Below are 144,179 nucleotides of genomic sequence, written 5' to 3' on the forward strand. Positions count from 1 at the left end.
GCTCCTCAATTCCCAATAAGCCCATCATAAATTGAAAGTATCAGAAGATGAATATGCATTTAATATACTTATCCTAATCATAGTTTAGCCTAGCCTACTTTAAACACTCTCAGAAAACTTACATTAACCTACAGTTGGACAAAATCATCTAATGTAAAGGATATTTTATAATAAAATATTGACTATCTCATGTAATTAATTGAATACTGTATGAAAGTGAAAAACCAAATGTCTGTATGGGTACTCAAAATACAGTTTCTACTGAATGTGTCTCATTCTTAAAAAATCATTAAGTCAAACCATTGTCAGCCAGGGACATCTGTACTACAGGAGATAGGAAAAATGATCAACTCTGGGAGACATAAGAATGCCTGATTTAAATAAGGACTATTTTGTCTTCTGTGTGCTTTAATCATTAGATTTAATCAGAAATCTGGAAGTTGGTAGTAACCTTACAACCTGAAACAGACAGCTGGACATTCACCAGGTGGAGGACTTCAGGGGCGTGTTCTGTGACCTTTAGATCTCTTCAGGGTAGGCTTTTTATTTACCTTGGAGTTCAAGCAGATGTTCTAGTTCACATTCAAGAATTCAACAAAAGGCCAGGTACAGTGGCCCACACCTGTAATCCCAGCACTTTGGGAGGCCGAGGCAGGTGGATCACCTGAGGTCAGGATTTCAGACCAGCTTGGCCAACATGGCGAAACCCCATCTCTACTAAAAATACAAAAATTAGCCTGGTGTGGTGGCTGGCGCCTGTAATCCCAGCTACTCGGGAGGCTGACCCAGGGAGAATCTCTCTGCCTGTGAGGTTGCAATGAGGCAAGGTTGTGCCATTGCACTCCAGCCTGGGCGACAGAGCAAAACTCTGTCTCAAAAAAAAAAAAAAAAAAAAAAAAAAGAATTCAACAAAAGAAAGTTTTTAGCCATTTCATTAAGTATTTTTACTTACTTACCAAGCACTCATTCACCAAAGAATGTATTGATTTCCAACAGTATACAAAAACACTTTGCCAATTAAGGAGAGTAGTCTGGGAAGAGAGGTAGAGAAATAAATAAGACATAATTCCTGTCCTCTAAGAACACCTAATCTAGTAGGACAAATGAGACATATTTGCCCATCAGCACATTACAAGGTAGAATATGCCATAAGATGAATGTAGATAATGTGCAATATGAGTTCAACGGCAAAAGGGATTGTTTGCGATTGGCAGGAGTCCAAAAACAATTCAATGGTTTTATCATTGATATCACAATATGGAGCAATCAGAATTATCTTAGAAGCAAGGATCTCAGAATTAGGAGAATGCTGAGAAATCATCAAGTCCAGTTCTCTCTCCCATGGGTTCTAAAGTGGAAATCCATGGACTTGCTTTAGGTCTATGTGTGTTCAGATTCTCTACATTGCCTTTCATTCTGTTTCCTTTGGGGACACACTTTCTTCTGCCCTGCCATTAAGCATGAAATTTCCTCAAGGATTAACCACAGGCCCATCTACCCACATCCACGACTTCAATAACTCTCTCTCTCTCTCTCTCTCTCTTTCTCTCTCATGACACATAATCTCTCTCCAGCCTAGATTTCACTTCTAAGTTCTAGATGCATATATTTCACTGACTTCTTGGCCTCTCCACTAATAAAACTTAAAAGCAGCTTACACTTAACACACCCAAGAGCTACCTCATAATCTGCCCCTTCATACCTGGTCCTCTTTAATAAATTTCTCCCTACCCCTCCGTCCAGTCCTTAAATCCCTACAACCCAATCTCCACACCCTGGAGCATGATTTTTTAACCCACATCTGACCATATTATACTTTTTCTAAAACACTTTAGCAGCTCTCCATTGTTTGTTAAAGGCTAAACTCCACGTATTGGCTGCATGGTTTTGAATTTTTTTTTTTTTTTTTTTTGGCTGCAAATAACAGAATCACCCACTCAATTGGTTTCAGTAACAATGATGTCACTTAACAAGATGTCCTTAAAAATAGTGGCTCCACATGGATCATCCACATCTCCAAAAGCCCAGTGTCCTTCCTTCTTTCTTATTGTCATTGAATTTTGTTTAAAGATTTCTGGTTTGTGCTCACCATGGTTGTAGTCATGAAGGAAACATTTTCTTTCCATATCATTCCCTCACTAAACTGTTACCAAAGTGCCCTTATTTTGTCCCATCATTATACTGAAGGTATTTTTGCAAGGCATTGTCAAGTGTGAGCCTGTGGCTTTGCAGAATACAGCCTCCCTCCTGGCTGCTTTCATGGGTTGCCATTGTCTGCAGCTTCCCCAGGCACAAGGTGCAAGCTGTTGGTTTATCTACCATTCTAGGGTCTGGAGGATGGTGGCCCTCTTCTCATAGCTCCACTCGGCAGTACCCCAGTGACTTTCTGTGGGGGCTCCAACACCACATTTCCTTTCCACACTGCCCTAGCAGAGGTTCTCCATGAGGGCCCCGCCCCTGCAGCAAACTTTTGCCTGGGCATTCAGGCATTTCCACATATCTTCTGAAATCTAGACAGAGGTTCCAAACCTCAATTCTTGACTTCTGTGCATTTGCAGGCCCAACACCACATGGAAGCTGCCAAGGCTTGGGATTGCACCCTCTGAAGTCACAGCCTGAGCTGTACATTGGCCCCTTTCGGCCACAGCTGGGGCAGCTGGGACACAGGGCACCAAGTCCCTAGGCTGCACACAGCACAAGGACACTGGGCCTGGCCCACAAAACCACTTTTTCCTCCTAGGCCTCTGGGCCTGTGATGGGGGCACTGCCATGGCCTGGAGATATTTTCCCCATGGTCTTGGGGATTAACATTAGGCTCCTTCCTACTTATGCAAATTTCTGCAGCAGGCTTGAATTTCTCCCCAGAAAATGGGTTTTTTCTTTTCTATCGCATAGTTAGGCTGCAAATTTTCCAAACTTTTATGCTCTGCTTCCCTTATAAAACTGAATGCCTTTAACAGCACCCAAGTCACCTCTTGAATGCTTTGCTGCTTAGAAATTTTTTTCCACCAGATACCCCAAATCATCTCTCTCAAGTTCAAAGTTCCACAAATCTCAATGGCAGGGGCAAAATGCCACCAGTCTCTTTGCTAAAACATAACCAGAGTCACCTTTGCTCCGGTTCCCAACAAGTTCTTCATCTCCATCTGAGACCACCTCAGCCTGGATTTTATTGTCCATATTGCTATCAGAATTTTGGGCAAAGCCATTCAACAAGTCTCTAGGAAGTTCCAAACTTTCCCACATTTTCATGTCTTCTTCTAAGCCATTCAAACTGTTCCAATCTCTACCTGTTACCCAGTTCCAAAGTTGCTTCCACATTTTCAGTTATTTTTTCAGTGATGCTCCACTCCACTGGTACCAATTTACTCTATTAGTCTGTTTTCATGCAGCTGATAAAGATATACCCAAGGCTAGGTAGAAAAAGAGGTTTAATTGGACTTGCAGTTCCACATGGCTGGGGAGGCCTCAGAATCGTGAAGGGAGGTCAAAGGCACTTCTTACACAGTGGTGGCAAGAGAAAATGAGGAAGAAGCAAAAACAGAAACCCCTGATAAACCCATCAGATCTTGTGAGACTTATTCAGGATCATGAGAATAGCATGGGGGGAGACCAGCCCCCATGATTCAATTATGTCCCCCTAGGTTCCTCCCACAACATGTGGGAATTCTGGGAGATAAAATTCAAGTTGAGAGTTGGATGGGGACACAGCCAAACCATATCATGATCTCATAACAACTTATTCACAAAGCACCAGCAGCCAATGAGCTGCAAGGTCAGAAACATTCAGTTGTGTTGGACTAAAATGTTTAATTGTGTTTGGTCAAGCATATATTGGCACACCATGTTGCCTTTGGGCTATCTCCCAACAAAATAAAATATGCATTAATTATGAGTCATACATTCTCTCCTTGCTATGTACTTTGCTGTGCTGAATGGGTGCAGGACTATAACTTGAGATAATGAAATAAAAGGAAATATAAGAAGTATGATTTTTAAAATTTTACTGCCATGTATTAGAGGAGAGTCACACTGGACAGAAAGGCAACATGAGATATCCAAAGGTGTGTCTGTCTTTTCCTCCTTGGGAATGGCATGATGACGACAGAAGCACAAGGTTGCTAAGCTAAATACTGCAGGTTCTGATTCAATATCAACTGCAACAAAATCTGATGAACAAAAAAGTAATTTGGGGTGAAAACAATATGTTGCTTGTGGTCATTCCTTAAGAGTAGCCAAAGTAACCTTTGTGACCTCAAAAAGAAGCCAGCTGTTTCAGCTTCAGGAAAGACCAAAATTAGGATCAGGAGGGAGTAGGCTCATGTAGCTCTGGTCTAATCCAAGAGTATAAAAGATGTGACACAATGACCCTCTGATGAGCTCACAGAAGAAAAGCAGAAGCCAAGATGAAGTGGTCTTTCCATCATTAGCAAAATACACAGAAGAGTTGTAAGGAGAGCTCTATAAAGTTTTTGTAATGAAATTAGGTGGAATTTGGTGGTGAATGTTAATCAAGTGACAATTTGGGATGAAAACCAAACATGAATGTTCTGGATGTTTTCCAATCTTGACCAGGAAATGCTTAATTTGTCAAAACTGCTTTGCATTTTGAAGATCATTTGAATCTCCATCTGCGTTTGAAAGTTGAACTAATAACTGATCAAACAGTTTCAAAACATCCGTAATTCCAGGAATCTTATAAAGAAGTATAAGAAAGACATTGCCATCTCATACCCATTACGATGGCTACTATCAAAATAATAATAATAACAGAAAATAATAAGTGTTGGCAAGGATGTGAAGAAATTGGAACCCTGTGTGCTGTCAGTAAGATCATAAAATGGTGCAACTGCTATGGAAAACAGTACAAAGCTTCCTGAAAACATTAAAAATAGAACTATCATATGACCCAGGACTCCCATTTCTGGATAGATATCAAAAAGAATTAAAAGTAGGGCATCCAAGAATTGTTTGCACACCTATGTTCATAGCAGCACTGTTCACAATAACCAAGAGGGGAAAGCAACCCAAGTATCTATTGACAGATAAATCAATAAACAAAATGTGGTATATACATACAGTGGACTATTATTCAGCCTTAAAAAGGAAGGATATACTATTGCATGCTGCAACATGGATAAATCCTAAGAACATTATACTAAATGAAATAAGCCAGACACAAAAGGACAAACATGTTATGATTCCACTTATATGAAGTATCTAAAGCAGTCAAATTCATAGAAACAGAAAGTCGAGTAGTGGTTACCAGGAGCTAGAGGGAGAAGAAAAAGGAGATTTGTTGAATGGGTATACAATTCCATATTTGCAAAACAAAAAAGTTCTGGAGATTTGTTTCACAATAATGTAAATATACTTGACACTACTAAACTGTACAGTGAAAAAAGGTTAAGATGGTAAATTTTATGTTATGTATCTATTACGATAATATAACAGAGAGAGAGAGAAAGAAAAGCATTGCCAATGCTTTTGTTGACAATTCACATCCAGAGAGAAAGGGTGGGGGACTTCCTCACAAACAACAGAAAAATGTGTCAGAGAAGGAATACAAAGTTTTAAGGGGTCAAGATTCTCTCTCCCAGTAACTTAAGAGCTACTGGGGCTTCAGCGTATTACTGAAGATAGAGCTAAAGTGATAATCTCAGGGTATCAGAGGGACTGAATAGAGTTGTACAAGTCCTTCTTTCTGCTAATTTCAAGTCTCCTCAATTCTGAATATCTTGGCAGATCCACATCTTTTGACAACACAGACTTACTCTCTCCTCCTCAGAATATATATACTACCTGAACTTTTATGGCAGGATCTTCATATTATTTGTCCTGTCCATTTTGGGGAGATGAATAAGAGAAAGTGTTACACCCCAGGAGCTAAAACACAACAGTGGATTGGGCCTGGGGCATCGGGAAACCTGGGTCTAAAGATGGATATGCATGGTTCTTCAGGTTGGAGCAAGGCAACAGTTCAAAACAATCAGGCAGTGAGAAATCGCATGACAGCAATGAACTGAACACAAGGTAAGTCAGTGGGTCTGAGCCTCAGAAACGGAGATCAGTAGTGTGGACTGTTGGCATGAATCAGAGCCCAGGTGGGAAGTGTGACCAACAGAGGTTTCAGGACTCAGGTGATCCAGGCAGCAGACCCAGGAGCCCTGCAGCAAAATGTCACCTGCTGCCCCCATCAGACAGCTCCTCCCAAGAGTACCGCAGACCACCCTAGGCAAAAACTCACTGCACTCACACACCCTGATGCAGGACTGTGGCAACGCCTGACACTTCCTACTAATGAAGAAAGGGCATCTGCTGTGGATCTTGTTCAGATTATGTCAGATCACAAAAAGTTCATCTCTGGCAGAATGGAGGACATGATTACCTGGAAACTGCCCACTACAGAACAGCTAGAAATACTGGATGAATGTAACGAACATTCTTTTGAATGCATAGCTGAGCTCACAAAAAAATTAAGGGAAAGCTCCAGGGGTCTGAAATGCAGAAGGAACTAAATGAACACCAGCATAGTAAGAGCAGGAGCCAAAGGGCCATTGTTCCAGGTACTAAGTGAGTGGGGAGGAGACCAGTTTGCATAAATCAATACTTGGGCTTTAACGGCCTTGCAGAAACAGAGAATAAATGCTTCATGGAAAATTTGCCATGACTAAGTATCTCTCTTGAGTGACCCTGGGTGACTCTCAGCTTCCCAGTCAGAACCAGTCCCAGATCTTTCTTCCCATTGGCTGGTCCTGAGGAATAACAAGATAAACTTACTTCAGTGCTTCTCTGGATACATTTCTCCTTATCAGAAAGAGGAGGCTAAAGTTACTTGACTCCAATGACAGATCCTGGAGAATCTTGGGGTCCTCAAGCCTTAGCAGCATTTAGTCACCTACAGGTCTTCGGCTACTCCTCTACTCACCTAGGTTCACAAAGGCTACAAATACGTCTTCTACACTCCCTGCATGCCCCATTCCAAGACTAATGGGTTCTAGACTCTATAGTCTAGGAGACCCCTAGCCCAGAACCTACCTTGCCTTAAAGAGAACAGTCAAGCTCTGAGTGCTCTTTCAAAAATGAAACAGTTCCTCCTTTTAGAAGGAAGGAGTTTGCCTTTTTTAAAAGCCAAATATGATGTCTTTCCTTTAACAAATCTCTGTGGTGACAGCTTTGGTCATGGCTACTTCAAGTCTGGGACCAGTACCCAGGAGGAGAATTGGAGGTCTTAGGAAGCAGCACCAAGCTGTAAAGTCAAGGAACTAGTAGGTACCCGGATGGGGGGTGCAGGGGGAAAGGAGCACATGGTTACAATAAAAACAGAGCTCCTTGTTGGTGGTGTTCATTCTCCTCAAATAAGGAATTCCATGTTTTCCACAGAAAGTGAATATGAGAAGGTCAGTTAGCCCTGCAATGATTCGCTGAAATGCACCCAGAGTAGCTGTATGTTCACTGGGAGACCCCCATTGGCATTGCACGCTGTAAATTATGGCATTCCTAAGAGGTAACAAGAGAGGTTCTGTCAGCTGTGCAATTACTTTGTTTTGGCAGGACACTTTGGAGTCAAGAAAACATTGGCTGGAGTTCAAGGCCAAGATTTTGGATCAGCTGCCACCATAATTTTTCAGAAATGTGATGACTGTTCCTCAAGAAATAGTTTCCTAAGTAGGCTGCAGGAATGTCTCCTGTACATACTCGAAAGGGATTTAAAGAATGAAGCCCTTGGGGACCTACTAGTGCAGCTGAGTTATCATGGGCTTTTCAAGCAAAAGGTGAGAAGTCCAAGTTGCATCACGAATCCTCCTCACCAAATGTAGTGAAGGAATTAGAGAGTGGCTTTCAATGAAGCTAGGACATGCCTGGACTCTGTATGTTCTACATGATATATGAGCACAATAATATACAATAAAATCTGTCTAGACAACCTACATAGAGCTTCTCTTTTCGTCATTGAAAGATCTGTGCTAAACTAAACAGTGTAAGCTCCCTACAATGACCAGTATCCTGTTTGGATGTAATGATAATCTAGCGGACAGTCATGTGAACTTCTAAACCACCCTCCAGCTCTCGAGAGGACCACTGAAGTCCTGGTTGCTCTCATTTTCTCTTTATTGTCTATTCCCAATCCTTTATTTGTATATCAGAAAGCATCACTCATACTTTAAAAATTCAGAAGATCATTGCAAGTTGAATACCCAAATCTGTGGCTTGGTATGAAGAACATTCTCTACCCTTTTTTTTTTTTTTGAGATGGAGTCTTGCTCTGTTGCCAGGCTGGAGTGCAGTGGTGCAATCTCAGCTCACTACAACCTCCACCTCCCTGGTTCAAGCGATTCTCCTGCCTCAGCTTCCCGAGTAGCTGAGACTACAGGCGTGCATCACCACGCCTAGCTAATTTTTGTATTTTTAGTAGAGGCAGGGTTTCACCATGTTGGCCAGGATGGTCTCGATCTCTTGACCTCGTGATCCACCTGCCTCAGCCTTCCAAAGTGCTGGGATTACAGGCATAAGCTACCATGCCTGGCCTCTCTACCCTTTTTTATTTAGTATAACATTGCATCTTGACACTCTGTAATTAACACCGTATGTTGTGGTTGTCAAGGGAAACATTTACAATGTGCCTGACTGAGGTCCTAAGATAGAAAAGAAGATAAACTTTAGGTGACGGAAGGTTGAGTGTGAAATAGAATCTGTGTTGAGTCAGAAATACCATTCTGGAACCACAGCTATAATGCCTAGGGAGACACTGAGCATGTTCAGCCAATAGGGAGGAAGAGAGAAAACACTAGTGTTTTCAGGGCAGTAGCTGGGCCATGCAGATAATATCCTGAAAAGATGAGATAAAATATTAATTTATTGGCCGGGCACGGTGGCTCACGCTTGTAATCCCAGCACTTTGGGAGGCCGAGGCAGGCGGATCACGAGGTCAGGAGATCGAGACCACGGTGAGACCCCGTCTCTACTAAAAATACAAAAAATTAGCCAGGCGTGGTGGCGGGCGCCTGTAGTCCCAGCTACTCGGAGAGGCTGAGGCAGGAGAATGGCGTGAACCCGGGAGGCGGAGCTTGCAGTGAGCCGAGATCGCGCCACTGCACTCCAGCCTGGGCGACAGAGCAAGACTCCGTCTCAAAAAAAAAAAAAAAAAAAAAAAAAAACATTAATTTATTGAGCTGGGCACAGTGGCTCACACCTGTAGTGCCAACACTTTGGGAGGCCGAGGCAGACGGATCATTTGAGGCCAGGAATTCAAGACCAGCCTGACCAATATGGTGAAACCCCATCTCTACTAAAAATACAAAAAAATTAGCCAGGCATGGTGGTGAGCACCTGTAGTCCTAGCTACTCAGGAGGCTGAGCAGGAGAATCACTTGAACCTGGGAGGCAGAGGTTGCAGTGAGCTGGGATCATGCCACTGCACTCCAGCCTGGGAGATACAGTGAGACTCTGTCTCAAAAAAAAAAAAAAGACATTATTATCAATTTTTACATTCCTTTTAGAAATTTTATTCCTATAAAATAAAATTAAGTGTATTAAAATACTGCTCTATAGGAGATTTTAAAAGATAGCAGCTGATCTCTGAAAGTTTATATAGTTAACACAAATGATTTCCAAAGTGGAAGCTGACGCTGAATTCTTCATTCCATTTAGGAAATTATAATCATTATTCTTGGGGAAGCCTGTAAAAATTCCTCTGCTTTAATATAAATGTGCTTAGATTGGTTCTACCTTATAAATACAATATTTCAAATGTCACAGAGATAATATCTTGCAAATGGATATGGACTGCAGTCTTACTTGGAAGGCCTACAGTTTCAATTTTTACAACTGAAGTTTTATGTTCCATAGATTTTATGTTTCCACCTTCACCATGTGTGCCATGCATTTGTAAGTGGTGTGTGGGAGTAGAGGCAGTAAATTTAGGAGGAGGTAAGAGGCCTGGAAGGTTGAATAACAGAGCTTCCCGTTATCAGATTCCTGGTGATTCTCTTCCTTTTGTGTTCCCCCTCCCCTTCCCATCCATCCCCCAAATTACAATGCACACACAAACCTCACTAAAATACTTAAGGTTTCTGGTGAGACAACAATTTGGGACTTTCAGCTGAGGCCATAAAAGAATTTTTTTATTTTAAGGATTTCTGTTTCAGGAATCGAGATCTCTGATCTCCTGGCAGGCCTCAGAACAGAACTTTCTCCAGGGCCATTATGAAGCTGGAAAATTCACCCTAAAATTCAAGATACTTTTCAGGGTCGGAGGTGTCCTCACTCACTAGCAAAAAAAGAGCACTAGTTAGGTTTTTGAAGCCCTGGGTTGGCCATTTTTCCGCTATGAGATTTAACTTCATAGAACATCAATTTCCTTATCTCTGAAAGAGAAGTGTCATTGATGGGCTGGGTTCTGGGTCTACCTAGTAGGAAGAAGAGAATGGGAGGCAGTGGTGTCCTGGTAAGCACATAAGAACCAGATCTGAGGAAAATGTGTCACGATTTGCAGCATTTGTTGATTTCCATGATGTAAATACTTGTACCGTGGCCAATTTCAAGCTACCAACGTGACATCATGGAACACAGAGTTGGGAAGAGATGCACAGAGGCCATCATCACATAGGATTTCCATCCTATGAAAAGGCAAATATAAATAACGTCAACAACATAGATAATAGTAATATGTAGTAAAAATCATTAGGAAGTGCTGTTTTGCATATACAAAAATCAACTCAAGATGAATTAAAGACTTAAAAGTAAACCCAAAACTTAAAAAAAAAAAAAAACCCTGGAAGATAACCTAGGCAATAACATTCTGGACAAAGAAACAGGCAAAGATTTCATCATGAAGATGCCAGAAGCAATTCCAACAAAAGCAAAAATTGACAAATAGTATCTGATTAAACTAAAGAGCTTCTGCAGAGTAAAAGAAACTATCAACAGAGTAAAGAGACAACCTACAGAATGGAAGAAAATATTTGTAAACTACACATCTGACAAAGGTCTAGTACCCAGCACCTCTAAGAAATGTTAATAAATTTAAAAGAAAAAAAACATTAAAAATGGGGCAAAGGACACGAACAGACGTTTTTCAAAAGAAGGCATGTATGTGGCCAATAAGCATATGAAAAAAAAACTTAACATCGTTGATCATTAGAGAAATGCGAATCAAAACCACAGTGAGATACCATCTCACACCAGTCAGAATGGCTATTATTAAAAAGTTAAAAAATAACTGATGCTGGTGAGGTTACAGAGAAAAAGGAATGTTAGTAAGAGTGTAAGTAAGTACACTGTTAGTAAAGTAACTGTTAGTAAGAGTGTAAATTAGTTCAACCACTGTGGAAGAAAGTGTGGTGATTCCTCAAAGATCTAAAAACAGAAATACCATTTGACCCAGCAATCTCATTACTGGGTATATACCCAAAGGAATATAAATCATTCTATCATAAAGACATATGCATGCGTATGTTCATTGCAACAGTATTCACAATAGCAAAGACATGGAATCAACCCAAATGCCCATCAATGGTAGACTAGATAAAGAAAATGTGGTACATATACATCATGGAATACTATGCAGCCATAAAAAAGAATGATGTCCTTCGCAGGGACATGGATGGAGCTGGAGGCCATTATCCTTAGCAAACTAATACAGGAACAGAAAACTAAATACCACATATTCTTAATCCTAAGTGGGAGCTGAGTAATGAGAACACATGGATACATAGAGGGGAACAACACACATTGAGACCTATTGGAGGGCGGAGGGTGGGAGGAGGGAGAAGATCAGGAAAAATAACTAATGGGTACTAGACTTAATATCTCGGTGACGAAATAATCTGTACAACAAATCCCCATGACATGAGTTTACCTAAGTAACAAATCTGCACGTGTACTCCTGGACTTAAAAGTTAAAAGAAAAAAAAAAAGAAAGTAGTGCTTTGAGTATTCATTACCTTTGCTTTTCATAAAGCTTATTTAATTATGTTTTTATAATTTTGTTTTTCAAGAATGGCTTAGTTGCCAACCAGTACACAAAATTTCTAACAATTTAATCATTTCTTCTCACAAGCCAATCTGAACCAGCTCCAGCACACTCCCAGTGGGTTGATTTCTTTTATATGAGAGAGATGAACCAGAGAATGCCAATTCATTCTTAAATAAAATATAATAATAGCTTTGAGCTGAGGCTTACTTGAATGAGAAGATACAGGATCTTGGGTGGGTAGAAATGAGAATAAAATGCAAAAAGCATCCTTGTTATGCAGGGATTTGGAGTCAGGGGCTTTTCTTTTTTTCTCTCTGAAGTCAAAGCAGCTAGGTTTAGAAAAGTCTTAAAGTTAGAAAAATAGGTTTTAGTTTCACAGTTTGGAAGGATCCACTAAGTAAAACGTCTCTAATGTGTTGTCACATTATTATCACTCCCATTATTGCTGTTGTTATAATAAGCCAGTGAGTAGTGATCTGTTTCACTACAGAGGCTGCTTGTAAATGCAGCTGAAAGTTCAACTTTGGAGCCTCAATTTGAGAAGCAGCTCTGAAAACCTTTCAAGGAAAGAGCAGTGGTCTGAGATGTTTGTTTTGCCAACGGTTTTGGTTTGAGGATAACTTGTTCATCACTCAACTATGGTCAGAATGTGAGAGATCTTTCACAGAAAGACAGAGATACACTATTAGGAACCTGGGCTGGGACATAGGTTTTGTGTGGCCCTTAGAAGAATCAGCCAGCAGGGATTTACTGAACAGATAGCTCTAAGTCACTGGGTACGAAATGAGGGAAAAACTGAATCCTGATGCCCATAAGACAAGACACATTCTCATGTTACAATGAGATAGAAGCATGAAGATATGATGCCATTCCATGTAGCAACAGCCTAAAGCAATGTTTCTAGATTCATCAATTTTATGAATTTCATTCAAGTCAAAAAAAATGTGAGTTTGCCAACTTTTTATTTTGTCAAGTAAGAATATAAAACAAAAATTCCACTATTATCACTATCATTTTTAACAGAAAAGGTATTTTCACAATTCATACACAAAATCATGAAGTTATGAGAAAAAAGCTTTACATATTGTTTTAAGTATTGATATTTAATATTTGATACTTAAGGCTGGGTCTGGTGGCTCAGGCCTGTAATCCCAGCACCTTGAGAGGCTGAGGTGGGAGGACCACTTGAACCCAGGAGTTTGAGACCAGCCTGGGCAACATGGCAAAACCCTGTCTCCACCCAAAAAAAAAAAAGCAAAAATTACTTGGGCGTGGTGGCATGCGCCTGTAGTTCCAGCTAGTCAGGAGGCTGAGGTTGGAGGATACTTGAGCCTGAGGAAGGCAGAGGTTGCAGTGAGCTGAGATCACACCACTGCACTCCAGCCTGGGCAACAGAGCAAGACTGTCTAAAAAAAAATTGATATTTAAATATTGAATCAGTTTATGTTTATGAACACTTCCCTACCTCATCTTAATTCATCTTAATTTTTCTTTGTTTCAGCACAGACTGGTAAAACTTTCTGAATTGATACCAGTCTACAGATGGGAATTTGGGAAGCCCTGAACTGTGATCCTCAATTCTGCTGTAAAGGCACTCTTTTCCTCTCATCATGATTGATAGGGCAGCAGGCAACAGGGGTGAAAGGTGGCAGGCCCTCTAGAGGGTCCTCCAGGTATTCTTAAGGCATGCGCCCTGGAGACTACCAGCAGTGACACTGCAGCCATCAGAGTGGAGGAGCACCTGGGCTCTGCCTCCGGACTCCCTGCTGTCATATTCTGGCCCTGTCATTTCCTAGCTGGGTGACCAGGACAGGTTGTTTAACCATTCTGTGTCTCAGAGATGACCACAGTGCCTGACTCAGTGGGGTGCAGTGAGGATTGTGTGAGACCTGGGGCTTAGCCCAGTGTGTGGAAGAGAGTCCATGTCACACACATGAGCTCTCATCCTTGCTCCAGCCAGGACCCTCACACCCACAACCTTGGGTGTGCCTCAGTGGCCTTATCTGTGGAATTGAGAGGTGAAGCCAGCTAGACTTCCTGGGTCAAGTGGGAACTTGGAGAACTTTTCTGTCTTACAAGAGGATTGTAAAATGCACCAGTCAGCACTCTGTAGCTAGCAAGAGGACTGTAAAATGCACCAATCAGTGCTCTGTAAAAACGCACCAATCAGTGCTCTGTAGCTAGCAAGAGGATTGTAGAACGCACCAATCAGCACTCCGTAAAGTGCACCAATCAGCAGGAGTCTAAAAGTAGCAAATCTCGGGGAGGATTGAAAAAAGGGCACTCTGATAGGACAGAAATGGAATATGAGAGGGGACAAATAAGGGAATAAAAGCTGGCCACCCCAGCCAGCAGCAGCAACCCACTCGGGTCCCCTTCCATGCTGTGGAAGCTTTGTTCTTTTGCTCTTTACAATAAATCTTGCTGCTGCTCACTCTTTGGATCCGTGCCACTTTTAAAAGCTGTAACACTCACCGCAAAGGTCTGTGGCTTCATTCTTGAATTCAGGGAGACCATGAACCCACCGGAAGGAAAGAACTCCAGACACAGAATGAGGATGAGAATGAGAATGCACCTGCTCTGAGCCACACACTGAAGAGGCCCCCGGGGCCTCCGTTATGGGCCAGTCTTAACACCAGGAACCCAGCAACTTGAGGCACTAAGTAAATAAGGTTTACCTCATGAAAATATTAATGGCTCCAGTCTATTGAGTTTCTGGTGCATATCAGTCACCACTTGAAAACCCTACAAAGGAGTTATTATCCTCCCAATTGTACAAAGGCAGAAACTGAGGCCCAGAAAGGTCCTATGGTTTGCAGAAGCCACACAGCTAGAAAATAGAAAAGCAGGGATTTATGATCTCTTAGAGTCTTTCTTGTGGGAAGCTACTTAAGAATAAGCCAGTTTTCAGAATATCTGATTTCACAATGCAGACTTATTATGGAGTATTAGCATTACAAAAATGCTATAAAGTTTCTTCAAGTAATAATTCCCCTGATACAGCAAATATTTTGTTTTGGAATCACTTATTACTTGATAAAGAAGCTAAAGAGAGAGAAAGACAAATCTACAGTGTCAGGCAATTCTCTGAAGGCCAGCAGCCTGGAAATTGTAATGGCAAAAGGATAAATAAGGTAGCAATAGAAGAGAGAAGAGCTCACCAATTAGCCATACACACAGGGTTTGCAAACCCTAAAATAAGTTTCTGAAGAGAGCTGGGTTTAAGAACATCACGAGTGTAGGGAGGCTGGCAAATTGAAAGCGTTTGCCCCATCCAAAGACATTCACATTCCATTTCTTTCTAAAAACTGTTTGCCCAAACAAAATGCATCTGCCGACCACCTATTCATAGCCCCTGAGACACAAAATAAGGTAGAGTTCATTTCAGATTAGGGGGAACAGGGACACTTACAGAGGAAATAGGATTTCAAACTGCAGATGGGTGGACTCAATTAGAAAGCAAAGGATTTTTCAGGCAGGAGGAACAGTGGGAATTGAGACTTTCTGGCAGGAAAGGGCAGAGAAGTAATAAATTTCAGTTAAGTCAAATGCGGCACAATTTAACTGCATCAAAGCAATAGTGAATGATAATAAATCAATAGAGCAAGACTGAGGTTGTAGGGCTTTGGACATCAGGCGTAGAATATGGAACCTGATCTGTGGGGAATAGGAGTATTTAAAGGTTTTTGAGCAAGGGAGTGAAACTGCTACACTGTCTGGGGTACATACCCTGGGGTTCATTTTCAAGCACTGAGAAAGAATTCAGGACATGGACACATGTGGGTGGGTTAAAGACTGGAAAGTTTAATAGACAGGAGAAAGGAGAGAAGAGAGCAGCTCCTTGCCTAAGAGAAAGAGATGTCCGAAAAGAGGGGAAGCCACAGACCACAGCAGATTTTATAGGCAGGATGGAGAAGGCAGTGTCTGATTTACATAGGGCTCATAGATTGGTTCAATCAGGTGTGACGTCTCTACGTAGCGTGTGAGGAAGGCTGGTCTAGTTTTCTTATGCAAATAGATTTTCCAGTTGATTGGTGCCGTCTTCTCTGCTCCTTTACAGTACACGTGGCTGGCAGAGAAAGGAAGATGGAGCCACCATCTTGAACAGGTCTAGTCCTTAGTTCCTGCCAGCATTCACCCGTGCAAGCTCCTAGCTTGGAGGCTGCTCTTTGTTAGAAAATGATTTGGGGTTGCTTTTCATTAAAAAAGAAACCTTACCAAGTACTCCCATACCCTTACTATCTGCCTAAGTAATTTCTTCTTAACTCCTATATCAGGAGTAACATTATCAGTGCAGTATTTTAGGAAAGATGAGATGGCAGTTGTATGAAAGAGGAGAGCTTAGAAGGAGCGGAGTTAGGAGGCTGCTCCCTCCCATTTGGAGAAAAGGTGATGAAGGCCTTGTTTAGGGGCAGTGAAAATGGAGATGGAGAGATGGGTGGGAGGTGATGAAAAGGAAGGGAGGTCACTTATAGAAGACTGAAAATGACGAATAATGGATTGAGCCATTTGGCGCAGCCACTGCCTACAGCAATCAGCCTGACTCCAAACCCCAGCTCTGCCACTAGGTAACTGTGAGACCTTGGGCAAGTTACTTAATCTCTCTGTGCCTTAGTTCACACATTTTTTTCTTTTATTTATTTATTTTTCTTGTGTTGGTAGAGCTTTATTGTGGTGGGGGGGGGGGTGGCAGTGAAACCAGATGATGCCATTTACTTTGTAACCACAATATTTCTGTGAGAGGTGTGAAAACATACAAACATACTCATATTTTATAGGTGGGGTTAAATAATTCATCTAACATATCCAAACAAGACAATTGAGCCCACAAACAAATCTTGATCCTGTCTCTGATTGACTCCCAACCTCCAGTTGTTTTCACCATCCCATAAAGCCTTTTAAAACCTGGCTGGCTGGTATGGTTTAGCTGTGTCCCCACCCAAATCTCATCTTGAGTTGTAGCTCCCATAATCCCCATGTGTTGTGGGAGGGACCCAGTGGGAGGTAATTAAATCATGGGGGCAGGTTTTCCCATGCTGTTCCCATGATAGTGAATAAGTCTCTTGTGATCTGATGGGTTTATAAAGTGCGGTTCCTCTGCACATGCTCTCTTACCTCCCACTATGTAAGAGGTGCCTTTGCTCCTCCTTCACCTTCCACCATGATTGTGAGGCCTCCCCAGCCATGTGGAACTGTGAGTCTATTAAGCCTCTTTTTCTTCATAAATTACCCAGTCTCATGTATGTTGTCAGTATGTATCAGTATCATACACTGGCTATGGAGATAACCATCCTCCCTAACACTAGGTACTAGACAGCAATACCTTGACTTTGCTAGAATTAATACCCCCAGGCCAACTTATTTTAATTCATCAAACATTTCTTTTTCTTTTTTTAGTCCAAATAGAATTTAATCAGAAGAAAGATAGGTGGATTACATTTTTAAAATGCTGATCAAAATAAAGATGCTCTAACTATATAAATAGCAGATGAAACAAACTTTAAAGTAAAAAAAGGTTATCACACAATATATCAGAAAATATAACAGACCTGAACCAACAGACATCAGCAACATAGCTCCAAAATATTAGATTGAGCTATATGAAATTGCCAATAGTTGACCACTTTTTGACCTACAAAAGCAACAATTCATATAAAGATCAATAAAATTATGGTAAATCGAATTTTTTTATTATGTTCTGGGATACATGTGCAGAACATGCAGGTTTGTTACATAGGTATACACATGCCGTGGTTGTTTGCTGCACCCATCAACCTGTCATCTACATTAGGTATTTCTCCTAACACTATCCCTCTCCTAGCCCCCCGCTCCCCAACAGGCCCCAATGTGTGATGTTCCCCTCCCTGTGTCCATGTGTTCTCATTCTTCAACTCCTACTTATGAGTGAGAATATGTGGTGTTTGGTTTTCTGTTCTTCTGTTAGCTTGCTGAGAATGATGGTTTCCAGCTTTATCGATGTCCCGGGAAAGGACATGAACTCATCCTTTTTTATGGCTGCATAGTATTCCATGGTGTATATGTGCCACATTTTCTTTATTGAGTCTATCAGTGATGGGTTGGTTCCAAGTCTTTGTTATTGTGAACAGTGCTACAATAAACATACATATGCATGTGTCTTTATAGTAGAATGATTTATAATCCTTTGGGTATATACACAGTAATGGGATTGCTGGGTCAAATGGTATTTCTGGTTCTAGATCCTTGAGGAATCACCACACTGTCTTCCACAATGGTTGAACTAGTTTACACTCCCACCAACAGTGTAAAAGCGTTGAGATGTTATCTCACTGTGGTTTTGATTTGCATTTTTCTAATGGCCAGTGATGAGCCTTTTTTCGTATGTTTGTCAGTGACATAAGTGTCTTCTTTTGAGAAGTATCTGTTCATATCCTTTGCCAATATTTTGATGGGGTTGTTTTTTTCTCTTAAATTTGTTTAACTTCTTCATTGATTCTGGATATTAGCCCTTTGTCAGATGAATTGATTGCAGAAATGTTATCCCATTCTGTAGATTGCCTGTTCACTCTGATGATAGTTGCTTTTGCTGTGTAGAAGCTCTTTAGTTTAATTAGATCCCATTTGTCAATTTTGGCTTTTATTGCCATTGCTTTTGGTGTTTTGGTCATGAAGTCTTTGCCCATGCCTATATCCTGCGTGGTATTGCTTAGGTTTTCTTCTAGGGTTTTTATGGTTTTAGGTCTTATGTTTAAGTCTTTAATTCATCTTGAGTTAATTTTTGTATAAGGTGTATGGAAGGGGTCCAGTTCCAGTTTTCTGCATATGGCTAGCCAGTGTTCCCAACACCATTTATTAAAGAGGGAATATTTTCCCCATTGCTTCTTTTTGTCAGGTTTATTGAAGATCAGATGGTTGTAGATTTGTGGCATTATTTCTGAGGCCTATGTTCTGTTCCATTGGTCTATATCTCTGTTTTGGTACCAGTACCATGCTGTTTTGGTTACTGTAGCCTTGTAGTATAGTTTGAAGTCAGGTAGTGTGATGCCTCCAGCTTTGTTCTTTTTGCTTAGGATTGTCTTGGCTATATGAGCTCTTTTTTCAGTTCCCTGTGAAATTTAAAGTCATTTTTTTCTAATTCTATAAAGAAAGTCAGTGGTAGCTTGATGGGGATAGCATTGAATCTATAAATTACTTTGGGCAGTATGGCCATTTTCACAATATTGGTTCTTCCTATCCATGAATGTTTTTATCCTATCCAAATGGAATGTTTTACCATTTGTTTGTGTCCTGTCTTATTTCTTTCGTGTGTGTGTGTGTGTGTGTGTGTGTGTGTCCTCTCTTATTTCCTTGAACAGTGGCTTGTAGTTATCCTTGAAGGGGTCCTTCACATCCCTTATAGTTGTATTCCTAGGTGTTGAATTCTCTTTGTAGCAGTTGTGAATGGGAGTTCACTCATGATTTGGCTCTCTATTATTGGTGTATAGGAGTGCTTTGTGATTTTTACACGTTGATTTTGTATCCTGAGACTTTGCTGAAGTTGCTTATCAGCTTAAGGAAATTTTGGGCTGACACAATGGGGTTTTCTAAATATACAATCACGTCATCTGCAAACAGAGACAATTTGACTTCCTCTTTTCCTATTTGAATACGGTCTATGTCTTTCTCTTGCCTGATTGCCCTGGCCAGAACTTCCAATACTATGTTGAATAGGAGTGGTGAGAGATGGCATCCTTGTCTTGTGCGGGTTTTCAAAGGGAGTGCTTCCAGTTTTTGCCCATTCAGTATGATATTGGCTGTGGGTTTGTCAGAAATAGCTCTTATTATTTTGAGATATGTTCCATCAATATCTAGTTTATTGAGAGTTTTTAGCATGAAGGGGTGTTGAATTTTATCGAAGGCCTTTTCTGCAACTATGGAGATAATCATGTGGTTTTTGTCATTGGTTCTGTTTATGTGGTGAATTACATTTATTGATTTGCATATGTTGAACCAGCCTTGCATCCCAGGGATGAAGCCGACTTGATCGTGGTGGATAAGCTTTTTGATGTGCTGCTGGGTTCGGCTTACCAGTATTTTATTGAGGATTTCCACAATGATGTTCATCAGGGATATTGGCCTGAAATATTCTTTTTTTGTCGTGTCTCTGCCAGATTTTGGTATCAGGATGACACTGGCCTCATAAAATGAGTTAGGGAGGAGTCCCTCTTTTTCTATTGTTTGGAATAGTTTCAGAGGGAATGGTACCAGCTCCTCTTTGTACCTCTGGTAGAATTTGGCTGTGAATCCGTCTGGTCCTGGGCTTTTTATGGTTGGTAGGCTATTAATTACTGCCTCAATTTCAGAACTTGTTATCGGTCTTTTCAGGGATTTGACTTCTTCCTGTTTTAGCCTTGGGAGGGTGTATGTGTCCAGGAATTTACACATTTCTGCTAGATTTTCTAGTTTATTTGCATAGAGGTGTTTATAATATTCTCTGATGGTAGTTTGTATTTCTGTGGGATCAGTGGTGATATCCCCTTTATTATTTTTTATAGTGTCTATTTGATTCTTATCTCTTTTCTTCTTTATTAATCTGGCTAGTGGTCTAGCTATATTGTTAATTTTTTCAAACAAACAGCTCCTGGATTCATTGATTTTTTGAAGAGTTTTTTTGTGTCTCTATCTCCTTCAGTTCTGCTCTGATCTTAGTTATTTCTTGTCTTCTGCTAGCTTTTGAATTTGTTTGCTTTTGAATTTTGTTCCCTTAAAAGGACTTGCTTCTCTAGTTCTTTTAACTGTGATGTTAGGGTGTCAATTTTAGATCTTTCCTCCTTTCTTCTGTGAGCATTTAGTGCTATAAGTTTCTCTCTAAACACTGCTTTAGCTGTGTCACAGAGAGTCTGGTACCTTCTGTCTTTGTTCTCATTAGTTTCAATTTATTTCATCCTTAATTTCGTTATTTACCCAGTAGTCATTCAGGAGCAGGTTGTTCAGTTTCCATGTAGTTGTGTGGTTTTGAATGAGTTTCTTAATCCTGAGTTCTAATTTGATTGCACTGTGGTCTGAGAGATTGTTTTTTATGATTTCTGTTCTTTTGCATTAGCTGGGGGATGTTTTACTTCCAATTATGCGGTCAATTTTAGAATAAGTGAGATGTGGTGCTGAGAAGAATGTATATTCTATTGATTTGGGGTGGAGAGTTCTGTAAATGTCTGTTAGGTCTGTCTGGTCCAGAGCTGAGTTCAAGTCCTGAATATCCTTGTTAATATTCTGTCCCATTGATCTGTCTAATATTGACAGTGGGGTGTTAAAGTCTCCCACTACTATTGTATGGGAGTCTACATCCTTTTGTAGGTCTCTAAGGACTTGTTTTATGAACTAGGGTGCTCCTGTTTTGGATGCATATATATTTAGGATAATTAGCTCTTCTTGTTGCATTGATCTCTTTACCATTATGTAATGCCCTGCTTTGTCTCTTTTGATCTTTGTTGGTTTAAAGTCTGTTTTATCAGAGACTGGGATTGCAACCCCTGGTTTTTTTTGTTTGTTTGTTTGTTTTTGTTTTTGTTTTGCTTTCCATTTGCTTGGTAAATATTCCTCTATCCCTTTATTTTGAGCCTATGTGTGTCTTTGCACATAAGATGGGTCTTCTGAATACAGCACACTGATGGGTCTCGACTCTTTATCCAATTTATCAGTCTGTGTCTTTTAACTGGGGCATTTAGCCCATTTACATTTAAGGTTAATATAGTTATGTGTGAATTTGATCCTGTCTTTATGATGCTGGCTGGTTATTTTGCCTATTACTTGATGCACTTTCTTCATAGCATCGATGGTCTTTACAATTTGGTATTTTTTGCAGTGGCTGGTACAAAGTTTTCCTTTCCATATTTAGTACTTCCTTCAGGAACTCTTGGAAGGCAGGCCTGGTGGTGATAAAATCTCTCATCTTGTCTATAAAGGATTTTATCTCTCCTTTGCTTATGAAGCTTAGTTTGACTGGATATGAAATTCTGGGTTGAAAATTATTTTCTTTAAGAATGTTGAATATTGGCCCCCACCCTCTTTCTGGCTTACAGGGTTTCTGCAGAGAGATCCACTGTTAGTCTGATGGGCTTCCCTTTGTGGGTAACCCAGCCTTTCTCTCTGGCTGCCCTTAACATTTTTTTCTTTATTTCAACCTTGGTGAATCTGATGATTATATATCTTGCAGTTGCTCTTCTCGAGGAGTATCTTTGTGACATTCTCTGTATTTCCTGAATTTGAATGTTGGCCTATCTTGCTAGGTTGGGGAAATTCTCCTGGATAATATCCTGAAGAGTGTTTTCCAACTTGGTTCCATTCTCCTCATCACTTTCAGGTACACCAATCAAATGTAAGCTTGGTCTTTTCACATAGTCCCATATTTCTTGGAGGCCTTTGTTTGTTCCCTTTTGTTTTTTTTTCTCTAATCTTGTATTCACACTTTATTTCATTAAGTTAATCTTCAATCTCTGATATCCTTTCTTTCACTTGATCGATTCGGCTATTGATACTTGTGTATGCTTCACGAAGGTCTCATGCTGTTTCTCAGCTCCATCAGGTCATTTATGTTCTTCTCTAAACTGGTTATTCTAGCTAGCAATTCCTCTAACCTTTTTTCAAGGTTCTTAGCTTCCTTGCCCTGAGTTAAAACATGGTCCTTTCACTTGGAGGAGTTTGTTATTACCCACCTTCTGAAGCCTACTTCTGTCAGTTCATCAAACTTATTCTCTGTCCAGTTTTGTTCCCTTGCTGGTGAGGAGTTGTAATCCTTTGGAGGAGGAGATGTGTTGTTGTTGTTGTTTTTTTAATTTTCAGCCTTTTTGCACTGGTTTTTCCTCATCTTCATGGATTTATCTACCTTTGGTCTTTGGTGTTGGTGACCTTTGGATGGGGTTTCTGTGTAGATGTCCTTTTTGTTGATGATGCTATTCCTTTCTGTTTGTTAGTTTTCCTTCTAACAGTCAGGCCCTTCTGCTACAGGTCTGCTGGAGTTTGCTGGAGGTCCACTCCAGACCCTGTTTGCCTGGGTATCACCAGCAGAGTCTGCAGAACAGCAAAGATTGCTGCCTGTTCCTTCCTCTGGAAGCTTCATCCCAGAGGGGTGCCCACCAGATGCCTGCCAGAGCTCTCCTGTATGAGGTGTCTGTCGACCCCTACTGGGAGGAGTCTCCCAGTCAGGAGGCATGGAGGTCAGGGACCCACTTCAGGAAGCAATCTGTCCCTTAGCAGAGCTCGGGCACTGTGCTGGGAGATCCGCTGCTCTCTTCAGAGCCAGCAGGCTGAAGCTGTGCCAACAGCCGCCCCTTCCCCCAGGTGCTCTGTCCCAGGTAGATGGGAGTTTTATCTATAAGGCCCTAACTGGGGCTGCTGCTTTTCTTTCAGAGATGCCCTGCCCAGAGAGGAGGAATCTAGAGAGGCAGTCAGGCTACAGTGGCTTTGCCGAGCTGCCATGGGCTCCACCCAGTTTGAACTTCCAGGTGGCTTTGTTTACACTGTGAGGGGAAAACCACCCTCAAGCCTCAGTAATGGTGGTCACCCCTCCCCCCACCAAGCTTGAGCATCCCACATCGACTTTAGACTGCTGTGCTGGCAGAGAGAATTTTAAGCCAGTGGATCTTACCTTGCTGGGCTCTGTGGGGGTGGGATCCTCTGAGCTAGATCACTTGGCCCCCTGGCTTCAGCCCCTTTTCCAGGGGAGTCAATGGTTTTGTCTTGCTGGCATTCCAGGTGCCACTGGGGTATGAAAAAAACTTCTGCAGCTAGCTTGGTGTCTGCCCAAATGGCCACCCAGTTTTGTGCTTGAAACCCAGGGCCCTGATGGCATAGGCACCCAAGGGACTCTCCTGGTCTGTGGGTTGCAAAGACTGTGGGAAAAGCATAGTATCTGGAGTGGAATGCACCATTCCTCATGGCACAGTCCCTCACAGCTTCCCTTGGCTAGGGGAGGGAGTTCCCAGACCCCTTGCTCTTCCCAGGTGAGGCAACACCCCACCCTACTTCTGCTCACCCTCTGTGAGGTGCATCCACTGTCCAACAAGTCCCAATGAGATGAACTGGGTACCTCAGTTGGAAATGCAGAAGTCACCCCCCTTCTGTGTTGATCTCACTGGGAGCTGCAGACCAGAGCTCTTCCTATTTGGCCATCTTGCCTGCAACCTACTTTACACATTTCGAAGATGAATAGGATAGCCACAGTCCTAGCTCATAGGGGTGCTGTGAGAGTGCAATACATGCACACATCTAAGTTGCTTAAGCCCCACATTGGCATGTGGAATGCTCTCAATAAATAGCTAGTGTCATCAAATTGAGAATGGCACACATTCTGCTGTCTTCATTTTCCTTCTGAATAAAATGCTGAGAATAGTCATAAAGTAGTGTATGGTTAAAATGCCAGGTGGCAAGTACTATTGAGAGTCAGCCTCTTGCTGGATGTTTGCCTGAAAGTGTATCTTTGATATCACCCAAGAGGTTCCCACTGGGGGAACACCAATCTCTTCATGCACTGCTGCTCCTTCTCAAGCATTCCACAGAACCAATCTATGCACCACCAGAGGGAGCTTAGCAGGGGTCACTGTGCAGGGGATGGAGGGGGTGACACAGCCTAGAGTAAACCTCCCAGATCTGCTTTATTCCATCCTCATTCTGAACTGAACTGTCAGAGGCCCTTCCAGAAGAGCGGATGTCATCTCTATTCTGGTCTCTGTAGCTGCTAGCACTGGGAGGAGGAGAAACTTGTGGGTACTAGGAACCTCATGTCCTCCAGTCCAGAAAGGTAACTTTAATGCAGCATTCTGTGCCAGCCTGTGTGACGCCTGGTCTCTCTTGGGCCATTAGAGTAGCAGTGGAATAAAAACCTCCTTTGTCCACACTGGGAAATCCCCTGCCCACCACCACCCTTAATGAGGTGCTACTCTTGCATTTAGGACAAAATGTCAGCATTCTCGGGAAAGACCTGGGGCTGAGGGCACCGAGGTGGGAGGCTCTTCTTTAGGACACACGAGTCCTCTATGTCATGGCAGGAACTGCCTTGACAAATCACAGCAGTGAGGTGATGAATTCCAAAGAGCAGTCTGCAGGCCCGTCTCAGCAGGGGGAGAAAGCAGGGGGTGGAAGGCAGGTACAGCATGTATGGCCCGCTGCTCCAGGGTTGGCACCTACACTCTAAGGAGGGAACGCAGATTTGAGTAAAGCTGCACAGGCCCTCTGAAAGCTTCAGAGACAATGTGGCCATCATTGTCCCCTCCTCGGCCCTTGTCGGGACACTTTAGAGAGGGGCGGTGTACAGAAAAGGGACCTCTTGCCTTTCATCTCATCCTCCAAGAGGTCGAGGCTACTTGTCATCCAGCCAAATTGAAAAGAAAGAAGTGTGGGCTGCCTGGCTTTCAACAGCAGAAATTCCTTTTGCCTTAAAGGCCTCAAAAATTACCAACTGAGAGGTTTGTCTCCTTATCCAAGGTGACAGGAGAGTATAATAGTAATTCCATTGAGTGTTTCACTACCTGCCAGGCAGAATCCTAAGTGTAAAGTTCTCACAGTAGCCCCATGAGGTTGGAATTAGTATTATCCTCATTTTCACACAAGGATCGGAGCCAGGCTATGAAACCCCAGGAGTCTGGCTCCAGAGTGTCGCCATCTATGAAATGGAAATGACAGAAGGGGCAGCATGTGAGAAAATGGCATGACGGATTAATACAAACCACATGGCACATCATGCCCTGCTCATCTTCCTCCTCCTCTCCGCTCCTCAAGAACTTCAGCAGCTAATGATCATCAGGGTAGCACAGGCCTGCAAAGGGAATTTTTTTTCTTGACTCTAGTTTGATGCTAATGGATGGTTTATAAAAGTGCTATTTTTTGGCCAGGGGTGGTGGCTAATGCCTATAATCTCAGCACTTTGGGAGGCCAAGGCGAGTGTATCACCTAAGGTCAGGAGTTTAAGACTAGCCTGACCAACATAGTGAAACCCCATCTCTACTAAAAATACAAAAATTAGCCAGGCACGGCGGCACACACCTGTAATCCCAGCTACTCAGGGGACTGAGGCAGGAGAATCGCTTGAACCCAGGGAGGCAGAGTTGCAGTGAGCCAAGATCACGCCATTGCACTCCAGTCTGGGTGACAGAGCTAGACTCCATCTAAAAAAAAAAAAAAAAAAAAAAAAAAAGTATTTTTTTTTAAAGACACATGGCCATTGGTATCTCCCACTATAGTAGTTGCTATTTAAGTCAATGCCAGATGCCCCTGATTTAGGATTAGGGCAGAGCTCTAAATCAATGGTGTTTGGAGCTCACTAGGACTTCTTCAGTGGGCACAGCCCCAAGAGCCAGTCATGAGGCATCTTTAGCCCATCATGGGATGTTGGGTATGCATGAAATGAAATTCAGAGGGGACCGGGGAGGTAGGAATATGGTGGGAAGATTCAAGGAGGCCATGTTTCCCAAAACGGAGATGGATTCACAGTGGAAAGCTTGTTTTCCAGAGCTTTCCTGTCTCTACCCTTCATTCCTGCCATGCCCCCATGCCCTACCCCACCCGACCCCGAGTCAGCAGAATCTCCTCAAACATGGGGAGTTTGAGTGGCATTTGTGGTGTAGTCTGGGGACCTCATTGGTGGTGGCAGCAGCAGCAGGATCAGGGGAACATTGCTCCAACCATGCGAATTGCTATATGTTTCTTGGGCTTCAAATAAATCATGAGTAACTTCCCAGATGGTGAAGCAGCTTTTTACAACCCAGAGGCAACTGGAGATGCTAGAGGCTGGTTAATCTGCTTAGTATGCTGGAATCCGGGGAGGTCTTTAAAGTGACAAAATTGACTTAGGACCTCTTTAAAGTGGCAAAGGACTTAATAACATGAGTCAATGAGGTCAACCATGAAGTGCTCTCGAGCTGTAGTGACTCAAGATGCAGGTTATTATTCATGGAGATTTCTTCCCTTACCTGCTGATTCAAGGTTTGCCCCTCGTTTTAAAATTCTGTCGATTGGCCTTTGCTAGGCAGAAATTCTTGGGTTTTTTTCATGAGTATCATTCAAATATTACAATTCATCGGACCCACCTATTGCTCTTTGACTTAAACAAGTCCCAGGAGAACAAAAGCCCTCAAAGAATATGGATATGTGCAGTGTATGCTGGTTGAATTATAAACAGGAAAAGGTTTCTGTGGGATGTATTTTTTAATGAGAACACATTGTTATACTCTGAGTACGTGGCATTCTTGCTTAATAGAAACATTTACAAGGACACATACACATTTATATCCAAACATCAAATGAAGTAGATATTTTAAATGACCAGTTTGCACAAGAAATAAAATATATTATACAAAACAGGGGTTATATCCACAGTCATTAGTTCTCCTTTTCTACACAAAACAACAATAAATTAAATCACATTATATGCAAATAGTTGTACATTAGAACAATAAACTGTATGTAACTTGTGCAGCTTTTACTCTTACTTTTCTACCAGACTCATGGTAGGTTTGTACTGTTTTGTAGTCCTGTATTTAAATTAACAATGAATAATGTGACTCACAAGACAAGGGTCACAGAATTGATCTGTCACAAGGTCTATCCCATGTCCTCTTGGTTTCAATTATCCACCATGCACAGGGAACAAAGCTCAGATTCCCAGGACCCAACACAAAGGTCTGCAATGAACAAACTCACAGCAACTCCATGCTGTTCAGGGGCTACTTCATTGTTGTCTTATAAGATGTTGAATATTTTCAGATCTTGGCAATAAATAATAAAGAGGCCACCCTGTTTCCAAATCTGAATTTGCCTCTTTTTCAGCCGTCTCTGTCCAACTATTATGCATTGCGACAGCTTTGTTCTCCTAGCAAATAAGAAATATTTTGGTAGCCTATGTTGTGATTTACACTTGGTAAGTGGGCCCTTTATTCCTTGTGCATAGAAATTTAGGTCTTTAAATATGAATCGAAGCAATGCAGCATTTTTGCTAACACTTAATTCTGCTTGTTCAGATCTCTCCCCTACGAATCATCTCGCACTGATACATCACAGAGTTATTATAAAATGGATTTTTACTCATGAGATCTGGCTCCCATTGAAACACTTCCATTGTGTTTGAAGTCACTTAAAACTTGAACATTAACAGCATCAGCTGATTTAGAATACTTTGCGTTTGGTATGAATTAACATTAGTGGTTAATGAGAAATTTGAACAAACTCCAATCCAGCACCTTTTGGAAGTTATTTTAATCCTGCAGTCTAGCTGTGGGGTATGCCTGCAAGAGATATTTATGGAATCTGCGTGCTGAACACCAAAGCCAGGTTTGTTGGAGTTTATGCACATCACAGGCTTGAACTTCCCCGAGAGCAAGTGTGGTCAGGTTAGCATAAGGGTTCTGATGAAAAGCCAGCTACATTCTTACAACCAGCACTAGTTTCTCTTTCTTCCCCCAAGGAAGTATGGAGGCCTACTCACAAATTTCTACCTGCATGGGCAAGATGCTGACGCATCCTTGGAGCGATGCTGGATGTGGATGTGGGTGGAGGGGCAGAAGGGGCAGTAAAGACAGTGGCAACGGGCAAAGCTACCCTCTTCTATTTCTTTTAGAGGACCAAGCTTCTGATTCTTCTTGCTCAGTATGTCCCATGCTTCTTGCTGAGTGTGGCTGTTGAGGGGGCACTAATTTATTGATTATTCTTCAGTTCTAAAGACAACTGAAAAAGAAGCTGGTCCCTCTGAACACCATCATCTCATTCTCTCCACTTCCACAATTGCCCCTAAAATATATCCCGAGTTTTTAGACAGTTTCAGTTTTTTCCACTGAATAAGAAATTCAGCTCATTACCAGCTTCCTCACGTAGCCCCAAACCATGGGGTGTGATTAAATAAAACCCATGAAATGTCTGTAGGTCGAGGGGCCTAGTTTGGGCTGACATTTACTCTCATGTCTGCATCCACTCAGGATCTGAGTGCTTTGTGTCCCAAGAAACACAAGTGTTTGTTCCTTCCAGTTTATAAACACTCACAGTGGCATAATACTCTATTTGATCTCCCAAAGAGATTTCCACAAATAGCCAGTGTATACTGGCTTACAAGAAGGTAGTGATGCCACTGGAACCTACTTTCTGAATCCATCACTATCTGCATGAGATCTATGCAATGGCCTTCATCTCGTTGTTGACTGCATGTCTTACACACACACACCCAAAATCAGCCATAACTAAAAGGAAAGTGATGCATTTGGGGCAAAGAAGGCACATGTGCCTTGAGTAAATTAATGATTCTAGAAGCCTGTGAATAGGGAGAAGTGAGGGCATTCCAAAGCAAACGTCTTTGAATTTAAGAGAAAGGAGAAAAGGAGGTGTTCTTTTCCCATGCATTCCTCTCTTCCCCCCATTAAACATGGGTTCTGAAATGTGAAGAATTACAGTAGGGTCTGTAGAACCATTCCTGTGGTTCAAGAAAAGACAAGTTGATGGTTCTTCAGAGAAATGTGATGTTTTCAGGGACCTTCTCATGAAACCTGTGGTCAGTCTTGAGGGAGAGATGGACTCTATACAGAAAATTCTTTCCAGATTGAAGTTATCTGGGGAACGCTTTTATTTCTGAGTCTCCCCCTACCTGGCCCCCCTACCCAAAAATCTAAGAAGACAATGATGACCATAAGACAGACACTTATTTCCAACACCAAAAAGCATCTACGCATTTGACCTGTAACAATGTCAGCTGAAGTTTGACTGGATGAGAAAATACTGATAAAATATCCTTTTTGAAATCTGAACACCCTGGATTTCGGGGTAAAAATGTATAGAATGACTTAAGAACTAAAGCTCTATTTATTTTACTATATGACATGTGACTACTAGTAGAGTATGAATTACTAGTTGTCAAAGATGCTGCTAAGCAGTTAGGAACGTAAATCCCCAAATATAATCATGAGAGATCTGAATCCAGGGTAACCTTGGGCCAGGCACCTACATTTTTAACCAAGGTTTCCAACTTAATGGAATTTTCAAAACTTAACAGAGTTTTTGTAACCCATATGCAGATTTCAAGGAAAAAAAGTAGATGACTGACATGTAGATAAGCAATCAATATTAACATGAGAATTGATTTTAAATTGGTATAGCATCCAGAAACCTCATGATTTGTTCTGCCACTTTTAGAATACTAAACGCTCACTTATCTTTTAGATCTTATCTATAGCTATCATATTAAGTTTAGGACTATTCCTCTACCTGAAGTTAAAATAGAATATATCTGCTCTAAAAATGTTATTGTTAATGGGCTGCTATAGAAGTTTTAAAAAGGTTAGAAATGGTTATACTCAAAGACTGCAACCAGGTAGATTATTTTTCCCCTGTAATAAGCACATAGACTTGAAATGTAAATGCTTTTTACAAGCACAAGAGAAAATGAATATCTCTAAAATATAAAGAAAACATGATTGAAAAATAAAAATGAGAGAGAAACAAGCTCTCCAATTCAAGTAACTAAGATGGACACAATCCTTCCTTCCTGTTTCACTTTGGGGAGTCCCAAGCGGTACAACACTTTGCTTTCCTGGATTTTACTTCTCAAACTCTCTTCCTGCACTAGACCTTCTCGCCTTCTTCTTCCATCCTTTTTGGAATTCAACACTTTTTCCTTTGCATCCAGCATGGAGAACTACAACATGGTTGTTTCAGTTGATCATACTTAATTATTTTATCACGCCCTCTCAGCTGCCTCCCAGCTCCCATTTTTTAAACAACAGAAGAGAAATATGCCTCACACAGAAATAATCTGTTAACTGTGACTCAGGTGGGAGCAACAGCAGCAGACTTCTCCAGGGAAGCACGCACACATGGGCCAGCATCTGGGACAGGCAGCTTGCGCTTACTTTTGCCTCCACTGTTACTTGTGTGAACTACCACCTTCATCACCACCAAGGGATTGCTCCAACTCTCCTGTTTCCTCCCTAGACATGCCTTTTAATAGATATTAAGACAATTTTTTAAATTGTTTTTCAGATGCTCAAAATGTTATTGAGGAAAGACCCTGGTTATGTATTTCCAAGATGGTGCACTCTCATGACAGCTTCCCATTCCTCCCTCACTGTCTATCTTCTCCAGAAAGTGTAAGTGAAAGTAGTAACCTGAGTTTAAACTCATGTTGCAGACTACTGGGTGCAAAGCAGATCCCCAGTAAAAACTTACTCAACTTTGTCCAAATTCCTTATCTCCACACCTAACCCACTATTACAGGTATTCACGGATGCCTACAAACTTCTGTGGAGTTAACTGAAAGGGAATAGAGTAGATATTTAGGTTCCCTCTTTTAACCAAAATAATCACTGGAAATTTTGGTAAATGTCATGTGTAAAAGTTTTAAATTTGTCATTTCTGTGCTTGCTGTCAAGTTGTAACCCTCAACAAAGTTATTCTTGAGGGAAAAGGGCTGCCTCCCTTTATAAAACTTTGTTTAATTCTAGTAACTTTTTACTCTTGATCTTGAAACTCATGATCTGGCCAGAACTGGAAGGAGTGTCATCCTAAAATAACTTGCATTTAAAACAGTTAAACAGTAAAAATGCAAAAGAGTTAAAATTTTGATGTATTCCTGTAGAGTTTGTAATCTGAATACATTTCCACATCTCTGTAATTAAAGCAGCAATTAGCATTTGGCTATGGCCAAGGGAAAGAGGGAAATACGGAGAAAAAGAGAAGTATTTTTTATCATTATTGGTTTGTTGTGCACTTCACCCATGCTTTTAAAATGTAAGCAACATTTAATCTTCAAAATGAAAAAATAGACAAATTTTTCTAATACCAAAATATAAGATTATAATACTTGTAAAATAAAATGTTAGTGTGAAATAGGGCTTTTTTTTTTTACTTCAAAAAGGAAACATTTTTGACTTGCTTTACTTCTGTAAATCCTCCCATCTCACTAATATTTACAACAATCCAGAGTAGCGTTTATGAGACACTGAAAAAGACAGGGAGGAAACCCTTTTTCAAGATATGAAGTCAGAACCTGAATGTAGACATTCGACAGAGAAGTCCTCAACCACAAACCTGTCCTCCAGCTCTAGAGGGAGTAAGGCTGTATTTCCAACCTTGAGATTTTTCATTACAGTTTCCCCTTTTGGGGTGTTAAATTCTTTCCAAGAATGCTCTACTTGTAAAAATGATTTTATTCTAGCTACAAAACATTTCATTTAAGAAAACCACATTTTATATCCTTGTGTGAAATGCTCCCAAAAGCCATCAAGATATGGAGACAACAGATTTTAAAAAACATAAATCTTATCATATGGCCTTGAAACAGTATGAACATTTAACAGAGTGACACGATATCATTATTATATTTGTTTGTCATGAGATGAAAGGCCTGGAGGCAGATGGTGATTAATAGTAATTCCTGAGCTTCTACAGAAATTTTAAAATGAAATGACTAACTGCTTAAAATAATGAATTCTTCAAGAACGCCCCTTCTGTTTCATTGACGTCTTTCATCCCACCTATCTCCTTAAAGAATCCCAGGCAGAAAAACAAAAGCGGGGGACTTCCTTTAAGCTACTGAAAAATGAGATCTGATGGAATCTTCTCGTAATTCCCGATGTTTTCCAAGGTTACTTTCTTCTTGCTGGTTTCGCCTCTCAATGGTTATTCTGTATTTCTTCCTGGGTAAAGGGAAAGTGAATGTGGTAATAAAACTTGGCTACAAAATACCATGGTTTCTCTTACAAAGAGTGCCCTCAAGGGACATCTGGGTTTCAGTTGATAAATGAGAAGTGACAGAATATGAAACCCTGGTCAGAGATTAAAGTAGTGTGCCCCCAGGCATGATGCCCTTATTCAAGAGAGAAAATTGGCCTGCTTTCCCAAATACCACAGAACAAGCCTTCCCCTTCTTCCCTGGGTGCCTTGGGGGTTAGGTCTTTTCTATTTGGCTACAGAAGTTTTCCCTGATTCCCAGGATATGCCCTAGATAAAAATCAAATTACATGTTCTGTGGCCAAAGGAACAGGAATACAATTGTCCCACAAAGGGTCACATATGCCTAGTTACAATCCCATGCAGAAATAAAGAAACTTTGCTCTAATGACTTATGAATAAACCACAAACTGAACCACCAAAGATTACAAAGGAATGGGCCACCCTCACGGGGCAGAACAATCAGTACCAGTGAACACACGTACATTATTACAATTTTGCAAGCCTTGGAGCTTAACCACAGTGGCAAATGAGCATGTGGGCTCTCCAGATCCTGAGCACAGATCAGCCTGAGAGCATGGGCTATGCAAAGCTCCCTCCTCCTCTTTAAGGTGAGCCCAGGCATCTATTTCTGAATTGGAGAAAGCCTGAGAAGGGGGAAGTTGATTTCCCCCTTTATCCAGATTCCCTCCCCACTGCTTCACTTGGTGAGGGGTAGGAATTCTTGTCAGAATATCTGTGATCAAAGGGCTGGACACGGTGGCTCACACCTGTAATCCCAGCACTTTGGGAGGTCGAGGTAGATGGATCACTGGAGGTCAGGAGTTCAAGACCAGCCTAGCCAACATGGTGAAACCCCATCTCTAATAAAAATACAAAAAATTAGCCAGCCATGGTGGTCTGCACCTGTAGTCCCAGCTCCTCGTGAGGCTGAGGCAGAATTGCTTGAACCCAGGAGGTGGAGGTTGTAGCGAACAGAGATCATGCCACTGCACTCCAGCCTGGGTAACAGAGTGAGTGAGACTCCGTCTCAAAAAAAAAAAAAAGAAAAAAGAAATCTGTGATCAAAGGGCAGCAGCAGCTCTGTCCCACTGTGAGATGTAGTCGAAACCCATGACCCCAGCACCCAGTATGCTAAACCACTGACCACACCAAACCTGGGGTCCTGCCAAAAGAATGGCTGAGATTTTTTAACCACCGTGCTTCCTGGGTGAAAGAAGGATGTGCACAAATCACAAAGAGAATCATGCAAAAACAAATGACAAAGACAGTAGAAGGGAGTGAATTGTACCTTTACAAATGGTCCTCACCTGAAAAAGTAGAAGGCCATTAGCAAGCCAGCTCCTAGTAAGGCCCCCACGACAATTCCTGTCACTGCCGATTCTTCTAGGCCACCTGCTTGAAAAAGAAGCATAGATAATCAGGGTTCATTTTGAGATACAGTTAGAAATGCCTGGAGTTTCATTCATTGCAAGACGTTCCTCGATTTCCTACTGGAGGCAACTTTTCCTTTTTCAGAAATATTTTCTAAGGGACCCTACACTTGTTTTTTGTTTTATGTTTTTGTTTATTTGTTTTTGCCCAGTGCAAAGCTTAAGAACCATTTGAGAAAGTGCTAGATAAACATAAACACTATTAAGAGAGTGGACACAATGAGAACAGAAGAAAATTCGAGAATCAGAGGAAAACTGGAACTGAAGATTTCAGATATAGCCACTCTCTTTTGAGTTTAAAGTCAAAGAATTGGGAGGCCAAGGTGGGTGGATCACCTGAGGTCAGGAGTTGGAGACCAGCCTGGTCAACATGGTGAAACCCCATCTCTACTAAAAATACAAAAATCAGCTGGGTGTGGTGGCAGGCACCTGTAATCCCAGCTACTCGGGAGGCTGAGGCAGGAGAATCACTTGAACCCGGAAGGTGGAGGGTGCAAAGAGCCGAGATCGCACCACTGCACACAAGCCTGGGTGAGAGAGCAAGACTCTATCTCAAAATAAATAAATAAATAAATAAGTCAAAGAAGACAACCAGATGGACCAGGGCACTGACCCAGGGCTTCTTATTTTCACAGATGGATGGTGACACTTCAAAGTGCTAGAAGATTTGATGAAAAATTCATTGGGTCAATGTTCTGTTTTTAGATGTTCTCTGACCAAAGCCAGAGTTTCATGTCAAAATGTCCTACATAGCTTTGGAAAATGTGGATAACAATTTGAAACAATCAAGTTCAGTAGTGTCCCAGTTATATAAAAGTGATAAATAGCTAACTTGTATCTAGAGTTTAGTACACGGCCCTTCAATGTGTCATCTTGTGTAATCCTCAAAACAGCCCTCAAAACGTTTAGTTGGGCACATTTCTTTCTCTTACACATTGGAAAACTGAGGCTTAAAAAGCTGAAGGAAGACTCCTAGGGTCACAAAACCAGCAAGTAACAACAGTGGGATTTCAAATACAGGCCCAATCTCCCCATTGTGTTCTTAAAACACTTCCTCCTTAATTCCTTCCCATAATTATTGCATAGACATAAATACCTAACAGTTTAAAAGATACTTTCAAAAGCACACATATATTAGCCTAAAATGATCAACTGGCCTCCTGAAAGACCTATATTCACTTTGTTCTCCCTCACTACCTTATTCTCTAAAACAATTATTTCTAACAACTTTCCTATTTGTAAGCTACTTATCAGAACATCCAATTGCTTCTCTACTTAGATACAAAGCTGCTCATAAATAATACATCTTACACTTATTTGCCAATGTGTAAATGTTCAGATGTTTAAGGGATGTTATCTCTTTGGTTCTGAGGAGCTGGAAAGTAACCACAAATTTGAAAAATCAGAACGAGACTTGCTATGACAGATGAATAAGTGAGTGATATTTACTAATTGATATTTTGATTTTCTCTAAAAGTGGAAACATGACCTAGCCAAGAGATTATAGTAAGAGATGTAAAAATAGAAAGAAACATTCACCATTGTGGAAGAGAAGGCTGGAAGAGAAGGAAGACCTGAAAGCCTCTGATAAAGGCAAGACGCCAGTTTGTGAACTGTTCCCATGCGTTTTACCACATCAGAGAAAGAAATGTAAACTTCCAAAATGTAAGCCCCTAGAAACACTTGGGTTTTAAACTTACATTACACCGAGGTTAGAGGTGATGACATACATAGCAAATTAAGTCTCTAGACTTACATGATTTGCAGGGAGAGGTGTTTGTATGCTCTACAATTCGGTTTTCATCTATTCTCAGTTTTAAAGGGCCCCAAGGATAGTTGACATTCGGCCGCATTTCAAAACGACCTTCTTTTCCAAAATAATCACCAATAACCTATATAGAGGCAAAAAAACAAATAGACAAACCAAAAGGTCAAAGGAGGCACAAAGCTTGCAGCCTTCCACAGCTATTCCCCAAAATGTACAGCCTGATCTAAACCAGCTGCCTCTGGGCATTTCATCAAATCACCATCTCCAGGGCAAGGACAGCAAGTGCTTCAGAAAAGCGTGGTACATTGGGCACGTTCCTCGGTTGCCCACACTGATGGTCATGGTGTGTTCTGGGGACTCCGTAAATCAAGATTTGAAGTTGCTAATGGTGCTCTCAAGAGGGCATTAAGAGCGGTCATGCCGGAGCAGGATGTGGGAAGTGGTGAGAGTGGTGCCCCCTGGGCCCTGCACTCACTGAAGGCCCAGCCCTGTCAGCGCTGCCCCTAGGATTCTTCAGTCACTACCACCTCGTGGAAAGGAATAATCTCGGAATTCCCGGCTTTTGCTTTGTTCATCGGATAAGGTACTGTCCCACTCATCTGTCCCAAAGCAGCCCACCCCGTCAGCCAATTGTAAGGCCCAAGTTACTTTCAGGGACATGTGAAGGACAGCCAGGGTCCACTGTATACCCGATTTAAGCATATGACGGGTACCCAGCCTCACAGCCTTCAATTGTTCAACATATAATTAAAGAGCGTCTTTCAGGAACCTCCTGTTTCACCGCTTCCGGTTGCCAGACTATTCCTTCAAGAGTTACACTCTCTTCTCTGATGAACCCACCCTATATGCACTCCCATTTCCAGGCTGAATTCTCTTTCTCTTAATTGGCTCCTCTGGCCCCTGGAAAGTCATTATTCTGTTATGGTTTAATTCCATGGTCATCCCTCAATTTCTGGTTAAAATGATTGCTTGATCAGCTCCTCAAGCCCCAATCTAGAAGTGCCTTCCCACCCAGGTTCTTGGGAGTCACTTCTCTTTTGTCTGAAAACAAGCACATGGCTCCCGAGTGGCTGGCGACATCTCCTCCCCTTCTCCTGACCGAGGTACAGGCCATGTCAGGTCTAGAGGAAGTCTAGATTGCCACCAAAATATAACATTCACTGGCGTGTACTGAGCACTTGCCAAGGGCTTTATACACCTCCAGCTCTGCAACCTCACAATGGACCCTGATGAACTGTCGCTACCCACCTTTCCCAGGGGTGAACCAGAAATACAGATGAGACCCAGATCACTCAGTGGGCAAAACAATCATTCATTAAACAAAGCGAGGGTGACTCCTGCTGCTTCAGAACTTCCCACAAGAGCCAGGCATCTATTAGGTTGGTGCAAAAGTAATTGAGGTTTTGGTCATTAAAAATAAATAATTAAAAATAATGGCAAAAGCCGCATTACTTTTGCACCAACCTGATACATACAAAGAGGAAAACAGCAAGTCCCATATGCCAGGTCCCATGAAGGGCACCAGAGCGATGACCCTGGGAGCCAGCGATCAAGGAAACAGAGGAAGTGGCATTCTTTGCTGAAGCGCTGCATATTTGTATAATTGTATATGTATATTTATAATTTAAAATGTAGATAGTACTTTTCTAGGTTTCATTTGATCTGTTCCCCACAACAATAATCATGTGACATCAGCCAGGAAGACATGATGATTTCCATGTTACAGCTGAGGAAACTGAGGCAGAGAGTTCACACTCCCAAGCACAGAAGACTCATCTTTGTGTCCAGGGCCCTCTTTTCTCTTCACGATGTTATGCTGAAACTACATCATCTTTGGAAATGTTAACACACGTTGAGTTTGTAACCACGCACCCTCCCACTCCCTCTCAGAAAAACTCAAATCTTAAGGGAGGAAATATAGTTTCACTTTACTGATTTCACCCGATGACCCTCATCTATAAGACTAAGGTGTGATTCTTGGCCACTTGAAGGGTAGGATTTCCTCACTTAGAATAAACATGGAACCATTTCCTGAAGTCTTCCTTGATACCCTCAATCAAAAGTTGAGGTTTTTCAACTCATTTTTATTTGGAAGCTGCATTGGAGACAGCTCTTTGGCCACCAGAACAGATGCATTCCTCAGAGTCCCCATGAGCAGAAGGAGCAACTGGTGCAGAGGTCTCCCGTGCTCACCTCCTGGGTGCCCGCCTCCACATCAGTCATGGCAATCACAGAGAAATCCCCATATCGGTCTCCGTTGGCATCTATGGACACCTGCCCGGCGATACCTACAGGACCAGAAGCGAAGAACTCAACGTTGGTTACTTAAAATACATCTGTCTGCCAACAAAAACAAGAAAATGAATTGGTAGGATTTTTTAAACAAACTCATGCCACAGGGAATCTCATCAGACTCTGAGCATTTTTGTTGGCATTTTGGAAAGACATTGTAATTTCATCTGTGTCTGCATTCCTAAATTCTTAACATTTCTCCATTTAAAAATGAAAAGAAAAAGAAATAAATGATCTTCTTTGGGGGATATGTTTGAAAAAAGATTAAGGCTAATCCTGAAAGCAGCATGCTTATCCCAGAGTTTTGTATTAATTTTTTTTTAATTGCAGAGTTAGAAGTGGAGGTGGGGTGCATTTATAGATTGGTCATGGGTGTGCGTTATCATTGGATGAACATTATAAAAGAAAAATCATTCCAGCCCAGGACTCAGTGAATGTGCTTTTCTCCAGGTTGCTTTAATACACAGGAGAGCAGTGGGCCTGCTTTGTGGATCACCGGAGCCAATAGCTAAGAAGAGCTATTCTTCTTTATCCTGGTTGAGTTCTTCACTAATTGTTTATCCAAACATTCTCTGGACGCTTAGTACTGAATTAGTGCTACAGCTGAGGCAAAGATGAATTGAACATATTCTCTGCTCTAGAGAGGGGCAGCCTGGACTGGGGATTTAGCTTGTTCACACCAGAATCTAACCACTTGCATTGAAATCCCAGTTTTTACATTTACATAGCTCCATGACCTTGGACAAGGAACTTAGCCCTCTAAGCCTCAGTCTCCACAACTGTAAAATGGGCATAGTAGTACCTCCCTACCAAGAGGCTGTGGAGAAGATTAAATGAGACAAAACAAATAAAGCACTTTCAACACATTTAAGGGAAGTTAATTGTTTTCATCTACTGTCGTTATTACTGTCACTATTATTACTACTATTTATTTTATAATTACTCTTTGTAGAGAAGATCCGACTGTGCCCACATCACTCAAGAGGAGGAGCCAGCACATCAAGTTGGAGAATCAGGGAGGACTCAGTGAAAGAGCAGGAATTTTATAGGGATGTCAGAGGAAGTTTAAGATTGGGCAAGCAGTAATCAAGAAGTGGGAGAGAGGCTGAAAGGCTGGCCTAGGTGTATCTGCCAAGGCACAGAGGCCCAAAGAGACCAGAGGAATTGTGAGATTTCTGGGAAGATGGCCCATGTGGACAAAGGGAGTCAGTGACATGTAAGGCTGGAATGGGGTGGCCAGAGAATGGAGGGCCTTGGGTATCCACTTGCTTTGGCCTATAATGGTGGCTCAGAGCAACTAATCAATAAAAGCAAATATGTCATTGGCTGATATTAAATATGTCTATGTCATAATTCTCATTCACTAAATAAGAGAATGCATACATCAGCCCCATTTTAACTAGCTAAAGCTATTCCCTTTTCAGCTGGGGAGAATTCAGTGTAATTCTTAATTGGCATTTCTATTGATTTGGTTTTCTGATTTGGTTCTCTGATTTGGTTCTCTGTGGAAGTACTGACTCCTCTAGTAAAATGAATGTCTGGGAAAAAGGATCCCAAGGGAAAGTTCCATCCTCTAGTGTGGCTTGGAGACGGCAGGCATTTGGGTTTACTGTCCTTTGGGTTGTGGTTTGAAGGCCCACTGATTTTTCCAGACTTTGGTCTACTTTACCGGAAACAGAATGGAAGCTACCATTCACTTTGATTTTTTTGTCTTCTTAATATAGACTGGTTACAAAGGGTACATCTACCATAAACTTGTGTATCCTTGACAGCCTATAAAACTCTTAAGTGATAAATAGGCTTAAAATATATATGTATATTGGCTATCCAAAACCATTTGTCATTCTATTGAGAGATGTTTGTGATGTTGTGTCCTGCTAAGTATTTTGCAGAGTATTTTATAAGATGAGGTGGCCCTAGTAATTTAAGACCTCATTGCAATTCTGCCAAGAAGTGGGGTGAGAATCCTAAGCGTGGCCAATTAGCAAAGTGAGACTTCACCTGAGAGTATCGTACATAAGGTGAGATTGTCAGGTTTACAGTAGAATTTTCCTGTACGTAAGTAATGAGACTTTCCACCCTATTTCTATTTGGCTGTAGTGGAGCTCAGAGTTTAAGCCACAGTCCTATTTACCTTGTCACTCTGACCTCTCACACAGAGGAAATCCAGCTTCTTCCCAGGCCATTTATTGAAATAAGAGTTGATCACAGGTTTCATGGCAATAAAAGCCAAATTCGTCAAATCATTGCCAGAGTATTTTTCCCTTAACAACTTAATGGTCATTTAATGGTGACCATGAAGTTAAAATTGTTTTCAATTTCAGGAAGGTTTGAGTTTTTCTTCATGCAGATACCTTAGAGTTCTTTTTAGGCTTACCCTCAAATGGACCATTGCTTAGCAAATAAAATGGGCTCTCCACACAATTCAAGCCAAAAACTTAGCTTGGCCTCAATTATCTTTACATTTGAACAAATGAAATTCTAATTGTAGACTGAACTACACAGTTGATTGTTTCAGGACTCATTTCATATTGCCTGTGTAGACCTGGCCCTAGAATAGAGACATCAAGATGGCCTATGGGAAAATTGAGCCCATGCCCTGGCTCTAACCAAAATACATTCCAGCCATCATGGGCACCTACCCTCCCCCTCACACCCTCCCTCAGTGGCACCCTCTAGCATCCCCCAACTCTGGCTCCTGTCCCTCTGTCAGAAGACCAAGAACAAATGACCACACCATGTAGTGAGTAATAGCTAAGAATGGGATGTGGCCGACCAAGGTTGTGTCCACAGATGCCAGGTTCTCAGTGTATTGTGCAAAACTTCTGGGAAATTTGGCTCTGTCCTAATATGCCCCCTGAATTATCCTATTGGATTCCAGCTCCTCAACTGAAGCAGTCAGAGGTAAAACAAGATAATCCCGGAGGTCTACTCACCCATGAAGTACAATCTGTCTAATGCTAAGGGAGATGTCACTCTGGTTTTGAGTAAGACATGGCATCCACTGGAGAGAAATGAAATCTACCAATTGCCACCATAGATACTGCCCAGATAACTCTAGCTGGAGCTCAACCTCTCCCTACTGTCCTGTCCTGCCCTTTCCAAGAACTGAGGACAAACTGAGGGACAGGAGTCCCAACTGAAAAAATATGTGCCCCAAATCTAAACTTGGCAGTATTTGCTCCTGCCATTGAAAAATGTCACTAGTTGGATTACAAATAGATATAGGCATACCCCAGTGCATTAAAGGGCTCAAAGGAGGAAGAGCAAGCACGATGTAAAACTGAAAGAGCTCTTGTCAGTCATTAACTAGACCAACCTCCTTATCATACAGGTGAAGAAAGACAAGCTCAGAGGACAAGGTTACTAGTTAGTGGCTAGGATGCACTGAACCTTGGTTCAGCAATTTGTACTTTATGCTACCAGTTGTCAAGTGATATCCATAAGCATATATAGTTTATTTTCCACACAGCAGCCATAAGGACTCCTTTTAAACACACAAGGCAGATCATGTCACTCGAAGGCCTCAGGTGACTTTCTGTCTCACCCAGGTGGAGCCCAAAGACCTCAGCAAGGCTTGCAGGTCCACATGATCTGGCCCCATTACCTCTCGGGCTTTGGCACCTATCACACTGCCTGTCACACTTGGTGTCAGCCACATTAGCCATCTTGCTCTGTCTGGGGACACTCCACAGTCTCCCAGATGCACCCAGGATCTCCACGTTTGCCACTCCCTCTGGAGTGATCTCTCCTAAACATCTACAGAGCTTCCCTCACTTCCCTCAGGTCTCTACTCAACTTCACTCTCACAGAGACTTTCCCTGCCCACTCTAAACTAGCAGCCCGACTCCTCCTTGACTGGCATTTTCTAGCTCCCTATCCTACCTTATTTTATAGCTCTGAAAGATATACCGTATTCATTGTTTGTTGCCTCGTCCCCCCACTGGCATGTAAACTCAAATGATTGCAGGAAATGTCTTTAGTTCACTGCTGAATCCTCAGCACCTTGAACAGCACCTGGCACATAGTAGGTGCTCAATGAACATTTGTTGAATGAATAAATGAATATAGAGTTGATATCTGCAAGGCTCCTGCAGTGAGATCACTTCCATATTGAGTTTCATGTTCATTTTCTTTGAGTGTTGATGAGGTGAGAGGAAACTAGCGCTCTTATATACACTGTTAGCAAGAATATAGATTAGCTGAACTTTCTGGAAGCTTTTAGTAATTTCTAATGCACTTTAAAAAGCACCAACATACTTTTGGACCCAGAAATCCCACAAGTAGGAATGTTCCCTGTTGGAAGGACTCACAAAAATTCTTCAAGATGTGTAAGAGGCTTGTGACAGCATATTGCATAATAGCAAAAATTGCAAACAACTTTACAAGTGTCCATCAATAGGAGATTGGTTAAAGAAATTCCTGTACAGCCATACAGTAGAAAAATATGTAACTGTCATTTAAAACTGCATTGGATCTATGAGTTCTCATATGGAAAATTCTTTAACTTGACATACAAGTAAAAAACTAAGATGAAAAATAGCATTCATACTATCACCCCTTTCATACAAATTTTAAGATAAGATATACAAATGCATATGTGCTGGCAGAAGGCTTAAAATATTTGTAGACAGAATCATAGGGAAATCATTAACAGTGATACACAGTGGGGAGAGGGGACTAGGTTGGAAAGGAAAGCTTTCACCTTTCAATTTGCACATTTTTGTGCTGCTTAAATTTCCTAGCCAAGCATAGTCTTATCTTGTACAATTTTTCAGTGCCAACAGATGTTGCTTGAGATGAGATTATGGGTCATTTTTTGTTGTTTTCCTATACTTCCCTGTTATTAAGAAAGCTTGGGAGGCCAAGGCGGGTGGATCACCTGAGGTCAGGAGTTCGAGACCAGTTTGACCAACATGGTGAAACCCCATATCTACTAAAAACACAAAAATTAGCCAGGCATGGTGGCACACACTTGTAATCCCAGCTACTCAGGAGGCTGAGGCACAAGAATCGCTTGAACCCAGGAAGTAGAGGTTGCAGTGAGCCGAGATTGTGCCATTGCATTCCAGCCTGGGCGACACGAGCGAGACTCCATCTCGAAAACAAAGAAAGCAAAAACTAACATTCACTATTTTAAAAGTAAAATAAAAGCACTTTGGGAGGCCTAGGTGGGTGGATCACCTGAGGTCAGGAGTTAGAGATCAACCTGGCCAACATGGTAAAACCCCGTCTTTACTAAAAAACAGGTGTGACGGCGGGCGCCTGTAATCCCTGCTACTCAGGACGCTGAGGCAGGTGAATCATTTAAACCTAGTAGGCAGAAGTTGCAGTGAGCCAAGATCATGCCACTGAACTCCAGCCTGGGCAACAAGAGCAAAAACTCCACCTCAAAAAAAAAAAAAAATGCAGAGGGCTCAATTGAACCTGCTAATCATCTCAAACCACCAGGTTTAACTGTGACAGCTAATGTTTTCTGTGTTTCACAAAAACCAACATAGTCTGAACACATGAATGTATATCTGGGATTAATACTGGTTTTAAAACTCATCACAGAACTCTTCACAAACTGATTGTCCTGTTGAGCATGAGGCTTGTGTTCAATGCAATATTAAGAAGCATAGAGCTATTACCTAAATAATCAGGAGACAAGGCCTTTCCTCTTTCAGTGGGGCTTGTTCAAAGCACTTTCACGTGTATTATCTCATTTAATTGGTACAACAAGCCTATGAGATGGGCTGCTTTACAGCTGAGAAAAGCAAGAAGCTGAAAAGGCCCCACAGCTGCAACTGAGAAAAACAGAACCAGAAAAGCAGCAGCTTATTTGGCCCCATGTTGTTGCCTTATAGATGTAATCCCCACCTTCAAATGTTCTGTTCCAAGTCTGCTGTATAATTTTCCCTCCATCCTTTTTGCTGTAACCAGCTCTGAGTACTTCATGTAGAGCCAAGACGTAGAGGAGGATGGCATCGTGGAATCCTTCAACAAACATGTTAACCTGAAAAGAAAACCCCAGATGGATGAGCCAAAACACCACATGACTCATGCCAAGAATAAGATGAGCAATCCAAAGGGTTAACAAGTTAGACTTGAGATCTGTCAGCTAAGGCAGAGCTGGGCAGAAGGGGCACTAACAAGAATCATGCCATGACTTTCCTGGCATGGCTCAGAGGGGAAAACCCTTCCCCAGTTGGGGAATTTGGAAAGCCTAGTACAGAAGTCAAGAAAACTGTACCTGTTGACCAGGTCAAGTATTTCAAGTGCACCCACCTTTGCCAATGGTCCCTTTTGGACAAGTCCCCTCCTCCTTCCCCACATCTGCCTCTATCTCAAGCTTATGTGAATTCAGCCTCCCCCTTGAGGCCTTCTCCACCTTCAACAGCCCCACGATCTCTTCATGCTCTGAACGTGGAGCATAACTAAAGAACAGTAGAGATCCATTCACTTATATTTAGCAACTGTTGATATCTACTAGAGTGCTGGTGCTATGGGTACAAAGAAGAGTAGATGTTGCAACTTCTGCCTGTCTGCCTAGCATGTGTGTCCTCTCTCCCATTAGTAATAATGTCTTAGTCTCTCTTTCCAATTTGTGTTTTGAGTACATCTAACCACTCCCTATCCCTACTCCCTGCCAAGCTCCAAGGACAGGAATTGAAAACAGGCTTGGACTGTTGGCATATCCCGGTTGAGCCCTGACTCAAGTAAACTAGCCCTTGCCCTCAGGAAACTTAAAGTTTCATAAACATAAACACCGGTCATGTGGACTTGGGGAAGTCACTTCATCTCTTTGAGCTTTTCATCTGTATATTGACCATGAGACTAGTGCCTGTTCTTTTCATCTGTATATTGACCATGAGACTAGTGCCTGCTTCAAGAGGTGGTTGCAAGAATTCTATTAAATAAAATGTTTGGTATTACCATGCCTGGCACATATCAAATTCTCAACAAATAGAAGCCAATGCTATCATGATATTATATGGGCTTTAAAGTGTTGGAGTCTGTGCTGTGTTCGAAGTCTGTTCAGAATACAGTGCAAATACCAAAAAGGGAGTGGTCAATCTGATGGGTTGGAGAAGGGCAGGCAAGAGGGGCTTAACAGCAGTGAAAAAAAGTCGAACTAAGTTTTGAAGAGGAAGGGATGTTTCTCAGGTGAGGGCAAAAACACAGAGTCAGGGCACATTCTCACAGCCTGGTGTATTTTGAGAAGTGCAAATGTTTTGCTAGGCTGGGAGCAGGAGAAACAGGGTCACACCAAGACGGAGAGGTAAGGAGGCTGGAGAGGTAAGGAGAGTCAGGTCATCGAGAATCTGGAGACCACACTGAGGAACTTGGACTGTCTTCAGCAGGCATCCAATCACTTTAGTTCACCCCTTACCTACATTAAAAGCAACCTTTGGTAAATTCTAATACCACATTTAAACCCGTTATAACATTCATTGGATATGAAATGAGCAAATTGAATCTTGAAACACCAAGAGGTTTACAAACAAACTCTGTACAAAAAGTACAAAAAATCCAAGCCTTCTCATTTCAGAAAAAAGTGTCAATGATGAAATGCGAATGATGCAGAATGAACTGGGCATTCTGTAGATGACCACCTGGCATGGCTTAGTGGGGAAAACCTGCTACCCGCCCCATCTCTAGAAGGAAACCTCGTGGGAAGATAGCTGCAACTGGCCTTCTGCATAACCTGGTTCAGATACACAAACATTCACAAGATAAAGCTCAGTGACTGGATCTACTTAACCTTATCCCACCCCTAGCTAGGATGGGGACTCCTGTTTGCATCCCGGAAGCAGATATTTCATGTTTGCCAAAAGCTAGTGCTGAGAAGCAGTTTAGAATAATGGTTAAAAATCCTGTCCCCCCTTTCCAGTTCTCCCACTTCCTAGCTGTGTTCTGGTTTCCTCATCTGGAAAATGAGAAAAATTAACAGTACCTATTTCATGGGGATGTCATTAGGTTTAAACAAATTAATAAATGTAGAACACTTCAAATAGTGTCTGGCAGAATCAGCATTCACTGTTAGCTTTTGTTGTTGTAATTGTCTAGAGATGGAGAATTATTAACCTAGAGATCCTGCTTAGTTTCAAATTATTAACACCAGTATTCAAAATAAAAGTGATTTTCTTACAGGTATCATGTATGTTATTGGCCCATTTTACACTCAGTAGGAGAGAAGCCTACTGTTCATGTTGTTTGTGCCCTAGGCAGTTCTCTTTATTCCACAACACCAAGCTCTTAATTCCACCCTAGTATGACAAGTGCAGTTCAAGTGGTCATCTGCTGACCCTCTGCAAGAGGTGGAGGGTGGGAAAGAGTGCTGATTTGCAGAAGAGTTTAGAGTTAGCTAGCTGGACCCACAGTCCAGTCCTGGCCCTGACAGGTTACTTAATCTGTATAATCTTCAGTTTCCTCATCTGTTAAGTGGGGGTTTAGTACCATCTCACTTCAGAGAGCTCTTCTGAGGATTAAATGAACTAATGCATGTAAAACACCGCAAACAGTTCCTGGGACCATGGAAGCAACTGATAGATTCTGGCTCTTACTCTTAGCTGTCAAGCTTAAGTGTCAGAGTGATTATTTTCTCAGGCAAAGAAAAATAATGTAGAAATAACATCTACCAGTCAAAGACCATTTCTGCTCATTTGGCTATGCCAATTTGATTTTCCAAAGGAATATGAAATTTCCACTTAGGCCATGAAGTCATTATGGCTTGAGAAAGTCTTCATGCTGATGAATTTTAATAAGTGAACTTTAGTGGTGTAATTTCATTCTCAGATCACATTTTCTTTTAAGTTTGAGGTCTATCTTCTCTTTGATAATTTTACAGAAGCCAGCCAGCTACAGAGGGAAGTCAGAGAATCACAGAGTCATGGCCTATGGGAGATGCCAGGTGCCCTTGGAAAGCTCTGATCAAATCCCCTTCTTACTTTGAGGACCCAAAGAGCATTCATTGCTCTCCTCAGTCTTCCTGCATTCTGTTCTTGTTGTACAAGGGTTGTGCCCTGCAAGCTCCTTGTTCCTGGGGTTCCCAAGACAGGCCTTGCTTAAATTGTGAAGCACCAGCCACCGAGCATCACCTTTCCCCCTCTCGTCCTCCTCCTTCCATCCTGTCCTTAAAATCCTAACCCAGGACCACCACGTTGATGTTGATCACCCAAAGCACTGACTGTGTGCCCCAGCACCATATCCTGTCCAGCCCTTCCCCTTCCTTCCTTCTTGACATTCCCTCTGAGCTGCCCCTGCTACAATCCAAGATAGGAAAAAAGATTTCGTGGTGGAGAACAATGAACTTGAGTTGCTTTTGTCCTCGCAGGTTTAATGGTAGAAGGAAATAGATGGGCCCTGAATACACACCCAGGTCTGAAAGTACATTCTAGCTTGATTTGCAAATGGATTGCAAAATTTACCTTCTTTCTTCTCGGGGTGGCTGAGTGTCTCCCTCTCCTGCCAAAATTAGCAGGAGAGCTGCTGACCCCGCTGAGGTTTGCTGGCACCCTGCCCACTGCGGGGAAGGTTTCATAACACCTACCTCACAAGACCTCAAGCCAGAAGCAAAGCCCCAGAGACCGGCTTTTCTTGAGAAGAACATTCTCACATCTACACATGATTTTTAGTGGGAGGAAAACCCATTAGCACATTGTAGACACTGAAAATTCGACGTGCAAATTAAGAAAAAAATAAGGGAGAAAAAAAAGCCCAAGTATGAAGTTGGCTTAAGAACACTTCCTATTGGCCCTCCAGGCTGAAATGAACAAGGTCAGCTGGTATGTCCCCTGCCTCCGGACAGAACAACGCTTGAACCTCGAAGTCCAAGTCCTGACTAACACAGGTCATGCTGTTGTTATGCTGTTGTTACCTATCACAGGTAAACAACTGGGATTCCCCCACAGAGCAATCTGTTCTAGTAATTAGCATCCTTTATTGCCAGCAAGCTTTCCTTACTATCATCAGCCATAAGTCTTAATTAAGTTCCTACATGCAGCCATTTCCTCTGCCAGATGCTCAGAAAACTGGGAGAAGAGAACAATGCAGTTTCCAGTCTCCACCAAACAGCACCACTGCTACCTACAAACAGGTAGATGGGCTCTGTGCATGCAAGTTGCAAAGTTGTGACATGGGCCTCGCTGAAAGCCAAGCTCCAGGGTAATCATTATTGGTGCGTTTATCAAATAAAGTGGCCTTCCAACGAGATGAAAATCATTCACCATCTTCCACTCATTCTTGCCAAAACAAGGTAGCATGACAAGAGGGCATTAACTACTGTTCCTTTCATTTCTATTTTCTTTCTATTCTTTTTTCTTTCTTTTTTTTTTTTTTCTTTTTTGAAACAGAATCTCACTTTGTCACCTAGGCTGGAGTGCAGTGGTGCAATCTCAGCTCACTACAGCCTTGACCTACCCAGTTCAAGTGTTCCTCCTGCCTCAGCCCCACAAGTAGCTGGGATTACAGGTGTGCACCACCATGCCTGGTTAATTTTTGTATTTTTTGTAGAGATGTGCTTTCACCATGTTGCCCAAGCTGATCTCAAACTGGAGCTCAAGTGACCTGCCCACCTTGGCCTCCCAAAGTGCTGGGATTACAGGGGTGAGCCACCACGCCAGGCCTGTCATCTCCATTCTCTTGCTTCTGTCCTCTGCAGCTGGCCAGAATGGAAGAACACTGTTTTTGCCCCGGCCTTCCTCTCTGATAGCACCTGCCAGCCACATTGATTTATTAGTGTTTTTTTAGATCCTCTATCATGGGGAGAGCTGAATAGAAATCACGTTGTTGCTGCTGTTTATTTTCTAACTGATCATAAAGAGTTGCTGCTCACAGCCTGGCTCCCAACCATGGCAGCGAGCCACTTAGCTCCCACTTCTCTTTGGAGACACAAATTCATAGTTAGATGAATTCAATGCCTGTGTTCCAAACAAGTCAGCATAGAATGCTGCGGGCCTCAGCTGTTCTGTAAAGTGAGAGTGGTCTAGCTCTTGCGGTTGCTGGATATCTGAGAAAGCCTGTCAAGCTGTCAGATAGAGGCTGCTGGAAGAAAGTGACTGAGTTCAATGCTTAGCTAGGCTGTCCTGGAGCTTTGCCTTTGGTGTTCACGAGAACTCAAGCATATAGCACACAGTAGTTCTACCTTCCCTACCATAGACCATTGGTTCCCAGTACAAAGGAGGGAAACTGAGGGTGCCGGGCAGCATTTCTCAAGAGTCCCTTGCAAAAGACATGCCATCTAACCACCCATTTTGGTTGAAAGGGAGATGAGAGAAAGGGAAATTTGGATGGAAAGTAGGTAAGAGAGGAGACGGGCCCATCATAGTCTTGTCCCTCATCATAGTGAACAATGGCTGGACCACCTTCTCTGACCTGAACCGAAACTGGTCCAGCTCGCCTGGACCACTGGAGGTGGTAGATAGCAGAAGGAAGTGGTCTGGGAGTGCTGTGTGCATAGCACGAAGGTTAAAGGATATTCTGCATTTGATGAACACTTTACAAATATACTACAGTACCTAGACTTTAAAAATAGAATATCTATTTTTGTTCAATTTCCTTTTAAATCATTAAACTAAGTGTAAAATTTAGGGTCGCAGCAGCAACTGCCATAAACCAAGTAGCCTCACAACCTCCTCAGCACCAAACAAAGGGAAGTCTGTTTCTTACTGACAGAGACCCCAATTCCTGTTCCATAGTGGGCCTGCCTTCATGGAATTCTCACTTGGTCACTTGATGATGTATTTTAGCCTTGAGGAAAGTTAAGCTGAAAATCTGCACCTTTATCCCAGTGGAACTCTGGGAAACTGCAAAGGGCAGGTGGCTGACAGTCAGGAACCTGGGGAGAGAGCTGGGGTCTTCATCTGCAACTCTGTGCATAGTGGAAGCGTCACTGAACCCTCTGGCATACTTCTTGCTCCCCCGACTGAAGTTAGAGCTTACTTAGGGTGGGGTCTGACCTAAATTTCCCAAATAACTGTCCCCATCATGGGCTCAGCTCTGCACTGGAAGCAATGCCCTGGGCTGGCAAATTAACTTAGACTTTCCTGCGGTGTGGCTGCCTGCAGACTGTTTTCTCTCTCATGACCTAGAACAGACTGGATCATTAAACAAAAGCAGTCTTGGGAAGATCATTAGGTAGAGTTAGGACCCTCATTCACCTCCTATAATGACAGGGACAGCAGAGGGTCACAGAGCTGGCACCCGGAATCCGGAGGCATGAGCACACCTCAGCAAGGAATGCTGGTGCTGTTTGTGGGAAGCAACGAGGAGATCTCCGTGGGCATCGATTTTTGGAACTGATGGGTATGGAGCACAAGTAAGTGAGAATGACTTTTGCAAATTCTCCCAAGGCTCACGCAGGGAATACGGTCATCTGATATATTTGCCCTTTGGATGTGTCACACATGCGTCATATACAGATGCTTCTCATCCCATCACCCTCTTGAAGGCTTAGTTGAGAAATGCACATACATAATGACATAATCGTTCCTGGCCTTCAGATGAGCAAGTGAGTGATGTCTGTCCTAGGCCCTGATGATTTACCAGTGCCAGCCAGACATGCTCTGAAAGGCTGGTGACCCAACCCCCACAAGACTGCTCAGGACACATGCAGGCCTCTCTTCCCAGAGGTCTGTGTCCTGTCAAGGCACGAAGTTGAGGTGGGCAAAGGCATAAACCAAAACCCAACAGGAGAAGGGCGGGAAGAGGAGCAGGATCAGGAGCAGGCATCCCACTCACGCTGCAACTGTGCTGGGCAGCAATGCAAACAGGAAGAGGGGTGATCAGGTCAAACAGAGGTGGAGGCAGGGAAAGAGGAGGGGCACGATTTCTGGCCTCATGACTTCTGATAGTCCAAAATCAGAAGGAGCATGTAATTCTAATTTCTCTGACTTCATGATACCCTCTTAAACTTGACCTGAGAATTTCGGACGGCTTCCCTTGAACTTTTTGAGTCACCTAGAGATGTGTTTACAAAGAAGAGATGAACAAAAATACAGGTTTTTATATGGGTGGCTTTTTTTCCATTTCTGTTTTATACCCTAAAATGAAACTTCCCTGTTTTTATTTAAGCAATTTCAAGGTGTGGTGAGGACTGAGCTAAGATCCAGAGCCCCAACTCCAACAGTTTAATTTTGTACAATTCTTTATTCAGAGTTTCCCAAGCTGTATTCCACAGAACAGTCGCATTCCTTGAAATGTTAATGAATGGTTCTAGAAATAGAAGGATTTTGGTTAAGCAGGTTTAAAAAATGCTAAATTAAACAAAGTCAAGCAGTTCTCTTCACTGCTGGGCAACAATTATAATAGCCAACTTTTATTGAACACCTACTATATGCTAGGAGTTATGTAAACATAGCTTGAGTTCTGTTGCACCTTACAAAACACTCATAGATGGGTACTGTTATTATCCTATGACAGAGAGTCTGACTAACATCCTAACAGGAAAAAGAGATCTTGGTCAGTGGATGGGGTCAAAACTCAAGAAAACATTGAGTGGGCAAGTTTTTAAGAGTCTAAAGCTGGCTTGCCCAGTTATAACATTTATCCTATTGACACATTTGTTCAGCCAGCAAATATGATAAAACAGTTTTGTGCTCCAGTTTGTGTTTTTAATTGGCCAATACTTGGGTGGCTCTACAAGTGAGCATGTACACTGGGAGAGACAAATGACACAAGACTAAGACTGACAATGTCCTTCAGTTGCTGTGACTAAGTTGACCTCCAACCCATCATTAGGGTGAGGGAGGGACAGAACCTGCACCTGGAAAGGGAATGAGAGGGCAGAAGTTGGAAGAGAAAGGACAAAACAGGACGTGAGACAACAAGCTAATTGTCCCGGATCTCAACCTAGTCTTTAAACCAATAGCTAACAACAGCTTGACTTGGGTCAAGTGTATCAGGATTTCTGCTAAGTTGTGAAGTCACCAAAGATACCTCTAAATAAGCCAGACATGAAGGATGAGTGTCCTACCTCACATAGCAGCTAAACACATCAGCAACTCCACCAGATAATAAAAGATCTACTGATTAAATGTTTTCCAAGTAGCACTCACTATGAAATAAGATGACTTCGGTTTTGAAGGGTCTTTATTCTGGAGTGATAATTACAATAATAACCTTGATAAATAACAATAGTAATAATAATAAATGTAGTAAAACTTCATTTACCCAGTCTCATTAGGAAAAAGAGATGTTACAAAATAAGCAAATTTCCAGGTTCCTTAATGTCATTTCTCTAAGTATCAAAACTTTTTATATAATCTAAAGACCTTTGATTGGAAATGCTCCTAAAATGAACCACAGACATTGCTGCCTTGGTAACAGAAACATGCTGACTGTGATATGTAAAGCTATGATTATGAACAGTCCAGTTGCCTCCGTCACTATTGAGGTGGGGATTGTGCTGTGTACACAATGCTGACGCCAGACTTGTGTTTTTCAGATATTATTTTTTCGTCCACGCTGGTGGAACATGAGCTGATGACCCTCACTCCTTCCTGCCATGCCTACTCCCCTTGGCTGCTGGTCCCCTTCCTGCTAGGGACCTCTACAGTTCTCAACAGCTCACGAATCCAGTCCAAATGCTTCAGGAGGGTAAGGAACACTGTCCATTGCTAGCCACCCCCCAGATGAACTCTGTGCCCCACTTCTTACAAAACCACTTGGATTCTCTGAGCATGCCTTGTGGTACTTCACACCTTAGCCCTGGGGCTGGAGCTGTCCTCCCTGAGGTCGATGTGTCCCCTAAAACAAAATTCTACTCAACTTTGCTGGATATTCTCAGGTTACTCCTCCAGTCCACTTCCCACCCTTCTCCAGCCAGCTCTGTGCTGACATATACCCACAGCACCAATGGGCACCCCCGCCATCCTCTGGCTTCTGGTTGGATTAGCAGGAGGTGAGAGGGCAGAGGAGATAAAGGTGGGATGCCAGGGGCTGCTCTCCCAGACCAGATGCCACAGGCAGTTCCCCCGCACTGCCACAGGCCTTGCAGGCTCTGGTAACTTTTCCTCCTCTTGCTCCTTCTGGTCTAGGGGTGGTCATAGCTTCCCACCATGTTCACAGGCCCTGGGGTTCTTAACCATCCTTTGTAGGTTTTCCTAAACATAGCTTTGTAAATAGTGCCTTTATTTACAGGTTCCATTTGATTCCCTTTCAATGTGTCATCTGTATCCTCCAAAGACCCCTACGGACAGAGAGATCAACCTTATGTGAGCCAGCAAACTTCTTCTCACTGAAGTCTTCTCTGAACCATCCAATTCCTCCTTCCTTCTATAACTGCACTCAGTGAAAATTTGTTATTGTTTCACTCACCAGTCCATTTTGCACTTTTGCACATCTGTGTACCCTGATACTGCACAAGCTCCTTGATGCACAAGCCAAACCTCAGGTATCTTTGTTACCCTAGGACCTAGCCCTGCGTCCAATACAGAAACTGCACTCACTGGAGTTAATGCTGCTGTCACCAGTCACTTTCTGCCACTGTCATTGTGCCTGCCCATAGCATGCCATCATCCCCTCTCTCACTCACTCCCACTAATGTTCTATAAGCTATGGGAAGAAATCACAAGGCTTGGTATAGCTGTACTTAAAATTGGAGTAAATAGGTTCTGAGTGAGGATTTGAAAGATTCCCCTGTGATAAAATTAATTGATTATATGTCTATTTTAGCTGCTCAGAGGCCTTTGTCATATACTTCTTTGCTCTTGACTGTGTCCTGAATACCTGACATTACCATAAAACTGGCTCAGCAGCTGCTGCCAAGGGGAAGACTTCCAGGCTTTAACACCAAGACAGGGATGCTCACACTATAACTATTAGTAATTGCGGTATTTCCTGTTACTTTTAATGCACCAACCTGGTAACAATATGCTTCTCAGCCAGTGAATGAGTCAACTCATTTTTTTTTAAAGCTTTTCTATCAAGTTTGCTATAAAAAAAAGAAAAAAGTTAAACTAAATATTATCTCCCTCACAGGAAACTTAATTCCCTACATTTGGGTAAAATTAAGGAATCACTGGCAACTTTCTGGTGTGACTAGTAGAAATATTGTTATGTTTTAAAAAGAGCGTTCCAGTTGTGGTGGCATAGTTTGTATCAGATTAACTCTCCCCAAAAATAATTCTATATCCTGGACAGATTCTTTTTTTTTTTTTTTTTTTTTTTTTTGAGATGGAGCCTCACTCTTTTCACCCAGGCTGGAATGGAGTGACGTGATCTTGGCTGACTGCAACCTCTGCCTCCTGGGTTCAAGCAATTCTCCTGCCTCAGCCTCCCAAGTAGCTGGGACTACAGGCACCCGCCACCATGCCCAGCTAATTTTTGTATTTTTGGTAGAGACAGGGTTTCACGATGTTGGCCAGGCTAATCTCAAACTTCTGGCCTCAGGTGATCTGCCCGCCTTGGCCTCCCAAAGTGCTGGTATTATAGACAGGAGCCACCATGCCTGGCCAAATTCTTTTTTGAAGAACTACTTGAAAGCACTAGAAACTGGCCACATGTAGACAGTAGCTAGCAGAGATTTGACCCTCAAAAGAAGAGACAACACTATCTGGAAACTAAATTGACAGGGCTTTTCCCTTGAGAGTACCCCCTGGTCCCAGAAGCAGGGGGCAGCTGGCACTCAAGAAGAAGGCCACAAGCTTCTTGGCTTTAAAGATCAGAAGAGATAGGTGAGAGCTGATATCAAGGGGATAATTCCTGGGAAAAACAGAGCCACAGAGAAAGGAGCACCCAAGTCTTTCATAAACTTCTGTTGTCCATGGTAAATCCCTAAACTGCACATGCACAAAGGGGACATCAGGAGTCCAGTAGAAACAGGGTAGGCTGAGAAGCTGAGGAACTTCTGAACTGCTGCCCTCTGCACAGAAGAGAGTTTGGAGTTTGAACCCCACCAAGCTAGAGGAAATTGGGGAATGCCTCAGACTTTCCACTAAAACCCTACAAAAGGACCACATGTTAGGAGTCAAGACTATGTCCAAAGACTAACAATTCATCCTAAGACTAAAAGCAAAACCAAAACAGAGCAACCCTAAGAAAGACCAAAGCCAAGTTTCCAAAAGTTCAAGGACGTCAGTCAGTAATTTAACCACCTGCTAGAACAAAAATTAAGGCTTCAAATAAATACTCTGAATACAATCTTTATAACATATTATCCACAACATCCAGTATAAAATCAAAATATACTGGACATGCGGGGGCTGGAGAGGTGACCTATACTCAAGAAAAATATCATGAATAGAAAGTGACCTGGAGATGATATAAATGTTGGACTATAAATCATGCTGCTATAAAGACACATGCACACGTATGTTTATTGCGGCACTATTCACAATAGCAAAGAGTTGGAACCAACCCAAATGTCCAACAACGATAGACTGGATTAAGAAAATGTGGCACATATACACCATGGAATACTATGCAGCCATAAAAAATGATGAGTTCGTGTCCTTTGTAGGGACATGGATGAAACTGGAAAACATCATTCTCAGTAAACTATCGCAAGGACAAAAAACCAAACACCGCATGTTCTCACTCATAGGTGGGAATTGAACAATGAGAACTCATGGACACAGGAAGGGGAACATCACACTCCGGGGACTGTTGTGGGGTGGGGGGAGGGGGGAGGGACAGCATTAGGAGATACACCTAATGCTAAATGACGAGTTAATGGGTGCAGGAAATCAACATGGCACATGGATACATATGTAACAAAACTGCACATTGTGCACATGTACCCTAAAACCCTAAAGTATAATAAAAAAAAAAAAAAAAAAAAAAAAAAAAAAAAAAAAAAAAAAAAAAAAAAAAAAAAAAACAAAAAGATGGCCAAAGAGGCTGGGCACAATGCCTCACATCTGTAATCCCAGCACTTTGGGAGGCCAAGGTGGGCAGGTCACTTGAGATCAGATGAGCCTGACCAACAGGATGAAACCCTGACTCTTAAAAAAAAAAAATTAGCTGAGCAAGGTGGCCATTGCTACTAGGGAGGATGAAGCATGAAAACTGGTTGAACCCAGGAGGCAGAGATTGTAGTGAGCTGAAAGTGAGCCACTGCACTCTAGCCTGGGCAACAGAGCAAGACTCTGTCTCAAAAAATAAATAAATAAATAAAAATAAAAAATAAAAGATGGGCAAAGAACAAAGCTGGAGGCATCATACTACCTGACTTCAAACTATACTACAAGGCTACAGTAACCAAAACAGCATGGTACTGGTACCAAAACAGATATATAGACCAATGGAACAGAACAGAGCCCTCGGAAATAACACCACACATCTAAAACCAGCTGATCTTTGACAAACCTGACAAAAACAAGCAATGAGGAAAGGATTCCCTAGTTAATAAATGGTGTTGGGAAAACTGGCTAGCCATATGCAGAAAACTGAAACTTGACCCCTTCTTTATACCTTATACAAAAATTAACTCAAGATGGAATAAAGACTTAAATGTTAGACCTAAAACCATAAAACCCTAGAAGAAAACCTAGGCAATACCATTCAGGACATAGGCATGGGCAAAGACTTCATGACAAAAACACCAAAAGCTAATGGCAACAAAAGCCAAAGTTGACAAATGAGATCTAATCAAACTAAAGACCTTCTGCACAGCAAAAGAAACTATCATCAGAGTGAACAGGCAGCCTACAGAATGGGAGAAAAATTTTGCAATCTATCCACCTGACAAAGGGCTAATATTCAGAATCCACAAAGAACGTAAACAAATTTACAAGAAAAAAACAACCCCATCAAAAAGTTGGCGAAGGATATGAACAGATGCTTAAGAACAGAAGCATATGACAGAAGGATATGAACAGACACTTCAAAAGAAGACATTTACGTGGCTGACAAACATATGAAAAAAAGCTCATCATCACTGGTCATTAGAGAAATGCAAATCAAAATCACAATGAGATACCATCTCACACCAGTTAGAATGGTGATCATTAAAAAGTCAGGAAACAACAGATGCTGGAGAGGATGTGGAAAAATAGGAATGCCTTTACACTGTTGGTGGGAGTGTAAATTAGTTCAACCATTATGGAAGACAGTGTGGTGATTCCTCAAGGATCTAGAACCAGACGTACCATTTGACCTAGCAATCCCATTACTGGGTATATACCCAAAGGATTATAAGTTATTCTGCTATAAAGACACATCTACACGTATGTTTATTGCAGCACTGTTCACAATAGCAAAGACTTGGAACCAACCCAAATGTCCATCACTGATAGACTGGATAAAGAAAAGTGGCACATGTAAACTATGGAATACTATGCAGCCATAAAAAAGGATGAGTTCATGTCCTTTGCCAGGACATGGATGAAGCTGGGAAGCATCATTCTCAGCAAATTAACAAAGGAACAGAAAACCAAACACTGCATGTTCTCACTCATAAGTGGGAGTTGAAGAATGAGAACACATGGACACAGGGAGGGGAACATCACATACCGGGGCCGGTTGGGGGATGAGGGGGCTAGGGGAGGGGTAGCATTAGGAGAAATACCTAATGTAGATGACAGGTTGATGGGTGCAGCAAACTGCCATGGCACGTGTATACCTATGTAACAAACCTGCACATTCTGCATATGTATCCCAGAACTTACAGTATAATGAAAAAAAATTATATTTTTGAGTTAAAAAAATAAAAAATAAAATAAATTTAAAAATAAAATAAAATAAAATGCAAATAAAAAGATGGCCAAAGAGAGTTACCAGATGGGTAATCTCAACAGAGAAATGAAAGCTATATAAAAAGAATAGAAATTGTAGAACTGAAAAGTACAATATTGAAAAAGGAAATAGTCACTAGACAGGCTTAAAAGCAGATTAGAGACAGAAGAAGAGTCCGTGATCTTGAAGATATAACAATAGAAAGTATCCCAATCTAAAGAGCAGAAACAAACACCAGTATATAAAAATCAACTGTATTTCTATATACTAGCAATGAACAATTGGAAATGGTTGTTTTATTCTGAGTCCAATAGCAGCAAAAGACATAAAATTATTTTTTTAAAAAATCAGAAATGTGCAGGATCTTTACACAGAAAACTACAAACATTGCTGAGATAAAGAAGACCCAAATAAATGGAGAAGTATCTCATGTTCATGGATTGAAAGACTCAATATATTTAAGATGTCAGTTTCCCCCCAAATTGGTGTACAGATCAATACAGTCCAAATCAAAAATCCAGGATTTTTTTTTTTTTTTAGAAACTAACAAGTTGATTCTTAAATCAAATTGACAAGTTGACGTATAGATAAAAAGGAAAAAACTTAGAGTAGGCGAAACTTTTTTCAAAGAGAAGGACAAATTAGGGGGTTCACATTGCCAGATTTGAATATTTGCTACAAAGCTACAGTTTTTAAGACCGTGTAGAACTGGTGTAAGAATAGACAAATAGATAAGTGGAACAGAATAAAGAGTCTAAGAACGACACTTAAAATAATCACTTGAGTTTTGACAAAGTCACCTGAGCAAGTCAATGGGAGAAACAAAGTATTTTCAATGCATAGTGGCAGAACAAAAGAAGATGGGAAAAAAACTAAAACTTGATTCCTAACTCACAGCAAATACAAAAATTCACTTGAGACAGATCACAGACCTAAATATAAAAGCCAAAACTTTTATGAAGCTCTGAAAGAAAACCAGAAAATATCTTTGTGACTTTAGGGTTTGCAAATTTTTATTAAAGATGATACCAAAAAAGCCAAACATTAAAAAATACTGACTACATCTCAATTTAAAAAAAAAAAAAAACCTTTGCTCATCAAAAAGTACAGTTAAAATATTAAAATGCAGGTGAAAGACAGAGAAAATATTCACTATACATATATCTGACTTATATCCAGAATATTTAAAAAAAGAAATCTTTCAAACAACAACAAAAAGGCAACCTAATTTTTAAATAGGCAAAGTATTTCAGCAGACCAGTCACAAAAGTGAAGTAGCCAAAAAGCACATGAAAAGTAGCTCAAAACCACTAGTCATCAGAATACAATTTAAACTACAGTGAGGTAGCATTTTACATCCATCATAATAGCTAAAATTAAAAAGCTGACAACACCAAACGTAGATGAGGTTGTAGAACAACTGTAACTCCATACATTGCTGGTGGGAATGTAAAATGATACTACTTTGACAGCTTCTTATAAACTTGCATCTGTGCTATGACTCAGCAATTCCATTCCTAGATGTTTACTCAACAGAAATGAAAGCATGGATCCACAAAAAAACTTATACAAGAATGCTCATTGCAGCTTTGGTCACAATAGTTCCAAACTGGAAAAAAAAACAAACATCCATCAACAGAAGAATAGATAAACAAATCATGGTGTATTTGAAAAACATAGTATTACTCAGCAACTTTTTGAAAAACAATGAACTACTAATGGCAGCCAGAGAGAAAGGTCAGGTTACCCACAAAGGGAACCCCATCAGACTAACAGCGGATCTCTCAGCAGAAACTCTACAAGCCAGAAGAGAGTGGGGGCCAATATTCAATATTCTTAAAGAAAAGAATTTTCAGCCCAGAATTTCATATCCAGCCAAACTAAGCTTCAAAGGTGATGGAGAAATAAAATCCTTTACAGACAAGCAAATGCTGAGAGATTTTGTCACCACCAGGCCCGTCCTACAAGAGCTCCTGAAGGACACACTAAACATGGAAAAGAAAAACCGATACCAGCCACTGCAAAAACATGCCAAATTGTAAAGACCATCAAGGCTAGGAAGAAACTGCATCAACTAACGAGCAAAATAACCAGCTAACATCATAATGACAGGATCAAATTCACACATATCAATATTAACCTTAAATGTAAATGGGCTAAACGCAACAATTAAAAGACACAGACTGGCAAATTGGATAAAGAGTCAAGACCCATCAGTTTGCTGTACTCAGGGGACCCATCTCATGTGCTGAGACACACATAGGCTCAAAATAAAGGGATGGAGGAAGATCTACCAAGCAAATGGAAAACAAAAAAAGGCAGGGGTTGCAATCCCAGTCTCTGATAAAAGAGACTTTAAACCAGCAAAGATCAAAAGAGACAAAGAAGGTCATTACGTAATGGTAAAGGGATCAATTCAACAAGAAGAACTAACTATCTTAAATATATATGCACCCAATACAGGAGCACCCAGATTAATACAGCAAGTCCTTAGAGATCTACAAAGAGACTTAGACTCCCACACAATAATAATGGGAGATTTTAACACCCCACTGTCAACATTAGACAGATCAATGAGACAGAAAGTTAACAAGGATATCCAGGACTTGAACTCAGCTCTGCACCAAGCAGATCTAATAGACATCTACAGAACTCTCCACCCCAAATCAACAGAATATACATTCTTCTCAGCACCACATCACACTTATTCCAAAATTGACCACATAGTTGGAAGTAAAGCTCTCCTCAGCAAATGTAAAAGAACAGAAATTATAACAAACTGTTGCTCAGACCACAGTGCAATCAAACTAGAACTCAGGATTAAGAAACTCATTCAAAACTGCTCAACTACATGGAAACTGAACAACCTGCTCCTGAATCACTACTGGGTACATAACGAAATGAAGGCAGAAATAAAGATGTTCTTTGAAACCAATGAGAACAAAGACACAACATACCAGAATCTCCGGGACACATTTAAAGCAGTGTGTAGAGGGAAATTTATAGCACTCAATGCCCATGAGAGAAAGCAGGAAAGATCTAAAATTGACACTCTAACATCACAATTAAAAGAATTAGAGAAGCAAGAGCAAACACATTCAAAAGCTAGCAGAAGGCAAGAAATAACTAAAGTCAGAGAAGAACTGAAGGAGATAGAGAAACAAAAAATCCTTCAAAAAATCAATGAATCCAGGAGCTGATTTTTTGAAAAGATCAACAAAATTGATAGACCGCTAGCAAGACTAATAAAGAAGAAAAGAGAGAAGAATCAAATAGATGCAATAAAAAATGATAAAGGGGATATCGCCACTGATCCCACAGAAATACAAACTACCATCAGAGAATACTATAAACATCTCTATGCAAATAAACTAGAAAATCTAGAAGAAATGGATAAATTCCTCAACACATACACCCTCCCAAGACTAAACCAGGAAGAAGTTGAATCCCTGAATAGACCAATAATAAGTTCTGAAATTGAGGCAATAATTAATAGCCTACCAACCAAAAAAAGTCCAGGACAAGATGGATTCACAGCCCAATTTTACCAGAGGTACAAGAAGGAGCTGGTACCATTCCCTCTGAAGCTATTCCAATCAACAGAAAAAGAGGGAATCCTCCCTAACTCATTTTATGAGGCCAGCATCATCCTGATACCAAAGCCTGGCAGAGACACAACAAAAAAAGAGAATTTTAGACCAATATCCCTGATGAACATCGATGCAAAAATCCTCAATAAAATACTGGCAAACCAAATCCAGCAGCACATCAAAAAGCTTATCCACCATGATCAAGTGGGCTTCATCCTTGGGATGCAAGGCTGGTTCAACATATGCAAGTCAATAAACGTAATCTAGCATACAAACAGAACCAAAGACAAAAATCACATGATTATCTCAATAGATGCAGAAAAGGCCTTTGACAAAATTTAACAGCCCTTCATGCTAAAAACGCTCAATAAATTAGGTACCGATGGGACGTATCTCAAAATAATAAGAGCTATTTATGACAAACCCACAGCCAATATCATACTGAATGGACAAAAACTGGAAGCATTCCCTTTGAAAACTGGCACAAGACAGAGATGCCCTCTCTCACCACTCCTATTCAACATAGTGTTGGAAGTTCTGGCCAGGGCAATCAGGCAGGAGAAAGAAATAAAGGGTATTCAATTAGGAAAAGAGGAAGTCAAATTGTCCCTGTTTGCAGATGACATGATTTTATATTTAGAAAACCCTAAAACTTAAAGTATAATAAAAAAAAAGAAAAAAGAAAAAATCAGACAAATGCAAATTGAGGGATATTCTAAAAAAAATACCTGACCAGTACTCTTCAATATTGTCAAAATCATCAAAAGCAAAGACACTGTCACAGGCAAGGAAAGCCTAAGGAAACATAATGACTAAATATAAGTGGTAGCCCGAATGGGATACCGGAACAGATAAAGGACATTAGGCAAACACTAAGGAAATCTGAATAAAGGTATAGACTTTAGTTAAACACAGTGCATTAACATTGGTTCATTAATTGTAACTAAGTCCTGTACTAAGCATATGTAAAATGTTAATAGTAAGGAAGACTGCAAGCTCTGTACACATCTTCACAATTTTTCTGTGACTCTAAAACTGTTCTAAAATAAAAAGCTCATTAAAAAAGAGAAAAAAAAAAGGAAACCCCATCATCTCAGCCCAAAATCTCCTTAAGCTGATATGCAACTTCAGCAAAGTCTCAGGATACAAAATCAATGTGTAAAAATCACAAGCATTCTTGTACACCAATAACAGACAAACAGAGAGCCAAATCATGAGTGAACTCCCATTCACAATTGCTTCAAAGAGAATAAAATACCTAGGAATCCAACTTACAAGGGCTGTGAAGGACCTGTTCAAGGAGAACTACAAACCACTGCTCAATGAAATAAAAGAGGATATAAACAAATGGAAGGACATTCCATGCTCATGGATAGGAAGAATCAATATTGTGAAAATGGCCATACTGCCCAAGGTAATTTATAGATTCAATGCCATCTCCATCAAGCTACCAATGACTTTCTTCACAGAATTGGAAAAAACTACTTTAAAGTTTATATGGAACCAAAAAAGAGCTGGCATTGACAATACAATCCTAAGCCAAAAGAACAAAGCTGGAGGCATCAGGCTACCTGACTTCAAACTATACTACAAGGCTACAGTGACCAAAACAGCATGGTACTGGTACCAAAACAAAGATATAGACCAATGGAACAGAACAGAGCCCTCAGAAATAATACCACACTTCTACAACCATCTGATCTTTGACAAACCTGACAAAAACAAGAAATGGCGAAAGGATTCTCTATTTAATAAATGGTGCTGGGAAAACTGGCTAGCCATATGTAGAAAGCTGAAACTGGATCCCTTCCTTACACCTTACACAAAAATTAATTCAAGATGAATTAAAGACTTAAAATGTTAGACCTAAAACCATAAAAACCCTAGAAGAAAACCCAGGCAATACCATTCAGGACATAGGCATGGGCAAGGACTTCATGTCTAAAACACCAAAAGCAATGGCAACAAAAGCCAAAATTGACAAATGGAATCTCATTAAACTAAAGAGCTTCTGCACAGCAAAAGAAACTACCATCAGAGTGAACAGGCAACCTACAGAATGGGAGAAAATTTTCACAACCTACTCATCTGACAAAGGGCTAATATCCAGAATCTACAAAGAACTCAAACAAATTTACAAGAAAAAAAAACAACCTCATCAAAAAGTGGGCGAAGGATATGAACAGACACTTCTCAAAAGAAGACATTTATGCGGCCAACAGACACATGAAAAAATGCTCATCATCACTGGCCATCAGAGAAATGCAAATCAAAACCACAATGAGATAACATCTCACACCAGTTAGAATGGCCATCATTAAAAAGTTAGGAAACAACAGGTGCTGGAGAGGATGTGGAGAAATAGGAACACTTTTACACTGTTGGTGGGAGTGTAAACTAGTTCAACCATTGTGGAAGATGGTGTGGTGATTCCTCAAGGATCTAGAACTAGAAACACCATTTGACCCAGCCATCCCATTACTGGGTATATACCCAAAGGATTATAAATCATGCTGCTATAAAGGCACATGCACATGTATGTTTATCGTGGCACTATTCACGATTGCAAAGACCTGGAACCAACCCAAATGTCCATCAATGATAGACTGGATTATGAAAATGCGGCACATACACAGCCTGGAATACTATGCAGCCATAAAAAAGGATGAGTTCATGTCCTTTGTAGGGACATGGATGAAGCTGGAAAGCATCATTCTCAGCAAACTATCACAAGAACAAAAAATCAAACACCGCATGTTTTCACTCATAGGTGGGAATTGAACAATGAGAACACTTGGACACAGGAAGGGGAACATCACACACCAGGGCCTGTCATGGGGTGGAGGGAGTGGGGAGGGAAAGCATTAGGAGATATACCTAATGTAAATGATGAGTTAATGGATGCAGCACACCAACATGGCACATGTATACATATGCAACAAACCTGCCCGTTGTGCACATGTACCCTAGAACTTAAAGTATAATAAAAAATAGGAAAAAAAAGAAAAGAAATATGATAATGAACAATTAAAAAAAGAACGAACTACTAAGATATGCATCACCATGCAAAATCTCAAAAGCAGCATATAAAGTGAAAGAAGCTAGACACAAGAGTATAAACCACATGATTTCACTCACACAGTATGTGCTGTATGAATTCAAAACTGGACAAAACTAATGTGTGGTAATAGAAATAAAAATGCCTGCTTATGGAGGTGATAATTGATTGGAAAGGGGCATGAACGAACAGTATATGATTCCACAAATGTCCTATATCTTGATTGGAGTGGTGCTTACAAGGAAATACACTTTCATCAAAGTTGACCAAATTGTACAATTAAGATCTACATATTTCATTGCATACAAATTTTAACAAAATAATAAAGAGCCTTATCTTTTAGACACATACTAAAATATTTACAGATGAAATCATGATGCCTTAGATCTACCTCAAAATTATCAGAATGTGAGAGAAGGGAAAAAGTTATAAATCAAATTAGATCGAGCTGATAATTGTAGGATCTGAGTGATGGGGGCATGGAGTTTCCCTTTACTGGGCTTTCTATTCGTGTATATTTGAAATTTGACATTTTTTAAAGTTTTGTTTATTAATCAATTTCCTAAATGAACAACCTACGCCTAGAAAATTGTAGAAGCTTTTTCACAGTCAGTACCTTTAGAACATATGAAAAACCATTAATAATATGGTCAACATTTATATTTTTGACCAGTCCGGTACTGTTTTCTCATCATTTAAGCAAAATAATTCTTTTTTTAAAAAAAGACATTTGTAGATCTCAAATGTCAACCTAAAAGGACAGGGCAACACACCAATGATCAACACTCTCTTATTCCCATTTGCAATCCATCATACTGAACTGATCTAAATCATTCTGGAACCCATTTTAAAAGTCTTTGAAAACTATGGAAATAACGAATTTCATATGCTTATTCGCTATCAGGAAAAATAATAATTCTTTATAATTATCCTGAAAGTATCCCTTCAGTTTGAGAATTCCATTGTCTTCAAATTTCAAGAAATGCCCCATAGTCTTCACAAGGTTGGATCATGCTGTATCTTATATATTTTAAAGAGACTGATGTTTTTAGCCTATTTTATAAGAAAGTTGTTTCACTCCTTTGGGCAATTAAAAGATAGTCTATTTCTTTTTTGAAACCTTTAAGTCTAACATACTCTACTAACGTGGTGAGACTTATTTCTCTTAAGAAATTTACCAAAACTATACAGAGTATTCCAGATGCAGATGTATCATGATTTGGAATCATCAAGATATTCCCAATATTTTGAAAGGTAGAATGACCTGAGCTCAATAAATACATTGGCCACCATACAAGAGAGACTCCTGGGTACATGTCTTAGGGGGATGCATTACCTCAACCTTATAGGCATTCTTAACAGCCTAAAAGAATTACAGATCACAAAATTTTACAACTGGAAGGGAATTTAGACCTCATACAGTACAACCAGTATACTGTGTAAATGAGAAACTGAAGCCCACAACAGTTGCCTGATTCACCCAACATCATGCAGAGGGAAGGATGGAGCTGCAACTAGAACTGAAGTCTCTAACACCAACCAAGCACCTTAATCATCAGTGTCCATGTGTTTATCAAGCAACACACCTCCCTAAACACCTAACTTACACCTAGGGATAGAACTCCAAGTATATCAGCCTCTTCTTTAGAAGACTTAATATGACTTCTCTAGCAAGTATAGAGAGTTCCAAGATGTTATCTGCATATCAGTAGGGATTAAAAGAAAGAAAGAAAGTTTGCCCTAGCAAGCACAACTTTTAATTAACTGTCAGGAAAATATGAACCATGAAAAAAGAAAAGGTAACATTGGATATTAGATTGTTAAAGTCAGCCTTAGGGTTGTTGAAAAGAACTTTGTAAGTTGACATAAAGCCAGAAAAGAAGGCTTAATCTCTTCAGATCCGCTGCTGACAAAGCCAATTCATCATTATTTAAGGATCTGCCATAATTTTTTAAGAGCTGAGATGCAGAATTTAAAGGGAAAAAAATCGTCTTAACCAGAGTGTTCTCAAAGAACTGAGACATCAAAAATCTTATATGTCGGGCCGGGCGCGGTGGCTCACGCTTGTAATCCCAGCACTTTGGGAGGTCGAGGCGGGCGGATCACGAGGTCAGGAGATCGAGACCACGGTGAAACCCCGTCTCTACTAAAAAATACAAAAAATTAGCCGGGCGCGGTGGCGGGCGCCTGTAGTCCCAGCTACTCGGAGGCTGAGGCAGGAGAATGGCGTGAACCCGGGAGGCGGAGCTTGCAGTGAGCCGAGATTGCGCCACTGCACTCCAGCCCGGGCGACAGAGCGAGACTCTGTCTCAAAAAAAAAAAAAAAAAAAAACAAAAATCTTATATGTCAAATATCACTATCATCTGATACAAGTGCCCTCCCTCACTCTCAGGACATAATGAATAAATTACGGAGGTCAGAAGTCAGCTCACATTCTTCTTCTCCACCCATATTCTATTGCATTCTTGGTGAGCCACTTCAATGTCCCTGTGCATTATCCATTCATTCAACACCATAGCCTCTTGGTTCCTTGCCCACCATTATTTCATCTCCATTCAATTTCCTCAATTCACTTTTATGCACAAACTCTCTACCAATATCTCTCAGACTTTAGTGTGCAGACAATGCCCCCTGAGGATTTTGTTCAAATGCAGATCATGATTCAGTAGATCTGAGGAATGGAGGACTAAGATTCTTCATTTCTATAATCTCCCATGTGATGCTAATGCCACTGGTCCATAGACCACTCTTTTGGTAGCAAGCCTGTAGACCCTATTATCGACTGGAACAGCTCAATTTTCAAAATCCTTGGAAATCATACTTTTTGCTACTACCCCCTTGCCTTCCTACACTCTTCTGTGGGCAAAACAAGCTCTTTGAACTCAGACTTTCGTCTTCCTTGATTCCTCTTCCAGGCTTGGTCACAGAGCTCTGAATGGAGCAGTCACGAGGTGACGTAGATAGACACAGTGCTACTCAGGCAGAGGTGCCAGCAGGAAACTGGAAGTGGGGGCTGTCACTCAGGAGAGAGGTTGGAGTCAGAGATAGAAGGTTAGGTGTTATCCACATAGAGGTGAACATCCTGCTCAGGCAAGCAGATGTGTTTCCTAGAAATAGTGTTTAGAGAGAAAAGGGCCAAGGGAAAAAGCTTGGGAAACATCAGTATTTGTGGAGCAAGTAAAAAAGAGGCATCATCAAAGAAGACAAAGAAGGATGCGCAATGTAGGTAGAGAACTTGGGGATGATGGTGTTTTGGCAGTCAAGGAAGGAACAAATTTCAAAAAGACACAGATCTTTCCAAACCGCTTCTCTAAGAAATCCATCCATTCAAGCGTGGTTATTTCACTATTCCTTAAATTTGTCTAATGCGTCTCTAGTTCTAAGCTTGGATTCCCTGTATTTGCCTCGCTTAAGAGGCTCATATCTACTCATCTATTTTGACCCGCCAGGGAACCCCAACACAGGTGCTAAATTGTCCTCACAGCACGTAGTACAATACCTTACCCAGAGGAGGAGCCCAGGGAGTGCTGGAGGGTGCATACATGGGTTCAATCACCAACCATCTTCAGGCTTAACTATATGCAAGCTGATAGGGAGAGTCAAGTGGTTAACAAAAATATATGTGCACTGAGAGGTCAAATAAACCACATCTGAAATCTGTTTAATCCAAGGAATTCTTGAACATACAGTTACCATAAATATATGTCACCACTGAGCACAGAAAAGGAAAAATAACCTAAGATCGAAATGAATATGTGTGGCAACAGTGGGAAAATTGGTATGTCAATCTCACACAGAATTGTTGACTAACAAAGAAATTAAATCTCCTGGCCGGGCGCGGTGGCTCACGCCTGTAATCCCAGCACTTTGGGAAGCTGAGGTGAACGGATCACAAGGTTAGGAGATCGAGACCATTGTGGCTAACGTGGTGAAACCCCATCTCTACTAAAAATACAAAAAATTAGCGGGACGTGGTGGTGGGCGCCTGTAGTCCTAGCTACTCAGAAGGCTGAGGCAGGAGAATGGCGTGAACCTGGGAAGCGGAGCTTGCAGTGGGTGGAGATCACGCCACTGCCCTCCAGTCTGGGCTACAGAGCAAGACTGCCCTAAGACTTTAAAAAATTGGCTGCTGTCAGCATCAAACACCAGAGTCCTTGGTTAGTACAGTGGCCAAGGAAGCTGGCAGTGGCCTGTCAGTCTCTCTTCTTCCAAGCTGGAAGGCTGACTACATGAGCATGCCTTTCTGGGTCCTGTCAGATGATCTAAAATGCAGAGTAATATTGCTTCCGCTTTACTAGTGCAATGCAAAACTTCATGCAAGGGAGTTTAAGTTGTGAATGTGGCCATCAGGTGGTCTGACTGAAGACATGTCTCATGAGCAGGGCTCTCTTATCAAAGGAGTAAATCCTGGCATTTGAGGGACACTCTCATCTCCTGTGACTGACAGCAAAATATCACCTTTAAATTTGTTTACTTTAAGCCTTCCTTTTCCAGGTTCCTCCTGTAAATGCAATGTCCTGGTAAAGCTACTCTACTGAACCTCTAATATTTTGTGCAGAAGAGTTCCTCACCAAGTTAAAAAAAAAAAAGGATGCTGAGACCGTGATGTACTCAGAGGCATTGGACATGGTGAGAAAAGCAGGAAAAAAAAAAGGAAATCTGAGCTTTTATCCTCTACAGTTTTGCCTCAGACTCCTTCAGTTACACTGATGGGTATAACTGCTGGAGCTGATACATGTTCTTTCTACAGGCTGAACTGGTAATGTGTCTATAGTCCATATTTTAAGTGATTGGACTATTCCAACAAGAATTTAAATTGTGTTTCAATTGTGAAGAAGTTGGCCAAATTAACTGAAGTGCCATTCTCCTTCATACAGGAAAAAAAAAGAAAATAGCATAGCACTTCAATTATAAAACATATTCCCACACTGCATTGCTATTTTAGTCATGCATATTTAAGTATATTGTCACCATTATTGCAAAACATCTTTCTAATTGAAATTAATTACATTACCACACATAATGGAAAAAAAACAGTGACCGTCTTTCAGAAGGACAAAATGAAGCTCATTGCTTGGAAAATACCTTTTTCACAGGTATTGTGGCTCTTCACATTTTCAGATTGTACCACTTCAATAGTATTTTTGAAATTAATAAATCCACACCTGCCAATATGTGCCAATCACAAGAAAATACTTATTTACAATCAAACAAAAGCACTCTAATCGGGAGATTCCCAAGTTCTTCAAATATTCTAATTTAGCACAACTAAAGCTAATTAAAGGTTAGAGGAATAAACAAGTTTCCCTTTTAGTCCAAGAAAACGGGAGTAACGTATATTTTTTAGATTTTAATACCTCTTTATTTAAATGAGTTCTGAAAGCCAACTGATAGTTCTTTATCTAGAGAAAATGAATGGCTTTTAATCAGCCATTCCTCCTGCAGCACCTCAGTCCACTTGATTACATTTTCCTAATAAAACTAATCTTATTAAACATGTTGCCATGCGCACTCATTATTTTTCTGTTGTTAAAAGCCAACTTGTGGTTTACCTTTATTCTCTCAAATACAATTAGCAAAGCCCTCCAGCGCCTGAAAGGATCTTTTTATATGGACAAATTATTCCCTAGCTGACTTTAAAGAAAGGGAGTGAAGACGAAGGAGGGGAGGGGACAGCCTCCTTCTATCCAGATGCAGCTCCAACAGAAAAGCCCAGCCTTGCAGTCTCGCTGGAAGGCGGGCAAATACGGCTTCATTTTATTTCTCCCATTAGCTTAAAATTTTTTTTCTAGGAGTATACAATTCCAATTAAATGATATTGTACAAGGCAAGAGAGCAGGAAGTGTCTGGCCAAGATTTTATTGATGATCTGATAACTTTTCAAATAATGTCACCTCCCATACTGCTTCTGTGCAAAACTGGTATCAAAATCCAAGTTGGTTTTTTGTGTTTGTTTTCGTTTTTGGAGGTGGAGTCTCGCTCTTATTGCCCAGGCTGGATTGCAATGGCGTGATCTTGGCTCACTGCAACCTCCACCTCCTGGGTTCAAGTGATTCTCCTGCCTCAGCCTGCCAAGTAGCTGGAATTACAGGCAGCCACCACCACGTTCAGCTAACTTTTTTGTATTTTTAGTAGAGACAGGGTTTCACTATGTTGGCCAGGCTGGTCTTGAACTCCTGACCTCAGGTGATCCACCTGGCTTGGCCTCTCAAAGTGGTGGGATTACAGGTGTGAGCCACCGTCCCCAGCCCCAAGTTGGTTTAAACAGCTTTAATGCTGACACTTCTCCCTCATTTAAGGAAATTAGAGCATTGTTTTTCAACATTTTAGACTTTCCAACATGTGACATCTGGGCTATTCTAAACAATTACTTATTAAATCCAGTCCCTTTCAAACACCTTGGCTGGATAAACCACCTGTTCCTCAACCTCTTGTTTCATATTTGAGTGTCAGAGGGAGACCTGGGAGAGAGGGAATGCCCAAACACACATCCCACCTCCCTATCAATACTGCTGTGCATTGGTTACTACTGGGGTATTTGTTTAATTAGTTAAATTTTCACTTCTAAATAAGGAGAAAAAGCAAGCCACGGGTGGCCTGCTAACCTCAAACGAGCAAATATCCAAGGTTATAAAATCACCCCCTGCTCAGAATACCTGGTTAGAAATAAAAACAGCATTTACCAAATTCTACCCCAAAAACAAGAACAGAGGTTGCATTAAGAAGTATAAAACTGAATTTGAAAGCCAAAGTACTAAGGATGCAGCATTATTTTATTTAAAATGTACTTTACATGTTTTTTATAACACAATTTTTTTTAATGAAACAAAACCAAAAAATATATATATCCGATCTCTGAAATTCACTGGAGAAATTCTGACCCACTTTTAAAAACTAGGCTCTAATTTTATGTTTGCAAAACTACACTTGCAACTGTATCTTTGCAAACACATATTGGACACAGAACATTGTAATTACTTAATTTGTGTATACAACGGTGGGTTTTGCATTGAGAAACAGTTACACACCATAGAACGGTGACAGTTTAGAGCTGAAGAAAAGCTGGCCCTTTGTATTTTAAAGCCGGAGTAACGAAAATTTCCAAGAGACATTTCTGATGTAGTGTTACAAGCAGCAGAATACTCGACTGTAACAACATTCTCCTCAAATAGGGGGTGAGAAGGGGTGACTGTGATTATTGGGACTCTGATTTGTCAATAAGGGCTAAGTAAATTCCATACCCAGGTAACAACAATGAAACTCAGCCTCTAAATTAAGACTATTAGAAAAACACTGTTTGCCTGCATGTAATAGCAAAATCCGGGGGATGGGAAGGCCCCTCGTGGTGGAGGACCAGATCTCTGGCTGCACAACAGAGGAAGCACCAGGAAGATGAGGGACCTAGCCAAGGGCTTTCTCAGCCCAAGTCCGCTGTGCTTGGCCACAGTCAGGACCCTGCCTTCCCTCCTTTGGCACTAGAAGGATGCTCTCTGCAACAACGGAGATTACTACAGGGTGGATTCATTTCAGAGAAGATGGTCTCTGCTCTCTAAGGGTACAGTGGAAGGAAACTGCGGCCCTTTCAAAAAGTTTATATCCTCAAATATTTTTCACCTTTTTTCTCTCTTATTTTACAACAAAAGAGTTCTAACAGATTGTAGAAAGGGTATAAAATTGCTACATTATGCTGTGATAAACTACAAATAACCTGCCAGGACACAAATATCTCCAATTATTTTTACATAAATATCTCTTTTTTTCACCTTAAAATTGAGTCAGCTCAATTTTTTTAAATCTACTTTAAAACCTAAAAGTCTCCTTACACTGGGAACAGGATCCCTAGATGATGTTCCTGTCCATGTACGAAAGGCGCATTTTTAAAAGCCGACAAAGAGCTATGTTAGAGGAAACAGCTCCAGACATAAAGTAAAATCAACAGTCTTCATATACCAAGATGACAAACCTGCAAGACACCACCCTTTTTGTTATTACCTGGCAAAGCAATTGGTATGCATTATTGTTCATGTGTTTTGCTTGTCTGTAGTTGCTTTTAAAGAATCACAGAAGTCAGGTATGTCCACAAGGGTAAAAGAATGCACTGAGTTAGTAAATGAAGAAAAGTAGCCCTTAGAAGGAAACTATAACCAAATGGGAATTTCTAAAGGAGCTAGGGAATTTTGGACCAAAACATATGTTCACTCGCTCTCTCAAACACATCCTGTCTCTCTTTCCCCTGCTTTGATAAGATTATTCCCCACCCCACCTCCACCCCACAAAAAATGGCACCACCATCTTTGAACACTTGCATGGTATTGAGAGTCAACAATACAGAAGAGACCAGGTAAATCACAGCCATATAAACACAGATTCTTCCTAAAATCCCCACCAAAATGAAAAAAATAAATGTTTTAAGACATAAACCTACAACTCTAAAGAGTACAGAAAGGAAACAGCAGATAAGAAATATCAACAAGCTGGGTGCGGTGGCTCCCGCCTGTAATCCCAGCACTTTGGAAGTCTGAGGCAGGCGGATCACCTGAGGTTGGGAGTTGGAGACAAGCCTGACCAACATGGTGAAACCCTGTCTCTACTAAAAATACAAAACTTAGCCATGCGTGGTAGCCGGCGCCTGTAGTCCCAGCTACATGGGAGGCTGAAGCAGGAGAATTGCTTGAACCTGGGAAGCGGAGGCTGCAGTGAGCCAAGATCGCGCCACCGCACTCCAGCCTGGGTGACAGAGTGAGACTCCAGCTCAATCAAAAAAAAAAAAAAAAAAAGAAAGAAAAAAAAGAAATACCAACAAAATGTTGGAAGTTGGGAAAAGGTAACTGACTCAATAGAACTGAAAAACTACAACCAAAGTGTACACAGGAGGGTGGCAGGGAACTCCAACAAGAAGCAAAACTACTCCAGTTCAGAGGCTCTAGAATTGGAGTCACTGTTACCTCTGGAGGTGGGGGATGCAGTGGCACTGAAAATAGTAAAATTAGTTGAAAGTCTCTATAAGGAGCTTGCATAATTATTTTTATGTAAATATCCCATTTTTCAACCTTAAATTGAGTCAGATCTCCTCCCTAATCTTATACAGAGAAGAAAGTGCTCCATCCCATCTAGGCAAAAGGCATTAGTTTTATTGTCTGAAGATGTTGAAGCCAAGAAGATCTGAACAAGAAGGTACCAGGCATAGCTGAAGATTGGGTAAAGCATAAAACTGAAAATTGGGTTTAAGTAATAAGTCTGCAGTCCTAAAGGTGAGACTGTCACTCCCTGGGCCCCCAAAATATAGGGCAGCCTTATGACCCTCAAGAAAGAATTTGGAGGAGAATTTTGTAGTGAAACTGACCAACCTAAGATAAGCAACTTCCAGATATTCATATTTGGGATAATCCTTTGAATAACAAGCTTGATACATTATTACCCTATAGTAAAGTTCACCACTATAACAAGTTCCACTCATACACATAGAGTTTCTGGAAAGCTCCATAGTGGCTCACCCTTAAATATAAACAGCTAAGGATTACCAAAAGTTTAAGAAAAGTTTATAATATAAAAGAGAAAGAGATCAAAATTAATAGAAAAAAATGAACTTGAAAGGCATACACTATGCAGAAAGTAAAAGAAAATTTTTTTTAAAAAATCCCTTTTTTTCCTTCTGATTTAGTTCTCAGAGGAAAAAACCTTATCTCAACAAATGTAATATACCTGCAATTGTAAGAAGCACCTTTTTTTCTAAGTTGCCCTTAGAAAGAAAAAATTCTACTTATTAAATTATGACAGTCCACCAATTATAAAACGAATCTCAACTTTGGATAAGTCAAAATATGTTTTAAAAGCGTATTCTACAACTGATGAAAGCATGCACTCAGAAAGATCAAATATTGTATACAGGAAACAAGTCAAGGTGCTATCTTTTAAAAGGGGGGCACAGAAAACAAGAGAGAGCTCTTGGAAATTAAAAATATGATAGCAAAAATTAAAAATTCAATAAGTAGGCTGGAAGGTAAAGTTGAGTCAGTTTCTCAGAAGTAAAAGAAGAAAAGAAGAGTTGGAAAATAGGAGAGAAAATTAGAGAATCAACTGAAAAGAGCCAACATCCTATTTTAAAGTTTCAGAGAAAGCAAGCAAAAAGTGCTCATAACAAGGATGTAAAAACGCTCATATTATTGAGAAATTTCAGAACACCAGTGAGTCCAGTTGTCTGCCTATTTCATTCCCCTCCAATTCATTCCCCTCCCTTCATCTGCTTTGCTCTGCCCTATATCATATGAAAATGACTCCTCCAGGTCCCTTTCCCTGTCAGCTGACATCTAGTTGGTTCAGCCAAGAAGAAGCACTGGTGGGAGACTAGCACCAGAAAGAAGAAAAAAGCCAGGATATTTCTCCCACTTTCCCTTTCCCTTGGGCAGCATCTCTAGAAGAACCTGCATTTACTCTATCCTTTTATCTCCAATGGCAACCCTACCTTTGGAGTCTTGGGAAAACTATCTCTTCCTTGGTCCTTCCAGCTCTACAGGTGGTAATGGCTTTCTGCTGTTGCTCATCTCTGGCTTGCACTATTCTTCCATTTGGCGTCTCAGCTCTTTCTACGCCTTAAAGATAATTCCTCACATTAAATCCCTGTTGAATCACCTGGCATAGGCTCTATTTTCCTGACTAGATCCTTACAGACACAATCAACAATACAGAGAAAATACCGAAAGCTTCTAGAGATGGAGAAAAAGAAAGCATGAAAAATATAAATAATCAGAATGGTAACACCAAAAGCTACAAAACAGCAGAGTAATAGCATCAACATTTTGAGGAAAATTAATAGTCAAAGAAAATTTTATACCCAGCTAAACTGTCAATTAAATGTAAGACTAAAACAAAATGTTTTCTGATACTCAAAGTCTCAAAAGATTTTCTTGCCGGGCATGATGGCTCATACCTGTAATCCCAGAACTGTGGGAGGCTGAGGTGGGGGGATTGCTTGAGCCCAGGAATTCAAGACTAGCTTGGGCAACATGATGAAACCCTGTCTCTACTAAAAATACAAAAATTAGCTGGGCATGGAAGCATGCCTATAGTCCTAGCTACACAGGAGGTTGAGGTGGGAGGATCTACTAAGCACAGGAGGTGGAGGTTGCGGTAAGCTGAGATGGCACCACTGCACTCCAGCCTGGGTGACAGAGTGAGACCCCATCTCAAAAAAAAAAAAATGCATGCCCCCTTTCTTCTTCAAAACCAAGGGGAAATTTAAGAAAGAAGGAGATCTGATACCTGAGAAAAGAGATATAAGAGAGAACTGAAGGACATTTACAGGTGGTATTGGAGAAATAAATTGCTCTAAATTAGAGCAGGAAGATAAAGGGTTTAAAAAATTAACATTATCTAAAATGTTTGGCTGAGAAAGTGAAAAATGAAACAGTAAGAACTACACAGGCACAGAAGCAAATAAAAAACCAAAGCAATTAGTAAGTCCAGAGAAACAAAAAACTGTACTGGAAAGGATATGTAATTGTAGAATACTATATGGTTCTACTATAAATATTTATATGGTCGTAATAATAAAAGCTCTGAATTTTTTTAGCTTTTCTTCACATTTTATTTTATGAATGTATTTTTAACCAGAAACTATGTTATAAAGTATTAGGAAGGTAGAAGGAAAAGGAAGAACTGGCAGAGAAAGAGTACATAAAAGAGCTAGCTAAATATTTTTCCACTTTAGGAAATCAAGAGATAGTATCAAAATTTTTACTATCAAAAACAGCAATATGGATAATCAATTTTAGAAACGTGGAGAGAAACAGCAGAAAAGCAGATAAAACATTAATGATGATTGTCTCTAGGGAAATGGGAGTTAGAAGTAGAGAAGGGCAGAAAAGAAGATTCATGTTTATCTATAACTCTTTAGTACTATGAATGTATTTTTAATTCATTATATTGGGCCCTTTCAATCTAGAAAGTTGTGTATTATTTGTCATTTTATTTGTTGTGTATCATTTAATTATGTATCATTTAATTCATTATATTGGGCCCTTTCAATCTAGAAAGTTGTGTATTATTTTGACTTAAACAACAACAGTATGAGGGAAGGAATATGAACTTCACCCAAAGACAGAACCAACTGTTAAAGGGCCAGTCAGTGAATGGGTCTCAAAAGTGCCAAACACAATCAGGAGAGTGGGTCAAGTAAAGTGAAATTTACAGGCCAGAAAAGCCAAATAAGCTGACTAAGAGGAAAATATGTCTCCAACACTGACCCAGTCTAACATGGGAAATAGTAGCAGGGACAAATTTAAGTCTACTCTTAAAAGCATAATGCAAAAACACTGGGAATTGAAAAGACTGAACTATCTCCCTAGTCCAGAATGAAAAAATGAATATGCCTTTCATCTCAGACATAAAACTAATGGTTTTTGTCATGTAAGATAAGGTAGCATTTGAGCATTTAGGTCTTTGTTTAGTTTCTTCCAAGGGACTGATTTTTCAGTGCAACCTGACATATACAATGTTGACATACCCTATCCATGTGAATAAACAGGGCTCAGGACAGTAACTGAGTGAATGGAATACTGACAAGCCATGATCTAATTCAATGATTTTCTACTTTTTGCTACACTGACCCCCATTAAGAATCAGACAATGGATGCTGACCCTTCTCTCCAAAAGTATACACACGTGCACTTACACAAAATATTTTGTACATCATTATAAAGTGTTAACACACCCTAGGTCAAGAAACCTTCACCAACCTAACGAGCTCATGAAAACATGAATGAATTTGAAAGGTATCTCTTACTAAAGAACAAAGTGATGAAGAGGAGATGAAGTCCTAGCCAGACTTTGCCAAGTGTCTGAAAGAGGAAAGAGAAACCAGTATCTTACAAGTGTGTATTTGGGCAGGTGGGGTGCAGGGAAAGGAAGGAAATACTTCAGGTTGTGTTGCTGCCAGGCTCACTTGTGGAGCCTGAGACACATAATCTTCAGGTCATGGGTTTGCTCCCTTATGGGGTACATTGTTGTTAAAAGGGTCAGACTGATGTAGTGGAAAAAGAAAGTCATTGACCCAGGCAGGAGTCAGGGGATGCAACTAATCTTGGCTTGGCCACCACACAGTGCATTCTAAAACCAAATACCAGTGCTCAGGAATTGGAACTGCTCATGGGCAGAGGCCAAGCACCACCATTAAGACACCCTTGAGTGAGGGCCACTGCACATATGGGCAACCCAATAGAAACCACCAGAAAAGGCCAGGCGGGTAATTGGCGAAAACTTGTCTGAGCCATACCTAGAGCCCCACTAACACTTGAGAGCCTCTGCAGTAGGGCTTTACTTCTCACTTTAGATTTCAGGTGACCTCCAGATGGTCCTCAGAACCCCCACTGTGAAACCCCATTACTATCCCCACACTATCTCCCATGGTATAAGTGAAACTGAATACTTGGCTTTGTGTACCCAATAAGGTCTAAGCATAACACTCCACCACCAGCCAACATCACTGTACTGACTGCAATATACTAGTTACATTTGGAAAGGCCACCCCACCTTTCTCAGCCTCAGTTTCCACCACTGTAGAGGAAGTGTGTTTGATTTGATGTCCTTTCTATTCAATAATAACAAAAATAATAACCATAATAATAATAATAGGTACTTTGGCCACTTCCTATGTGCCATGTACACAATAAGGGAATGCAAGAGTGGGCAGAAACAAGAGTAGTTCCCACTTTCGTAGAGTTTACAGTAGAAGAGACAAAGGTTAATCAGAAAATCCCACACATTGGTGTATAATTACAAGCCAAAAGGTGTGCTGTGATGGAAAGGAACTGAGCACCATGACATAGTCTGGGATGTCAGGAAAGACTGTCCTGAGGAAGTGGTGTTTGAGTTACAATCTGAAGGATGAGTAAGAAGCATGCAGTAGGCACACAAGAGTGTCATATATATCAGCCTGGAATACAAGAAACAAAAGTAAGAGAAATGATAGCTACCATCCAATGAATGCTTACCAAGTATTCATCATTGGTAAGCACCGATGAATGCTTACCATCCAATGAATGCCTGGCATTGTGGTGAATATTATTTTTATACAATTCTTGAGTTATTTGACCAACTTTTTCAGTTAAAAATTGTTATTCCCATTTGATAGCCAGTAAACTAACGAACTAAGTCTCAGAAAGGTGCCCAAGATAAGAATTGTAAGAGGCAGCCAGGTCTATGAAATCCCAAGCCTGCATATTTAACCACTGGTCTGCACTGCCTCCAGTGGTGGCCACTGAGCCTCATTAAAACATGAAGCAGGCTGGGCGAGATGGCTCACACCTGTAATCCCAGCACTTTGGGAGGCTGGGGCGGGCAGATCACAAGGTCAAGAGTTCGAGACCATCTTGGCTAACAAAGTGAAACCCCATCTCTACTAAAAATGAAAAAATTAGCCAGGCATGGCGGCACGTGCCTGTAATCTCAGCTACTTGGGAGGCTGAGGCAGGAGAATCACTTGAACCCGGGAGGCAGGGGTTGCAGTGAGCCAGGATTGTGCCACTGCATTCCAGCCTGGCGACACAGCGAGACGCTGTCTCAAAAAAAAAAAAAAAAAAAAAAAGATGCATCAGAATGGAATAGATTTCCCCTTGGTTCACTAGTAAAAGAACAAATGCATTTTTTTAATATTATAGTACCCATAGGAATAGTGGGGACACTGTCATAAGATACATGTACTAATAACTAGACAATTATAGTATATGCTACACTTACAGCCCCAGTGATACACTAGCCCTAAACAACCCTATATTCTATCACACCACATACATGTAGCACCCAAGCTGAGGGAAACAGGAGCGAACACTGGACTAAGGGAAGCTAATTTACAGGCTGCTAACAGCATTTGAGACAACCCAGCCTGAAAATCTCCACCTAGGCAGGCATGTGTAGGTTCAACCATAAGTATACTCTCCAAAATATGAACTGGGAAATGGAACAATTCAGTCTTGAGGTTGAGATGGTCCTGAGTTATTCTAGGAGTGCAGAAATGGTTACAATCAGAAACATCTACTAATGCAACTCACATCACAACTTTATAACAGAATAAAGAAAAACCGAGTATCACAATATGTGTAAGAATACCCATTTGATAAAATTCAAACACTCAAATCTACACAGAATAAAATTGCATAGAACTTAATACACACACACACACACACAAAGAGTATAGGTAAAACTGGGAAATCTGAGCATAATAATTGCATTGTATCCGTGTCAATATCCTAGTTCCAATCTTATAATTTTCCAAAATGTTACCATTGCGGGAAACTGGGAAATGTACACAAGGAATCTCTCTGTATTGCATCTTAAAACTGCATGTAAATGTGCAATTACCTCTACTAAAAAGTCAATTAAAAAGAGAGAGGGCAAGAGATGGATAGAGGAGAGAAGAGATCAATTTTACCAAAACAAAATGGCATTAATCCATCAAAATTTGGTAAGTTAAAAATATGAAACATTAATTTTACTAAAAACATCACTGCTACTCTATTCTCCCAATGCTTCAGTATAGTCTGTAAATATTTTAAAGTTTCAAATTTTTCATTTTCAGAAGACCATAACCTTTTTAAGGATGCTGACAACATGGTAATATGATGAATGCAATACTAACATATAAGAAATAGAGTCAGTGGTATCATACGATACATAACGCCTAAAGTAAAAAACCTGTGTCCAAATATTTTCCTTAACCCACATCATACAAACCTTGATGCTTGACGTGCTATTTTTGTTTCAGTTATGTATTAGAAGGAATCATTTTGCCAAAGAAAAAACTTCACTACAAGAGAGAAAAGGGAATTGCCACAGTCTAATAAAGAGTGTCCCCTGAACCCCACAGCAAACATCATGCTTAAGTGATGATGTGAAAAAATATGAATTCTGCTATATGCTCTTTACATTAAAGTTAAGATGCCCACTATCACTGCTTCTATTTAATACGTATTGGGATCCCACCCAAGGCCATTTAAAGCTTTAATTTAATTATACTTAATTTTAATTCAATATATTTAATACTTAAATTCAATTAAGTATACACATACTTAATTATACTTTTAAGAAATTACTTTATTTACTTATTTTTTTAGAGGTGAGGTCTTGATATGTTACCCAGTCTGGGCTCAAACTCCTGGACTCAAGCGATTCTCCCACCTCAGCTTCCCAAGTACCTGGGAATAGAGGCATGTACCACTGTGCCCAGCTTCTTAAGTACACTTTCAGTTAAGCATACTTAAAAGTAGAAGAATTTAAAAGAAACAAAACTGTCACTGTTCCTAGGTCATGTGATTCTTTGGAAAATGCATGGTAAATTTTAGAACAAATGAGAGTCCACCAAAATCACTGAATTCGAGATGGATAGCAGGGAACAAAGAGCTCATGATGGGCATCATGAACTGGAGTTCTAAGTGAGCAGATGAGACAACTCATTAGCACAAATAAGAGAAGCAAAAAGACTGAGTCTAGAGAGAAGACCCCAGACTCCTACAGGCTCCCCCACCACACAAGATCAAGGACTAGTCTCTGGGAACCCAGTCACACCAGGTGCTGGCTCTTTGGCTCCCATCGTTTCTTCCCATGATACTCACCAGGACCACCTGTCTAACCTAACTTGATAAACATCTGCAGCTGGTGTTCACAACAGCCCAACTCAGCCAGGCGTGGTGGTGCGCACCTGTAATCCCACCTACTCCAGAGTCTAAGGCAGGAGGATCACTTGAGCCCAGAGCAGCCAGAGCAACACAGGGAGGACTCATCTCAAAAAAAAAAGCCCCACTAAAACCTACATACATACAAAAGATGGACACATCCTCAGAACTAAAATAAGTTATTATAGTTAGCTCTAACTTCTACTTAAAATTCTAATTTTTATTTATTTATAAAGTCACTTTTAAGACTCCCACCATCAGAGGGAAGCAGGATGGTAATCTAGAGCTGCAAATAATCTCTAAAGTGCTCTTATCAGGTTTGGAATATACTATAAATCTTTGTAGTAGGTATAAATTTCCAGTGAGATTTTGCTTAGACTACCATTAAAATAAGATTTAATATTATGAACACAGAATAACAGATAACCAAGAAGAATTACCCAGTAGTGGGATGCCAACTTTTTCTTTGAGACAGGGTCTTACTCTGCCACCCAGGCTGGAGCACAGTGGTGCAGTCACAGCTCACTGCAGCCTCAACTTTCCTGGGTTCAGATGATCCTCCTACCTCAGCTTCTCAAGTAGCTGGGACTACAAGTGCATGCCACCATGCCTGGCTAATTTTTGTATTTTTTGTAGAGATGAGGTTTCAACATGTTGCCCAAGCTGGTCTTCAACTCTTAAGCTCGAGCAATTGCCTGCCTCAGGCTCCCAAAGTGCTGGGATCACAGACGTCAGCCACCACTCCTGGCTGGGATGCCAACTTTTGCCCAGTGAAAGGAAGCCAGACAACATGGCACCATTGTCGAGTCTTTAAACCATAAAATTAATATGAACCTAATAAAGTAAAAGAATATACAGTGGCATACGTAAAAGAGTTTGATGTTTTCAATAATGGCCCAGGCTACATTTGGCAGCACTACTGAAGGAAGTTCAGTACTCTTTGCGTTCTTTCATATTTCTGAGACAAAGGATTTGGATGATGACAACACTATCACATGTTTCCTTAAATGTAGCCTCTGTTGCAGAAACCCTACTTCTCTCATAATTCAGAACACGCTGTCCAATATAGTAGCCACTAGTCATGTGTGGCCATGGAGCAGTTGAACAAGGGCTTCACACACTGTAAGTGTAAAATCACACTGGATTTCCAAGACATAGTACAAGAAATACGTTAAAATCTCATTAATAATTTTTAGTTGATTAAATGTTGAAATATTATGTTTATATTGTGTTAATTGGAATATATTATTAAAATTAATTTCACCTGGGGTTTTTTTTTCACTTTTTCAAATGTGTCAACTAGAAAATTTTAAATTATATATGTGGCTCACTTTTTTGGGTCACATTGCATAACTACCAGACAGCACTGATTTTAAACATTAATAAAACGTTTATAAGACCCTTTGTATGTCATTTGATAACAAATTCCTATAAAGACAGGTATAATCTTGCAACAATGGTACAAAAGAGGTACAGTTTATTTTGTTCTAACTTTCTGACAGGGATAGCGCTAAATGCTTCAGGTAAATAATCCAAAATCCTCCCAACAGGGAAAAGTAATTTGAATCGGGGAAACTGAGCAATGTTTCCAAGATCACACAGCTCAGAAGTGCTAAATCTAGACTCAGAAGGCAGCTCTGAGGCCAATGCCAGTACTCTGTGGTACTTCAGGTAGAGACACTAGGAGAAATCCTGTTTGGAAGTGGCCATCTCTTATGAAGTTGATCATTATCTAATTTGGGCAGAGACTATCCAGGCCGTATGCCTATCATTAAGAAGGTGCTCCTAATTAGCTGGGCATGGTGGTGTGTACCTTTGGTCCCAGCTACTCAGGAGGCTGAACTGGGAGGATCGCTTGAGCCCAGGAGTTTGAGGCTGCAGTGAGCCATGATCACGCCACTGTACTCCAGCCTGGGAGACAGAGCGAAATGTTGACTCAAAAAAAAGAAGAGGAGGAAAAAGGTGCTCTTTTTCAGTTTGGGATGCTGTAGAGTGATTTTTTTTTTTTTTTTTTTTTTTTTTTTTTTTTTTTGAGACAGAGTCTCGCTCTGTCACCCAGGCTGGAGTTCAGTGGCGCAATCTCGGCTCACTGCAAGCTCCGCCTCCCGGGTTCACGCCATTCTCCTGCCTCAGCCTCTCCGAGTAGCTGGGACTACAGGCGCCCGCCACCACGCCCGGCTAATTTTTTTTATATTTTTAGTAGAGACGGGGTTTCACCGTGGTCTCGATCTCCTGACCTCGTGATTCGCCCGCCTCGGCCTCCCAAAGTGCTGGGATTACAAGCGTGAGCCACCGCGCCCGGCCGAGTGATTACTTTTGAAGACCAGCACACCTACTCAACTAGCCCAAGGTGCCCACCACTCATCCTGTTCTAAGAAAGGATTTACAGGAGTGGCATGTTGGCCATGCAGCAAAGCATGTCAGAGGCAGTCAAAACAATGATGCCAAATGAGGTGTGGTCAGCTGCCTGCGGTGCCAGCTCTTAGATGAATCCCTCTGCTTAATCCTCAGTCTGCTAAATGAGGTTCTGACTCTTGTCCACTCTTGAAGTGCACTAGTAACAACAGCACTAATGGAATGCGAAGCCCTACAATATGTGAGTAGGAAGCAACTTCCAGCAGAAAGAGGCAACAACACCATCCACAAGCAGACTAGCCAGAACGCTAAGCCAAGCTGCCAAAAGAAAGCGTCTCCTAAAACCCCAAATATCAGCTGCCACCAAGCTTTGGAAAAATTAGGCATGCAAACCTTTGGCACTCCTTCATCCTCCTTCTCCCCCCAAAACCCTCTTAGTCAAATACGTGATGGAAGTCTACAGACATTCTACTCAGCACCACCACAAGTGCCCATGAAAAAGCAATTGTCCTTCCTGCAGCAGCTGAAAAAGTTAAGTGAAGGGTAGAGATGATAGTGGGTATATTGGGGAAGGAAGGAGGAAAACCACCCAGAAAGGAAAAAAAAAAAAAAAACACAGAAGGCAACAGTGACATTCAGACCTGAACCTAGGAATTTTTGAATGGCTCAGAATGGGACACTCTGTCATCTCTGATTTAATTAGAAGACTGTTTTCAGGATGCTAAAGGTCTAGGCTCATAATCAGGCACTTACGTAATCCTCCATATTGAGCCCTTGTTTTTCAACTGAACTTTTCACCTCCATGGAAAACTTCTCAAACTCAGGTTTCACTGTCCTCAGTAGAGTGACTGTCTGGAGGGACGAGTATGCTTGCTTAGCTTCAAAGTCGCGTTTGTCTCCTCTCTTCCACGAGCCATCTCCTACGGAAGAAATAAAAATATTTATAATTCCAAGCCAGCCACCATAAAGAGGCCATTCTCCCTTCACAACTGTGATGTGCCCCCGCATGTTACTTTTGGCAACCAGGAAGAGAAGTATTGTCATAGTTTTGCACTTAGGTATGATGGGACAACGTCAAGACCATTAAAGGAGAAGAAGACCTTTTGGACATGTGCTCCTTTGAAATGTGAGTGAGAAAGAAGAGTACTGTTGAGGTAATTGCCTTGTAATAACCATGTAACTGCAATTTTCAGCCCTGCCCCACCCCCAAAATTCCAGCACTGTAAGAGAAAGAATTCAGTTTTTATTCCTTGCCATTCATACTTCTTTTTTAATAACTACAATCAACTGTGGAGGTGAATCAAGTGGATAGTGTGGTATAATAAACCTGATGTTATGTGTGTGTGGGACGGCAGGTCACAGCAACGCATGACAATGGATATGCACAACTATTAGACAGTTAGTGATGTTACTCATAAGTGGGAGTTGAACAATGAGAACACATAGACACAGGGAGGGGAACATCACACACCAGGGCCTGTCAGGGGATGGGGGGCTGGGGAAGGGATAGCATTAGGAGAAATATCTAATGTAGATGACGGGTTGATGTGTGCAGCAAACCACCATGGCATGTGTATACTTATGTAACAAACCTGCACATTCTGTACATATATCCCAGAACTTAAAGTATAATTAAAAAAAAAAAAAGTTAGTGCTGTTAAAATAAAAAAGTTTGAGATTATTGATATTTCTTGAATCTTTTCAGGGTGAACAATAGCTTAGGTGAACTCAAAGATTTGTGTCTCTCTAGTGCTAGCAACATCATAGAAATTATTTATTAGACAATGTCCATTAGTGCATTAGTGGTAATGAGATAAAAATTGCTAACATTTATTAAGCACATATATAATAATAATAATAATAATAATAGCTCTATTTGTTGAGCACACTTAACATGCCTAAAAACATTTACTCCTCACGCCAGGGGCGGTGGCTCACCCTTGTAATCCCAGCACTTTGGGAGGCCGAGGTGGGCGGATCACGAGGTCAGGAGATCGAGACCACGGTGAAACCCCATCTCTACTAAAAATACAAAAAATTAGCCAGGCATGGTGGCGGGCGCCTGTAGTCCCAGCTACTTGGAGAGGCTGAGGCAAGAGAATGGCGTGAACCCAGGAGGCGGAGCTTGTAGTGAGCCGAGATTGCGCCACTGCACTCCAGCCTGGGCGACAGAGCGAGACTCCGTCTCAAAAAAAAAAAAAAAAATTTACTACTCACAAGATCCCGTGATATGGGTACTATGATCCTCTTTATTTTACAGATAAGAAAACTGATGCATTGAGAAGCTAGGTATCCCAATGTTTCACAGGTCTCTCTTTTACAAAAGCAAAAAATTGCATGAATAAGAATAATTATTTTTCTCTTCATTATTTCATTTTCAAGAAAACATGTGGCTTACTGGGCCCCAAAAGGCAAGGTGGACCTCTAACTTTTGACAATAAGCTATTTTTTCTATGAATTGTTATGATTCCTGGAGATCTCTGGAAATACAAGAAACTCCACCTGCTGGAGTCCAGCGCCAAAGTCACTTGTTTGCCCTGAGCCCCCTCATCCTTAGCAGAGGCCTCGAACCCAACAGCTAAGCAGTGAGAATGTCTCTGGGATATATGGCCGGGACTTTGTGGCACTCACTCTACTCTTCCTGAAAAAGTTTAACAAAGACCTGGTGGCTTTGGAATTTCTATGACAGTGTGAATCAGACAAACATCTATGAACTATGCAAGGTCCTGCGACTGGCAGGGTGAGCATTGTAAATACAGTCTCCACCACATTCAAGAGAGAGGCTGAGGGTGTGACATGTAAACAGCTGAAGTTATCACAGGTAGGACCACAGCTTACTATGGGGGGTACAAAGAAACAACACAGAGTAGAGAAGAAGATGCAGTGAGCTCTAACCTGGGGGAAGGCTGCATGTGAGGAAGAGGCATTAGAAAGGTCCTAACTCTGTGAACAGGATTTTAATAGGAGGGGAGGAGGGTGGAAGGCATGCTTGGCTGAGCCTACATCACAGCACAGGCAAAGGTGCAAATGTGCCTGACAACCAGGAGGCAGCTGGGCATTTAGTCTAGAGCCCGAGAAAAGGCAGAGACAAAGAAAATGTTTGCAGAGGCATCTGTATAATCATAATCCTAATAATAGCAACCATTTATTAATTGCTTACATGTGCCAGGGAGCTGTTAAAAGACAAATAAGACACAGCTGAGGACACAATTCATTAGGAACTAAATCTGTGCTCAATGCGCATAAGATTAAATTTCAGGCCACCGAGAAAAACTTGACAAAGTCTTCCTCCGCTCCCACGAAACCTCCCAGACACTAAGGAGGCCAGAGTGTGAGCAGAGCCATACCCATGCTCGGGCCAGTGGGCCCTCAGGCAGGCAAAACCAGCTGGCTGCTCAATCACCAAGATACAGCATGGCCTTTGTTAAGGGGCCAAGTCCATTGCCAGGAAGACCCCAAATTCTAAGAATGCTCAGGACATCTTTGTCCAATGGAGGAGCCCATTGCTTGCAGGCATGCAATAAATAGTTATTGATTCATTTTTAATTGACTCAAAGTATCAAGACTCCGTAGAGGTGATGTCTCAGGCAAAGAGGGTGTGAGTTTCTCAGCTCTGGAAAAAATTCTCTCCAGGGGAAGGGAAATGCTTAACTCCACAGACTTGTATGCTATGTAATTAGAAAATACACATAGGACTAGAAACTGCAACTATCTCAGGGACCAAAACGGACAAAAACTTTTTTTTAATTTGCAAAGAAGTAAAATCCAGTATAATAAATCTGTCTACCACAATCTAAAAGGTAATGGCTTTGGAGTTTTGTTTTGTTGTTCTTTTCTTTTTTTTTTTTTTTTTTTTTTTGAGACAGAGTGTCTTTCTGTCACCCAGGCTGGAGTGCAGTGGCATGATCTCAGCTCACTGCAACCTTTGCCTCCAGGTTTCAAGCAATTCTCCTGCCTCAGCCTCCTGAGTAGCTGGGGTTACAGACATGCGCCACCACACCCGGCTAATTTTTGTATTTTTAGTAGGGACAGGGTTTCACTTTGTTGGCCAGGCTGGTTTCGAACTCCTGACCTCAAGTGATCCACCCGCCTCGGCCTCCCAAAGTGCTGGGATTACAGGCGTGAGCCACCAAGCTCAGCCTGGAGCTTTGCTTCCTAGAAAAAAGGATGGAAATAGTAGTGCTTATTAAATTTAAGCCAAGCTAAATAGGTATCTATTCCCAACCATAACTGATACTATGACTTCTTGCTTTTGTGGGCATTTCTAACTGTGGTGCGTCAGTAACATCTCCCATATCAGGGCTATTGAGCATTAGGAAAGCAGAGGTCGGCTTGGCATGATGCCCCATCAGTGGGGACAAACTTAATGCAGTAGACAACTGGGTGCCTCTGGAGATTTATGAGCAGAACAGAAGAGTGATATGATGAGAATCATATTGGGAAATAGCAGTGGATTAGGGTGGGGGAGACACCAAGCGTTCACAGCCGCAGTAATCCAGGCAAGAGGTTAGGGAAGGTTATATGTGGGAAGTCACACCAAAAAAGTTAAAAATGGTTCTCAGGATGTTACAATTATGAGCAAGTTTTCTTTTCTTTTCTTTTCCCTTTTTTTGGTATTTTTCTGAATATAGTAAATTTTCAACAATAAGCATTGACTTTTATTATCAAAAAAAGAGATAGAGCCCTTGAGAACAAAGGCAGAGCACTGTGCGTGAGGAATCTCAAGACTGTATAACAGTTAGGGAGTGAGGGACAACACAGAGGGAGGCACATCACAGATGACGCCAAGGAGAAAAGGAAAACAGGTTAACAGTAAAGAAGCAGCAGAGCCAGATGGAGGAGGAGGGGGTTAGAAGGACATGGAAATGATTATTTCAGTTAGGGGTAGGTAAATCCAAGGCGACTGCAGAATGCCCAAGTGACCACCAGGCTAGAGGTGGAAATGCTAGTCCGAAGCCAAAAAGAGGAGTGAGGACTAGAGACCGTGCTGGGTGTCATTTCCACACGGCTCCAAGTTAGAAACCAGGGGCTGCCTCGCCAGACATGAAAGACAGTGCAGAAAGCAGAGGGAGAAGGGCACAGCACAGACATTTTGGGGGGATGCTATTTTTAGTGGGCAAGAGGAGTAAGAGCAAACAGAGAGGAGCTAACAGAGAACCAGAAGAATGCCGTGTCACCAAAGCTAAGAGCACAGGGTTGCCAGAAAGGGTTGGATGGCAACAAGATCGAATGCTCTAGAGCGGTACTGTCTCACAGAGGAGCCACTAGCCACATGTGTGACTATTTAAATGTAATTAAAATTAAAAATTCAGCTCTTCAGTCACACTTGCCATATTTAAAGTGTTCAATGCCACATGTGGCTAGTGGCTACCATACTGGGCAGCACAGACTAGAACATAGCCGTCATTGCAGAAAGTTCCATTGGGTGGCACAGCTTTGGAGGCATGAAGCATGGTCTCAGGTAAAGCTAATGGATTTGGTAATGAGAAGCTCACTGGTGACCTTGAGGAAAGCACTTGCAGAGGAGTGGTGGATTCTAATGCCGTATTAAACACCCAAGCTTGCACTGGGTACAGAATATTTATGAAAGAGGAAGGTAGTCTGCTCAGCACCAAGCCCTGTGCCCAGCCATCCTGTGGCTGAAGAGCTGCAGCCAATAAGGAGTACCCATGTTGGGGTAACTGTGCCATCCTGTAGTTCCCAGTACTTACCGAGGACCTAGCACATAGTAAACTTTCGATATATATCACCTGAATGAGGGGCTGAGACATCACAGAATCTGTCCAAGAAATGAATGCTAAGCATTCACCTGGCCTGGCCCCACAGTACTGTGGCTCTTCAGCTCTGGTGGTCATTTAAGGAGAGAAAATATCTGCCTTCCTTGGCTTACCCCCACCCTTTCCAAACGACCCACTGTCACATGGTTGCCATGGCTAGGCTGGTCCAATTACACCCATTGTTAATAACAGCACCCCTTAATGGGGGATACCATTGTGCACAGCTCCATATGGCTCTTCGACCTGCAGTATTTCTTTCTTTAATTCTCATAACAACTCTTTGAAAAAGATTTAAGTACAATCCCTATTTTACAGATGAGGAAATTGAGGCTCAAGGAGATTAACATGCCCGAAGTCATTTAGCTAATAAATGATGGGAACAAGATCCAAATGCAAGCCAGACTCCAGATAACAATGCCCCACCTAACCTACATTCATTTCATCAGAGTTTGGGTGTTCTAAGATTTAAAACTGCATATGCGGTGATTCACAAAAACGTTAAAAACAAACGTAGAAGAGGAAAAAATATCAGAAGGGGAAGTGCCAAAAGCTGTTTAGCAGCCGTTATGATTGATGAATTATGTGAGAATTCTTTTTCTTTTTTCTATGTTCCAAATTGACTTTGATGTACATGTATCACTTTTATGGCAAAACATAATTCTAATCTCTCCCTGGTTTTTCTGTTATTTTTCCATTTTTAGCCAGTCAAATAACTTAATTTGCGTGCATCACCAATCTCTACCATACTTCTGTTCTCATCTTAATTAGTGCTCTCTGAGTTCTCAGGAAGATAGGGAAGCTCTACAATAATAACAGTTCTGGACAGGATCGCCCAGATAAGTTACCACCTAACTCACCTTCTAAGTAGGTAATGCCAATGAACAAAAATGTCAATCGGTGCCTTTAAAAATTCTATGGGGCAATATATATTATCTTCTTTCTAGACTTTTTTTTTTTTTTTTTTTTTGGAGACGGAGTCTCGCTCTGTCACCCAGGCTGGAGTGCAGTGGCGCAGTCTCGGCTCACTGCAAGCTCCGCCTCCCGGGTTCACGCCATTCTCCTGTCTCAGCCTCTCCGAGTAGCTGGGACTACAGGCGCCCGCCACCACGCCCGGCTAATTTTTTTGTATTTTTAGTAGAGACGGGGTTTCACCGTGGTCTCGATCTCCTGACCTTGTGATCCGCCCGCCTCGGCCTCCCAAAGTGCTGGGATTACAAGCGTGAGCCACCGCGCCCGGCCTCTAGACTTTTTTAAACCTATGTTTTAAGTCTTATTTTCAATCACTTGAATTATCCCATAATATATTACCCATTGAACTCCCGTAATTGCATAATTTGGGCAAATCTGAGAATCTTTTTTTGAGTGCTCACCAAGACCAAACAATCTAGTAATTAGTAAAAATGGACACACTATCAATATGGTTTTTTTTTTAATCCAACATCAAGTAAGTAGTGACTAAAATTAGATGCCTTGGCCGGGCACGGTGGCTCATGTCTGTAATTCCAGCACTTTGGGAGGATGAGGCAGGCAGATCATCTGAGGTCAAGAGTTCGAGACAAGCCTAGCCAATATGGTGAAACCCCATCTCTACTAAAAATACAAAAATTAGCCTGGCATGATGGCACACGCCTGTAATCCCAGCTACTCAGGAGGCTGAGGCAGGAGAATTGCTTGAACATAGGACGCGGAGGCTGCAGTGAGCCGAGATCATGCCATTGCAATTCAGCCTGAGTGACAAGAGCGAAACTCTGTCTCAAAAAAATAAAATAAAATAAAATAGTAATAAATAATAAAATAAAATAGAGGCCTTTTCCTAGAACAAGTATAGGGTTTGGTGTGAAGAGGCCCAGGGAGAAGTAGATGTTGAAGAACTTTTCATGAACATATAAATCTGATTATTAGGGCACAAAGTTTCAAACAAGGCCCTTTACTACTGATGTATAGCAGAACCTTGGTCTAGGTCACTCTGTCCACCATGTGATTCTGTTGACTGCTTCTACCCCAAGGAAAAAGGTGCTTCAGAGTCTGTGGAAGATGGACAGTTGCCTTCCTACATCTGTGCTCTCTTCTTCCTTAGTAACAGATTCTTAAATTGATGTAGGATAGCAGTGAGTCCAATTAAAAGCACACATTCCCTGATATCCCTTGTCACTAGAGCTAGTCAGTGAAATGTAAGCAGAAGTTAATGAGTGGGGCTTCCAGGAAAGCCTTTCATAGAGAACCATGTCAACCAGGAGGGTCTCTTTTCACCTGCTGTCTTTTCTCTTTGTCTTGCCTAGAATTAACACATGATCCCTGGAGCTCTAGCCACCATCTTTGATCTTGAGAATGGATTTTATGCACTAAGATTGAGAGTAGCAGGAAAACAGAACCAGCTTGGACTCCTGATGACATTAGGAAGTCATCATCCCTGCCCTCAACTTCCCACTTCTGGATGTGTTTCAGGTAAGAGAATAAATCTCTATATTTGTTTAAAATCACTACAACTGGACGTCTTGGTTAGGTGCATGAAGGTGCAATTCCTAATCCACCCAGGTCCTTGGGATATATTATATTAACATTGGCTAACCTGATAACAGAATGAATGACCTTAAATCTATCTATAAAGCTAACACCACAGAAAAAATGTATAAACTTAACATAATTTTTTAAGTATTAGGTGTAATGGTCAAAGTAAACTAGGACTAATAAAATATAGCTAACATTTATTAAATAGTTATTCCAAGAAGTTTGCAAGGTATTTTATATACATCACCTCATTTATTACTCAGTCTGACGCCATAAGATAAGTATTATTATTCTCACTGAAGAATCTAAGGCTTGCAGGGGAGGGCAGAGTTATGTTACTTTGCCAGGGTTAAAGATTAAGCTCTTAACCATCTCTTAACCCTTAACTCTTAGCGTTAACAGCTAGTTCATGGCAGAGCCTCTCATGAGGGCAGAAAAACACCAAAGCACAAAGTCTGAGCAAATATGGTGTAAAAGGTAAAATATAAAAGATCTAATCAGAAACCCCAAGTATACTTTGCAAGTTGTATAAGAGCACTCTGTATAACTCTGTGTAGCAGAATTTTCAAGAAGCAGAAAAATTAAACTCATAGGAAAGGAAGTGTTAAAAAGTTGTCCAAACATCACAAGCAATAAGTCATACAGTATGGCTTCTTATGCACTGGTATTATGCAATGAGAGGGACACAACATTACGTCTGCAGTATTCTCACCAAAATACATAAACTCAATCTCATTGTGGAAAAATACCAGATAAATCCAAATTGAAATACATTCTACAAAATAATGGGCTCATGAAAAGTGTCAAAGTTAGAATAATCTTCCTTACATCTAAAAAAATCTTGTTGAAATTTTTATAAGAAATTTATTTAACCTCAAAGTAAGAAAAAATTGTCTTCTTTACCATGTTGAATCTTCCAATTCATGAACAAGGTATGTCTCTCATTAATAAAGATTTTTTTATTTCTTTCATTAGTGGTTTCATCAGTGTTTTGTAGTTTTCAGCAAAAAAACTTAGACATTTTTTAATTTACATTTTTTAAGTATTTCTTTTTTGACTAACTAAATGATATTATATTGTTGATTTGGCATCTACATGTTCATTGCTAGAATATAGAAACACAAGTGATTTTTGTATGTTGAACCTGTATTTTGGGACCTTGCTAAACTCATTAATTAGCTTTAAGGAATTTTTGTAGATTATTTGGGATTCTCTACATAGCCATGACATCTGCACAAAACAGCAGATTTTTTTCTTCTTTTCCAACCTGTATGCTTTTTATTTTCATTTCTTGCCCTGTTTATCTGGCTAGAACCCCCAGTGGCAAATTGAATGAGTAACGAAAGTGAACATCCTTGCTTAGTTTCCCATATTACGGGAAAAGCATTCAGTCTTTCACCATTAATTGTGATATCAGCTGTGAGGTTTTTGTAGATGTTCTTTGTCAACCTAAGCAGGTTCCCCTATATTCCTTGTTTTATAATTTTTTATTTTTTACTTTTAAAATCATGAATGAGTGTTGAACTTTGTCAAAAGCTTGTTCTGTATCTATTGATATGATCATGTGATCTTTTTTCTTTAACTTCCTTAATTTGATGGATTAAATTGATTGCTTTTCAAATATACAGCCAACTTTGCATCCCTGGGATAAACCCCACTTGGTCATAGTGAAAACTTTTTTTTTTAAGTGTCAAAGTCATGAAAGACAAGGAAAGACTGAGGAACTATCACATACTGGAGGAGATAAAGGAGACACAACAACTAAATGGCAGTGTGAGATCCTGGATTGGATCCTGGAACAGAAAAAGAACATTAGGAGGAGAAGTGGTAAATTTCAAATAGGCCTGTAGTTTAGTTAGTAATATTGTGCCAATGTTAATTTCCCTGTTTTGATAATTGTACTATGGTTATTTGGTAACATTAGAGGAAGCTTGGTAAAATATGTACAGTCATGCCCCACGTAACATTTCAGTCAATGACAAACCACATATATGACAGCAGTCTCAGAATATTATAAAACTGTATTTTTACTATACCTTTTCTATACTTAGAATCTATGTTTAGATACCCAAATACCATCATGCTATAATTGTCTACAGTATTCAGTACAGTAACTTGCTGTACAGGTTTATAGCCTAGGAGCAATAAGCTATATACCATGTAGCATAGGTGTATAGTAAGCTATCTGCCATTTAGGTCTGTATGAAAACCTTCTATGGTGTTCATACAATGATGAAACCGCCTAACCACTCATTTCTCAGAATGTATCTTCGTCATTAAGCAACACATAACTGTACATGAAGTCTCTATACAGATTAAGCGTCCTAATGCAAAAGTGGGAAATCCAAAATGTTCCAAAATCCAAAACTTTTTGAGCATCGACATAACAACATGACACCACAAGTGGAAAATTCCACACCTGACTTCATGTGATGGGTCAAAACACAGGCACACAATATACAGTTTATTCAGCATCCTCAGTGAAAAAATAAAATTATCTTTAGGCTATGCTTATAAGGTATATGGAACATAAATGAATTTCATGTTTAGACTTGGGTCCCATCTCCAAGATGTCTCATTTTACATATATATATATATATATATATATACACACACACAAGTATATATATATATATACGTATATATGTATGTATACACACACACACACACACACACACACAAATATTCCAAAATCCAAATAAAAACTTGGAATCTGAAACACTTTAATACCAAGAAATTCCTTCCTTCCTTCCTTCCCTCCCTCCCTCCCTCTTTCTTTCTCTCTCTCTCTCTTTCTTTCTTTTCTTTCTCTTTCTTTCTTTCTTCCCTCTGTGGCCCAGGCTGGAGTACACTCGCCTCGCTGCAGACTCCCTGCGTCCGGCTCCCGTGATTCTCCTGCCCTGGCCTGCGGGCTGCCGGGAATGCCGGCGCGCACCACCACCCCTCCCTGGTTTTTCTCCTTTGGCTGGAGGCGCGGTTTCGCCATGTCGGCCAGGCTGGTCTCCAGCTTCTGACCTCGAGTGGTCTGCCCGCCTCGGCCTCCCGAGGTGCTGGGACTGCAGACGGAGGCTCGCTCACTCGGTGTTCGGTGTTGCCCAGGCTGGAGTGCGGTGGCGTGGTCTTGGCTCGCTGCAGCCTCCGCCTCCCTGCAGCCTCCGCCTCCCAGCCGCCTGCCTTGGCCTCCCAGGGTGCTGGGATTGCAGCCTCTGCCCGGCCGCCGCCCCGTCTGGGAGGTGGGGAGCGTCTCTGCCTGGCCGCCCATCGTCTGGGTTATGAGGAGCTCCTCTGCCCGGCCGCCCCGTCTGGGAGGTGAGGAGCGCCTCTGCCCAGCGACCACCCCGTCTAGGAAGTGAGGAACGTCTCTGCCTGGCCGCCCATCGTCTGGGATGTGAGGAGCGCCTCTGCCCGGCCACCCATCGTCTGGGATGTGAGGAGCGACTCTGCCCGGCCGCCCCGTCTGGGAAGTGAGGAGCCCCTCTGCGCGGCCGCCCGTCTGGGAAGTGAGGAACGCCTCTGCCCGGCCGCCCGTCTGGGAAGTGAGGAATGCCTCTGCCCGGCCGCCCCTTCTGGGATGTGAGGAGCGCCTCTGCCCGGCCGCCCCGTCTGAGAAGTGAGGAGGGCCTCTGTGCGGCCGCCCCGTCTGGGAAATGAGGAGCACCTCTGCCCGGCCACCCCGTCTGGGATGTGGGGAGCGCCTCTGCCTGGCCGCCCCGTCTGGGAGGTCTACCACAGAGGCCAGAAGCAATGTGGGGGCCGGACGTGGTGGCTCACGCCTGTAGTCCCAGTACTCTGGGAGGCCGAGGTGGGTTGATCACTTGAGGCTAGGAGCTCGAGACCAGCCTGGCCAACATGGCAAAACACATGAAAAATACAACTGACAAACCAACCAACCAAGCGACAACAAAAAAGATCTACCCTGGAGTCATACTCTAATTTTTTCTATTTTCCTCCCTTTCTGATCCTTTATCCCACTTTCTTTTTCTTCCTCTTCCTTCTCCTTCTTCTTTGTCAAATAGAGGATTGAGTTATCATTGATCCATACAAAGTCCCTCTCTCATTTATTTTCTTTAATTCCCACCCCCCATTTCTATTCCCCGTCTTCCCATGTGCAACCTTCCTAATATGTTTAATATGCATCTTTTTGTTTGTATGTACTTTTAGAAAATGTTTATTGTTTTGTGTGCAAAAAAAAAAAATTAAAAAAAAGAAAATTATACAAGTCACAAAAAAAAAGGCATGATACAAATTTATATAGTATAGCACAATAATGGTAGATCACACTTATGGAGCACTTACCATGTGGCAGGCAGTTTTACGTACTTTACATATATATATTTAACCCTCTCGTGAAGTAGGTATCATTACCCTCATTGTACAGATGTGAAAACTAAGGCGCACAGTGATTAAGGAACTTGCCCAAGGACATTTAACAATTAAGTGACAGAGCTGTGATTCCAATCTAGTTAATCTGATTACAGACTAAATAAATTTAAAAATGATTCCAAAAAAAAAAATACCAAGAAATTTCAAATAAGTGATTCTCAACTTATATTTTTTTGCAAGTTTTTTATATCTGAAATTATTTCATTATAGAAGGGTTTTTTTAAGTTGTCCAAAAATTACCTCCAGAAAGAAGTTAGGTGCAAATACAGAGTTGAACTGTTTTCTTATTTCAAGGAATATTCCTATGGTATCAAAATTGTTATAGAGCATGGAAAACAATGGGAAGTATCTCAATTAATTCTATAAAGCTAATAAGAACCTGATATTAAAACCTGGCAATACCATCCGAAGAAAAAGACTCTCTTTTTTTTTTTCTGAGATACAGTTTTGCTCTTGTTGCCCAGGCTGGAGTGCAGTGGCAAGATCTCAGCTCACTGCAAACTCCACCTCCCAGGTTCAAGCGATTCTCATGCCTCAGCTTCCCAAGTAGCTGGGATTATAGGCGCACACCACCACGCCCAGCTAATTTTTGTATTTTTAGTAGAAACGGGTTTCACCGTGTTGGCCAGGCTGGTCTTGAACTCCTGACCTCAGGTAATCCATCTGCCTCGGCCTCCCAAAGTGCTAGCATTAAAGGTGTGAGCCACCACGGTCCAGCTAAAAACTGCTCTTGAATCTCACTCATGAATATAGATCCAAAACCCTAAATAAAACACTAAAAACTTAAACTCAACAATATATCTTTTAAAAAATCATCATGACAAAGTACACTTGATTCCAAGAATGCCATGGTGGCCCAATATTTTAAAATTTATTAAGAGAACAGGTCAAATGCATTTGATATTATTCAATATTCATTTCTGATTTTAAAAATCAGACATGATAAGCTAGGAATAACAGGATACTTTACCATCTACTTCATGACAGAAGTCAAAATTTAAAGCATCACCCCTGTTATATGATATTATTCTGGAAGTTCTTGCCAATGCAATAAGAAAAGAATAAGAAATAGGATGTTCAACTATCAAAACAGAGAAAAAAACTGTCACGGTTATTTGAAATGATATAAAAACTATTAGAGCAGAGGATTTAATAAGTAGAATTCTTGCAAAATAAATAAACAAGAACTCATTGCTTCTCTACATAAATACCATTCCAAAATACAACAGGAAAAGATCATGATCATAATAACAATCAAAAAACATAAAATACTAAAAACAAACTCAACAAGAATAATGCACAATGCAAATGAGAAAACTGCAAAACTTTGCTTGTAAACATAAAAGGAAATTCAATTAAATAAAATAAGTTAAAAGTTAGATTATACAGGGTTGACAAGGTTACAGGAAAACAGATAATCATACACTTTACTGCAAAAGCAAAAATGGACAATATCTATCAAAACCTAAATGGTAGGCAGCATGGTAGCTCATGCTTGTAGTCCCTTTGGACTTTGGGAGGCTGAGGCAGGCAGATCACTTGAGCCCAGGAGTTCGAGCCCAGCCTGGGCAACATGATGAAACTCTGTCTCTAAAGAAAATAAAAGAAATTAACCAGGCGTGGTGGCACATGCCTGTAGTCCCAGCTACTCAGGAGGCTGAGGTAGAAGGATCACTTGAGCCCAGGGCGTTGAGGCTACAGTGAGCCAAGATCACGCCACTGTGCTCCAGCCTGGGCAACAGGGTGAGATCCTGTCTCAAAAAAGAAAACAAAGCATTAAATGCACATAACCTTTGAGCCAGCAATTCTACTTCTAGAAATGTATTTTACAGATATTATGTATGTATAAATATGTGAGAGAGAAAGTGTATGTGTGTGTGTACGTTCAACACAGCATTGTTCTTAATAGCAAAAAGCTAGGAACAACATCAGTATTGAAAAATAAGACTTATCATAGATGACTATCAACATTATAAAAGAACATGTAGCCATACCGTAAATAGTATGATCAATATATTGAAGAATATTTTTGTAAAACATATATTTGTAAAATAGGCAGGATGTACATACTTCTAAAAATTATCAATGTACTTTTGCCTGCGTGGCAGAATTATGATAACTTGTTTTCTTTCCTGTGCTTTTCTATGTTTTCTAAATTGTCTACAATACTCATGTATTATAATTAACAGGGAAGAGTAATAAAAGCTTTATCTGTGGATGAGAGGAATTCTAGTACCTAACATTTGTATTAGGTACTTTCCAGACCTAATGCCTCTAAATTCACGTGCACTGCCTCTAAATTCTGTATTTGTAGTTGCCAACTTGCAACACTCAGCATACATGTTTTTCATTTTCACCAGTTTCTACCACTATTTCAATGAACTCAACCCTGCAGCCCATACTAAAACTACATTCTGATCTTGAGTGGAGAAGTGAAAGCACCACTCTGCTTGTGTAAAACAGAGGGGAAAAGACCATCATGGCAGGAAGGAGGGCAAACTAGGGTGTTTATCTTGCAAGCCTCAAATCTCTAATTTTATCCACTACAGGAAGCAGTGGCTACTTTTGTTTCATCAACTTTTCTTTATCTCCATGATAAGTGTGTTTTATTATCTGTATATGCACAATGATGTACTGCTCCAGTAAGCCAGGATATCAGGGCAGGAAACCGGGGAGTATGTTTTAAGGTTTAGATCCTGTCCAACTATATCTCATCAGCAAGAACTGGGAAGTGAAGCTCAGTATAAACATGCCATTTGTGATATACACACTTACACTTCCCCTGCAACTGCTCCGCTCTGAGCAGCCAGCATGCAGCATTTGAGAAAATGTTCTGTAGCCCGATGCTGTCTGCTTCAGAGAGAGCCCTAACCACATTTGGGGGAGAAATGTCTTGTACCTGTTATCTTTATGATCTCCTTAAACACCCTCCGTCACAGGAACCCTGCAAACTTCCCCAGATTCATTATAGGGAATTAAATGCTTTCAACTCTATACATTGGTGGTTCACAACTTCTGTATAGGACAGGTTTAAGGTGCAATAATCTGGAAGAAAGAGGGGACTGGGAGCAGTGGCTTTCAAATGATTTTTACCTCAATTTGCAGTAACAGTTATTTTATTTCACATTGTGACCCATTGTAAACATAGGTGTAACATGCACATATACACACAAATGTGCAATATTACTGAAGTAAAACCTTTCTAAATACACATGCTAAGTGTGACACACCTTTACCTATTCAGTAGTGTCATGTTCTAGTCTATTCCATTCTATTAAAAATTCTTCCCAAATCTCACTGAAATTATTCTGATCATGATGGTATCATGATGATAGCAACGTGCAGGTGGAAAAGTACTGGACAAGAGGTCTTTGGGGCCTGGATTTATGACCATTTGGAGTGCAGGAGTGAGCTACGCTCATACCCAGACAGGTGTCTTGACATCACAGGTACATGGTATCTTTTTGCTCTAATTGAATTGTTGGAGATGAAGCAAATTCAAGAAATTTTTGAGAAGCTGTAGGAGTGTTCAGAGTCACAAATTTCCAAAATTGCATTTATGGAAATCACATTTATGGACATAACTCAAATTTTTTAATCTTTCTCACAACCCCCTTGTTTTTTATTTTAAATTTTACTCTAGATACAAGGGGTACATGTGCAGATTTGTTACATGGGAATATTGTGTGATGCTGGGGTTTGGAGTATGGATCCCATCACCCAGGTAGTGAACATAGTACCCAACAGGGTTTTTTAACCCACCCCCACCAACCCCAGGAGTCCCCAGTGTCTATTGTTCCCATGTTTATGTCCGTGTTTGCTCAGTGTTTAGCTCCCACTTATAAGTGAGAGCATGCAGTGTTTGATTTTCTGTTCCTGCATTAATTTGTTTGGATCATGGCCTCCAGCTCCATTAATGTTGCTGCAAAGGACATGATTCCATTCTTTTATAAAGCTGCATAGTATTCCATGGTGTTTATGTACCACATATTATTTATCCAACCCACCATTCATGGGCATCTGACAACCTCTCTTGGAACCCTAGCAGAGGAGGGGAAAGTGGAAGCACAGTTACCATAGGAAGAGCTGTTGAAGAGCTCAATGTTGAAGAAGGCGTAGTCTCCACTGGTCATGCCGTGCCTGTGCGCCGCCAGCATGATGCTCCGGATGGTGTCACTGCTCGCACACATGATCACCACTGGGGGAGGAACAAACAACACACATGAGGCATCCCTTTGCAGAGCACTTCGAGCATGCTGACACCAGTAAGGGACATCTGACAAGGAACGGGATACTTGCATGGTCCTGAAGTATCTCCCCTCACAATCACTTGTTAACTACAAATGGACCATGGTGGAACCTAGCAGACACCTCCATAACCAAGAGATGGAAGCCAACATCACCAAACATGGGAACACAGATCCATGAGACACCTGGAATAACACTCTAAGGACCAAAAATGTCCAGATAGGCAGCCTACGTCTAATCAGAAGGAGGCAGCCACAAACCCAACTTGGGGAATGGTCTGTAGAAAATCAGCCTATGCTCTTTAAAATGGTCAATTTCATGAACAACAAAGACAGGCTGAAGAGACATTCTAAACTGAACGAGGCTTAAAGAAATAGGCAACTGACTGCAATGTGTGATGCTGGATTAGATTCTGGACCTTAAAATAAATACATACATATATACATAAATGTTTTGCTATAAAGGGCATTATGAAGATGACTGGTGAAATTTGAATAAGTTCCATACACTAGATAATAGAATTCTGTTTGTGTTAAAGTTCTTACTTTTCATAATTGTGCTGTGGTTATGTAATTAAACATTCTTGTTCTTAGGAAATACGCACTTGAATGTTTAGGGGTAAATAAGCGTGATTCTGTACTTTCAAATTGTTCGTAACAAGTATTATCTGTGTGTGTATGTATATGTACACATATATTGATAGATGATAGATAGATAGATAGATAGATAGATGATAGATAGATAGATAGATAGATGATAGATAGATAGATAGATAGATAGATAGATAGATAGATAGATCGATCGATCATAGGTAGATAGGTAGAAAAGAGGAGAGGAAAGGAAGGGAGGGGAGGGGAGAGGAGAGGAGGCCAGAGGAGGGGAGAAGAGGGGAGAAGAGGGGAGAAGAGGGGAGAGGGAAAGGGAGATACTTGAAATCATAATTCAAATGTGGCAAAATATTAACAATTGATGAAACTCTAAATGAAGCTTTTACAGACCAGTTCTTTATACTTTCTTACATCTTTTCCAAAAGTGCAAGATTATTTCAAAATAAAGTTCTTTTAAAAAAAAACTGCATCAAATAAATCACCAGATTTGCCCAATATAAGATAGTGAAAATTGTCAACTGCTTTTTATACTTAATAGCATGGTAAATGCATTGTCCTGAAAAAGCAAAGTTAATGATTTTAGAGAGAACATTCACTTGGCAAATCAGAGGATTCAGAGGGTGCTACAAGCTTTCTGCTGTTTGAATTTTAAAACATTACTTTCAGGTTGTCTTAACATACGTAAGAAATCGTTTGTAAGATTCCAGGTATCTCTCCCATGTTCTCTCAGTTTATATCCTCACTGTTGGATTCAAGAGGCTTCACACAACTCGAAACCCTCTCAAATTGGATATTGTTGCCTACCACATAAGGGCTACACAGGCTAGAGTGAAATAGGGCTTGACCATGACCCAGTCTATTTGATCCCTGTTGATAGACCCAGGTCTCCATGACCAGGACCACTGTGTTTTGCCGCACACATACTGTGCAGAGAGACCTGGAGAGACCTGGGTGCTATAAACCGCATTATCACGATGCATGCCAGCCCTCCAAGATGTGTATGTTCTTTGTAAAAGCATGGGTGCTGAAAGACATAAAACAAACTTCAGGCTATGCCAAAGCGGCCTTGGCAACCTGCATGGAGGTTAGGCTCTTGTTGATATTTAGTTTACTGCGCACGTTAATTCAGTGTTAGATCATGACTCTGACATTTCATACCCCAAAAGGGCTCGGTGTACAGCATAAAAGATCTAGAGAAAAAGTTTCTAAAACAATACAAAATTCTTAAAGATCTACAACTATGGGAGTAGGTGTGGTTTCTGCCTGAAAGTATAGGTATACATTTGGGATAAATAATCAATTCCAAGATGCCTCAGTAAGAAAGTTTTCAAAGAAACTCCTAATTATTTGTTATGACTTAGACCCTTGTTTTACCTCTGATTTGATTCTAGCCTCTTAAATGAACAAAGAGCCAAAGTGTCCCATAAAACATTCAACAAGGGACTGAGGCTGGACAAGTTTGAAGAATGTGGATTCCAAGACTGGATGTCTCCAGGAGGTTCCAGGAAGTTCTGGCTGACTGGCCACCAAGCATCCCTCATCATTTTTCGATCAAGTGATCATAGTCCAGGGTCTGGCTCTCAGTCCCGAGATGCAGAACCTGATTCTGTCAACATATAGAGAGTAGAGTCATTGCTTAGGGGCAAGTTTCCAATAACCTAACTCAGATATGTATAGGTGATCTGAAATGCATACTGTTTAAATTCAATGAGGTCCAGGATGGTTATGAATATATTTGTGTCAACGTGCCCTGTATCCAAGCATGCTAACTGAAGAGACAAATTATAAGCAGTAGGATGCAAGTAAGGATGAAATCAGAATCAGGGAGGCCAGTAGAGGATTCAGATGTCAAAGGCACCAGGACTTGATGACCCTAGGCAACCATCTAAGAGATATATCTGGTCCAGGACCAAACAGGCAGGGTCCAAGGAGCAGAGGACAAGCTTTCCTAAACTTTGCCTGAAGTTTCCCTAAACATTGGCCTCTGTGGCACTTTTTTTTCTATTTTTACATTCCTGGCCCATCTCCTTCTCTCTCTTCCTGCTATGGTTTGGTTGTGTCCCCCAGATTTCATGTGTTGGAAACTTAATTCTCAAAATTATTTGTTGGTGGTATTTGGAGATGGGGCCTTTGGTTGATACTTATTATTAGATAAGGTCATCAGATTGGGTCCCCTAAGATGGCACTGGCAGTTTAGAAGAAGAGGAAGAGAGACCTGAGCTGGCACACATTTGCTCTCTCACTGTGTGATGCCCTCCATAGTGTTATGACACAGCAAGAAGATCCTCACAAGATGCCGGCACCATGCTCTTGAACTTCCTAGCCTCTAGAACCATAAGCTAAATAAACTTCTTTTCTTTACAAATTACCCAGTCTGTGGTATTTTGTCATAGCAACAGAAAACAAACTAAGACACCCCCCACCACCACCAAGTCCTTCTGATGGACACATTATTTGTTTTGTTTTCTGTTGTTGTTATTTTGTTTGCTAGTTCATTTGTTCGGAGACAGATTCTCAGTCACCCAGACAAGAGTGCATTGGCTCAGTCTTAGCTCACTGCAACCTCCATCTCCTGGGCTCAAGTGATCCTCCCACCTCAGTACCTCCCAAGTAACTGAGACTACAAGTGCATGTTACCACACCCGGCTAATTTTTATACTTTTTGTATAGATAGAGTTTTGTCATGTTGGCCAGGCTAAGTGATCAGCCCACCTTGGGCCTCCCAAAGTGCTGAGATTATAGGCATGAGCCACCACGCCCAGCCTACATTCTTTCTGTAAAAGTTAGTAGCCACTTAGACTGAGCAAGAGAGACATAGAGTGGCACTGTGTCTATCTAAGCAGATTTTGATTATTTTAGATCTTATCCATTTTGTGTTGGCCATGTGATTTAAGACTCAAAAGGAAGACCTAATTTCCAAGTTCATAAGCAGAGCATTGTCTTTCTTGAATAAACCAAACCCATAATGCACATTATCATCCAGTTTCAGTTCAAACTGGAGCAAGCACCTAATGACAGTTGCAAAGTAGTCAAAGTGCATGATCCTAGATTTTTATGATGCTCCCCAATCTCTTAGGGTTGTCTCACTAATGCCTAATTAAACAGCAAGTATTTTTAGTAACTTGCCTTTATACAATCAAAAGGTTTAGAATAGTTTTAATTAAAATAGGTTTCTTTTTCTGCTTATGTTTCATCCATTTATATAATAACTAATTAAATTACATATTTATCATAATAAACACAACCAGCAACAACAGATTTGAGGACAACTCTTAGAAAGTATATGAAGTATGAGAAGTGTGCAGCATATTCAGGAGAACTATACTAGCTGCCAGCACCTACCAACAGGTGATAAGATTTATAGAGAAAAGAGGACATCAGCTAATCCTGCGACCTGCGTAAGTAGAGGTTAATTAAGGCAGTTTTTGTTGTATCTCAGTATAGTTAATATATAAATATTAATTTTGGGTCACATTGTTAAAATTCTAAAAGAGGGAATGATGGTGTAACTGTAACTTTATGTATAGACTTTTTTCATTCTACTCTATTTTCTCCTCCTTGCCAAAGGACTTTCAATGTTCTATGCCACCCTCCATCATCCAGTTCTCATAATGACTTCTGTAAATGGCTTCTCACTATTGCATCATGTTCTTGCAATCATTCTAAGAACAGCAGAGAGAAATGCAAAGAGGTAGCTATAGAAGTCAATTCAGAGAATCACAAACATTCCAGGTAGTATCCCTGAATTGGGGAGATACTTATTTCCGAAATCTCGAGTTTTCATTGGGAGAAACCTCTAATGTGCTAACATTTCTCATCTCTCAATGTGCTTTCATTTACCCTGCCCTCACCCCCCAACAAGAGGAAAAGAAGTGAAATGTCTGATTGTTGAGCCTAAAATTGAGTATGCTGGCTCAGTCTTTTCTTCCCTCTTCTTTGGGTTGTGGCTGTTTGCAGAAAGCACACATCATGGGCTTCTTTTGCCACATGGTCATGAGTTAGCAGGGGAGATTTGCAGCTAAACAGCATTATATGTGATTTAATAGATATTCCTGCCTAATTCTGGGAGGAAGTAATAGCAAGCAAGCCCTTTTGGAAACAGATCTAAATCCATGTTCAACTGCTTTTATCAATAATGAGGATATATTCATATTCTCCATCTGGCTACTGTACCCATCTTCCAGTTAATTATAAATTTAGAAGGAAAAGAGGGATATCACTGCATGGAAGCAAAGCAGAGTATGCTGTGTCCTGTACACTGAAAATGTGATACCAAAAATGAAAAACTCAACAGTAACTTTAAAAGTGGCCAAGGAAATATCCAAACAAGATGAATTACAAAAAAAAAAAAAAAAAAATAGGTGGTAAATAGAAGGTAAGAAAAGTAGAAGATCAATCCAAGAGGTCTAGCATCCAAATAAGAAAAAAACCTAGAAAGAGGAAATAGAGAAAATGAAAAGGTTACAATTATCACAGAAATAACTTAAGAAGTATTCCCAGAATTAAAAGATATGAGTTTCTGGATAAAAGAGGCCTATTGAGTACACACGGAAGAGGAGAAGATTCTAAAAATTTCCAGGAAAGCAAAGTAACGAACTATAAGTTCAGAATCCAAACTGATTCCAGCTTTCTAACAGCAATGTTAGAATTTAGAAGGCAGTAAAACAATACTGTCACATTTCGAGGGAAAATTATTTCCAACCTAGAATACTGTAACTATGTATAAAGGTATGATGAAAATTTTTCAATCACAAAACCTCTCAAAATTTAGGCCTTATTCATCCTTTCTCAGAAAGCTCTTGGAGGATGTGCTCCACCAAAAAAAAAACATAATCAAAAACGAGAAACACACAGGGATCTAGCTCAACAGAGAGGTGATGGAAGTCCTAGGAGGATGTTGAAGAACCCAGAGTGGCAATTGTGCAAAATACCTAGAAAATAACCGGGATGCAATGCAGGTTCAACATACGCAAATCAATAAATGTAATTGATCACATAAACAAAACCAACAACAAAAACCGCACGATTATCTCAATAGATGCAGAAAAGGCCTTCGATAAAATTCAACAGCCCTTCATGCTAAAAACTATCAATAAACTAGGTATTGATGGAATGTATCTCAAAATAATAAGAGCTATTTATGACAAACCCACAGCCAATATCATACTGAATGGGCAAAAACTGGAAGCAGTTTTTTCCTTTGAAAACTGGCACAAGACAAGGATGCCCTCTCTCACCACTCCTATTCAACATAGTGTTGGAAGTTCTGGCCAGGGCAATAAGGCAGGAGAAAGAAATAAAGGGTATTCAATTAGGAAATGAGGAAGTCTAATTGTCCCTGTTTGCAGATGACATGATTGTATATTTAGAAAACCCCATCATCTCAGCCCAAAATCTCCTTAAGCTGATAAGCAACTTTAGCAAAGTCTCAGGATACAAAATGAATGTGCAAAAATCACAAGCATTCCTATACAACATTAACAGACAAACAGAGAGCCAAATCATAAGTGAACTCCCATTCACAATTGCTACAAAGAGAATAAAATACCTAGGAATCCAACTTACAAGGGATGTGAAGGACCTCTTCAACAACTACAAACCACTGCTCAATGAAAATAAAATAAAATAAAATAGGACACAAACAAATGAAAGAATATTCCATGCTCATAGATAGAAAGAATCAATATCATGAAAATGGCCATATTGCCCAAAGTAATTTATAGATTCAATGCCATCCCCATCAAGCTACCAATGACTTTCTTCACAGAATTGGAAAAAACTACTTTAAAGTTTATATGGAACCAAAAAAGCGCCGGCATTGCCAAGACAATCCTAAGCAAAAAGAACAAAGCTGGAGGCATCACGCTACCTGACTTCAAACTATAGTACAAGGCTACAATAACCAAAACAGCATGGCACCGGTACCAAAACAAATATATAGACCAATGGAACAGAACAGAGGCCTCAGAAACAATGCCACATGTCTACAACCATCTGACAAAATGAGAAATGGGGAAAGAATTCCCTATTTAATAAATGGTGCTGGGAAAATTGGCTAGCCATAAGTAGAAAGCTGAAACTGGATCCCTTTCTTACCCCTTATACAAAAATTAATTCAAGATGGATTAAAGACTTAAATGTTAGACCTAAAACCATAAAAACCCTAGAAGAAAACTTAGGCAATATCTTTCAGGACATACGCATGGGCAAGGACTTCATGACTAAAACACCAAAGGCAATGGTAACAAAAGCCAAAATAGATAAATGAGATCTAATTAAACTAAAGAGCTTCTGCACAGCAAAAGAAACTACCATCAGAGTGAACAGGCAACCTACAGAATGGAAGAAAATTTTTGCAATCTACCCATCTGACAAAGGGTTAATATCCAGAATCTAAAAAGAACTCAAACAAATTTGCAAGAAAAAAACAAACAATCCCATCAGAAAGTAGGCAAAGGATACGAACAGACACTTCTCAAAAGAAGACATCTATGCAGCCAACAGACACATGAAAAAATGCTCATCATCACTGGTCATCAGAGAAATGCAAATCAAAACCACAATGAGATACCATCTCATGCCAGTTAGAATGGCAATCATTAAAAAGTCAGGAAACAACAGATGCTGGAGAGGATGTAGAGAAATAGGAACACTTTTACACTGTTGGTGGGAGTGTAAATTAGTTCAACCATTGTGGAAGACAGTGTGGCAATTCCTCAAGGATCTAGAACTAGAATTCTCATTTGACCTAGCAATCCCATTATTGGGTATATACCCAAAGGATTATAAATCATGCTACCATAAAGACACATGCACACGTATATTTATTGCGGCACTATTCACAATAACAAAGACTTGGAACCAACTCAAATGTCCATCAATGATAGACTGGATTAAGAAAATGTGGCACACATACATCATGGAATTCTATGCAGCCACAAAAAGGCTGAGTTCATGTCCTTTGCAGGGAAATGGATGAAGCTGGAAACCATCATTCTCAGCAAACTATCACAAGGACAGAAAACCAAGCATCACATGTTCTCACTCATAGGTGGGAATTGAACAATGAGATCACTTGGACACAGGGCGGGAAACATCACGCACCGGGGCCTGTCGGGGGTGGGGGGTGGGGGGTTGGGGGAGGGATAGCATTATAAGAAACACCCAATGTAAATGATGACTTGATGGGTGCAGCAAACCAACATGGCACATGTATACCTATGTATCAAACCTGCACGTTGTGCACATGTACCCTAGAACTTAAAGTATAATAATAATAAAACTCAGGAGATTTAAAATAAATAATTAGATTATTTAATTATAAATCCATAGGAAATTAAGCAAATAAACAAAAACAGACTGTTTTAACTCCATGGAAAATAGGTAGGGGAAAAAAAGGAAATGTCAACATAGGATCCTGTGTGACTTAACCTTAAATATCATTTAGAAAATAATGATAATATTTATACTGAATACTGGGCTAACTAAAAAATATTGTGTAAGAGATGGGGTCCAGCTATGTTGCCCAGGCTGGAATGCAGTGGTTATTCAAATAGGGCAATCCATAGCCTCAAACTCTTGGACTTAAGCAATCCTCCTGCCTCAGCCTACTGAGAAAAATTTTGGCACAACCATATTGGAAAGATGACTGGAAGGAAAGCTTGCATGTGTGGTTAACAGGCAGTAGAATTATCAAGAAGAGAATTTTCTTCCACTGGGATTCCAAGAGATAAGACCTAAAACTGAAAAAAAAAAAAAAAGTAGCATGTTATTAAGAGATATGAAGGCCAATACCTACAGGAACAGCTAACAAAAATTGAGAGTGAAAAATGGAGAGTAGGAGACAGGAATGTTTTTCTCCTCATAAACCTTGTGTAGTTTCCTCACTTTCTGTAGCTGTAGAACTAAATTTTGGTAAAAAGTAAATCTAACTTTTTTCAAAAAAGATTTCTCTCTGGCTGTTTCTACACTCCATAGCAATGGATATTGTTTACAAAATGGAGATTGCGTCTTTATTTCTGTTGTTCATAAAGCTCCATCTACTCCAAAGGCCTTTAGGATTTCCACACTGCAGCCTACAAAGCTCCTTTTTTCCCCTGCTGTGTTAGTTATTTTACACTTATCATGGGTTCTTTCCTTAAAAATGCTGCTGATTGACCACTCGGTCATTTACCCCAGACTAATTCTAAAAATAAATGACTCTTGTATTGATTAAATATTGTTATCTCTGTCTCTACCGACTGTATAATGTTATACAGTCATTATGCAGGCCCAGATTAATGACATACTAATAACTAAAAGGATAAAACTACACTTCTTCACATAAAAACATTTGCGTTAGCATACTGCTAGTTCTGCATCATATAAAGTGCATCCACAAAACAACTACTGGCTTTTATTGCTTGAAAGAATTATTTCTAAGCCTGTCTTTTTAAAACCAAATTTATTGTTAAGTGTGTGGAATATTGAGGGCAGTAGCTGGCTGTGTAAGTGAATCTATTTTAAACAAAGATAATTGTTTTTAAAAATAATATATGCTCAGGTCTGTTTATTTTAGTGGCATTAGCGAAAGACATGACAGGAAAAAAAAAGACTTTACATTATTGACTTAGATGGTAAATCCTTAAAATGAAGGAATAATTGATGCCCCTTAGTTTTTCTTTCTATAGTATGCCATGTGAAATTTTAGTCGCATTATTATTTGAGACGCTGGCACGGTCAGTTTTTTACTTGTTCAAACATTTGTGATTTGGTTTTAAAGAGAAACTTAAGTCCAAAAAGAAAGTAATACCAATGTTCTCACCAAAAGAGGGAGGAACTCTCTCTACTTTAATTCATAATGCTTAATAGGGAATTTTCAAAAGCAAAAATACTGTCAGTTGCATTTTCACACTTGGGTGAGAATATCAGTTTCAAGAGGCCTGATTCTCACCCCACACATTGTTTCACAGAGAAGAAAACTCACATAAGGAGGCCAGCGAAATCTAGAGGCATCTGCATCTCAGCCCAGGGTTCTTTCCCATGGCCTCACCCTTGAGGTAAAGATGATTATCATCATATATAAAATAATAACTACAATGAAACCGCACATTTATTGAGCACTTCTTATTCTTCTGGCACTGCTCCCAGGCATTCCTGGGTTAGCCCCTCTAACCCTGCCGGTTCCCCAAAGACGTGGGTGCTCTGACTACCCCCACTTTACCTAAGGAGCTCGAGGTACAGAGGTTTCATAGCAGTCCAAGATCCCCCAGCCGGTGACTGAGCCAGAAACTTAACGGCAATCATGTACTGAAGCCCTATTTAATACATTAACTGCTTACGGTAAAGTAACTGTGTTACTTCAATGTGTTTGTAAAAGGTCCCCTAAGAGAGTTTTGTTATCAAGCAACTTTTTCTCTTGAGTGTAAGGAATTTCGGGGTGGAAGGGCGATTAGAGGTGATTGGAGGACGATTAGAGGAGAAACTGCTCTGTTTCATATTTCTAAATATCTGCCAGATCACTGTTGGAAATACTTTTTAGAGTAAGAATTGTAAAATCCTAACCTTATCACTTGTAAAATATACAGGTCAGTTAAGCAAACTTTCACCCCTCAATGCAAACTTGGAAAAAAAAAAAAAAAAGCAAACAGAACGTCTATGAGGCTTTTGGAATTAAAAAATAATTCCTAGCAGCTGACTGCAGCCCTAGTCCTCAGAAGCCCGGGGCGCACCAGTCCCCAGGCCTACCAGGGCACTGCTGTCCGCCCAGCCCCAGGCCTCAGCCGCCACTGTGAGGCTGAGAGGCCCCGGGGCCGCGATCTGCCCTCTTCTGGTCTCACACATGCCCTTGGTTTTGTATCCCAGGCCACATGCGCCGGGGCAGCCGCTGACATTGGGATCTACAGGATAGTCGCATTACGGACGAGTCAGCAAACCGCGGATCTCGCCCGTAGGGGGACACACCCCCAGCCCCAGCCCGCCTTGGGAAATCTCTGACTTCTAGCGCCTAGCCCTCGAAAGCCTAGAACTGGAGAAGCAGGTTCCGGGAGCCATAGCAGCCCGGGGCGCAGACACCCGCCTGGAGGCTGCAGTAACCCGGCGACTGGGACTTGGGAGTGTAGATGTGGGTTCCTTGCCGAGGCGTGGCAGGCGTGGCAAGTCCGCAGCCGTTGGACACACGTGCCCTTTTTCATAATCGGCAAAGCCTGCGCCCCGCCTGCTTGACTGGTAGGGATTCGGCACAGACAGCCTGGAGTTCGAGAGCTCAAAATGTGGCCATGCATTCCCACTGTCAAACACCTCTCGCCTCTTTGCTCTAAAGGGTGAGTCCGAGGTGGCCAAGATGACAAGGCGGTGACTGCAGCGCCATTATCGATGGCTTCTCTGTCCACTCTCACCTGTTCTCCCTCGGCTTCAGGTTGCGCTGTCCCCTACGACCAGCGCCCAGGTGCCTGGCCATGCCAAGTTGTGGACTAGCCCGGCGCCTGGCTCAACTTCGCTCCCTTTCGGTCTCATCCGCGTGGCACTGGGGTCTCGGGGAGCTTTGCTGGGATTGCACCACTCACATCCCAGGCGCGTGAGCGCCGAGGGGGAGCAGAGACGGGATTCCCTCATCGCAGTGCTCCTAATCCCCGACTGGAGGGAGGAGGGATCGGCGCTATGCTGGCATCTCAGCCCGCCTTCCCTCAGATTCTACCGTACAGTAAAATGGGCCACACTGGCGATCACACGTCCGCGTCCACCCGCTCCCCGCAGCCATAGCCACCATCCTCAGCCTCGAGCTCTTTGTCCAGTTTGGGTTTTATTCCAACACCCAAAGACCCATGGAGAAAACTTGGGGGACAGGTGGAAAGAAGGTTCAGCGCCCGTTTCTTCAAAAGGCACTCCCGCAAAGCTTAGCTCTGGGCGCATTAGAGACTGCGTTGCAGAACACGCCGGGAGAAGTGAGTGTCGCCAGAATTCAGACACACAGGGCCATTTTTGGTGGAAACCACAGAAGCTCGTTTATAAGGGGCTGGAAGGGAAATGAAAGGAATGAGAAGAGTGATTCAACAAGCCTTTAAAAGAAAACTGGGGTCTGTGGAAACAACAGTCAGAGAAACCCCAAGAGCGGGCGAGCCAAGTGGCGACGCCTGGCTGCGAGGCGTCCGCGGACGCTTCCGCACTAAGTGGGGGCGCACGCTGGCAAAGGACTGGGGAACAGGTTCTTTCCGCCTCGGATGCTTCAGACCCTGGATGGAGCCAGGCACTGGGAGTGCGCCCCCTAATCACCAGCCGGGCGCTGGCAAAGTGGAAACTGGGAAGAAAAAACATCCAAGTGTTTGACAGCACCTGTTGGACCTGGGCACACAGGAGTTGCGGGTTCAGACGCCCTCCCCTCCAACCCCTTCACCTCCCTGGGACCCTCTACGTACACCCCTCGACCGCGATGGGCGGTCGTCAAAAGTTGTCGCAGCCACACAGCGCATACCTGAAGGAGTGCCCGAGCGCACCCGACGTCAGCGCCGCAGGGAGGGAGTGGGGTCTGCAGAGTGGACGGGTGTGCAGGGAGAGCCGCGGAAAGCGGTTGGGTTAGGGCCCGGGGCCCGGGACGCGCCCCTGCTCACCTCTCTCACTGGCCTGGATATTGCGCACGATGTCTTCCAGATCCAAGTCTTTGGTCTCGTCGAAACTGTAGATGGACGTGTGCAAACCCTCCTCCTGGAAGACCTCGTGGACCCCTTCGAGGGTGAAGTAGCAGTTCCGCTCCAGTTTGTCGTCGCTGTAGACCAGTGCAGCGCGGCTCCAGTGGTGGTGGCGGAACAGAGCGAGCATCATCTCGCCCATCTTGGCGTAGGCGGGCGCCACGCGCGTGAGGTGCGAGTACTCAGAGTCCTTGTGCTGGAAGCCGGCGGCCAGCGCCCCAGCCGACAGCATGGGCAGGTCCCAGTGCGATGCAAGCCGGGCCACTGGCGCTGCTGCATACTCGCACACTGGCCCCAGGATAAGGTCCGGCTTGGCGCCCCGCGCCGCGGCCACGCGGTCCACCAAGCTGAAGAGCGCACGGTTCCCACAGTCCGAGTCTTCGTAAGCCACCTGGAAGCGAGTGCCCGGCGGCAGAAGCCGCCTCCCCGTCCCGTTGCCCTCCACGCTGCGCAGAGCATACTCGATGGCCGGCCGCACCCGGGTGAGTGAAAATAAGTACGAGTCATCCTGGGGCAGTAACACCAGCACCTCGATCTTCTGCGGCGGCAGCGCCTCTCTCTCCTGGCGTCTACCGCCTATGCCCGCGCCACCGCCGCCGCCACCAACGCCACAGCCGGCCAGCAACGCCCAGCCGAGTAGTACGCACGGGGAGAAAGTGAGCACCAGCAGAGACGGCATCGTGCCGCAAGAAAGCGCTTGCCCTCGCCGCTGCCGACTCGCCCTCTGCCCCCCACCCACCCTTCCTCTTTCCTCCCCACTCTTCTCTCCAAGGTCCCTGCGCCCCCTTGGGCGCTTTAACAAAACAAAGTACCCCCTTCACTAATGCGCCAAAAGATAGAGAGGAAGCGTCCTTCTCTGCAATGTCACTAGTTTTTCTTAAAAAAAAAAAAGAAAGAAAAATAAAGAAAAAGTTCACCGGGTGTAAACCTGTGCGTCTGTAATATACATATATATACACTTGTATATATTCGCCCTCCGTTTATACATATACTATTTTGCTTAGAGGTGGCTTCTTATTTGGGCGTTGCTAAAGTTGCTTTTGAAAGCGTTTTTGTAGAAGAAAAAAAAAGTTAGACTTGTCCAAGTGTTTGTAATTGACGGTGCATCTCCCTCGCATTTGATCTCATTGATTCGCGCCGGTTCCTGGATCCATAGCCGGCGTTTAAATAGCGTGGCAGCGGCTGAGCGTGTTACCACACATGGCGCGCCGAGGCCGGGCTTGTATTTCCAGCGGGTGGGGTGGGTGGGGGTGGGGAGACGTGGGGGCTGGGCTGGGGGAGTCTCTCATTAACATTCTTACATCAGGGCTCCTCCCTGCACCCCTTCACTACCCATCGCGCCCCTGTCCCTAACCACCACTCCCCGCCGGCCCTCTGCCTTTTCCTCAAAGCTGAAATCGCCCACGTCTGCACCGGCAAGAGCCCCCACCACGCCGCGTGCCTCTGCGATCCCCGCCTTTCCCTTGCCACGCTCTCCAGCTCCTGGCTTTAAAAAAGGAAACGTGCTTTAAAGTAGAGAAATGCGCGCGCGCACGCACACATACACACACAGACACACACACATACACACACACACACATACACATACATACACACACACACACACACCTTGCAAAAAAAAACAGGACTGGGGGAAAGGGATGGTTCTAGAAATTGTGGTTTCGGTGCAAAAATCCTTAGGTGCCGCTTGCTCTCACCTTTCTCGTTCTGGCCACATTCCCTCCTGACGCACCGACGAGGGCGAGCACCTGCCTGACCTTCCTGGTCCCTCGGCGCAAGGTCAGGGAACAAGGACCAAGGTCCCAGTGCAGATGGCTCCATCGTGGACCTGGTGTGCCCGGCTGGCCCGGGAGTCACCTACACCCCGCCTTCCTCAGCCCCGCGCCAGCCCCCTCCCGCTGGGCCACGCAGGTTTGCGCTGGAATCGCAGCGGTGCCGGGGTCACAGTGTCGCAGCTCACGGACCCTCTGTCAGCGCACTGACAACAGGAAAGTGAAACTTGTTGCTCCCAAAGGCGAGGGAACGGTTCAACTTCTGGAGGTGTCACAAAGCTTGGAAAGCATCCCCAAAGCGTTCTCGGGGCTTTGTTTGCTAAACCAGGTACCTAAATAAAGGGACTGTCGTTCCCAAAACGTTCCCGGTAGGTCCCCTGGGTACGACACACGCTCCCCTCCAACCTGAGCGCTGAAAGATCCAACCGCTCCTCCTCTGGAGCGCTCGAGGCACTGTGCTGGGGTTCCGCGACTCCAAGAAAGGTCCTGCCTCGGGGACCCAGTCCTACCCCTGGCCACAGCCACAGCAGCGGTGGAGACAGGAGGGAAGCGGCTCTGGAGAAGTCCGTGACCAGAGGAGCATCGCGGTTCGCCGCGCGGCGGGTCAAAATGGAGCTGGACCTTCTGTGCCTACTGCAGCCAAGTCATTTGCAATGTGAACGAGCTACACTGGGCGGGAGAATTCTGACAATTAAGTCCCGCACATTTAAATACATTGAAAATGTGTTAAAATGGTCTTTCATTTGACTAGGCGTCCGTGTCCACAAATTTCTTTTAGTCTCAGACCGACGCCCTCTTTCGGCAGAAACTTGCACCCGACTCAATCCCGGTGCCGCAGTCCCAGACGCTGCGTTTTTTACTCCCAGGCCTTAACGCGCTCTGGTTCTCACTTGCGACGGTGAAAAGGCAAACTGGGGTTTCTGGGGATATGGCAACTTCTGGCGTCAGCGTTCGCCTCCCTTAACAGCACTCTCCTCATCGCTCTTTCTGGAACCGTCAATGTGATTATGGGTAATGTTTCCGCTTCTGGATCATTTATATTTCAGATTATGCACTGTGATCCCGAAATCTTCACTGTTAAGTAGGAGCTTCTAATTTCTGCGAGAATTTCCATTTATTTAATTAGAGCCACTAACCAGGAGCAAAAGAGACATCTACATAAAATTTAATTCCACAAACAGGGTAATCCACACACACTGGAAATTGAGATTTAGTGCTCCACAGCAATTAAATCTTTCCTGAATTTGCAGAAGGTCAGGCGTTTATGGCAGCACAGATTTAAAAAAAAAAAAAAAAAAGAACAACAACAAAACAAGGACTAAATCATGAATTCCAAGGGTCTTAATGGATTTCAAAACTGGTTGCCAGGCACTGCGCTGGGGTTCCGACACTCCAAGAAAGGTCCTGCCTCGGAGACCCAGTCCTACCACTGGCCACAGTGGTAGGAACCAGGGTTTCCTATTACTCTGCGGTATGCCCTATGTCTGCGGAACACCAGCTAATGGCGATATGATTCTGCTGTGTGTGGTGTGGGTTTACGCGGAGAGTCTGGGGTTTCCGTGGCACCGGTGTGAACGCCTGTCCCATCCCATATGCTACCCAGCCTCTCCTGCAGTTCAACAGCAAGGCAGTGCGCTTAAGTAAGGGTGAGTGCCCGTAGCCTCTCCGTAGCTTTTGGACAAGAACTCTCGACTCGCAGTTTGTCACACTTAAAAGCACCAACAAGACCAAGCTGCCGAAGAGACCTCAAACCAAGCAGCGGAAAGAATTTAAAAAAAAAAAAAAAAAAAGCCAGTGTTATGCTTTTGCTGTGGCTCAAAACACCCCTTAAGAATTCCAATGAGCAACAATTAGGATTTTTAAAAAACCTTTTCAAATGAAAAGAGTCACAAGATTATAGGAAGACCCACCAAGTAATGTAAGTGTATGGATTTCAATGTTATGGGTTTGTTTACTTTCCATCAAGTTAGAATTTTTGCAACCAACTGAAAGTTTGTGTAAATATGTAGTTCTAAATCTTCAGGCCAGAAGACTTAAGTCACCCAGCCCGACACCCCTTACTCTCTAGATGAATTAAGGCCCAAACAGGAATAAGTGATATACTTAAATACCTCTTCATCCCCTGAGAATATTTTTAAATGGGATTGGATTCAAAATAAACCAAGGATCACCAGTTACATCATGTAAAAGTGTTAGGAACAAAGTTAATTCCTACTCTAAGTAATAACATTCTTTATATCAAATTTTTTTATATATAGCTAAGTTTTGAGGCTAATACAGCACAATAAACCCAAAAATAACATTTTATAATAGAATTTTTGCAGCACTTTAATCACAAAAATGAACCAAAAGAAAAAAAAGGAAAAAATAGAAGTAACTTATTTATTTGACTCAATTTTTAAATATTATTTCTTTCAATTCTGTAAAACACTGAAATGGGGAAAAGTAAGTTTTTTTTTAACATTCAAAAGAGTGGTAAGCTTTTTACTAGGTGCTTCCTTTCTGGCTTCAGTTGTTGAATGAAACCAAAGGAAAGTTATGGGAAAATGCTGCAAAATGAAAGAAAATGAGCCATTTGAAAGAAAGACAATGTTAGCTCTAAACAGGATATTTCAGAAACTAATAGACTTTTTATGAGGTTTAGAAATGTTTTACTTAATATCCACAAACCATGTTTTGTTGTTTTGGGTTTGTTTTTTTTTTTAAGCTACTACAATAAAGTGGCAAGCTACTACAACAAGGTGGCAAGTTTTCTATAAAGTATTCAAGAGTTTATTTTCCAGCTGTATGAAATGAAATTACTGTCTATATGTTATTTCTCACTACCAGGAAAGGCAGCATTAATATAGGGAAGCTAACATGTGATTCTTTGAAGTGTATTAGAAATTCTATCAGAAGTAAGTTTTCTCCACCAACCGTAACAGTCTCTGCAACTCTTCTCCCTTGGCAACCTGGCTGCAACCTCTAAAGTAAGAACCCACCCAGATTTTCAAAGGGCCTTTTCTCCCTTGTTGAGCCAGCCCTAAAGTTGTATTCGAGAATACCCCTGTGAAGCCTGTGGTCCACAATAAAATACCTTCTGAGGCCAGAATTGTTGAAAACACACTCCCCCTAGAGGTAGAAAAGATGAAAGAACATTACAAATAATTCAAGAACATTTCTGTAATGTAATCAGTGTTGAGATTTCATTCTTTACATATAGTTGCTGTTTTAGAGGGAACTATTCAAGAAGTGGGGAAAAAAATCAATGGATGCCAAAAAATTAAATTAAAACTTTGCCTCTAGGTTCTCACTTTCCTTAGCAGGGACTTTATTAACTTACCCTTTTTCTTCTATTATACAAATCTGTTATCTTAATTTGCCAGCACTATAAATAATAGTAATTTTATATTTTTTCTAATTAAATTTATAATTCAATCTCATCAGAAGCTGCAGCTAAATGTGACCTTAAGGGGTTCTTTTGAAAACACAGAGTTGTTTCTTTATTATAATCCTCTTAGATTTCCATCAACTACAATCTTTTTTCACTTCTTTGAAGATGTTCTGAGGCAAAGTGACATTAGAGAGACTTCTGAAAAATGTATAGCTAGTCTGTGATTTAACCTGAATACTGGCATAAGATTTGCAAGCTATATGAAGAATTCTCATATCATTGATTTATAGACAAGTTACTTTACGTAGATTATTATATTCACAAAAACGAGTGTGAATGAGGACTTCAAAAAGTTCATGTAAAATGGAATTAAAAGATAAAAATTTAAAATATGAACTTTATTTCTTAACATAAGATTCATCAAGTTCAAGACACTCTTTTGAGTGGTGATCCCAACCATGTAGTTTATCCCTAAAAAACCAAGGGTCCTGGAAACTTAACCATGTCAATGCAATCTTTATTAAATGAAAAAAAAAGGCAATGAGTGCCCTTTACAAATTTATTTAAGATCAGGAAACAAAGAGAAGTCAGAAGGAGCCAAATCAGGACTATAAGATAGATACCTAATGATTTCCCATCAAAACTCTCACAAAATCACCTTTGTTTGATGAGAGAAATGAGCAAGAATATTGTCATGGTGGGGAAGAAGTCTCTGGCGAAGATTTCCCAGACATTTCTAGGCAAAGTTTTGGCTAACTGTATCAAAACACTCTCATAATAAACAAAAATTATCATTCTTTGATCCTCCAGAAAGTCAACAAGCAAAACGCCTTCAGCATTCCAAGAAACCGTTGCCATCACCTTGGCTCTTGATCACGTCCACCTCTTGGTAGCCACTGCTTTGATTGTGTTTGTCTTCAGGATCATGTTGGTAAAGCAGTGTTTCATCCCCTGTGTATTAGGCCATTCTTGCATTGACATAAGGAAATAACTGAGACTGGGTAATTTATAAAGAAAAGATATTTAATTAGCTCATGGTTCCGCAGGATGTACAAGAAGCATGGCACCAGAATCTGCTCGGCTTCCGACGAAGGCCTCAGCAAGCTTATAAGAATGGCAGAAGGCGAAGGGTGAGCAGGCACCTCACATGCTGAGAGAGAGTGCAGGGTTGGCAGGGAGGTGCCACACACTTAAACAACCAGATCTCATGAGAATTCACTCACTATTGCCAAGGACAGCACCAAGTCATGAGGGATACTCCCCCATGACCCAAACATCTCCCACCAGGCCCCGCCACTGACATTGGGGATTACGGTTCAGCATGAGATTTGGCAGGGACAATTCTCCAAATAAATGCTTTGGGATATTTCACTTGTTTAAAATTTCCATTGAAAGTTCTGCTTTTGTCTTCAGCTAATCTGGCTGCAACAGTTTTGGCACCCATTGACTGGAATATTTGCTGAACTTTAATTTTTCCATTGGAAATGTGTAAGCTGAACCAATTGAGATATATATGGTGTTGATTATTGTTTCTGCTGTTAATCGCTGGTCTTCCTCATTGATATGGTCTGAATCTGTGCCCCTGACCAAATCTCATGTTGAATTGTAATCTCCAATATTTGAAAAGGGGCCTGGTGGAAGGTGATTGGGTCATGGGGGCAGTTTCTCATGATTTAACACCATCCCCCTTGGTGCTGTCATGGTGATAGAGTTCTCATAAAATTTAGTTGTTTAAAAGTGTGTAGCATCTCCCCCTCCCCATCGCTCTTCCTCCTGCTCTAGCCATGTAAGACATGCCTACCTCCCCTTTGCCTTCTGTCATGATTGTAAGTTTCCTGAGGTCTCCCCAGAAGCTGAGCAGATGGCCATCATCTTGCTTCCTGTACAGCCTGTGGAACTGTGAGCCAATTAAACCTCTTTCCTTTATAAATTACCCAACCTCAGGCATTTCTTTATAGCAGTGTGAGAATGGACTAATAGAGGCATGAACAAGGTTGGTTGGCTGGTTCGTTTTTTCTCAAAACTTGATGTGGATGGTCTGCCACTGTGGGCTTCATTATCAACATCATCTTGTCCCTTCTCAAAATAAGTTATCTATTTGTAAACTTCTGATTTCCTTAAGGCATTGTCCCCACAAGCTTTTTGTAAAGCATCAATTACTTCACCATTTTTCAATCCAAGCTTCACTGTAAATTTCATGTTTCTCCTTGCTTCAATTTCAGCAGAATTCATTTTACTCTGATAGTGCCTCAAATTGAATCCTATTCAGACATGTCATAAAAAGTTAGCATAAGTTTGTTAAAAAATAATTTTGAAATCTATGCATAGTTTTTTTTCATAATACACATATTCCACAAACTTTTTGAAGACCGCTTATATGTACTTCAACTTCATGCATACCAATACTGACTATGTTTAATGGATTTATTTAGTTGTACGTTGCCTTATTCCAAAAAGGATTTGAGAAAGCACACAAATATATAAAATCAAATTTTAGAAAACTTTCCTGCACTGGCTGGGAAGTGCAGGAAATGGGCACTGGGCCATGTGCAAATGCCAGCACATGTTGCAGAGCCATTGGGTCTTACTCTCTTGTAATGGCCTCAGAAATGATGACCTCTCCCATCTCAATTTCTATAACATTGCTCAGACTTGTGATCACACCAAATTGTATTTCCATTTGCAGGAAAATATGTCTGGGTTGGGATCCAGTCTCTAGGGTGGTATACTGTGTTAAGATCATGCATTTAGAAGCCTCATCAAAATGTCTGCGCATTATCAATTAACCTGTTTAACCTTCACTTTCTCAATTTTCTCATTTCTAAAATAGAGATATCAATTGGAAGACAGAGCAAGCTGGCTAAATAGAAGCCCCCACCAGTTGTCCTCCCCACAGGAACACCAAATTGAACAACTATACACACACACACGCACACACACACAGAGAGAGAGAGAACCAAAAGAACACTTCATGAGAACCAAAAACCAGATGATAAATCACAGTACCTGGTTTTCATTTCATGTCACTGAAAGGGGCATTAAAAAGGGTAGGAAAGACAGCCTTGAATTGCCAATGCCAACCTTCCCCCATCCCCCAGCAGCAGCCATGTGGTGTGGAGAAAGAATCTGTGCACTTGAGAGACAGAGTGCAATGACTGTGGGACTTTGCACTGGGACTCAGTGCTGCCCTTTAACAGCAGAAAGAAATACTGGGCAGAACTCAGCCAGTGCCCATGGAGGGAGCATTTACACTAGCCCTTACCAAAGGGGAATCATCCATCCTAGTGGTTGGAACCTGAGATACAACAAGCCTTGCCACAGTAGGCTAAAGTGCTTTGAGTTCTAAATAAACTTGAAAGGCAGTCTAGGCCACAGGGACTGCAATTTGTGGGAAAGTCCTGGTGCTGTGCTAGGCGTGGAGCCAGTGGATGTGGGGGACACATGACCTAGTGAGACACCAGCCAGGATGGCCAAGGCAGTGCTTGCACCCCGCCCTCTCCCAACCCCAGGCAGTGCAGCTTGCAGCTCCACAAGAGACTCCCTCCTTCCACTTGAGAAGAAATGGAAGAGAAAAGAGGACTGTCTTGCAATTTGGCTACCAGCTCAGCCACAGTAGGATAGGCCACCAAAAGGAGTCCTAAGGCCCCCATTCCAGGCCCTAGCTCCCAGATGACATTTCTAGAAATATTCTAGGCAAAGAGGGAACCTGCTGCCTTGAAGGGAAGGACCCAGTCCTGGCAGGATTCATCACCTGCAGACTAAAGAGCCTTTCGGCCCTGAATAGTCAGCAGTAATAGCCAGGAAGTATTTGCTGTGGGCCTTTGGTGAAACCCAAGGCTATGCTGGCTTTAGGCGTGACCTAGCACATTCCCAGCCATGGTGGCTACTGGGAGAGACTCCTTCTGCTTGAGAAAAGGAAAGGGAATAGTAAAGGGGACTTTGTCTGAAAGCTTAAGTACCAGCTCGGCCACAGTGGCATAGAACGCTAAATGGGCTTTTGGGGTCCCCAGTTCCAGGCCTTGGCTCTTGGATATGGAGACCCCAAGATGCCATTGGATGGCATTTATGGACATTCCCTGGGCCAGAGGGGAGCCCAGTGCCCTGAAGGGAGACTCCCAGGCCTGGCAGCATTTATGACAAGCTAACCGAAGAGTCCTTGAGCCATGAGTGAACATCAGCAGTAGCCAGGAAGTATTCGTCATAATCCTGAAGTGGTGATGACCACAGAGAGAGATTCCTTTGCTTATGGAAAGGGAAGGGAATAGTGGCACAGAATTTGTCATGTGACTTGGGTACGAGCTCAGCCGTAGTAGACTAGAGCACCGGGTAGATCCTAAGGTTTCCAACTTTAGGCCCTGGCTCCTGGATGGCATCTCTGAACCCACCCAGGGACAGGATGAACTCAGCATCCTGAAGAGAAGAACACAAGCGTAGCTGGCTTTCCCACCTGCTAATTGTAGAGCCCTAGGGCCTTGAGCGAACCTAACTGGTAGCAAGGCAGTGGTTACTACAGACATTGGTCAATACCCACTGCTATGCTGGCTTCAGGTCTGACCCAGCACAGTCCCAGTGGTGGTGGCCACCACAGAGGTGCTTATGTCAGCCCTCCCTAGCTTCAGGCAGCTCAGCACAGAGAGAGAGAGACTCCATTTGTTTGGCAGAAAATAAATGGAAGAGAAGAAGAGTCTCTGCCTGGTAATCCAGAGTACTCTTTCATGTCTCATCCAAGACCACCAAGGCAGTACCTATATAAGTCTGCAAAAGCAAAAGCATGACTGAGCTTGGGATGCCCCCTAATGCAGACACAGATGCAGTGACCAAAAACTTAGATTACAATACCCAAGTCACTTTGAATACCTGGAAAGCCTTCCCAAGAAGGATGTGTATAAACAAGCCCAGACTGCAAAGACTACAATAGATATCTAACTCTTCAATGCCCAGACACTGACAAACACCCACAAGCATCAAGATCACCTAGGAAAACATGACCTCACCAATGAACTAAATAAGGCAACAAGGATCAATCCTGGGAAGACATAAAGATATGTGATCGTTCAGACAGAGAATTCAAAATAGCTATCTTGAGGAAGCTCAATGAAATCCAAGATAACACAGGGAAGGAATTCACAGTCCTATAAGATAAATTCAACAAAGAGATTGAAATAATTTAAAAGAATCAAGGAGAAATTCTGGAGTTGAAAATGCAATTGACCTACTGAAGAATGCATCAGATCCTCTTAGCAGCAGAAGCGATCATGCAGAAGAAAAAATTAGTGAACATGAGGACAGTATATTTGAAAATACATAGTCAGAGGAAACAAAAGAAAAAATAATAATAATAAAAACCAGCCAGCAGACACTTGAAAAAATGCTCATCATCACTGGTCATCAGAGAAATGCAAATCAAAACCACAGTGAGATACCATCTCATGCCAGTTAGAATGGCGATCATTAAAAAGTCAGGAAACAACAGATGCTGGAGAGGATGTGGAGAAATAGGAACACTTTTACACTGTTGATGGGAGTGTAAACTAGTTCAACCATTGTAGAACACAGTGTGGCAATTCCTCAAGGATCTAGAACTAGAAATACCATTTGACCCAGCCATCCCATTACTGGGTATATACTCAAAGGATTATAAATCATGCTACTATAGACACATGCACACATATGTTTATTGTGGCACTATTCACAATAGCAAAGACTTGAAACAAACCCAACTGTCCATCAGTGATAGACTGGATTATGAAAATGTGGCACATATACACCATGGAATACTATGCAGTCATAAAAAAGAATGAGTTCATGTCCTTGGCAGGGACACGGATGAAGCTGGAAACCATCATTCTCAGCAAACTATCACAAGGACAGAAACCAAACACCACATGTTCTCACTCATAAGTGGGAATTGAACAATGAGAACACATGGACACAGGGCAAGGAACGTCACACACCGGGGCCTGTCAGGGGGTGGGGGGTTGGGGGAGGGATAGCATTAGGAGAAATACCTAATGTAAATGACGAGTTGATGGGTGCAGCAAACCAACATGGCACATGTATACCTATGAAACAAACCTGCACATTGTGCACATGTACCCTAGAACTCAAAGTATAATGAAAAAAAGAAAAAAGAATTTTAAAAAACAATGAAGAACATCTACCAAATCTAGAAAATAGCCTTAGAGGGGCAAATGCAAGAGTTACTGGCCTTAAAGAGGAGGTAGAGAGAGTGATGAGGCAGAAAGTTTATTCAAAGGGATAATAACAGAGAACTTTCCAAACCTAGAAAAAGATATCAATATTCAAGTATAAGAAGGTTATAGAACACCAAGCAGATTTAACCCAAGAAAGAACTTGAGACATTTAATTATGAAACTCCCAATGGTCAAGGATAAAGAAAGGATCCTGAAAGCAGCAAGAGAAAAAGAAACAAAGAACATACAACTGAGCTCCAATATATCTGGCAGCAAACTTCTCAGTAGAAACCTTACAGGCCAGGAGAGATTGGCACAACATATTTAAAGTGCTGAAGCAAAAAACTTTTAAACTAGAATAGTATATCTGGTGAAAATATTCTTCAAACATGAAAGAAAATTAAAGATTTTCCCAGAAGTACAAAAGCTAAGGATTTCATCAATACCAGACCTGTCCTATAAGAAATGCTCAAGGGAGTGATTCAATCTGAAAGAAAAGGACATTAATGAGCAATAAGAAACCATCTGAAGGTACAAAACTCACTATTACTGTGTAATAGTAGGTACACAGAAAAGCACAGAATATTATAACATTGTAATGTGGTGTGTAAACTACTCATATCTTGAGTAGAATGACAACATAAACTAATCAAAAATAATAACTACAACAACTTTTCAAGACATACACAATTCAAGAAAATATAAATACAAATGACAAAAAGTTAAAAAGCAAGAGGATGAAGTTAAAGTGCAGAGTTTTTGCAAACACCGCATGTTCTCAATCATAAGTGGGAGTTAAACAATAAGAACACATGGACACAGGGAGGGGAACAGCACACACTGGGGCCAGTCAGGGGGTTAGGGGATGAGTGGAGGGAGAGCATTAGGACAAATAGCTAATGCATGTGGGGCTTAAAACCTAGATGATGGATTAATTTGATAGGTGCAGCAAACCACCATGACACACGTATACCTATGTAACAAACCTATACATTCTGCACTTGTATCCCAGAACTTAAAGTTAAATAAAATAATAAAAAAATACAAAAATGAAGTGCAGAGTTTTTGTTTGTTTGCTTTTGCCTGTTTGTTAGTTTGTTTATACAATCAGTGTTAAGTTGCCATCAGTCTAAAATAAGTGGGTTATATTATTTGTAAGCATCATAGTAACCTCAAATAAAAAACATACAACACATACACAAAAAATAAAAAGCAAGAAATTAAAACATACCATTGGAAAAAATCACCCTCACTAAAAGGAAGACAAGAAAGAATGAAAGAAGAGAAGACCACAAAATAACCAGAAAACTAATAACAAACTTGCAGGAGTTAAGTCCTAACTTATCAATAATAACATTGAATATAAATGGACTAAACTCTCCAATCAAAAGACATAAACTGGCTGAATGGATTTAAAAAGACAAGATCCAACCATCTGTTGTGTACAAGAAGCACACTTTGCCTACAAAGACACACATAGACTGAAAACAAAGGGATGGAAAAGATATTCCATGCAAATAGAAACCAAAAAAGGGCAAGAGTAGCTATACTTAGACAAAATAGATTTTAAGATAAAAACTATAAAAAGAGACAAACAAGGTCATTATATAATGATAAAGGGGTCAAGTCAGCAAGAGGATATAACAATTGCAAATATATTCACCCAACTCTGGAGAACCCAGATGTATAAAGCAAAGATTATTAGAGCTAAAGAGAGAGACGGATCCCAATACAATAATAGGTGGAGACTTCAACATCCCACTTTCAGCCTTTGACAAATCTTCCAGAGAGAATATTGACAAAGAAACATTGAACTTAATCTGCACTATAGACCAAATGGACCTAATAGATATTTACAGAACATTTCATCCAATGGCTGCAGAATATTCATTCTTCTCCTCAGCACATGAATCATTCTCAAGGAAAGACCATATGTTAAGCCACAAAACAAGTCTTTCAAAATTCAAAAAAAAATGAAATTATATCAAGTATCTTCTCTGACCACAATGGAATAAAATTTGAAATCAAAAATAAGGGGAATTTGAAAACTATATAAACATATGAAAATTGAACAATATGCCCCTTAACGACCTGTGGGTTAATGAAATTAAGAAGGAAATTTTAAAATCTCTTGAAACAAAGGATAATGGAACACAACATACCAAAACCCATGGGATACAGTGAAAGCAGTACTAAGAGGAAAGTCTATAGCTATAAGCACCTACATCAAAAAAAGTAGAAAAACTTCAGTTAAACAACCTAATGACTTATCTTAAAGAACTAGAAAAGGAAGAGCAAATCAAACCCAAAATTTGTAGAAGAAAAGAAATAATAAAGATCAGAGCAGAAATAAATGAAACAGAAACAAAGAAAACAATACAAAAGATGAACAAAATGAAAAGTTGGTGTTTTGAAAAGATAAAGAAAATCGACAAACCTTTAACAAGACTAAAAAAAAAGAGAATACCTGAATAAATAAAATCAGAGATGAAAAAGGAGACATTACAATCGAGACCACAGAAATTCAAAGGATCATTAGAGGCTACTATAAGCAGCCATATGCCAATAAATTGGAAAACCTAGAAGAAATCGATACATTCCTAGACACATACAATCTACCAAGATTGAACCATGAAGAAATCCAAAACCTGAACAGACAAATAACAAGTAACAAGATTGAAGCCATAATAAAAAGTCTCTCAGCAGAGAAAAGCCCAGAACCAAATGGTTTCACTGCTGGATTTTACCAAACATTTAAAGAAGAACTAATACCAATTCTACTCAAACTACTCTGAAAAATGGAGAAGGAAAAAATACATCCAAACTCACTCTATGCAGCCAACGTTACCTCTGACACCAAAACCAGAAAAAGACGTATCAAAAAAAAAAGGAAAGAAAACTATAGGCCAATATCTCTGATGAACATTGGTGCAAAAATCTTCAATATAAGAATAGCAAACCAAATTCAATAACACATTAAAAGGATCATTTATTGTGACCAAGTAGGATTTATTCCAGGGAAGCAAGTATGGTTCAACATATGCAAATCAATCAATGTAATACATCACATCAACAGAATGAAGGACAAAAACCATATGATCATTTCAATTGATGCTGAAAAAGCATTGAATATAATTCAACATCCCTTCACAATTTAAAAAGCCCTCAAAAATCTGAGTATAGAAGGAACATATGTCAACACAATAAAAACCATATATGACAAACCCACAGCTAGTATCAGCTGAATAGGGAAAAACTGAAAGCCTTTCCTCTAAGATATGGAACATGACAAGGATGCCCACTGTCACCACTGTTATTCAACATAGTACTGGAAGTCTTAGCCAGAGCAATCAGACAAGAGAAAGAAATAAAGGGCATCCAAACTGGAATGGAAGAAGTCAAATTATTCTTGTTTGTAGATGATATGGTCTTATATTTGGAAAAATGTAAAGACTCTACAAAAGGTATTGTAGCTGATAAATTCAGTAAAGTTACAAGATACAAAATCAACATATAAAAATCAGTAGCATTTCTATATGCCGACAGTGAATAATCTTAAGAAATCAAGAGAGTAATCCCACTTTCAACAGCTAAAAATAAAATAAAATACCTAGGAATTAACCAAAGAAGTGAAAGATCTCTTCAATGAAAACTATAAAACACTGATGAAAGAAATTGAAGATGACACAACAAAATGGAAAGATATTCCATGTTCATGGATTGGAATAATCAATATTCTTAAATGTCCATACTATCAAAAACAATCTACATATTCAATGTAATCTCTATCAAAATACCAATGACATTCTTCACAGAACTAGGAAGAACAATTCTAAAATTTATATGGAACCACAAAAGACTCAGAATAGCCAAAGCTATCCTAAGCAAAAAGAAAAAAAAAAATTGGAAGAATCCCATTACCTGACTTTAAGTTATACTGCAAAGGTATAGTAACCAAAACAGCAGGGTACTAGCATAAAAACAGACACAGAGACCAATGTAACAGAATAGAGAACCCAGAAACAAATCCATACCTCTACAGTGAACTTATTTTTGAAAAAGGGGTCAAGAACATCCATTAGGGAAAGGACAGCCTTTTCAATAAACGGTGCTGGGAAAACTGGATATCCATATGCAGAATAATGAAACTAAAACCCTATCTCTCATTATATACAAAAATCAAATCTAAGACCTCAAACTATGAAACTACTATAAGAAAACACAGGAAACTATCTAGGACATTGGTATGGGCAAAGATTTCTTGAGTAATACCCCACAAGCACAAGCAACCAAAGCAAAAAATGAACAAATTGGATCACATCAAGTTGAAAAGCTTCTACACAGCCAAGGAAACAACCAACAAAGTGAAGGCAGCCCATAAAATGGGAGAAAAAATTTTCAAACTATCCATCTGACAAGGGATTAATAATTATAATATATAAGGAGCTCAAACAAATCTATAGGAAAATATCTAATGTGATTTAAAAATGGGCAGAGGCTCTGAATAGACATTTCTCAAAAGAAGGCATACGAATGGCAAAAAAGTATGTGAGAAGGTGCTCAACATCATTGATCACCAGAGAAATGCAAATCAAAACTACAATGAGATATCATCTCACCCCAGTTAAAATGACTTTTATTCAAAAGCCAGGCAATAACAAGTGCTGGTGAGTAAGTGAAGAAAAGGGAACTCTTGTACACTGTTGGTGGGAATGTAAACTAGAGTAACCACTATAGAGAACAGGTTGGAGGTTCCTCAAATCTAAAAATAGAGGGCCAGGCGCGGTGGCTCAGGCCCGTAATCCCAGCACTTTGGGAGGCCAAGGCGGACAGATCACGAGGTCAGGAGATCCAGACCATCCTGGCTAACACCGTGAAACCCTGTCTCTACTAAAAGTACAAAAAATTAGCCTGGCATGGTGGCAGGCGCCTGTAGTCCCAGCTACTCGGGAGGCTGAGGCAGCAGAATGGCTTGAACCCAGGAGGCAGAGCTTGCAGTGTGCCGATATCGTGCCACTGCACTCCAGCCTGGGTGACAGAGCAAGACTCCATCTCAAAAAAAGAAAAAGAAAAGAAAACTAAAAATAGAGCTACCATACAATCCAGCAACCCCTCTGTTGGGTATATACCCAAAAGAAAGGAAATCAGTACATTGAAGAGATATCTTTATTCCCATGTTTATTGCAACACTATTCACAATAGCGAAGATTTAGAAGTAATCCAAGTGTCCATCAACAGACTAATGGATAAAGAAAATGTAGTTTATATGCACAGTGGATTACTATTCAGCCATAATAAAGAATGAGATCCTGTCATTTGCAACAACATGAATGGAACTGGAACCCATTATGTTAAACGAACTAAGCCAGGCACGGAAAGACAAACTTCATATATTCTCGCTTATTTGTTGGAGCTAAAAATTAAAATAATTGAACTCATGGAGATAGAGAATAGAATGACGATTACCAGAGACTGGGAAGGACGGTGCGGGGAGGGAGAACATAGGGATGGTTAATGGGGTAAAAAATATACTTAGATAAAATGAATAAGATCTAGTATTTTACAGCACCACAGGGTGGCTACAGTCAACAATAATTTGTTGTACATTTTAAAATAACTAAAACAGTATAATTGGATTGTGTGTAATAAAACAAAGAGATAAATGCTTGAGGTGATGGATATCCAGTTCACCCTGATGTGATTATTTTTTTTTTTTTTTTGAGACGGAGTCTCGCTCTGTCGCCCAGGCTGGAGTGCAGTGGCGCAATCTCGGCTCACTGCAAGCTCCGCCTCCCGGGTTCACGCCATTCTCCTGCCTCAGCCTCTCCGAGTAGCTGGGACTACAGGCGCCCGCCACTACGCCCGGCTAATTTCTTTTTGTATTTTTAGTAGAGACGGGGTTTCACCGTGGTCTCGATCTCCTGACCTCGTGATCCGCCCGCCTCGGCCTCCCAAAGTGCTGGGATTACAAGCGTGATACACCGCGCCCGGCCTGATGTGATTATTACACATTGTATGCTTGTATCAAAATATTTCACATGCCCCATAAACATGTATACCTACTCTGTACCTACAAAAATTAAAAATTAGACAAATAATAAAAATAAATGAATAAAATGCAGATATCATCCTGGTGTTGTAGCAATAAGGTTGAGGAAAAGCAGATGCAAAGTGCTTAGTATACAGTAGAAAGTTAATAAATAGCAGCTCTTTTTATTACATTCCCTTCAATGCCTGGTAAAAAGTTTTACACCAAGTAAGTGTTCAATAAATGTTTATGGAATGAACAAATGAATCTAAAACTCTAGACAATATTGTTATGTTATAATTTGTTTTGAATTATCTACTGCCTGATCACAACAGACCTTACTGTATAATGTTTGCTTGTTAACAGTGGCTTCCCTGGGGGAACCCCTTTTGTAGTCACCTTGATATTGGCCCTGGTATCCCAACTTCAGATATTTCCAAGTAAGCTTGAGACCAGCACTTGTTCAATATTCTTTCTCTTACATAATGGGACAAAGAGAACGGGACGCATGTTTGCTACCCGACAAGTGCCCTTAACAGCTTTCAGTATCCTCCAGAAACTCAGGCTGCCTCCAGCTGGAGAGAACTAGAAGGAGCAAGAGAAGACAGGAAGCCATCAGAGGCAACAAGAAAAGAAAGGGTGAAAATAAAAGTGGCTATGCGAGGGGCAGGACTTTGAGGATGAAGGAGCGCCAGAAGCAGATTGTATGAAGGCACAAAGAGGATTGCATTGAGGGGAGTGTATGTAACTTTTGGATCATGGGTGTTATAAATAATGAGAGAAGAGTAGAACTTACTAATGTACTCAACACTCAGCTTATAAAAATGTCCAGCCCAGGGCTTAATGCTCTTATTAAACTCAAGAAACCTTTGAAATATCTACAGTATGTCAAGGACTATGGTGCTCTATGGCTTGAACCTTTTGAATCAGACATTCATTCCTTTTGTTTGAGGATGTGATTTGGCCCAAGTTATATTTAAATCTGTGTGATAGCCAATCGTGTTACAGCAGGCAAATATGCTATGTTCAAAAGTAACATTATCAGGACAAAAATTTATCAAATTTCAAAAACACCATATAAAAATCATTTTTCTGATCATATTACATCACAATATTGAACATTTTCTACTCTAAATTAGTCAGCATTAAGCTATTAAAATATAAACTCCATAAGGCCTGGGATTTTTTCTTCAATCCTGCATTCCCTCCCTGAAGAACAATATGTGATCACTTAAAATTTTATTTTACCAATGATAAATCCAAAGAATGCAAAGATTACAGAATTTATAAGAATTTAAAGAAGTTAAAGAAACAGTTTAGAAGAGAAAGAATAAACAATAAAAGGAAAAAAGAGATAATTCAAAGTGAAATTAGCTCATTTATATACAAATTTATTTGTATATATTTCTAAAATCATAATTTTCAGAAAATTCCGATATGATCATGTTAGATTTCTGATTATACAAACAATATAAGAGATCAAAGATCCCTTTTTATTTTTTTGAGACAGGGTCTCACTCTATTGCCCAGGCTGGAGTGCAGTGGCAGTCACCGCTCACTGCAGCCTCAACCTCCCAGGATCAAGGGATTCTCCTGTCTCCGCCTCCTGAGTAGATGTGACTACAGGCACATGCCACCATGCCTGGCTAATTTTTTTATTTTTTTGTAGAGACAGGGGTCTCACTATGTGGCCCAGGTGGGTCTCAAACTTCTGGGCTCAACTGATCATCCCACCTTGGCCTTCCAAAGTGCTAGGATTACCGGCATGAGCCACCACCCCCAATCCATACTTAATTCTTTATTATTTCCTTGCTAATGAGAAAAATGTAATATCCTAAAAAAGAATCAGTGAGTTCTCTTTTATTATGCTAGGAGCAGAAATTTAAGGTAATGAGGAAATTTTCTATTACCATGATGTGCAATGTTGTGAGATATAATTTTTTATTTCTTTCCAGCAAGTACATTCCAGTTGGTATTACATCTTGGATAACTGATGCATGAGACTAAAATAGAATAGAATGCCATAAGAAAAACATCAGGAAAATTCTTGACATTTGCCCTCTCATATTTTTGGTAATCATATTGTAACATCAAATTCTGCCCTCACATTAGTGGAGAAGTTTATTTCATCAAGCTGACATTGTTCCTATTGCGTTGTTGGTAACTCCTTTCACTTTAAATATTCTTCTTTGTTCCTCATCTATCCTACAAAAATATTCTCTTGCCAGCCTTTTCATTATTGTTCCTTTATGAATTAACTTCCTGGGAGAAATAGTAAGAGCTATTTTAACCTGAATCCTGTTGTTTGGCAGGCTCTTGGTTGTCTTGAGTTATGACATGGAAATGCCTTTCTTCTTGGGTAATTTCTCATGTCTAAGTATATATAAGTGTACACATTTTCTCCATTTGCAAATCATTCACGTACTAGTGAATCACTTCGGGTTCTTTTTTAACCTCAGGTAAAAATTTTTAATTAGCCATATCCTCAATTCTTGGCACACTCTCATTTCCAATCTGCAAGGTTCTTGTCTTATTTTACTTTGCCCCTTCATCACTCTCTTCACATTCCTTTCATTCCATAGGATTCTTCTTAATGTGTTTAATATATGCTGTAAATAGATCTGTTTTCCTGAAAAAGAGCGTTTCTTGTGCATTCGTGTATTATTCCAACATAGAAATTGTATTGTGCTATTTCTTATTTTTGCAGAGAATAGCACAGACAGATCTTAACAATAGTAAGTGTAAAATCTACATCATTACTTTTGCATGCTGCATAACATGCTACCACGTTTTACTTATTCCTTCTCCTCGCTTTTGACACCTATGCTAATTCCCTGTTACTAGAAACTGCTCTGATGAAGCTCTTCATCGGTGTCCCCTTTTAGACTTACGTGAGCATTTTCCTGGGATACATGTTTCTAGCTCAAAGGTATATGCGTTTTATTTTACTTAGTACAGCCAGATTACTCTGCAAAATGGCAGCATCAGCTTACATTCTCACCAGCTCTACAAGGAGGATTCCTTCAGTACAAATTCAACATGTTTCTAACGCCTTTCAGGTGTGTCTTCATTCCCAAAGAGAAAAGCTGAACCAGTTTCCTGAGATCTTTCCTAACTCCAGAGTCTGTCTTCTGGATGAAGCGAGAGTTTGAACATAAGTTTTGGATCTGATCTTTAATTGTCCTGAATTAGGTCACCCACCTCTTCTGGTCCAAACACTGTGGCCAAAGGAATTGCATGTGATACATGGAATAATTGATTTCCCTAAGTAAAATCTCAATATTGTGCCAAAAATAGAAGAAATTGATGCATAGTGTCCAAAACCAAGTACTCGCTTAATGTCCAAAAACAAGTAAACAAGTGCTCGCTAAAACTGCAACTTTGCAGGTAGGGGTATGACCAACACATAACACTTACCCAAGCCATAACTTCTATGAACAATATCCAGGATATCTCAGTTTTCTATTTCTGCATAGAAACCCACCCCAAAACTTAGTATCTTAAAACAGCAACCATTTATTTACTTAGGATTCTGCAGGTAACTTCAGATGGGCAGTTCTTCTAGTGTCTCCTCTAAGAGAGCTCACATGGCTACAGTGAGCTGTCTCACTGCCTATCAAAAAGGGATTAAAATATCTGCTCATCTGGCAGTTTATCTGGAGCAAGAAGGTCCAAGAGAGCCTCACTCACATGTCTGGACAATACCCGGGGCAGTCGGCTGGAACATCTCAGTTCTCATCCATGCAGCTTCTCCAACAGGGTAGCCTGCATTTCTTAAATAGTGGTGTGCAGCATTCCAAGAAGACAAGCCTCAGTGCACAAGTGCTCATCAACCCTTTGGCATGATATTTGCTGATGTCCCATTGCCACAGCATGTCATATGGCCTAGACCAGAGCCAATATGGGAAGACACTACACAAGGGTGTGAGTACCAGGAACGTGATTTATGGGGAGCCATCAAAATAACAATTCTACCATGCTCAAGGACAGTTGGTGAGTTTCACTAAGAGTTTCCTAGGAAAAGATATGACTTCCAGGCCAATAACTGAAACCAAGGACAAGCCCGGAAAAATATCTAGCTCCTCTGGCTTGAGCCAGCCCATGGTACACGGAGGGAGAACCAAGGTAAAGGTTCTAGGATGACGCCTGCACATGGAGACTGGAGAGAAGCTCAAAGCACAGACAAAATACAAGCAATGGGGCTTTGAGCTTTTGCCAGCTTTTGGAGCTGGAGGATATCCACCGAGCTGGGCTTCTGAGCCATGGAAGCCATCTGCAGCAGAGACACTTAGTGGCCCATCCAACATCCATTCTCCCCTTCGTCCTTAATTAACAGAACTCTATTTTATTCAGGGAAACAATCTGCTCTGCTTAAAAACTATACTGACTAGCCTCTCTTGAAACTAAGGAGGGAGGGGGAGAAGGCAGGAAGGAGGGATAAGGAAATAGAAAAAGGATGACAAAAGCTTTCCACTCATCACCCACCCCCAGAAAGGCATTAAAATAATTCTAATTCTTATTTTCTATCACCATGATTTTCTAAAAGGATGATACCCAAAAGTAAAAAGAGTCATCTAATGTCGCAAAATAATTTTTTTCTATTAAGCTGTACTCTTCAGAATGGTCCAGGTGGTTTCCTACCACTCGGACAGCAGCAATGGTTTTCTGCTCTAAACAGAGCTAATACCAAAAGAACAGTCTTGTTTTTGACTTTCGAGCATCTAAGCAGGTATTTGTAGATCTGTAGCAGAGTCAATAGTCTAAAAACCGAAATGCTTTTGATTTACAAACACCAGGATCCCAAAAGAGAAAATTTATTTTTATTCTAAAATATCGGCTTTACACATCAAGGAAAAATGCTGGAAGGCAGGGGTCTATCCATAAATAAATTGAGGAAACAATGCTGAAGATGTAGGAGTATCCAAAAGAGGATAAAAAATTTTACCAGAGAGATCTGGAGGGGGTATAAGTGGTGCATAGATGCTTCCTGGCTCTGAGTCCTGGGGTCAGGGGGTAGCCCGTACTACTGCATGTAGGTTTGGGAAAATCCAAAGATCAGGAGGGTCACTGCCTGGCTTCCCGGTTATATTCAGAGAGACTGCACACTCAGAAAGAAGCCTCCCATCCAAACTGGTACCTGAGGAGCAGAGCAGCCATGGCCATGGGAGGTGCGCAGGGAGATGGCCATGAGGGAGCCTTGCCGAGGCCTGCCCATCACTGTGAGATGCAGGTGACACTGAATGTGTTCTATGCCCCGAGGAGAGAAGCAGAAACAGCTGGAAGGGCTGGAAGACGAGCAGAAGCCTCACAGAAAGACAGGCAGATGCTGGCAATGGCTGAACAAGCACTGTATGTCTGAGACAACCCTGGGATCCAGAGAGTAGGTAAAGATGCAGGTGATGCAGGGAGGTAAAGAACAAGACCAGGCCGACCCGGTCCTATGGAGCAGAGGCAGCAAGGGCAGAAGGCCGGAACAGCTGGAACATCCCTCCCCAGGGCCAGGTTCCATACACAGCACATCCCTCTGCCATTGCTGCCACCGCAAAGAAGGCTTATCCTTCCAAGAAGGGAAGGAGATAATAGGGAAGGGACATAATCATCAACTGGTGGGATTTAAATCCTGGAATAACTGTCACAGAATTCTGAGACAATCGTGTTACTCTAAATCAACAAAATCAAGTTTCCCACTTCCACTTGGGCTAAATTCATTGAGAGGGTATTAAATTGTTTCCCCATTCCTGATTTTGTGCCTGTTACTCTCAAAATAAAGGAAGGTTGACTGACAATCTATTAGCAGAATGCTAAGAAAATGTCTATTTCTGCTGACATCAAACATTAGGGAAACTGAAGATAAACACTGGCAAAGCACCCACAGATAGGATAGCATATAGCTTGTTAATGTTCACTTGAGGTCACCTGCAGCTGATCATTAACCTAATTCAAAAACATTCCAAAAAATTAAATGAGTTAGAACTTTCCTTAGGGAATGGGGCTGAGGGTGCAAGAGATGCAACTAAGGACTAGTATTTTTAACCATGTGGTTACAAAATATTAAAAATAAATATAGACACTCCTTCAAGTCAAGTTTAAATCATCCCATTGCTTTTTTGTTATGGAGTCTTTAGGCTTAGCATCTATAAAACACCTTCAATGGATAGCAAACTATTGAGAAACAACAAAAAGAAACAAAACAAAATATTCTCCTGGAATCCCTCTTCACACCTACAAGGGCATCAACATTAACTCAATGTTAACTTTTTTTCCTGTTCAGTCCCTACCTCATCCTGACATCCTTGCTCTGTTAAAAAGTCAGACTACATTTATCTGGTTTCCATGAAGGAATGTGCAAATTGATCTCATGATTCTTTTCTAAGATCCCCATCTCACCCCCAGTGTGAAAAAAAAAGCCTAGGGGTCCAGAGATTCTAAAATCAAGTTTCCCCTCAACCCTACCCTGAATGGGAAACAATGTTTATGGGGTCCTCCATATTCTACCCATGCAGGTATCAGAGAGTTTTCAAATCAGTAGCCAATGCTGTTGCAATGCAGCAGATCAGCCCTCTTGTGGGATAATCAAGCATTGAAAAATTGAAGTTATAAAACCTAGTAAATTTGTCAGCCTTTCTATCTTTCCTTACTTCAGATTAGCTATCCTCTGTGTCATTCAAGATTGTAGAAAACGGGAACCACCACAGTTATTTCAAACAGAAAGGCCTTTAATACAAAGATTTAGATGCTCAAAAATAATTGGAAGTTGCTTTGTTTTAAAATATTAAACTCCCTTTATACCCCTCCCAAACTTTCTTACATGACTCCTATTTTTCTTGAAGTTCATTTTTATACATTATTTTGGTATAAAACTTTTGTTTATTACTTCTACTGGTATTTATTTGTTCAGTGCTCATGAACTGAGCTCCTGTTTTGCATCAGGCACTGTGCCAGGAGTAGGAATGTGTTTCCATGCCAGCAAATTCTAACAGGTGGGGATGGGTGCCAAATTTCCAGAGTTAATATTATGCCAGTCCCAGAAAATGTGCTTAATTTTTGTTATATTTCCCAGTCTGCACTAAATTAACTTAATTATAATTATAGGTGTAGCTTATTTTTAAAAAACAGAAATGAAAGTTATAGGGTAATTATACTGTTTAAAATAAACTATTTACACTACAGCTTTTAAAAAAATGATTGGAAAGACTGGAGGAGCAGAATTGGAGATCTCAGCTAGACTTTTGGCCTCAAGGTCACACCACCATGGCTGCAATTTCAAGATCAGGAACCTACTGCCACAACATCCAGCCCTACTGCCAATGTCACAGCTGTCCCTTCCTCCCCAAGATGGTGGCTGAATTGTAAAACATGACTGTGGGTCCTTTGAAAACTCATGCCCACATCAGCTGCCACTGCCACAAGGACAAAGGTCTTCCTCCCTTCTGCTTTCCAAATGTCTCAGGAGGAAGTAAGATGCATCGAGTACCCTAACAGCAAGGGAATCTGGAGAGTTTCATTTTTAGCCTTCCCAAACACTGTGATGTAAGAAGAACACAGAAGGGAATGAAATGGGTGACAAATCTCAATGCATCATATCAAGCCCATCCCCAACTAAGAATGATTCGTAACTTGATAAAACTATGTAGATGCTGTGAACCTTTTGATGTGCAGAATGATAAGATGCCATTGACATATAAGTAATACAACTCTTCCCTGCCCCTCACTTTATTCCTGACCCTTACACAATTTCTGGCCCTCACACCTGTCCTAACCTTCATCCCATTCCTAACTCTCACCCCATTTCTGACCTTGACTTCATCCTTAACCTCACCTTCACTTCACTCTTAAATACTTATCTGAGTCTCACCCAATTGAGTTTCACCCAATCACTGTCCCTCACTCTTTCCCTGAGTCCCACTTTAACCCCCACTGTCTTGGTCCATTTAGTGTTGCTATAAAGAAATACCTGAGGCTGGGTAATTTTTTTAAGAGATAGGATCTCACTCTGTCCCACAGACTGGAGTATGGTGGCATGATCATAGCTTGCTGTAGCTGCAAACTCCTAGGCCCAAGAGACCCTCCTGCCTCAGCCTCCCCAGTAACTGGGGTTATAGTCACACACCGCTGCAGCTGGCTAATTTTTTTTTTAGAGATGAGGGATCTTGCTATGTTGCCCAGGCTAGTCTCGAACTCCTGAGCTCAAGCAATCCTCCCACCTCAGCCTCCCATGTATCTAGGATTACAAGCACAAGCCTCTACATGGCTGAGTAATTTATAAAGAAAAGAAGTTTATTGGCTTATAGTTCTGCAAACTGTACAAGAAGCATGGTGCCAGCATCTGCATCTAGTGAAGGCCTAAGGCTGCTTCCATGCATGGCTGCAGTGGAAGGAAGCTGGTGTGTGCAGAGAGAGATGTTCTCTAGTGAGGAGGCACCATGGCAAGAGCAAGAAAGAAAGGAAGGAGGTGCCAGACTCTTTTAAACAACCAGCTCTCAAGGGAACTCACAAAGTGAGAACTCACTCATTGCTCTGAGGATGCCACCAAGACATTCATGAGGGATCTGTCCCCAAGCCCAAACACTTCCCACTAGACTCCACTTCTAAGATTGGAGATTGAATTTAATGATAGACTGGATAAAGAAAATGTGGCACATATACACCATGAAATACTATGCAGCCATAAAAAAGATGAGTTCATGTCCTTTGCAGGGACATGGATGAAGCTGGAAACCATCATTCTCAGCAAACTACCACAGGAACAGAAAACCAAACACAACATGTTCTCAGTCAAAAGTGGGAGTTGAACAATGAGAACATATGGACATAGGGAGGGGAACATCACACACCAGGGCCTGTCAGGGGGTGGGGGGCTAGGGGAGGGATAGCATTAGCAGAAATACCTAATGTAGGTGACGGGTTGATGGATACAGCAAACCACCAGGGCATGTGTATACCTATGTAACAAAACTGTACCTTCTGCAAGTGTACCCCAGAATTTAAAATATAATTTAAAAATTTAAAAATTAGAAATTTTAAATTAAAAAAAAATTTTTTTTAAAGAAGTTAAGCCAGATATTTTCCCAATCATATAGAAAAATGTTAAACAGATTTTTCCCAATCTCTTTTGTTCTTAATCTGTAATGGGTGGATATAGAAACTATTTTCTTCTGTGAATTTATCAAGCACTTTGAAGATAAAAGTATCTTATTGTTTCTATCAAAAAAAAAAAAAAAACACATGAGTTTTGGGAGACAAACATATACAAACTACAGCATTCCACCCCTGGCCTCTCAAATCTCATGTCCTTCTTACACTGCAAAATACAATCATTTCATCCCAATAGTCCCCAAAACTCTTAACTTGTTCCAGCATCAATTCAAAAGTCCCAAGTCCCATCTGAGACTTAAGGCAAGTTTCTTACAGCTGTGAGCCTGTGAAATCAAAAACAAGTTATTTATTTCCAAGACAGAATAGCTGCATGGGTATTAGGTAAACATTTCCATTCCAAAGGGGAGAAATCAGCCAAAAGAAAGGGGTAACAGGTTAGACATTAAATCTTAAAGCTCCAAAATAATCTCCCTTGACTCCATCTCCCCTGTCCGAACACACTCGAAGCCAGGGGTGGACTCCTGAGGCCTCTGGGAGCCCTGCCCCTGTGTTTTGCCCATTGTAGCACACGTGGCTGTCCTCATGGGTTGGAGTTCAATGTCTGTGGCTTTTCCAGGCTGAAGGCGCACACCGATGGTAGCTCCATAATTCTGGGGTCTCAAGGGCAGCAGCCGTTCTCCCAGGACTTCACTAGATAGTGCTCTAGTGGGACTCTCTTTGGGGGCTCCAACCCCACATTTCTGCCCAGCATTGCCTTAGTAAATGTTCTCTTCAGGAACTCTACCCCTGTGGCAGACTTCTCCGTGGGCACCCAGGCTTCCCATATAGCCTCTGAAATCTTGGTGGAGATGCCACACCTCTACTGCTCTTGCATTCTGCACATCTGCAGACTTAATGTCACAAAGTCACCAAGGCTTACTACCTGCACCCTCCCAAGCAGCTGCCCAAGCAATACCTGGGGGCCTTTGAGCCTCAGCTGGAGCCAGAGGGGCCAACATGCAGGGAACAGCATCTTGAGGTGGCACAGGGTGGTGGTGCTGGGGCCTGACCCCTGAAATCTTTCTGTACGCCTAGGCCTCTGGGCTTGTGATGGGAGGGGCTGCCTCAAATATTTCTAAAATGCCATAGGAGACTTTTTCCCTTTTAGCCATGCAAATCTCTCTAGCAAATGGCATCTCAGCTGCACCTTTGGATTCCTCCCATGAAAATGCTCTTTCCTTCTTTAACACTTGGCTAGGCTGCTAATTTTCCAAATTTTTATGCTCTGCTTCCCTTTTAATTATAAATTCCAACTTTAGGTCATTCCTTTGCTCTCATATCTGATAATAAGCTGTTAAAAGCAGCCATGCCACTTCTTGAATGCTTTACTGCTTACAAATTTCTTCCACCAGATACCTTAGTTCATCACTCTCAAATTCAGCTTTCCACAAGTCGCAGGGCATGGACACAATGCAGCCAAGTTCTTTGCTAAGGGGAAAAAAGGGTGACCTTTGCTCCAGTTCTCAATAAGTTCCTCATTTCCATCTGAGACCTCATCAGCATGACCTTTACTGTCTATATTTCTATCAGAATTTTGGTCACAACCATTTAACCAGTCTTCTTAACCAGAACTTCTTAAAGTTCCAAACTTTCCCTCACTTTTTTATCTTCTCCTGAGCCCTCCAAACTCTTCCAACCCAGTTCCAAAGATGCTTCCACATTTTCAGGTACCTTTATAGGAACAGCCCACTCCTCAGTACGTATCTTCTGTCTTAGCCCATTTAGTGTTACTGTAAAGGAATACCTGAGGCTGGGCAATTTATAAGGAAAAGAGGTTTATTTGCCTCCCAGTTCTGCAGACTGTACAAAAAGCTTGGTGTCAGCATTTGCTTCTGGTGAGGACTTCAACCTGCTTCCACTCATGGTGAAAGGCAAAAAGGAGTTGGTGTGTGCAAAGAATATATGGTGAGAGAGGAAACAAAAGTCGGGGGGAGGTGCCAACCCCAGCAGCTAAATTCTGGGAAGAGTGTTCTTCAAGAGACAATTGTATTTCCTGCATCCTGACTTCCCAAAGCTACCTTGGTTTATGTTTCAATTTCTGAGCCTGGTCTCTAGCATCCTGCCAATTCTATGAGGCCCTAGTATTCCTTTTGTGGCTAAGATGCCTGAGTTGGTTTCCCTGGCTTGCAACCAAGAATACCATTCAAAACAGAAATTGGCACCAGCAGATGTGTTGTAGGCAATAGACTCTAAGGAAAACACGAGAAAACTGGGGTTAACTAGATTAACTGGGGCAGAATGAGTCAAAGTCTCATTAATATTCACATGATAGGATCTGGAAGTTCATAGTATATAGTAGCAAGATGGCCAAATAAATTATTATCAGTGGACATCTGAAATAACATGCCCATGTGAAGCAAAACTTTTTGATACTGTCCTCCTGCTTCCAAAGAAGAGTATAAAAGATGTGAGAAATTCAGAGATGTAGAGATGGGATAGCTGCTTCTTAAAGCACTGAACTTCTCTTTAAAAATAGAATGAGAAGGCCAGGTGCAGTGGGTCATGTCTGTAATCCCAGCACTTTGGGAGGCTGAGGCAGGCAAATAACTTCAGGTCAGGAGTTCAAGACCAGCCTGGCCAACATGGTGAAACCCTCTCTCTACTAAAAATACAAAAATTAGCCAGATGTGATGGTGCATGCCTGTAATCCCAGCTACTCAGGAGGCTGAGACACGAGGATCACTTGAACCCAGAAGGTGGAGGTTGCAGTGAGCCAAGACCATGCCACTTTACTCCAGCCTGGGCAACAGAGCAAGACTCCATCCGCCCCCCTGACCCAACAAAAAAAAAAAACAGAATGACAAGTTCAAACCCTTGTCTTTCTCACTCAGATGTAAACTAAAACCAAGGGATTCTTAATTCTTCTGGCTTCTTAATTCTTCTGGCTTCTTAATTCTGAAGTAGCCAGAAGGAAAGCAAAGTTTGGGCCTGCTGGTTTCTGATTTGCAACTGAAGTTGAAAATAATTCCTTTTAAAGTCTCCTATATAAAAGATAGGAATTGATTGGTAAAGAGTGGCAATGTGAGAATATGAATGGGGCATATGAGAGGATTTGTAGCACTTAGAGCCCCTCAAACTCTCCATGCCAACTGAGCCTTTCTTGATTCCAGGCCACTTTCTACATTTAGGGTCAGATCCTGGATTTCCCAAAAGGCTCCATTAAAAAGTCAAATTTTGAAGAGGCTCACTTAAACACAAAAGAATTATAGTACTTAACTAATTTACATTAGCAAAAATCTGGGGAATATACATGAGAATACATTCTAAGGATTTTCAATCAAACAAGAAAAACGTTTAGATTTCATTTTTAAGTGGGATTAAATTTAATGGTATGGGTACTGTGGTGGTCAATTTTATACGTCAACATGGCTGGGCCATAGTTCCCAGTTATTCAATCAAAATTAATCCAAGTGTTGCTGTAAAAGCATTTTGTGATGTAACGATAATCCATAATCAGTTGACTAAGTAAAGGAGATTATTTTAGATAATGTAGATAATCCTAGATGATCTGAGTGGGCTTGATTAAGTCAGCTGAAAGGCCTTAAAAGCAGAACTGAGGCTTTCCTAAGGAAGAAGAAATCCCACCTGTGTAAAGTAATTAAACCTCTTATCCAGAAATTCCAGCCTGCCATTCTTGATGACCAGCCCTATGGATTTTGGACTTGCCTTGTCAGCCTCCACAATCATATAAGCTAACTCCATGCAATACATCTCTTACATCTTTTATTTCTTTGGTTGAACCCTAACTGATACAGATACCCTCACCCAAGAGTCTGGATTCAATGTGCCAGCTCAAGCAGTTCTTAATGGTTCTAACAGTTGCTCCACTATTAAACTATGGTGACCAGCGTTAAACAAAGTTTTGAGGTGACAAAAATCCACTGGTGTAATGCAGAAAAATGCATTATAAGTGGACTCATCATGTCCCTAGTCTTCAGATCACACCTATGGTAAGGCCCATTACAACGGGCTGCTGAATCTGTGCAGAGCTGGAAATGGTCAGCTGCTGTGCTATTGCCTGTCTGGAGGTGGCCCTGAAACACAACAGCGAGGGGCACTATTCACAATGAGCAGAGCTTTAGACCATACACCTGTTCACCCACTTTATGTGGAAAGAGAAGTGGCTCAAGGTAAGAACATACACCGTTATCCATCTCTAGTGAATAGGAACTGTTTCTGATCCTCCTTCATGACAAGAATGGCTACAATCCACGTACTTACAGCCTTGTTCATTTGCTAGTGAAAATACCCACATCTGACACAGCAGCTGCATTGGGAGATACTACCTGGTTGAGTTTTGGTAAGCTGTAATCTTCCAGGGAGTTTATGTAGTGGCCAAACCTATAAATTAAATGGGGATATTAGGGAAACCATGACCCCTGCATCCTTTAGGATACCAATCAGTGCTGTTTCCTATGACAATATAATACTCTTTTGGCTGGGGCAGTGAGCAATGGACAAGGAGTTTCAGGGATTTCCCCACTATGGTGTTCTTAGCCCTAAAGCCAGAGAGTCTCAGGATCCAGTGCCATGTACATTCTCCCAACTGCTGCTAGTACATGTTGGTGAAATCCTGTAGTTCCTTCAGGGTAGAGTCTCTATCCTTCCTTAGCAGACCCAGCACCTCCACAGCTGAGTTGTATTGTGATTAAACCCTAATTAATAGGCTGGGAGCTGGGATATGAGGTAGGGATAGATCCTGCAGGAGCTTCATATTGTCTTGTATGGAAGAGCCTTCTACATTGTCTTCAAGCAAGGAGGGAACACAGGTCCTTTAACAGCAAGTGGTTTGCTTTTTCTGCAGGCTTAGAAGGTTCAGAGGGATATGGAGATTCAATATTTTCTAATGCATTGACCCAGGTGTTCCCATCCCATGTCATAATATACCACTCCTTCCAGTCAGGGCCCTAACCTTGGTGTCACAGACTTTCTAACACTGAGAATTCAACCTCATCTGGAGTGATATTATTCTTATAATTACACACTAGGCCCAACCCTCAGGTTTTTCTGCCTTCCAGCTGAGGAGGAGTTTTTC

At 41.2% G+C, this 144,179-nt stretch overlaps 1 protein-coding gene across 5 annotated transcripts; it reads right to left on the minus strand.

Annotated features, from left to right (window-relative positions):
* Window positions 1–27,114: 27,114 nt before the first annotated feature.
* NPR3 (natriuretic peptide receptor 3) lies at window positions 27,115–114,743 on the minus strand. 5 transcript variants are annotated; one of them, XM_055245612.2, is made up of 8 exons: window positions 114,340–114,743; window positions 100,199–100,321; window positions 84,209–84,375; window positions 43,991–44,126; window positions 38,030–38,124; window positions 35,825–35,960; window positions 33,946–34,030; window positions 27,115–32,601 (listed from the first exon to the last, which is right to left on the minus strand). In XM_055245612.2, the coding sequence occupies exons 1-8, from the start codon at window positions 114,461–114,463 to the stop codon at window positions 32,490–32,492; spliced, it is 978 nt and encodes a 325-aa protein (XP_055101587.1). In that variant the 5' UTR covers window positions 114,464–114,743; the 3' UTR covers window positions 27,115–32,489. The 5 variants fall into 5 exon arrangements, with proteins under 5 accessions (XP_055101587.1, XP_055101586.1, XP_055101584.1 ...); XM_055245611.2 differs by having other exon boundaries at window positions 33,946–34,033; XM_055245609.2 differs by lacking the exon at window positions 114,340–114,743 and adding an exon at window positions 112,565–113,786.
* Window positions 114,744–144,179: the final 29,436 nt, after the last annotated feature.

This window comes from Symphalangus syndactylus, chromosome 16, assembly GCF_028878055.3.
Source record: "Symphalangus syndactylus isolate Jambi chromosome 16, NHGRI_mSymSyn1-v2.1_pri, whole genome shotgun sequence".
In the NCBI taxonomy this organism is placed as follows: Eukaryota; Metazoa; Chordata; class Mammalia; order Primates; family Hylobatidae; genus Symphalangus; species Symphalangus syndactylus.

What these genes read in the sequence shown, in the direction of transcription:
- NPR3 (XM_055245608.2), bottom strand. Translation starts at nt 113,321, where the DNA reads ATGCCGTCTCTGCTGGTGCTCACTTTCTCCCCGTGCGTACTACTCGGC. An exon ending in TATCCAGGCCAGTGAGAGAG is followed by an intron (nt 100,322 to 112,564) that starts GTGAGCAGGGGC and finishes TTCCTCCCCCAG; the next exon opens with TGGTGATCATGTGTGCGAGC. An exon ending in CACCTCTCCCTGCAAATCAT is followed by an intron (nt 34,034 to 35,824) that starts GTAAGTCTAGAG and finishes TTCTTTTTCAAG; the next exon opens with CAGGTGGCCTAGAAGAATCG.